Genomic DNA, 122,500 nt, shown 5'->3' on the forward strand with positions numbered 1-122,500 from the left:
ATATATATATATTGCTGTCAAACAATTAATCACAATTAATCTCATAATATATGTGTGTTCTGTGCATATATATTTATTATGTACTTATTTTGAAAATATTTAGATGTATTTGCATGTCTATATTTATATTTATATAATTTATATTAGAAACAAATATATTTAATACATAAATATAATTTTTTTCATAAATATATACATGCATGTGTTTGTATTTATATATATGTAATATAAATACACAGAACACACACATATATTATGCAAACCAAAACTTATTTGGATGAGATTAATTGTGATTAACCATTTGATAGCAATATATATATATATATATATATATATATATATATATATATATAATTTTTTTTATATTATAATAATAATAATACTAAAATATTTTTTTAAGGTAAGGTAAGGTATTTTACCTACATTTAAATAAAAAAATGTAAATAAAATAAATGTATGTAAATGTAGCTAAAATACATTGATTGCAACCACCTGATGACTGTGGTGGAATTGGGAACTGTTATTATGGAAATGTTATTTTTTTATATCCATTAACGAGAAAATATGGGCAATAAATGCGCTGATGAATTATTCACCAGAATGCTATCTCTCAAGCAAATCTTTCTGGAAGCAGCAGATGTTTTTCATGCACAGTGGCTTGTCATCAGCTTCTGGTGGGTTCTGCCCCAGTGATAGTTGGCTTTCGCTGAAGGTGGCTCTCTGTGGGGGAACGGATGAGAAAACTGCCCAAAACCCGATGAAACCGCGGCGCTATTCACCTGACACTCATGCTAACGGCGACTCAGACACACTGCCAAGAGAAGCGTCTCATTAAACACAGACGAGTGAGAAACATGATCTGCTCACATTCTCATGGACCTGCATTGCTTTGACCACGCTTAGTCTCAGTCTCAGTCTCAGTCTCAGTCTTAGTCTGTCTTAGTCTCAGTCTTAGTCTCACTCTTACTTTCTGTCTTACTCTCAGTCTTAGTCTCAGTCTTAGTCTCAGTCTCAGTCTCAGTCTCACTCTCAGTCTTAGTCTCAGTCTCAGTCTCAGTCTTAGTCTCAGTCTCAGTCTTAGTCTGTCTCAGTCTCAGTCTTAGTCTCAGTCTCAGTCTGTCTTAGTCTCAGTCTCAGTCTTAGTCTGTCTTAGTCTCAGTCTTATTCTCACTCTTACTTTCAGTCTTGCTCTCAGTCTTAGTCTCAGTCTTAGTCTCAGTCTCAGTCTCAGTCTCAGTCTTAGTCTCAGTCTCAGTCTCAGTCTCAGTCTTAGTCTCAGTCTCAGTCTCAGTCTTAGTCTGTCTCAGTCTCAGTCTCAGTCTTAGTCTCACTCTCAGTCTCAGTCTTAGTCTCAGTCTTAGTCTCACTCTCAGTCTTAGTCTGTCTTAGTCTGTCTTAGTCTCAGTCTTAGTCTCAGTCTTACTTTCAGTCTTACTCTCAGTCTTAGTCTCAGTCTTAGTCTCAGTCTCAGTCTCAGTCTTAGTCTTAGTCTCAGTCTCAGTCTCAGTCTCAGTCTCAGTCTTAGTCTGTCTCAGTCTCAGTCTCAGTCTCAGTCTTAGTCTCACTCTCAGTCTCAGTCTCAGTCTCAGTCTTAGTCTCACTCTCAGTCTCACTCTCAGTCTTAGTCTGTCTTAGTCTGTCTTAGTCTCAGTCTTACTTTCAGTCTTACTCTCAGTCTTAGTCTCAGTCTTAGTCTCAGTCTTTAAACTCAGTCTTAGTCTCAGTCTCAGTCTTAGTCTCAGTCTTAGTCTCAGTCTTAGTCTCAGTGGCTCTACAAAACAAGAACAAGCCTATTTCTAACACAATTGATGCCCTGTTGAACATTAAAGCTGCAGTAGGGAACTTTTGACGCTCTAGCGGTTAATAAACAGAATTGCTTGCGTCTTGCGGAAGAACATCGTAGCCGGAACTACTTCTCTCTGTTTATGTCTATGAAGAATCACAAAGGTACTGGGTTACTCCGCCGTGGTATCCCCGAAGCAATCTAAAATAGTCCGAATATAAACACTTATTATAGGTGCACCCTAGTGATTCAGGACAAGCTAAAAACACGGTTTGGAAAATGGATTCATGGTGTACTCGCTTATTATATACATTTTTCTACATTTTGAACACAAACAAAGTTACGGACCGCAGCTCTGATTGGTTGTTTTTTACCGGGAGCGATGTATTTCTGCAAATGGCAATAGGACACTGGGAGGAGCCAGAGGAGCTTGATTTTTCCACAGATTATCTATCCCATATTCTACTGTCAGGACATAATCACAGGTTTAACAAATATGTAAAAAATATATATATTTACAAAAGTTCCCTACAGCACCTTTAAGACAGTTTGGTGTTGGTTTGAGGTCCTGTTGAAAATTTATGAAATGTTATTTTAGTGTTGTTGAGATACTTTAATTTAAAAAATACAATTATTTTAATTTAGTATTTTTGTATTTATTTTTGAGTTGTGAACAGTGTTGTTTTTATATAATTAAATGTGCTTTTATATTTATTTTTCCTGATGCAACAAGATGAAAATTCTGTTTTTTGTAATTAAAAAAGTTTTAAAATATGTTTTAAAATAAAACCTACACTCTTGATGTTTAAAATTGCATGTTTAATTTGTTTAATGTGTTACTTGTTTCACTGTAATTTCTAAAATCAAATGTCTGTATATATTTTTTTTTATTCATTCGTTTTAGTTTTCTTAGTTTTAATTATTTTTAGTGCTTAAGTTAAACTTGGCTGCTAGCTGACATTAACTTTACTTTTTCTATTTTATTTTATCTAACATTTACTTTGCCTCTAGTTATTAATTGTTTTAAATATATTAATATTTTTAATTAAAGTTTGTGTGCTTTTTCATTTTTATTAGTCTATATTTCAAAAAATATATATTCTTTGTAGTTTATTTAGTTTGAGTTATTGTAGTACTTAAGTTAAACTAAAGTTGCATTGGCAGCTAGCTGAAATAAAATAAGTTTTTAAGAGATGAGCATTTATCAAATAAGTGCAGTAAAGAATCAAATAAAACAATAGTAGTGCATCATTATAGGGCCATGCATTATCATGTACAAAATCACTGCATTGTTACCATCCATCAATGTCAGCTTTGCATTTGCATTTCACACAAACCATTTATTGCATGAAAAATCTGTGAAATCATCAGTTTGGGGAAGATTTGAACACTAGGAATAAACATATGATTTCAACAAAATAATAATTGAATATATATATATATATATATATATATATATATATATATATATATATATATATATATATATATTAATACAAGCAAATTGAAAATAGATGTTTATTTATTTTTTCTTATTAATTAATTTATTTGTTTGTTTCGTTATTTATTTTGTTTTACATTAATAATAAATATTTTCATTTATTTATTTATTTTGTTAATTTTAGTTAAAGTTTAAGTAATTTGATTTATTTTCATGTTTTATTTTTGGGGGTATTTTAGAATAATAAAACTATTATTACAGTAATTATAAATATTTTATTTTATTTATTAATGTATATATAATTTTTGTTCATTTTAGTTAAGGTTTTAGAAATTTGTTTTCTTTTTATTTGTTTTTGGGCATTAATATATATATATATATATATATATATATATATTCTCCATTTTAGATATTTTAATTTATTTTATTTTATTTTAAATTCTACACTTTTGACAATCACAACAAGTTATGTGTTGAAACCTGTATAACTTTATTATAGCTCAATTTCGCAAGAAAGCATAAGGAAAACAAAGTTGTGCTAGACGAGTAAAATGAAACTATTCAAGTCCTGTTAACCCAAAGCAGTCAAAACCACATCTATATGTTCACATGGACTCTTAAGGTGAAGAAAAAAACATGGTTACACTTTTACTATTCTCAATCCGTGCTCTGTAGTCCAGATCTGAAGAATAATTCATGCACCATCATTTCAGGATTTAGGAGCGTACAGTATGTTCGGCTCCTGTCCTTTAATCTCATAATTCTGGAGCCAGGCTCAAAGAAGATTAGAGAATATATATTTGGTTATAGTTTATGTTTGGTACACAATAACTCTCAGAAGTAGCTTTTATTGCCTGAAGATGTACAGTATCTTACTGAACTGGATTAAAGACAAACCTGTTTCAACAGATTTACAGATGAAAGAAGAGGAGTACAATTTGTGTTTTATTATTATAAAATATAATATTAATTGATATGTTTCATCTGTTTTCATTGTAATTTAGTTCGTTTTAGTATTTTTTTTGTCATTTTCATGTTTTTTTTTTTTTTTACATATGTCTGCAGTTTTATTTATTTAAAAATCAGTTTTAATTATTTTATTTTTTAATGTTTCGTAATAAAATATAGTATTTTGTTCAAATATATAATTCAAGTATTTTTTCATTATAACTTCAGTTATTTTTTTGTCTATAGTTTTTATTTATTAATTTTAGTGTCTAGTTTTAGTTTGTTTTTCATATTTACATTTTTAACAAATATAATTATTCCATTCAAAATGATTAATATTATTATATTTTTATGACATGTATTTTATTTCAAGTAACCTTTTTTGTGTTTTTAGTCAACTATAATAACCAAAGTGCACATAAACTCGGCTTCTTCTACCAAAATCTGCGATCAATGTCAGAAATCATATAATATATTAATATAATGTCAAAAAATAAAGAAAGAAAGAATGCTAAAATAACACTGCATGTTAACTAATGATGTTATGCTAACTTAAAGTGTTTAATTTCTTATTGCACGTCTTGTTTTCTGTTCTGGATGATCCAGACGTCATCCATTAGCGCCGGATCTGAATCAATGAGAGATGAAGCCCAGAGGTCACGGGGTCAGCGCTGGGACGAGGTGTTCATTATGAGCGCAGCATATCTGATTTAATACACCGCTGGAACGGGAAGCCGCTCGGGAACACTGCGGATATTAAAGGTCAAAGGTCATCCAGCATGTGGCCCCAAGATAAAGTTACTGTGAAATACTCTGGAAACGATGGAAAATGTTCCCTTTGTATACAGAGGAAGACCACAATGATATCCCACAATCCTCTGCGTGCCATTTTTAGATTATTGTTTGTGTCAAAAGTTTGGAATAATTAGGATTTTTGGCTGCATTTATTTGTTTTCTATTTGCATGCATACCTAAAAATGTAACATATCTTCAGCATCATTCCTCCAGTCTTCAGTGTCACATGATCTTCAGAAATCATGAAAATATACCGGTTTTCTGTAGTAATATTTTAATTAAATATTTAGCTGTTGTTGTATTTTTATAAAAACTTTTATAATGTATTTTTGTTTTATTTTCTTTCTTTTTTTGCAAACTGTTGCAGCTTTGAAGAGCACAAAGGACTTAATTTGCTATATAAATATTGTTATTTTTTCATTTTAACAGGGTAATTATAAATTATAAAAACAAGTCATGTTAACAGGGTTATAAATTATAGCAAAACTAAAATTAAATCTATTAAAAAATGTTTGAAAAAAAGCTAGATATTTATATTTATCCATTTTATTGTGTGTGTGTGTGTGGGTGTATACATGCATAAAAATAAAAATAAAAATACTAGATGAAAAAAAGCAAATTGCAAATTTTGCTTTGGCAAATTACTGAAAAATTTTTTTATCTAAAGCAATAAAACTGCTAACTGGAAAAAAATAAATATAGTATTTAATTAATTAATTAATTAGTTAAATATATTATTAATTATTTATTTATTTATTTATTTATTTATTTATTTATTTTTATAAAATTTAATTAAATCTATGTCGTAAAATCTAAAAAGAACAAAAACTATTATGTCAAAAAGGCTTCATTAAAATATTAATATATTAAATATTAATAACTACAGTAGTAGTGGGCCATAAATAATACTCAAATAAATCATGAATGCCCCTTTTTCGATAAAAATAAATCAATTTCTAACTACAAACAAAGCTCTGTATTTATTCGTGGATCATGCATGCATTGCTCTCTGAAGCTCAGTTTAATTTCCTCCAGGTGTGACGTCATGCTGCCTGTGACGCAGTATGTCTGTTTACTGTGATGCATCGCATTTATTGACTTGAGAATGGTTTTATAAACCTTTCACAGTTTAAATAAGTCTTCTGCATCATCTCTCTTTCTAACTCTCAGCACTAGATGGCGCTATCACATAACTTCATGACAGTAATGACCCTTCAGTAGCTCCATCTGATGTTCACATCTTCGAGTCTGAGAAGATGAGAAAAACCGGAAGTGACGAGCGGTGGGCGGATGAGCGATATCTAATTGATTTAAAATTCACAAAATACATAATCAGAAAAAATAATGAGTTTGTGTTTTGTGGTTATTAGGCACTTTGATAAAAAGCAAACTGATGACTCAGGACAAAAGGAAAAGAAAGAACATATTACAGTTTTATTCCGAGTATAAAAATGAGCTGTAGAGCAGACCGGGGCTAGTTGTCACACCTTTTTAACTAATTTCTGTGGAAACACAAATCTTAGTTTGGACTTAAAAGCTGTTTATGGGGGGGAAATGGTCTTTTACATTGGTCTTTTAATGTTTACTGACTAAGTTGCATGTTGTCACATTTAAAATCTACTATTAAGCAGCCTTTTCAGTTAAAATAAGCTGTAAAACAAGTATAGTTTAAATTAGAAAATAATTAGAATTATAGCTTGTGTTAACCTAAAATGTATAGAAAATACTTTTTTAATCTTATATTGTGTTCAAAATAAACTTAAATCTATATAATTGAAATATTTATTCGAATTTTAGTTTCATGCATTGAATTCATTACAAAACAAAGCATTATTATAATTTAAGGCAGACTCTCCTTTCTTCACAACTAACCCCGGTCTCTCTTAATAAATATATAATTCCTACAAGATTTGATCCAAATGCATTAAGTATTGGACTAATGTGTAAAAAAGGAACAACTTTTGTACACTTTCAGGAATCTACCCTACAGTACAACAGCTAAAAAGTACATCTTTGTACCTTATTTACCCCTGTACATTAAATTGTGCCTAAAGTGCATGCATGACTAGATTTGAACAGGACACTAGTGACAGATTTGTTCCTCTTTTCCTGAGGGTGTAGAGTTGCATGATCCCTAGCTAGTGCACTAAACATGAGCTCATACGGCGAGCCGGAGCGGTGATGTCATTAGTAGAGCTGTACGGCGTGCAACTGCTTCTTGTCTCTATAACACACCGTCTAGTCTCATGTTCAGCACAAATGCAACGTATAGCACCAACACAGGATTCGAGCAGATCTGTGCATATTTAAAATCAATATTTTAAAATACTGCTGCCATCAGCTTGTACTTAAAAGCATGTTTTATCATTAATAACAGACATTCAATGTTCCATACTTCTGTTTTAAAACATGTTTGAGCAGTTTAATAAGTGGTTTCTTAGTATATATATATTTCTAATCACACTTTTAAGATTTATCTTTTTCCATGCATTGATTAAAAACAGTTTTTAGCCCAATAAATGTCTATTTTCGTCTTTGCATGAAAATTGCACACCTTGAAGTGGATCATCATGTCCATTTATTAAAGGTAGGTGTAATTGCATTATACAGAGTTGTACTGAAATAACCCGTTTTAATCTATTTTAATCCAGCAGCTCATGTTAATTAAGTGTAATTAATTGTTGTTTTATCTGCTGTAAACTTCACACGAATTAGTTTTGACCCCATTTCCATTTTCTATTTGAAATGCAGACCCAAAGTCAGCTACAAGTGATGAATGAGGCTGAGATCTGGGGCGAAATGCATCGATATTGATGCTCCGTTTTCCTGCTTTTCAGCACTATTAGCCTATATAAAATAAATGAATAATAAACACATTCATAAATTAAATGCATAATTTTTTATTACGTTTAATTACGTTTTAATATATATCTTTACACGTAAAAAAAAAATATATATATATATATTTTTTTTTTTTACGTGTATAGAAAGTTCATAGCAAAACTTTGCATGCAGCATTTGACTTTTCCTAGATGACCTTGTAGAAAAACTTGATGCAACTTTTGTCAGTGCAATCATTCTGTGAGGAGCCCGACCCATGAGAGAGAGAGAGAGAGAGAGAGAGAGAGAGAGAGAGAGAGAGAGAGAGAGAGAGAGAGAGAGAGAGAGAGCATTGAAAACAGATCACCGGGGGTCTCACCGCAAACAGTCGCGCTCACAAACTCTTCTGTTGTTTCTATTTCCCAAACTTCTCGAATGATACCGCAGAAGAAAACTTCCTTCTCTCTCTCAGTGATGGAGCGTAAAAGTTAGAAGAAGAATCCGAGAGTGCGCGAACTTTCTCCGAACGCTCTCCGCAGATCTCGCGCGGGGTTTGATGGATGCTCGCGAGACGCGCTTCTGTTTTCTGGAGCCAGAAAGTTGAAGAAAGAGTTTGATCGTGTTTGTGCGAGGTTTGGTTCACTCTTCAGAGCTGGTAAGTGATTCAAAAATGCACATGCGTGCTTAACGTAAAGTTAACGCTTTTAAAATAGTTTTATTGTTACATTATTATTATTATTGCTGTTGTTGTTTATGTACTCGTATGAAAAGAAAATCTCATCTTTTTTTTTGCATTTTTTATTTTTATATTTTTTCTGTCACACAAAACTCTTACTTCAAGAGTTAATTTTAGAAGTTAAATTGCATTAAAAAATACGAGGTATAGAATCGCATAGAGTTGTTTTTTCGACTCCTGACACTGGAATCCCAAACATTCTGCTGCAATTTGATCCATATGGGGGAAGATGTGATCAGAAGGTGCCAGGCACCAGTCCTAAACACATCTGCTCATCCAGAAACACTCTGCATGTGTTAGATCATCCATTAATGCGCGTGTATTCAATATTCCACAGTCCAGTCTTCTTAGTGCATGTGCAATTTAATTTCCTTCTAAAGTTTGAAAGTTTAACTTTGTGGAAAGAAAATATGTGCATTGCACTAAAAGTGTATTTTTTTACCATGCATATATTTTTTTGCATTAAAATAGCCATGCTTGTTTTTGATAGATGCTAGCTTGAGTAAACAGTGTAATGAGGCTAATGAATGCACACAGAAGTTCAGAGAGCAAAGACCTCATGTTTGCTCTTCAGACTTTCTTTTTCTTTCTGTTTACTGTTTCTGCTTTTCCTCCTGATATACAATCGATTTTTGTGATCTCTCTTAAGGTGCTCGTTGTGTTGAAATAATAAAAATGTAAAAGATGTAGAAGATGAGGAGCCATAACAGGCTCAAGACAACTCTAATTGGCCAATTTGAATAACTGTAGGAAAAAGCAAAAAGCATTTGCTGGGAGTGAGTTCACATGCATTAGCATGAGAAAACAGTTTTAGTGCATTCTCCATTGTGTGCAATGAAGAGTTCTAGCAGTCAGAATAAAGGATGTGAAAGAACGACAGGCCCATTCAGGATTATTCAGGTCCGGCCGAGCTGATGGTCACCGGGGCCCCGGGGCCGCAGGGGACTCTTTCATCTCCCTCAGAGCCTTTTCCACACATCTCAGTCTCCGTCAAGCCCTTTCTCACTGGAGAAGAGTTTAATGAAGCGAAAGCACAGGAGCTGAAAAACCGGAGGCCTGAATGGAAACGGAGTAAAACTCCCGCCGAGACGATTCAGAAGTTAAGACAAGAGCGGGAGAGAGTCGGCATTCAGCGCTCCACACATCGCCTCCAATTAGCCTCTTCCAGGTGAACAGACCGTGGAAGAATCGCTCAAAGCTGTTTTTATTCCACGCCAGATGTCTGGAGCCGTGCACATAGTTCCAGGAATTTCAGGACAGCTTCCAAATGTAAAATAATTATAGTGTAATTAAAAATTGGTTGTTTTTTCTCTCTGCACTACATGCATTTTCATGCATGTTTTAGGACAACCGCTTTATTTTGTAAAGCATGCTTTCTGACCTCGTGAGTGACACTCGGTTCAGAGCGATTGGAGTTTGATGAGCATTCGCGTCCTGGACTGTGCTCAGGATTGACTTAAGACTCTCTGAGACCGCAGGGAACTCTTTTGTGTCGACTCCTGAACACAATAGTGTTTCTCACAGGAGTATATAAGGTCAGTCCGCTGTCAATAGGTCAAGAAATCCCGGGGAAGTCGAGCTCCTCTATTGTGGAGCGTGAATAGAGCCGCTGACCCCTGAAAACACGTGTTGTTTTAAACCGGTCAAAAGATACTGCTGGAGTTTTATTATCTTCTTATTGTTCCCGCTTCACCGTCAACAAAACCTTATTTGCTGATGATTTGCTTTGCTTTTGAAATCCTTCTGCTTGTTTTAATCACTCTGCTTAATCGTCTCTTGTGGATTGCATTGCACCATTAGTGCGAGCTTAAAACTGTGAACTTTATTTATAAAGGTGATTGTGTCCGTTCCTTCAGATGCAACCTGAATGCACTGTACGTCACTTTGGATGAAAGCATCTGCTAAATGCATAAATGTGATGTAATGTAAATGTGTCCCATGCAATTCAAGTTTGAACCAATCACTGACATGCAATGATTTCATGATTGATTACTGCGAAACTTTCAAGCAACGTCATTATTTGTGGCTTTGCTTCGCTATACAGAACCTGAGATGGTAGGAAAACATCTAACCTGTGTTTAATGCCATCTGGGTTGTGTTTTCTATGTGTCACACAAAAATATTGTTGAGTTTGATTGGATCGCATCTTTTGGTGTCAAAAATAGAAACATAAATAAATAAAAAGTTATTATATATATAAAGTGTTTTTAAATGCATAATAAAATCCTAGGTTAGCTTATTTTATATATAAAAAATATAAATAAATAATAAATATAAAAAATCTGTTTCATAGTTTATTAATCAACAATATGCTGGAGGATATCATTTTAAACCTCAAATTGTATATTTTGGGGATTAAATGCATATATAATCATATATGCATAGCTACAATAGGACATGTTATATATAAACAATTTATATGCATTTAATATTTGATAAAATAGTTGTTATTATTTACTTTAACCCCACCCCCAATTTATTTTTATGTATGTATAAATATATAAATAAATAAATAAATTATTATATATATATAATATATATATATATATATATATATATATATATAATTTTAGTAAGACAAAATTTTATGTCATTTTATTAAGTAATTCATTATATATCACATCATATTTTATACTTAATATACTGTCTATTTACTCAAATTCGCTATTTATTTATTTAATTCATTTTAAATATGATATATGAAAACCTAAATTATTAAAATAAATACTTAATTTTGTTTAAAATATTAAATTATTTATTTAGCTACTTAAACGCATAGTTCAAACACAATGCATGATTATCATTATTATTATTATATTAGAGAATGAGCTCTGAGCATCTGAGCTTTGTCTTGATGTTCAACTAAAGTCAGAGTGGAATAATTCACCGACATCCGTGCGTTCATCGAGCAGAGACAATCACACATCAAGCACCATCTAATCACACAGAAGGAAATCTTTCGGTGGGGATCTGTAGAGACCCTCAGCTGGCTTTGATTCGGGACTTAATGAATTCCTGAAGGGATGCTGTAACCGGATGATACTCCTTTAATACCTAAAGAAGTCCTGACAGCAGAGCGCCGTGGGTTTGTGCTCACGGATCATCTTCGCTGAGAGACTCGTACATGTTTCAGACAAACGCCTGATAGCAGAAGATCCCCGGCGGTTTCTCAGGGGTTTGGCTCGTGGCCCTGCGCCGGTTCAGACATGTTCAGCAGATGTTTACATTACTCAGATTCAGTTATTGTAAAACAGACAGGGCTTTGTGATTTATTCGTCTCTGCACTGGAGCATGTTTGCTCACCGTTAGGTCTGTGTGATGACTGACCCGCTGCAATCACGGGGTCAGAGGTCAAGACCTGCTTGAGTTTGCTGGGTTTTCTTCTTGATCGGGTTTGGATCCACATGAACATTTTAAGAGACTTGCATTTACTTTCTGTCAGAGGTTTATCTGAAATAGTTTTGATTGCAGACTTTGGTCTTTGAAAATCTGAGCCAAAAGTTTGACATATTTGAGGTCAGGTAATTTATTTGTTTTTTTTCTGTGTTTTTTCTGTGTTTATTTTGTCTTGTAATTAACATTATTTTATTTATATATATATATATATAAACATGAATATTTAATAAAATACTATATTGCTAACATTTTCAAAATATATCTTTAATAATTGTAATATTTATGTTTTAATGCATGCACAAAATGTTTGTAATTTAAAACTATTTAAAATATGCCATATGTTTATATTTAAATGTAATGGTAAATTTATATGTATTTTATATTTATACATTTATTTTATAATATATTTATAAAATATGTTTAGTATTGTAATAACATAATTAAAATTTAAATGTAATATTTTACGTCAATAAATGTATTTTTACAGTATTTCTTTCATAATACATATGCACAAAAATAGTTATATATAATGTGTATAAGAATTAGATGTTATAATATTTAATATGATTATATTATGTCACATATAAGTTATAATAATATATTTATATTAAACTGTTTTTATATAAGAATATTTTCATATAATAATAATAATTGTATAAAATATATAATTTTGTAACATTACATTTCTATTTTCGAAATATTTTGGATAAACGCGTCTGCTAAGTGATTAAATGTAAATGTAATAATTTATAATATATGAAGAAAAACAGCTTTCATTTATGATAGAAATTATATAATTCTAAATATATAAAATTATCTATCTATTAAATATATATATATATATATATATATATATATATATATATATATATATATATATATATATATATATATATATTTGTTTTTTATATATATTATTATTATTTTTTTATTTATTTATTAAATTTATGCATTTAGCAAGCACTTTTATCCAAAGCGACTTACAGCATTCAGGCTATAAATTTTTACCTATCATATATATATATATAATTGTTTATATATTAGTGTTTAATTTAAGAATATATTATATGAATTCTTCACATGTAAATGAGTTTTTCAAATTGTCTGTAAACTCCTGAGGGTTTCTCTCCAGAAAGCCTCTACTGTCTCAACACTAAAAGCTGACATAACCCCAGTGTAAGTGACTGAAACCCCCGAGCAGACGCTCAATAACAACAGAGAGGAAGTTTACATTACAGTCCTGGTGTCAAAGTGTCACAAGTGTCTCTTAAAAACACCATTTGGCCGGCGGATCAAAGTGTGCTGTTAAAAACCCCCATGATGCCCGGCGCTGTGGCTCTTCCCGCCGCTGGTCATGCTCGTGTGAGATGAAATGGTTTTGACGGCTGATTCGGGAGGAATCCTCCTGCCCTGAACTTCGGCTGGGGCTGTGAAATCACAACATCTGTTCGGCATCGCCTGCTCCGATGGAGGTTGTCCACAGGATATTGCACCCAAACTCACTGGAACCGCATTAGCCCTGAGACTATGGAGGGTGATCGAGGTCAAAAGTCTTTAAACAGAATGCGTGCGTTAAAGAGTCATTAGATGCAAAATGCACTTTTTCTTGTTGTTTAAACAGTGTGTGTACACAACCACCCTACAATGATAAAGATCCACCCAGTGCCACAGGCCCCTCCCACAATTGTTGTCTTTGTACCTTAGCCCCGCCTTCGATCAGTAGCCATTTTTTTTTACACCAGTGCAGGTTTAGAGAAGAATGACTCCTTTAGTGTGATTTAGGTGTTTTGTTGTTGGATGTAATAACGAACATAGCAGTCGTCATTTACTCCTGACATCTGATCGACTGAAGACACACTTGATCACTTTGTTGTTTGAAGAGAAAGTGCCCCCGATCTACATAAATGTGTGTATGTTCGCGGGAATCATCTGTGATCCAGTTTCTCCTACAGAAGTGAGTGTAAGGTTTCGTTTTTTAATAATGTGCTAATAAGCAAGTTCAATTCCCTAAAGTAAACAGTCTCATGACAATGGCTCGTCACCCCACGGAAGAAAAGGGGCGGGGCCAGCAGAGCTCATTAACATTTAAAGGGACATGCACCGAAACGGGTTGCTGTGAACAAAGCTGTTTTTGACAGTGTAAAAAGAGTGTTTTTACAATACCTTTGATACATTTAACCAAAGTATGTTATAAACTTTTCTTCAAGACCCTAAAGAATCATATAAACTTGTGGAAAATGGGCATCCGATGACCCCTTTAAATCACACACGCCGCATTAACTCAGACATAATCAGACATTCACATTCTGGCCACATTAGAAGTGCGTTAGGTTTCACAATCTTTCTTAAGTATGTGTAAAGATGCAGTTTCACTATGTTAAGATGACCAATTTGAACGTGTTTCCCAACACATACACATTCCAGCCATGTTCGACCATGCATTACTTTTTAAAACAGATTTTCCTCTAGATCTACCTACATATTAATCCTTTCTTTCATTTATTATGGTACTTTTACTTATATCTACTGTGCTACAGTATAATTAAGTATTTTCCTTTTACCTGAAAACATCTGTTGAACTAAACAACTAAAAAGGACATGACAAATCAAGACATAAGACCGACATCACACACAAAGTACTGATGCATTATGATCAAGTTTTGTATTCATTTCTGTCTACGTGTCTTCTTGAGCCAAAATCATCGCAATTAAAGTCTGTGTGCATATTTTATACTTTTACTTTGATATATTTATGCATTTATACATGGGACTATATTTTATTGTTTTTACTGGGATCGAGTTTTACAAGAGCTCTCGATTCGTTTCCTTTTGACTCATGCATGTGTTTTTTAAGGAACATCGAAGTTGATTCTTGACAAGTGCAAACTCCTTCTGAACTGATGAGTTTGGGATCTTTCCGTGTCTGTGATGAAGTGTGTTTGTGCACAGCGTCTGAAGGATTGCGAGGGATGTGGGATTTGGCTCTGTGACCTTTGAGGGTCTGTCAGAGTCATTTGTTTGTGGGACGGCTGTGCTGTAATTATTCAGCAGGGGTTCAGTGAGTAAATCAGTGAAACTCCCCGCACCTGCAGCATGGAAACATTCGTTTCTCTGGACATCTCTCTCCTTCAAACCCCACCGTCCTGAAGCATCCACTTCTAGGAATAAAATGCTTGTTCTCCTCTCTAGACTGAAGTTGCACACTCAATGCATTGTTTTCTATCAGATACATCTCCACTAATTATGTAGGGATGAATGTGTCTTCAACTTGTGCTCAAGATGAAGAAAAAGTGTTTTAATGCCATGCCAAAAACCTCAAATCTTTCCTAAAGCTACATGCATTGCACAGTGATTGAAAATCAAGCTCATACTAATGGTGCAATATTATTTTGAAATGCCATCATAGTTGTTCACTTATATTTTAAAACCCTTTTTTTTTATTTAAATTTAATTTAAATTTATAGTATTTTTTTGTCATTTTAAGTAGTTTTTGTAAAAAAAAAAAGTATATATAAATTCTATATATATTTATATATACAGTACAGAGCAAAAGTTTGGAAACATTACTATTTTTAATGTTTTTGAAAGAAGTTTCTTCTGCTCATTAAGCCTGCATTTATTTGATCAAAAATACAGAAAAAAACAGTAATATTGTGAAATATTATTACAACTTAAAGTAATAGTTTTCTATTTGAATATCCTTTTAAAAAATAATTTATTCCTGTGATGCAAAGCTGAATTTTCCGCATCATTCCTCCAGCCTTCAGTGTCACATGTAACATCAGTCGATCACATGATCATTTAGAAATCATTCTGATATTCTGATTTATTATGAGTGTTGGAAACAGTTCTGCTGTCTGATATATTTGATCAATAAAAGGTTAAAAAGAACTGCATTTATAAAAAAAAAAATACAATTCTAATAATATATTTTCTTTACTATCACTTTTTATCAATTTAACACATCCTTACTGAATAAAAGTATTGATTTTATTGATTTTTTTAAAGAAAGAAAAAAAATTACTGACCCCAAATTAGTGACCAGTAGTGTATATTGTTATAACAAAATATTTATATTTTTAAAACATAGCTTCTTCTTTTTTTTTTTTTTTCTACTTTTTATTCATCAAAGGATCCTAAAAAAGTATCACATGTTCTGGAAAAATACTAAGCAGCAGAACTGTTTCCAACTTTGATAATGAATCATCATATTAGAATGATTTCTAAAGGATCATGTGATAATGATAATAAAAATTCAGATTTGCATCACAGAAATAAATGATCATTTAAGGTATAATAAATTTAAAAACAATTATTTTAAGTTGTAATAATATTTCACAATATTATATTGTTTTCTATTATATCGTTGGAAAGGTCTAAGACTCCCAAATATATATTTTACGAATATTTTTTGTTAAAAATTATGTAGGAAAAGTAATAGATGAATTTATGACAAGAGTGCACCCTCAGAAATCTACATTACAAAAGGAGCTTTGACCTTTGTTTAAAAAAAAGACTTCCTCGTTGCCTTTTTCTCTATCACATTTTAGAAATCATCAGAAGTTATATATCACTTGAAAACGTAAAATCTCAAAATCCATCCTTCAAAACCCATTTTAAAATCAGACATTGCATTACCATGTAAATAGTACATCAAAATCATGTTACAAAATGTTTTCAGTCATAAATTATAAAAATTTAGGTTTGTATCATGCACATTCATCTCTATCTTCAAAAACGTGAGTGACAGTTAACAGGTTAAAAATAGCAATGTTTCCAAACTTTTGGTCTGTACTGTATGTATATATATATATATATATATATATATATATATATATATATATATATATATATATAAAATAAATGTATTTATTAATTCTTATTTACATTTTACTTCTTTTAATACATCAAGTTAAAAAAAAATAAAAAAAATTATTGATTGTGTGTGTGTGTGCGCGCGCGTGTGTGTGTGTGTGCGCGTGTGCATAATTTTAACTATTTGTTGAAATCTGTATAATTAAATGAAAGTTTTTGTTTTCCACTAGATGAGGTTTAATACCAAAACAAATGTACATGTAAGAGTATTTCATTGTAAAATTATATTTTACCATGATATTATATATTATATATATATATATATATATATATATATATATATATATATATATATATATATATATATTTTATTTGTTTCACTTTAGCAAAATGAACTTTATCTGTGTATTTTCACAGTCTTTTACTGTGAAGATTACAGTGATTTTACAGCATTGTGAGATCATGGCAGCTGTCGGCAGCAGTTTCCCCCTCTATAGGCTTTATTATAGCCCTGTGTGTTTTCTTTATTCGCTAACTGAGAATATAGCTTTAAATCGATGTAAAATAAAGGATTTTCTGTTACGAGCAGCAAAGTGACACACCTCTTTGGCGTTTTAAACGCTGCTGTAATCTGTCGTTTCATAATTACGGTAATTCAGACGCAATCTGAGCGCAGTTTCACTCACAGAAAATGTTAGGCTGATAGCTAACAGCTGGATTTACGGTGTGTGTTCAACACAGGAAATGACCTGCGACACGTGCCCTCACTAGGGAGCTTTACTGAGTGAGACACACTCCACACACTGATCTCTTTCAGAGCAGGAGACCTCATCCAGTTTATTTGGTTTAAAAACTAGTTTGAATGAATAGAGCCGAGTTAAATGGATGGATGTCGGCTATTTTACTGAAGTCACGATTCCTATACTATTGTTAAATTAAATTAAATTTATGCATTTAGCAGACGCTTTTCCAAAGCGACTTACAGTGCATTGAGGCTATCAATTTTTACTTATCTATTATAATATTGTTTTGACTGGTTTGAGTGATTTATTTTGACTTGAGCTGTTTTGATTCACATTAAAAAAACAACCATTAAAAACAGCCGCATCCACCTAGCTATTATTATTTTCAATATTTAATGTTCATGATATATACTGTTTTTTATATTGTGTCATATATTTCGTATTGTTTTGTATTTGATTATTAATATATTTTTTATATTTTATTTATTTTTATATTTTTGATGTAATTTCAGGTATTTATTATATTTTAATATATATTTTATAATTTTTTCATCATTTTATTTTATTTGTTTATTTATTTAATTTTATATTTAATTTAGTTTTTTATACTTAACTTTATATATATACACGTGTATATATATATAAACTTCTTTTTTTTCATTTTATTTAAATTTTATTACATTTTTATATTTTATATTTAGTTATTTTAAATATATTAATATACTTTAATATTTTATATAAAATTTTATTTTGATATTTTCTATATTTTATTTATGCATTATTTTTTTAAAAATTATTTATTTATAAAATTGTATACTAAGTTTAATTTTATTTATAGTTTCAGATTTATTTCATTTTATTTTATATTTATTATTTTATATTAAATTTTTATCTTTTTTTATTCATTTAATTTTATGCAATGTTTTATTTTAATTTTTTTTTGCTTTGCTTTACCATATTAATACATCTGAAGGATATTTGAGATGACATCTGTCTCTGTCTCGTAGAAGACATCAGAATGGAGGCCAGCGCTCCCTCCGCCGCAGAGAAGAAGGACTGTAAGACTTCGACTCTGGATGGAAACAGCTTCAGCGAGCTGCCCAAAAAACCTTCCCCATCATCCCTGGCCAGAGGTACCAACCCGTCCGCTCCTTCCCAAAACAACTCGCTTTCACTTCCAACTACTTTGCATTGCACTCTCAGATCCCATTCATGCATGCATCTAGTGCATCTGACCTCATTGGTTCTTGCATATCACATGACCAGTTGCATTGCATGCAGTGTAAAAGAGATATACAGTAAGAGATGATGTTTTGAGCTGTTCTGGGGTCATTCATCTCACCAGCCGAGAGCTTAAAGACTCCAGTGAGCCAAGGAAGAGAATATGCACATGAAATATGCATTTTAAAGATAAAATATGGCGCTGGCGGAGGTGATAAGCCCCCAAGAGTCAAAGGTGAAGCTCCGTCGGGCTCGATGTGAATCCTAAACTCACGTTCATTAATAGTTAGCGAGTTGTCCTCGTGCATCGACACGTAATCACGAGCGCTCTGTTTGCTCTGAGATTAATCAGGAGCTACGGACGCACGCATAGAAAGAGCGCGAGCATGCTTAAAACATGTCTTTAGGAGAGCGATAAAAGCGCTGAATAATGAGGCCCAAAGACCTTGTTCCTTCCTCCGGAGTCTAAGTGTTATGAATTAGTTAAAATGGCAGCGGCGGACGACACGTGCCGAGGTCCAGCTTTGAAATGGAAATACCTCTGGTGGATTTAGGGCTCTTTTTAGAGATTGATGAAGGATTTTGGTGGCCTGCCATTGTAAAGGAAAGAAAAATCCATGATTTGTTGAAGAAAGGAGCGGAAAAATAGGCCACACAGTGGCAACAAGACGGTCGATGGGCATAATTTATAAAGTGTGATTTTCCCTCGTGCATGATTGATATGATTGGTTTTGAACTGCGGGGGAAATTATGAGTGAGACTGAAGTGAAAGTGAGCTTGAGTTCCTAACTTTGTTTGATAGAAGTGAGCCGAGCTTTGATGAGATCAGACCGAGATTTCTCTTTCATTCCTCTCCAGGACTGATGGATTCCTTCTAGCTACAAACAATATAAAAGACCACGTTAACTCTACGTTTGGCGATTGTAAGATTATATTTTAGTAGACAGACAATAGTTTTATTTGAAAAGGTAGAGCCATTCAATATTAAGCAAACTTGAACTATTGAAAATAGTAATACATTAAATAAAGTAAAATAAAATATGACTATAACTTCAGCAATTACAAAACAATAAGAGACCTCATTAGCTACATTTGGTTGTTGAAAAAATTAATTTTTGCTTAAAAAATCATTTAGAAAAAAAATAGAAAATGAACTGTTGCCTTGAGATTGAGGTAAAAGTTGAAGGAATAAAATGGTTAAAACTGAGATAAAAAACATATTAGTGCTACAGTTTATAGTAATATAAAAAAAAACTATTAAAAATGATAAAAACAAATACTGTATAAAATTACTGAAAAATGATACATTAAGGCTACCATTTTCATTATATTAATAAAATTGAAATTAAATATTGAATATTGAAATGAAATTAAATACATTTTCATTTCAATATTCATTTAAAATTTATAAAATTAATGGATATGTATATATATAATGCAATTATAATATAAGGCAATTTTTGTGATTATTTTTATATATATTTTATTTACAATGAAATATTTAAATTATAATTTTTATATGAAATATATATATATATATATATATATATATATATATATATATATATATATATATAATGAAAATAGTAAATATATATTTTTATAAAAATATATACATTTTTAATTATGTATAAAATAGAAATAAAATGATATTATATTGAAATATATGAAATAATATTTTAATAATATTTTAATTAATTATATATATATAAATATATAAATGATATACATTTTCATTTCAGTATTCATTTAAAATGTAAAAAATTACTGGAAAAATTTAGATTGACTATTTTCATTATATATATATATGTATATTTCATATAAAAATATAATTTAAATATTTCATTGTATATAAAATATATATTAAAAAGAAATCACAAAAATTGCCTAAAATAATATTTAAATATGTTTTTTATTTGTTTGTTTTTTTGTTTTTTTTTGTTTTTACATATTTATAATACAATAATCTATTTCTTAGAATTTTTTTTCAAAGAAATAGATTATTGTGTTATAATAGGGTCTTTAAATAAAAGTTCCTAAATCTCATTGCAGTATATTAGAAACAACTGAGATATTACAGAGATCTCTATTCATACAGTACTCTGATTATATAGCATAATCCTGAATGCTTGCCTTAATCATGCACTTTATATACACTCGTCTGTCGTGGATGCAAACTTTCCGAATCTCAGTGTGTGCTTCGGGGTCATCAAACCCGGTCCAGAGAGGAAAGAGTGTTACAGCAGACGAGAGCGAGCATGTTTAAAACATGTCTGAGGACCCGTGATAAAAGTTGTCTATAATGAGGCCGAAGGAGCTTGTTCTTACCTCCAGAGTATAACGGTTATGAATTAGTGAAGACAGCGGTCGCAGCGGTGGACGGCGGCCCGTCTGAGACCTTTGAAATGGTGATTCTGCTTTCTGATTCATGAAAGACTTTGGTGGCCTGCCATTATTTCAAACGGTCATTAATTGTGTATCAAAGAATGGCATGAAATGGGGACGTTTGTGATTGCAGTGTGAACAATGTTTGTTCTGAGAGACTCCAGGCGGATGAATAATGAACACAGACTAACAGGTAGTTTTGACTTGAGCCTTTTTTAGCAGAAAACCACAGCAAACCCCAGATCAGAACCACTGAGGGCTTCGAATCAGAGCTCAAACTAATTAAAAACACTTTTAATGAGGCCTGCAGCAGTGTGCTCGTAGAAGCTTTTCTGTATTTGTGAACGAAAGCTCTTCAGATGTGACAGGCTTTACTGAAAATATGCTTTCTTTATGCTGTGTGTAATAACATAAAATACACGTTTGTGAAACTCTCATGTGAGAAACATGTGAGACAGGAGAGAACTCACTTAATTTAAATGTTTTTTTTGTAAAATTGAATTTCAAATTAAGAAACATTTTAAAATCAGTTTTAAATGTTTTTTTTTATAAAAAAAAAAGGTTGATAAGCTCTTCAGTAGCCTAAAAAGTATTTTTTGTAATTTAAATAAAACAAAATAATCATTAATATTCTGAGATAGCTTTTATTTTCATTTAAATATATTCATAAATGAAATAAAATATAACATAAAAAATGTAAAAGTAAAAAATAAAATATTCAATAAAACAAAATATATAAATATAATATGAAATTGTATATATATATATATATATACACACACACACACACACACACAAATATACATGACATAAAATAAATAGGAATATAAATGGCCAAATAACTGAAATAAGTTTAAGTTGAAGGACTTAAATTACTTATAATGACAATGTATTTAAAAAATAACTAAAAATGTATTAAAGCTATATAGAAATAAATAAATAAAAACTAATTACAAAAGCACATAAAAAATGACTAAAATGTTTATTTCGTTTACCTTGATGCACTAAAATAAATTAAATGTCATAATACAGATATATTTTAAAAAACAAGTACTGTAAAAAAAAAATGTTCAAAATGTGGCTTTAATGTGGCTAGCAAAGACTTCTTCTTTAGCCAGTTTCACCAGAAAGTTTGGCAGTTTTCTCACAAAACATTATTCCACATACTAGGAGCTAGTGGCCGACCGATATATCGCCAATGCCGATATATCGGCCGATATTTGGCATTTTTCAAATATTGGCATCAGTCGATAAGTTCTTCTGTTTGTCTGATGTGTTCGAATGTGATTTCAAATCATGCTGTGCTTTATACATTTGCCTACTGTCATATTCATGTCATTTTCACTGTGTGCTGTATGTAAAATGAGGGTTACCCAGGCTTTATTTGAGAAATATGATTCCTAATGCACACAAACTTCCCAGAATACTGAGTGCCCCGTCGGTTACAGTGTTTACTTTCTTTTTAATTATATTTTTATTAAATATTTATTTATTTGTGAAAAAAGTATGTTTCTTTTACACATTTATTTTTTAATCCATTGTCAAATTATTTCAAATTTCTTAAAAATTAATAAAAATTTTAAAAATGATATCGGCTTTATATCGGCTATCGATTCCCATGCTTTCCAAAATATCGGCATCAGCTCTCAAAAAACACATATCGGTCAACCACTACTAGCAAAACCAGTATAAACCTGGTCAATTCAGCAGAGCTGGTTTAGTCCTATCCGATCTGTAAATAAATGCTCTCTAGTTTAGCAGAGGATCGAGCCTCAGCTGTTTGCTAGCTCTCGGCGAAAGAGCAATTACTTATCGCTTTAATCAGCTTTATTATCCCGGCCCGCCAGACTCTGATAAGTGAATATGCAGCACGGGACCCGAGAGACAAGGTCCTTGAACCCGGGATCGCATTCCCTTGAGCCTGGAGTCTCCGCTTTTAATATACGCTTGCGTTCGGTGGCTTTACGGTCAATGTGGAGTTTACAACAGCCTCAGTCAAGCCTACCGCGAAGACACCGCTATTAAACGCACTGTGTTTTACGCACCTGTCCGCCGTTATTTATCCCCGACACTTTCCTCTTTATCAGACAACACGGATAATGCAGACTTTTCATATGTTATTTACACGTTAAAAAAAACAAGCTATTTGTGTGAGGAGGGGAAAATAAATGGGCCTCCGCTCCCCTCGGCTCTGTTATATCTGAGTTAACAATCTGGATTGCTAATAGAACCATTTATCATGAAAGCCGGTCATTTGTTTTATGTTAGGGGCCTGGGGCCCGCTCTCACAGACCTCTATGGAAATGCGAGCGCGAATTATGAACCGGAGCGTGAGTCACTTGATTTAAAAGGGAAAACAATGCATGTATTCAATTACAATGCAAGCAGGAGTCTGTGCGGGGTATCTGCTGTGTTTTACTAACCGACGTGAGGGTTCTCGAAGGGTTATAAATGCAGTCGGGATGCAAGCTCGTGCACGGTGATCTTGGCAGACAGTGGCGTCTAAATGCACTTTGCATGTTCTGTTTACATAGATGCATTTGGAAGATAGTTTTATCAAGTTGCATTCATGATATACCAGTTCATGCATTCATGCGCAGCGCCTAAAATGAATGAAAATTGGTCAGTTGGTTGGCGTTTTTTTGTATTAATTCCAGCAATGGCTGCGAATGGGATATGATTTAAGCATATGGTTTAGTGTTGTAATTATAGGAGTATGTAAGAGTTTCGGTTGGTTACAACGTGCTCCAGACATCTTCCCAAGTTTTTAATGAGAATAAGTTAATAAATCTGTAGTCAGCAAGAAAGAAGCATTTCAAAAGAGAGGTTAGTTTAAAGCTCTATTGTTTAAACTTTAAATAAAGTAATTGTGCTGTTGTTATATAAATAATTATAATATTTATGTAAACATATTCTACAAAAATTACATAAAATGTAATAATTATATAAATTATATATAATATAAATGATTATAAATAATTAATAATTCTTTTTTTATTTTATTTTATGAAAATGTACATTTTAACGGCTGGGGGAAATAAATTGTTATGGCCACATTTTCTCAAGTCAATGTCCATAGACAGTTTAGCCTCGGGACTTGAATTCATGGAAATGTTGCCTTTCGTTAATGCATTCAAATGCAGCATGCACGCATGCATCTTGATAAATGGCAATAAGGAGCAGCTTTTGTAGTGTTTTGTATTTATCTGAATTGCAGATTTGTCCAGTATTATTCATGTATTCAATAGTGCAATTATTCTCTCTGCAGAAGTGAGATTGCAAAGTTTGCTGCAAAATATTACACTATATATAGACCCAAAAAAAATCAATGCATTTCTACGGCGCTGTGAGGTTGTACAGCGGAGCAGCTGAGGTTGCTCACGGGCCTGCGGGTAATGACTTGATTAACTGGAATCGGTGACTCTCCACATACATCATGGTGAAAGTGAGTTAGTCGTGTTGCGGCGTGATTGATGGCCGCGCTAAGCGCCGCTGCAACCGTGTTTTCTGCTGAGTCGGGTCAGTCCTGAGGGAACCTGGCGGGCAGGATGCTTAACATCTTTACAGCCGCCACACAGACAATACGGGGTCAAGTGCAAATGCATATGCTTAAACGCATATTTTGCTGGATGCAAGCACAACCTGGCTTGTCCGTGTGATTGAAAGTGGAATGCCAATATATGACGTCTCCAGAAAGAGATTGTGTGTTGTTAGAATGACACTTTTTTGATTAATAAGCATTTAAAAACACGCCTTATCTGCTCCTTATGAATCAGACCTAGCATTTTATGTTGCATTATTCAAACACGGTGCATTTTGTAAGAGGACGAGGGGCGGGATGGATGGTTGCGGGCCGGATCGTGTAAATAGTTTTTTAAGAGAGGCCGGTTACTGATAAGGACAGTCTTCTTTATCAAAGGATGAAGTGGCGGCGGTGACAGTGAATAATTGACGCAGTCGGGCGGCCGGTCTCACCGTAACTCCTCGCCCCAGGGGTCAGAGCCGCTGGCAGAGAAAAATGTGTCCGAAGCAGCTCTGTATCCAGCTCCGACTGCAAAAGGACATCCACTAATCTTCCTGAGAAGGAGTTTTCTTTCTTTCCTTCCTTCCCTCGTTCCTTCTAAATGAGTCTCTCACAGGACGGCTTTGCAGACCTACAGAGGTTCTCTCTCTCTCTCTCTCTCTCTCTCTCTCTCTCTCTCTTTAAAACATTGCTCATCGGTACTGTGTTTAAATGCAGAAGGGCAGCAGGTCAAAAAGAAACAAACCGCAGAAACCCAGAGCAGCTGAAGCTCCAAAACAGTTTTTAGAGAATATTCACTTTTTCTTAGGAATTTAACCGCAGGATCACGTTCAAAAAACTGATGCATTCTGGGAAACGAAGTGTACTTTCAGCTTGGTAACCATCTATTTATCTATCTATCTATTTAAGGATGCACCGATAGCACTTTTTTCAGAACAAAATCCGATACTAATGCTTTCATCATTGGTATTCACCGATACCAATACCGATACCAATACCTGTATTTTCACAGAGACATAAGAAGAAGAAGAAGAAAAAGAATCATGTTAGCACGGACACCAATACCAATACCGATACCGGTATTTTCACAGAGACATAAGAAGAAGAAGAAAAAAAATCATGTTAGCATCGATACCAATACCGATACCGATACCGGTATTTTCACATAAATATATGAGGAAGAAGAAAAAAAATCATGTTAGCATCGATACCAATACCGATACCAGTATTTTCACATAGACAGAAGAAGAAGAAAAAGAATCATGTTAGCACCGATACCGATACCAATTATACCGATACCGATACCGATACCAATACCTGTATTTTCACAGAGACATAAGGAGAAGAATCATGTTAGTTGACTTCAGTTAGCAAACAAATATTTCCTTCAGTTATTTCAACACTTAATTATACCTGTTAAAATGTATTGTATAATACATTTTAACATTGCAGCAGCTCAATACTGTAAAGCATGGAACCACTCCTTATTTTAACATTATACAAGTAAGCATACTATTTTGGTGATGTAATTTGCATCACACGCTCTGTAATTGCACACTTATATAAATAAATTAATTCATTCATCTATTTGTCAAACTTGACAAAAGTTTTCTCTTTAAATACAGTTGTATGAGATTTTATATATAAAGCTCTGTCTCATGTAGGGCACATGTGAATGTAATGAGAGCGCCGCAGCTGTAACAAAGATGATCATTATTTCCATTTTGCCCACATGGAAGCAGTTTTGCGTGGCAGTAATGGCTCTGCAGGTTACATACATTTTGTAAACATTTAGCGTGATGGCTATGTGCGATTCGCGCTGCTTTAATCTGAGATTTCACTTGGGGTCCAGAAAGAGATAAAGATTAGATATACTCACTCCAAGCCGCTCGGCCGCACATTTCTCAGTCTATTTATAAAGGGCCGCTCTGATTGCCAGATAAACTTCAGGGTTTCTTTTTTTATTCTTTAGTGAGAAAAGAAAGAAGTTGTTTCTCGCGCCGTGGTTGAGTCATTAAAAGAGACTCCAAAAAGCCCAGAAATCACAAGAAAGAGTAAGAGGAAAAAGTCAAGTCTTATTACAAACACTGCTCTTAAACCGCAAGGGTTTTATGCATTATATATCAGACGATTCTGAAGATAGACCGTGCCACGTTTTTATCCACTGAAATAATTAAAAAGCCGGAGGGATTGAGTTTTCACACTCAAACACATGTTGTTTAGCGATGGCGTGATGTTATTGTGAGCTCACAGGGTTTGGCCGCGATATAATAACGCGATACGGCCAAGAATAAAGAAGGATGTGAGCGAAAACCAGCTGTGCTCAATGAAACACTGCAATTAAGTGCATCAGATATTATTTGTTGCATTGGAAACGCTTGATTCAGGCATCAAAGCCAAGACATAAATCTCACCCAGACGTGAGTTAGCCGAAAAACAACACGCCCCATTCCTGCCCATTTACAAGTGTTAGAGAGATATATGAGCACTGGAGGGGATCTGAGCAAACTCCCACCACCTATTCATCCCGCTCTGCTTTGTGTTCCCAACTGTAAACCTCTGGGATTTGACAGGGTTTTTACGGAGCACAGGCTTCCATCCCTAAAGGCTCAAACCTCCAATCCTTCATCTGCTTTATTCCCAACAGAAGCCACTCTCTGGGAATTTGGCCGTGTTGCAGTTTAGAGGTTGTTTCTGTGTAACACCAAATAATGCAACATTTAACCTGAACGCCTCTTTTTAGTATCTTGAAAACAACCACATTTTTTTATGTTTTAATGTTTTGCATTAACCCAGACAGCAGGCAGTTTCGGCCCAGATCCGGCCCACATCTGGCCTTCATGGATTTCATCCGGGCCAAATGTGGGCCAGATCTGGGCCGAAACATTAAACATCTCCTATTTACACTATTATTCAAAAGTTTGGAGTCTGCATGATTTTTCATGATGTTTTTGAAAGACGTGTCTTATGCTCAACAAGGCTGTATTGAACAATAATACAGAAAAATGTGAAAAATTATTATTATTATTTAAAATAACAGGATTTTATTTGAATATATTTTAAACTATAATTTATTTTCTGTGATGCAATGTTGAATTTTTTAGCATTAGTCCAGTCTGTAACATGATCTAGGAGAGTAACACGAGAAAATTGAGTATTGAGTAGACTAGAATTATTATAGTTAAAACCATAAATAAAATAAAATAAAATAGACTTAAAATAAAATAAAATAATATATTAAACATTCATTTTTGTTTTTAAAATATTTAATTTAGCTGTCAAAGCAATATTTCTCATTTTCCTCTACTTCATCTTGACTAAAAAAATTAATTTTGAAAACTTTTGAAAACTTTACAGAAACTTTACTAAAATTAAAATGAAAATGCTAAACTAAAAACTAATTCAAAATCAGGGTTATTCTAGTAAACTAAATTCTTTTTTTTTTTGTTACTTAAAATGAAATAAAATATGAAAGCTTAAATGCATTTTATTCCATTTATTTTATAAGGCAACATTTCTCATTTTAACTTAGTTTAATCTAAATAATAACTAAAATTGAAATAAAATTTAAAATGAATAAAAGATTACATGCATATTTTAAAACTGCACGAAAAATAAATAATGAAAAAACACAGCAATATTACTAAAACCTTAACTAAAATGAACATAATATAAAAATAAAATCTAATTTAAAAACTATAATAATTTCTCAATGATAACACTAAAACCATAAACAAACTCAACTTTTGTCCTGCAGGGTCTCGTTTTATCTGAATTAACATGAAGTCTGTGTAAACTATTGGTTGTCATGGTCCATTTCTGTAAGGACTCCTGTGAGGAAATGTGCTCCAGATTTGTTGGAGTTCAGACTGTGTTTTTTGTGCTTCATAACTGTTAAAGTGAGTCATGTTCTTCCTGAAACAGAGTTTAATTTCAGCCAAACTTCTGTCCAGCTACAGAGCCAAACATCCATAAAAAACATCTGTGATGAAGAGAGAGAAGCAGCGTGTGTTTGTGTGTGGAAGAGAAGATACTGTCACACTTAAACATCCTTATACCATATTAAATATTATATTTTATTTGTGTGTGTGTGTGTCTTTATATTTTTTATATAAAGTTATATATATATATATATATATATATATATATATATATATACATTTACATTTTACTTTTAAATATTCACAGATAAATTGCACTGATTATTATTATTTATTTATTTATTTGTGAATTAAGTAGGATGCCATCAGGCGTAATATATATATATATATATATGTTTTAAGAGGAAAATCTATAAGATCTCATCTTCTGTGCCCCACAAAAGAAAGAAAAGGTAACACTTAAATAATTAATTAACATCAACAAACAATGAACAATACGTTTATTACTGTCATCTTTGTTAATGTTAGTTAATGAAAATACAGTTATTCATTGTTAGTTCATGCTAATTCGCAGTGCATTAAAACATGTTATCAATGCATTGCATGTAAATGTTGAAATTAATATAAATTAAGATTAATAAATGCTGTAGAAGGATTGTTCTTGCTGAGATCTTGATAACTAACATTAACTAATGGACCATTATTCTAAGGTGTTACCAAAGAAAGTCATGCAGGTTTGGACAATTGTTTTAAGAAAGCAAAATTAAAATGTTTTTTCATTGACATTAGTTTAAACATCAGTATGATTTAAAGCAGAGCAGCTCAGAAGTGTAATGTTGAGATGTTGAGGTATTCTGTGAATGTCTGTGAAATACTCTACATTAACACAGCTGCAGAAACCACACATTAAACCACAAGTCAGCCAGATGTGGATCAAGAATAAACCAGACGCTCCCGTTAAACCCACAAAGTGCTTGTTATTTCTTCTGAACGTTCTAATTAGCCTCGTTATGTTGACGAGCTCAAGGTTTGGTCTCAGTTTCAGTTTTGTCCTACTGGATTAGACTTGTGTGCAACTTCAGTGACCATGAGTTCATTGTGTTTTATGTCACTGCATTGGACTAAAACTTACTGACTTTGCTTTAACAACTTCCTAAAACATGTTTTAAGCATTTCTGTACTTTTTTCAGGGGATTCCCAAAGCACTGATTGTATTTCTTTTTGTAACTGACTAATCGTAGGTTTCATTTATCTGAGCTTATTGGGTAAATATTGCAAACATTATCCAGAAATAGTGCTTTTCTCACTCAAAAGTTTCAAAAAAAGTTTCAAAAAGAAATACTAAACTTGTAATAACTGAAAGAAAACGAGATTGAATCCAAGATTTGGTGATAGTTTGACAGAATGAGAGATTTAAACAGGTAAAGGGTTTTCAGCAAAACACAAAAATGCATAAAATAAGAAAAACATCTTCCATTGGGGTCAGAAAAATACATTTTTCTCTTTTGTATGTAAACTTAATGCATTTGTATTTTAAGTATATTTTAAAATATTTGTACTGGAAGATGGCAAAAATACTAACTATACTCAATTATTTTCAGTGCATCTATGCTAAAATCATGGTGGTTAGTTTTGCACTGATATGCATCAATGCATTCTTCCAACAACGTACAAATCTATTGGCTTTTTATCTTTAATTAAACGTTTTCTTCTTGACAGCTTGTCATGTGATCTCTGACTAACACCTAACCTGTTAATGAGAGATCTGTGGTCAATTCTGACCCGTGCACTCATCTCCACTGACCCCAATGAAACTATTAAACCAGATTCAGCTGATTACTTTCAGTTTCTGACTCAACATGAAACTCATTATGGGTTTTTTCCCCCTTATAAACACTGAAATGCTAATGAGTGCCTATTAGTTAAGCCAACGCTTTGGTTAGTGTTACCACAGAGATCGGAGACAGAAGCTATAAGGGTTTATGGACCAGATGTGATGACAAATAGAGTGGAGCGCGAGTGAATGAGACTTAGATCAGACCGGCGTAGCGGTATGGACAGACTCGGGGTCAGTGTGGTGTTGATCCGTTATACAAAAAAATTATCAGTTCCAGAGCTGAGTTCAAAGCCGAGGAGTTGGAAACATCCCGAGCTCCGCTGGGCCTCATAAAGACTCAGCGAGCAACTCTCCGACGTCAGTGGCTCTGACAAACGCCGGCTCTGAAGGGGGCTCCGATTGCTTTTAGTAAAACGACTGACAAAAGATCTGCTCTTGAATGAAGCTCTTTGTGCTCAGACGGGTTGGTTCCTTCGAGTGGCCCCTCAGTTCTCCAGTGAAGTGCAGGACGTCCCGTGGCACGAGCCCATGAGGGCTCAATGGGATGATGTCACGCAGTGGTTTGCTGTTGTTTTGAGGCTGATCTTGATGCTAGTGAGGTGGAGTGGAGAGAATCACTGCCCACATCCATCTGTCTGTCTGTCTGTCTGTCTGCTTATATCTGTCTGTCTGTCTGTCTGTCTGTCTGCCGTCTGTGTGTCTGCCATCTGTCTGTCTGTCTTTCTGCTTATATCTGTTTGTCTGCTGTCTGTCTGTCGTCTGTCTGTCTGTCTGTCTGCCGTCTGTGTGTCTGCCATCTGTCTGTCTGTCTTTCTGCTTATATCTGTTTGTCTGCTGTCTGTCATCTGTCTGTCTGTCTGCCATCTGTCTGTCTGTCGTCTGTCTGTCATCTGTCTGTCTGCCATCTGTCTGTCTGTCTGTCTGTCTGCTTATATCTGTCTCTCTGTCTGTCTGTCGTCTGTCTGTCTGCCATCTGTCTGACTGTCGCCTGTCTGTCTGTCTGTCATCTGTCTGTCTGTCTGTCTGTCTGTCTGTCCGCCTGTCTGTCTGTCATCTGTCTGTCTGTCTGTCTGTCATCTGTCTGTCTGTCAGTCTGTCTGTCTGTCTGTCTGTCCGTCTGTCTGTCTGTCTGTCTGTCTGTCTGTCTGTCTGTCGTCTGTCTGTCCGCCTGTCTGTCTGTCATCTGTCTGTCTGTCGTCTGTCTGTCTGTCTGTCTGTCTGTCTGTCTGTCTGTCTGTCTGTCTGTCATCTGTCTGTCTGTTTGTCTGTCATCTGTCTGTCTGTCTGTCTGTCTGCCATCTGTCTGTCTGCTTATATCTCTCTGTCTGTCCGCCTGTCTGTCTGTCTGTCATCTGTCTGTCTGTCTGTCTGTCTGTCCGCCTGTCTGTCTGTCATCTGTCTGTCTGTCGTCTGTCTGTCTGTCTGTCTGTCTGTCCGCCTGTCTGTCTGTCATCTGTCTGTCTGTCATCTGTCTGTCGTCTGTCTGTCTGTCATCTGTCTGTCTGTCTGTCTGTCTGCCATCTGTCTGTCTGCTTATATCTCTCTGTCTGTCAGTCTGTCTGTCTGTCTGTTCTTTAATTCTGTATATCTGTCTGTTTTGTCTATCTTTCTGCTCTTTCTTTATATCTATCTGTCCTTTCTATCATTCTGTCTGTCTGTCCACATTTTATCATTCTGTGTATTTGTTCATTCTGTCATTCTATCTGTAATTTTCTCTATCTGTCTTGCCATTCATTCCATACATATCTGTTTTGATGTTCTCTCATTATATAGTTTAGTCTACAAGAAAAGAGTACATTTGCAGACTGTTTTGGTTTTTTTACTTCTACTTGGTTTGATTCAAAGAGTCATGAATAATGAATGATTCCTCAATCAATAATAATTCAAAAATAGAATGTCTCCAGGTTTTCATTTGTGTGTCAGGTTAAATACATGATCTCCCTAGAACTCTTCTAAAAGCCATCCACACATTTGTAGTCTCTGCTGTGAGAAATGAGATGCCCCTGCGTCTCACCGAATGTGATTACAGTGTTTGTAATGAGTCAGTCGCGTCACCCCTGACAGTCCCATGATCTGTTATTAGTGTGGATCCATTACAAACCCTCCACCTGCTGTAGAGGAAAACCAGAGGAAAATGCAATGAGGCCCCACTCGCTCCATATGTCGCCCCATCCCGAGCCGCTCCATTCGGGATGAGATGTGGGGGGTCACCTCATGGATCCTGTTGTTGTGCTCTCGTTTCATAATCAGGCGCTCCGTAACGCCCCCAAAAACCCTGTAATCATGGGACCCTACATCAGTACAGTCCCAGCGAGAGGCTAGAATTACAAGAAAACAAGAAGAAAAACACGTTTTTGTCTTTGATTATTTTTAATCTGATGGTTTTATGAAGCACAGTTGTTTTTTACTCTCTCGGTTTCTTCTATATTAAAATCACTCACAGATTACAGTTTTATTGCATGTTTAAATCACTTTCAACCCTGCAATGCCTGACATATGAAATAATAGTCATCTTTTTATAAACAGAAGAGTTATAGAACCTATAGACAAAAAAAAAGTTTGCATCTGTGTTTATTGTTGATTATCATATTTGATCCATCAGGTTTTAAGGCTCAAATGCTCTGACGCAGTGAGAATATGGAGGAAAAAACAGCTCAATTTTATTCAGATACCTAAACGGAATAAAAATTAGCAATTTGGTGCAGACGCTAATATTTATATGGACAAAAAGTGATGAAATTCTGATGCTTGTAATGTAAATCAATGAGGTCTTTATAACAGTATATATATAAGGAAAAAAATACTTTATATTTGATTTTCAAAGCTAATTAAAGGGTCAGTTTTTTTGGTAAATGCAGTCACATTATGCAAAATAATTACATTATTCAAACAGTGCCATAAAGCCAGTAGTTATGTTGCTAAAGACTAGTTATTTTAGTTTTAACACACACTACACACGAGAGTGTAAAAGCTAATTACAGCAGGTCCCAAACCAGGCCACTACGAAACAAGGTCAACAGCCTCGTCTCTCATTAATCGACACATTCTGCCTTAAGCATTGCGAACCGTCAGCAGAGTTAATTACTCAATTAAACAGCATCAATTAACAGCTCGTCTGTATCACTCACCATGCTCCTGACAGACAGAGACAAAGTCATCCGAGATCTTAATACCTTTTATTTTTCTGTCTTTGGTTCTCCGGGGAGATCTTGTAATCTAATTATCTTCTGAAACATTTTGATCTGCACACCTGAAGTCAGTGTGCGTTTAATTGATTTTACTCTGGAAATATCACATTTCTTGCTCTCTTTTTCACTTTTTTGGCACAAATGTAACAGAATTAAGAGATAGGGACTGTCAGTTGTCTGTTTTTATATTTATATAGCACCATTAAAGGCAACGTAAGAGGACCGGGAAGCACTTTTTGCCATTTAGCAAATTATAATAATTGTGTTTATGTTGATAATGCGTATTTGAACATTATGCATATTAGGGTTGCAGGAATAATTACAATAAATTTGAAATCGTGGCATGTCTGTGATTTAATTAAATAAATATATGCACTGTGTGTTTCTAAGATAGCCATTAATATTTTGTAAAATAGTATTGTAAAATAAATGATTTATATTATATTATGAAATATTACAATTGCTTTTATTTTGCTTATTTTTATTTAGTAATAGAATCACACACATTGCATAATTAAAAACAATGCAATTTGATCACAAAGCACATTTTGCTATTTAGCAAACAACAACATTTAATTATTTTATTTTAATTATTTTATATTTTAATTAATTATTTTTCGCCATTTGGTAAATATTACATTAGTTATTTTTTTTTTTTTTTGTTAATTGTTGGTAAAAAAAAAATAATCATAATTGAATTAAAAAAATCATATTGATTATGATATGTAATAATCAAATATTTAAACAAATTTTGAGCCTTACATATAGAAAAGGATTTTCATTTATCAGTTTAATTCATATAGCACCATTCAAAACAATGCAAGTTTTACCTGTGTATTTTTCATTATGGTGTTTTCTGGGAAACTTCTTCACTGTTTCTCACAAGCAGGTTAAATTATTATTATTTTTTACACCTTTGTGTGCATTTGTAAACTTTACGGTTCATGCATGCTCACTTCAGAAATCTGGTCAACTATGAGGAAGACATTGAGTTTGAGCAGAAGATCTGAAGGGTCAAAAGGCCGTTTACTGGAGCATCTAAAGCATGTTAGCAGATGTTTGAGATCTTTATGAGCAGTTCAGATCAACTTTACACTTTCCTGAGACAGATTAGAGCGCAAGCACCACGTGTTAACGAGTTTATGAAGAAGAATTAAATACTGAACCTCTGAGCTGTATTTGCATCATGCAAACTTTGATTTAAAACCCCTTAGTTTCATGATGCAAGTATAAAAGGCTTTCTGTGGAACGGAAAAGTCTTTAGAAAAACTCTTTTTCTGAAGTGCACAGTAAACGTGAGGCCCTCCTGCAAAATGTGCTGATTACCCATGATGCCCTGCTAAGGGGCCGACGTGAGCGAGACAGATGTTTCTCATTCTGCTCCTCACATGCCAGAGAAAACCCTTCTGCTGTGAGATTGAAACCGAATGGAGAAGATGTGCTGTACGTCTCTTTCTATCAAATAAACCTTTGGATTGCAGAATTTGTCCACTTGGTTTACAACAGATGTTTTGAATCGAATGCATCTTGTAGAAAAAGCTTATTTGTCTGCTTGCGGTTAAAGAATATCACGGTTCTTTATAATATTAACACTGGGATTGAGGAGAAAAGAGTTTGTCTCTGTATTATTAGCATCTATAAAGTAGTTTTGTTGCCTTTCTTTGTATTTCTGTTGCATTACTGGGTAGCTCCACCCACTGTGATCTCTGATTGGTCCAAAGTTCCGCTCATCTCAGTTATGTTAAACATCTTTTGGTTTTGATTGGCTGTGTTTAGTGTGATTATTTATTCACATTATTTAGTGTTTTTATGCAAGGGATGGCCAACTAATGCACAAAATTGGTGTGTTAAATAGTGTTAGTTCGTATAATGCTTCGTTAAAATAAATCTGCAATTTCAATACAGCTGCGATAAACATGTACACTGCGTGTTTCAAACAACCAGAAATATTTGTATTGTAATTTTAAAGTTGCACTGTATGTATTACAATTATGTATAATATTACAGTAGCATTTAATAAATGTACAATAATTGTATCTATATAATTATAATAAATATATTTTATATTTGCATTTTGTTTTAGTAATAATCATTAATTATATTAATGTATTATTATTATATTAGAAAATATTGCAGAAACATTTGTTAATAAATATATTATATTTATATAAATATATGTTAGTATATATAAGTATATATTAAATAATCAATAGTAATATTTAATATGTATATTATTTTATTATGTTATAATAATAATAAGCATATACTAATAATTATGAATATTATTATTTTAGGAAATATTACAATAAACTTTGTTAATAAATATCTAATATATAACTTTATTTAAAATTAACATAATAAAAAATTTGGGTTAAAATTTTAATAATAATAATAAATATTATTATTGCTTTTAAATCATGTTGATATATAATTAGAAAATATTTGGCTGAAATTTGCAACTCTACAAACAATCAAAGCTTATTTATTTTATTTATTTATTTTTAATTGCAACTCATTTCATTAAAGTTTTTTTTTCTCCAAATGGTGCAGCCCTGAAACCCATTCTTTCATAATAAGGTTAACTTTTTAAGTTTTTTTTTTTTTTTTTTTTTTTAATTTGTAGGAATTACAGAAGTTGTTACTGGAGAATCCATCTGTTTCGTAGCATGCTAGCTGAACATTAGATCATCTTGGACCAGCTATTAACTTCTCAAACCAGTTTAAGTTGGTCAAGCTTGCTAGTTTCAGCATCTCAAGATGTTTTTCCAGCTGTCAATCACACAGATAACGGCTGGCGTCTGGTTAGCGTCCCGTCTCGTCCCGCGCTGTGGTTCTGAGTGCTGATCGTCCCGGCTTCAGAGCTGCTCTATTTTAGCTGTGATCCTCAAGAGTTTTAGTTTATTTTATTGATTTTATTTTCCTTTTTTAATAAGCTTTATTTTAATGTCTATATAGTTTTACGTCAATTTTATTTCAGTTTTATTTTTACTTATTTTAGTACGTCAAGTTAAACTAAATTTAAATTTACTAAACTCACTAAATTAAATTCAGTTGATACAATTAAATAATTTATTTTTTGTAATTATAAATTTTTTATTATTAAGAATTAAAAAATTATTAGTTTATGTATTTATTTATTTTTTGGAAGGGGTATATTTTTAATTAAAAGTGTTAGTATTGTAATTTTAAAGTTGTAAATAATAATATAATTTTTATTAGTATTTTTATATAGCAAAATAATGCAATATTAAAATGTTTACCTTTGTTTAATTTATTTACTACTAATACTACTACTAATAATAATATTAATGTTATTATTATTTAAAAAAAATAATATATATATATATATATATATATATTTAAATATTTTTTCAACCTTTAAAAAAACCCATTCTTTCATAATAACTTTATTGTTTTTATATTATTAATATTATTTACAGCCATATGAATTATTAACGAAGAGTACTTCTTCATACTATTTTGAAGGCTGACTGATCATTAGATCAGATTGGACCAGAAATAAAGTTAGTGTTTTATGACACTAAACCTGATTTAAAGTCGACTTGATTTAACTCATTATGATATGACACAAGTAAAAGGTGTTTTGAATACGTTTTCATGGTGACTTTATAGGTGAAGTAAAGCACTGTTTGAGAGTCTAGTTAAAACACAATGGATTGTCTAATTTACAGATGTGCTGGAGGAGTAATTCGTGTTGGAGGGGTTTCGCCGGGCTAATATGAATGTAGGGAACCACGCACGCTGACGGCGCCCGCAGAAACTCCACTTTAATGCATCGCATCTTAATTATCACCTTTATTCATTCAGCATCAGCGCTTCTGCTTGCTCCGTCTCTCCGACAGGGCTCTTTTTATCATAGCACCAGTCTTAAAGATAATAAACTTCAGCTTTAGGGTAATTACTTAATCTGGACAAACCTGTGTGTTAAGCAGCACTATTACGAGCAGAGGTGATAAATCAGGGGCTTGAGGAGCCGGGCCAATCACGACGGGCCGTAATCAGTCTTACAGACTCTTGTGGTCTTAAGTACCTAGATTACACAAACAGCATGCTAACAACACGCATCTTGTGCTCGGTTTGTCCTTCTGGTTTACCTCCAGCATGCTTAAGTTATGCATTTCCTCTGCCTTAAGTTTCCTTTTGAAAAAAAAAAAACTTAATCCAGACTAAGATGTTTTGTGGATGGTTTAGTTGGCCGTGTGCACAAAACCCCTCTAAAACCATCAAACCAGACCTGTAGAACCAGATTGGACCAGTAAGCCACCTAAGGCCGGTTTAAGCTACTTAAGAAGAGTTATTTTTGCAAACAGGATGTAGAATTGCAATTTGTATTTGAATGTAAGGAAGTGGAATTAAAATGAATTGATACTCAGACAATATGGATGGTGGATGAATGGATGGATGGATGGAGTAATGGAAAGTGTGGGTGGATGGATAGAGGATGTAAAGGATGGATGAAACGACATATAGAACATTGAATGGATGGATGGATGGATGGATGGATGGATGGATTGGTTGATGGATGGATGGGTGGGTGGATGGATGAAAGGAAAGAACAGCTAGAAACCGATGGATGGATGGAACAATGAATGGGTGAATGTATAGAACAACAGATTGATATAACAATGGATGGATTGATGGATGGATAGATAGAATGACAAATAGATTGAATGACAGATGAATATCATGACAGACAGGTGTATGGACAGATGGAATGATGGATGGATGGATGGATGGATGGATGGATGGTTGGATGGATGGATTAATGGAAAATGGTTGGATGGATAGAGGATGTAAAGGATGGATGAAACAACAGATTAATAGAACATTGAATGGATAGATGGATGGATGGATGGAACAATGAATGTGTGGATGTATAGAACAACAGATTGATAGAACAATGAATGGATGGATGGATGAAAGGATAGATGGATGGATGGAAAAATAAATGCTTGGATGTAAAGAACAACAGATTGATAGAACGAAGGATGGATGGAAGGATGGAGTAATGAAAAAGGATGGAAGTATGGATGTATAGATAGAATGATGTATAGATGGATGGATAGATGAATAGAACAATAGATGGGTAGAACGTCTGATAGATACAACAAAACATGGATGGATAGAACAACAATAATTGAATGATGGACAGATGTATAGATAGAACAGTGGATGGAGGGAGTAATGGAAAGTGTGGGTGGATGGATATGGGATGTTAAGGTTGGATCAAACATTAGATAGAACGACCGATTAATAAATGGAGTAATGGAAAGTATGGATGGATCAACAGATAGATATCTGGTCACATCCCACAATGCACTGGGTCTGCTGGTGTGTAGTGGTTGGCATGGCGATGTTTATATAGGCCTGAGGCCAGTTTTTCTACAGGAATTTCCTGTCTAATTTCCCCTCCTGATTCTCTCGTAATGCCCAAAGCTTTTTAATTGCGCTGCAAAGACCCCGGCCACTCAAAGAGCCATTATTGTTGCTGAGTACTTCCTGTAAAATGAAACCATTTACCCCTTTAGATCCTGGGATTAGGGTACAACAAAGACGAGAGGGGTTGTGCTTGTTTGGCCCGAATATCCAAAGCCAAATGACATCAGAAGAGCCGAGTTAAGAGGGACCATGTTTATCTGATCGAGAGCCTCCTGCCATTCATCTACTTTAAAGAACTCTGAAGAACCGTTGGAACCTTTCCATTCCACGGAAGGTTCTTTACAGTGGAAAAAATGTTATTAAAATGTTCTTCACACCAAGAAAAATTTTACTGGAATGTTCTTTGAGGAACCAAAAGTGGTTCTTCTACACAGTTAAAATTAAGGTTCTTCATCAACAACCTTTTAGCATCCATGTAACCTTTCCATTCTACAAAAGATTCCTTACTGACATGATGTGATGGTTAATGGTATTCCAAAACTCTATTTCCATCTTCTGTTGAACACACAATAAGATAGTTTGAAGAATTTTGGGAATTGATTTCCATTGACTTTTTTTTTTAGTTAAGTTAATGGCTATAATCAACTGTCTGGCTACCAACCTTTCTCAAAATATCTTCTTTATGTTCAACAGCTGAGATAAATTCATCTCCACACTATGAAAAAAGTGGTTATTTTAAGAATTGTGTACTTGAAGGTTCTTTGAAGGTAAATGGAGGTTCTTCATTGGCGTTGATGGTTCCATCAAGAACCTTTCACTTCCATTGAAACTCTCCATTCCACAACAGCTTCTTTACACTGAAAAAGTTATTAAAATGTTCTTCACACCAAGAAAAGTAGTTCCTTAAATAATTGTATAGTGTAAGGTTCTTTGGGCAACCATAAATGTTTCTTCTACATTCTTAAGAATTGAGACTTTTTATTGCAATTTATGGAACCTTGAAACCACAAAATGTTCTTTAAAGAGACAAAAACCCTGATAGTTCACCCTCATGTTGTTTCAGACCTCTACCAGTTTCCATCTTCAGTTGAACATAAAAGAAGATGCTTTAAATAATGTTGGTAACACAAGTCGCCATTGACTTCCATGGTATTTTCTTCCCTTTCTTCAACGTCTACCAACATTCCTCAAAATATCTTCTTTTTTAATGCGAGAACTTCATCTTCAGACTAAGAATTTTTTTTAAGAACTATTCACTAGAAGGTTCTTTCAGGAAAGCAATATGCGTGCGTGTGTGTGTGTGTGTGTGTGTGTGTGTGTGTGTGTGTGTTCAGAAGCTCCATCAGTTCATGTTCGAGCGATAAAGATCCCAGTGAGAAGTGGCCAGGTTAAGAAGTGCATGAGAAAGTCATCCGCTCTGGAGCAGCACGCGGCCGACACTGAAAAAGTGCAGCACCCCTCAGCGCCGTTCGCCCAGATGTGAAAACAAATGTTATCACCTAAAGACTAATAGATGCGAGGAGCTTCACGGAAACTCTGCAGCCGTGCTGAAGCCCTGGGGGATAGAGCTCGGAGAAGCTGGTAAACGCGGCTCTTGAACTCTCCAGAGCGATCCTCTTTTGTTCTCTGCGTTGCAGGGGAAACAATGGAGATGTCGGCATGATCGAATAATCCTGCCCGCTCCTCTGGTGACGGGGGCCCTCGAACTCGGCGCTCTACAGAACGGGTTGCGAACGGGGTGGGTTTGTGCTGACATGAAAGATGTGACGGCTGGAAATAACAGTGGTAATGTGGATAATTGAGGGCGGGCACAGATGAATGAGGCTGTGGGGTAACGTGTCGTTTTAATGACAGGGACCAAAGCTGGTTCGCGTTCTCTGCCGTCTCATTTCGTTCCGGAGTGTTTACGGAGCTACAAACGTTGTGTATTTTTCATGCTTCCAATTACCCTAGTTTGTGTCTTTCCCCTGTTTTATTTTTGCATCTCCTCCTCCTCTAAAGTCGTGATTAAAGCACAAATTCGGCCTTAACCGGACCCGTCTGATTAGGATTCATGCGGTGGTCTGTGAGTTCAGCGCGGGAGAATTCCTACAGTGGCTTCGTCATGTTTCGCTGTCCCACTCAACTCCTGCTCTTTGTCCTCGACCTCTCTTCCCATCAGCCCCTGCAATAATTCACCCGCTGCATTAGTAATGGTGCATTAACTGCGTCTGGGCGCTGAATGCACCCTCCTCGCAGCGTTTACAGACCATCTCATGCAGAGATTCTCCCGCTAGTAAAAAAATAAATAGACTTTAATATATTCGAAATGCATTTATTTAATGCTAATTATATTGCTCAAATACTTTTTTATATTTATGTACTCAATAAAATGTCATGCAATTGAATTTTAGTTGTAAACATAAAGTCTGCTAAATTGAAAAAAAAAAAAATTATGCACTTTAATTGTGAGGAAGTAGTGCTGAAATACAATTAAAGATATACAGCACTGTGCTAAAGTGGAATTATTGCAATTATACTTTTAAACATTTTGCATTTAAAGTCTTATTATTTTTCAAAGATCAAACAATCCTCATCAAAAGTGACATTAAAAACATTTTATATTTAATATTAAGAAAAGTGCATTGTGCACAAGTAGTATCCCGAGTAAAGTTATAATTATATATTTTTAATCGAGTAATCTGTCAGTAAATGTGTTAATAGATTTGAACCATACTTAGTATAAAATAAATGCATTTAAAATATATTAGTTTTTAGCTGGAGCCAATTCCTCTGCTATCTACATTCTTAAAAATAAAGATAATTTTTTTTATTATAATAATAATAAAAATTAAAGGGGGTTTTCACAGCAATGACAGAAGAACTCTTAAGTTACCCTTAAGTTCTTAAAATAAGCATTTTTTCTGAGTGTGAAGTACATTTTAATAATCTCAAGAACCTTTAGAACTACTGTAAAGTAAATTTTTTCAAACTAAGTATGTTTTAAATATATTAACTCATTTACTGAACAAAAACTCGAGAATTACTGATATAAAAATTACAATTAAACTTTACTTGGCATACTGCTTGTGAACTATGCACTTTTCTTAATACAAAGTATAAAATGTGTTTTAATGTCACTTTTGATGAGGACTGATATACTTGCATATATATATATAAATATACTTGCAATTGTTCCACTTTAGCAAAATAAAATAGTATATCTTTAATTATACTTTAGCACTATTTCTGCATTAAGTACAAATTTCATTTTTCCAATTTAGCACATTTTAATATACCACTTTAGTACACTAAAAGTACAATTGCAGGAAATTTGATTAAGCACATAAATATAAAAATGTTTTTGTAGTAGTTTGATAAAGGTTCATTGTGGAAGCATTAAGGACCCTTAGTTTTTTCAGTGTAAAGGTCGTGCAGGAGCTTTGTGCTCCAGTTGCGTGTTTTAGACCGCTGTTGTGTTTTCGACAGCTGTGTGGCATTACTGTTGTGCATGTCAGGTGTGTTTTTATGGTGTTTTTCATCAATTAAAGGCAACCTGAGGCATTTTCCATGACAAAAACTTTAAAGGGAGCTCATGACTCCGGCTAGTCACGCAGCTGATTTGATTGTGCTAAAAACATGCAGAATATGCAGACTGTATAAGTAAAGATGTACTGGATTTAAGCACAAGCACTTAGATCTCAGCATTTCAGTGTCTCCTTTGGTCAATTTGTGATTCTGCAGACAAACTTTAGGATAAACAGAACTGAAATAAAAACTCTGTCATCTAATTATCTTTGTGTTGTTTCTTTTTTCTTCTTCTGTAGATCACAAAATGAGACGTTTAGCAGAATGCTGAGACTGTTAGGATCTATAAACAACATAAAAATGGGAATTTATTTATTTATTTTTATAAATGAGGATTATGTCATTATTGATTGAAAAATCTTTGTAAACCAAGGTGAACTTTCCTTTTAGGTTTCCATCTTTTGTTGAACACAAAAGAAGATATTTTGAGAAATGTTGCTGATTGCCAAACAGTTGCTGGTAGCCATCGACTTCCATAATATTTTTTTGTTCCCAACATTTCCTCAAAATATATTTTATCTTTTCTTCATTCAGTACTGGTTTGGAACAACATAAGAGTGAATAAATGATGACAAATAATAATTTTGAGGTGAACTATCCCTTAAAAAGCTTTAAAACACCATTAAAGTATCATAAAATTATGTTTTAATGAGGATTTTCACATTATTGACTGAAAAATCCTCCCTTTCGATGACATTCTGCAAAATATCTCCATTTGTCTTCTGCTGATAGTTTGATAAAGGAGAAAAAAACAAGACTGCAGTTTTGTATTTTTGGTGCGCTGTCCCTTTAAGTTTAACATTATGTAAATGTGAAGTGAAAGAGAGAGACAGGAAAAGCAGCGGGTCATTTCCTGTCCTTTGAGACGCTCTTGTCTGCCATTCTGAAGGGAATGAACAACTTGACAGAGAAGCGGAGCGAGGGAGAGACTGCTGACTCACACCGCCTCTGTTGAGTGTGTGAATCCTCTGGAGGAGCTTCTGTGAACACCAGGTGTGGATAATGACCTGTGACCTCTGACCTCCAGGGTCACCCCTCACCCTCCCAGTGCTGCCACCCTAAAGAATGTTAATACAGTCCAGAGTTCAGCCGATTCACTTACCCTCTTCTCATTCCTGCTAAGTCAAGCATTACTAGTACTAGTGCTAATATTTAGTTCGCACATAGAAACACCAGTCATTAGTAGCTGGGTAGATTACGTACAAATTGTAATTCATTACTGATTACAGATGACACGATGGGAACTGTAGTTAGTAACATTTTTAGGTAATGTAATCTGACTACTTTTTAGATTACTTTTAGATTACTTTGTTTTAAATGTACCATTAATCGTACCATAATGATTTAAAAAAGCAAATATGTCAACATCATTAAATGCATTAAACCATACACCAGAAGTAATTAGTTGCGTGCATAATTACATAATTCATGCATGGTTTGATTGCTTAAGAAGTGGGGTTTTTTTCTCACCCAAATTCCGAAGCATGGCTTTCAAATTTATTCACAAGAAAATTTTATGTTTTGAATATAGTCAAATCTAAATGATGGTATGACACACACAGCAGGAGTTTTAGAAAGGAAAATCTGTGAATTATAAATGGTTTACTGTATGTAATCCATAAAAAGTAACTGTAATCTGATTACGATCTTTATAAAATGTAATCCGATTACGTTATCCAAATGACATGTAATCAGTTACTAAAATAGGAAAGCCTAGAGAACAGGAAAGCTTTTAAATCTGCTTTCATTTCGACCCATTTCTGCTTTATCCGTTTATTTTCGCAGGGCATTCATGAAAAGATTGAAGGAGCTCCAGGAGCAAAAGACTAATTAGAAGGGAAAGCTAGTTAAAACTTAACCACTGCAAACAGCTCTTTGCATATGGCAAAGAAGCCGCCAAATGTGGTTTCCCGTTATCATAACTTCTAATGAATCTCTGTTGGCCTTTAAACGGGACGTCCCAAGCCAACAAAGGCTTTATTACAGCAAAGTGCTGATTCTGATTCTCTTCGGGCTCAAATAAAATGATCCAGCCAAACGAGTTATGATGAAAAGGAATGCCAGCCAATGTATACAGCAGACTGTAAAACGCTGCAACAGCTTTTAGTAAAAAATAAAACCTCTCTCGTTAGTTTTGATTTCAAAGACCTGACCTCTGATTTCACGTCACCCTGGCATCTTCGTTTCGGACTCGTTTCGGAGCCAGTAACGTGTCAGGGACGTGGTTGGATCAGTAGGGAGATGCTCCGATTGGCACGGGCCAGTATGAGGCAACGATGCCTGGCCGAGGAATATTCTCTCCCCGCGCTGTCAGCCCTAGTTTACGTCCCGGATGGTTTTTTCCTTCACAACGTCCATCATCTGTACGAGTTCAAAGAGCGTCTAGCTGCAGGTCTTTGTCAAAAGCCCAGTTGGATATCTTTTATGTTGGGGATGTAGGATTTCTTATGATACTTTGATTATTTATTTATTCCCTTACTCTTGTGTGATAGTGCCAATATTTTACACGATACTGCTCAGCGCGCTCTGAAATTCATGCTACTTTATTGTAGCACTGTTGCCTTTGAAATTCCTTTTTTGAAAGTCTTGGCTCTTTCCCAACTCTCTCTCTCTCTCTTTTTCTCTCTTGCAGGCCCTCATCACATCTTCCCGAATTTCCATTCTCCGATCCCCGTCGACGTGCGTCACCACGAGGGGAGATACCACTACGAGCCCCATGCGCTCCACGCTCTACACGGGTGAGCCTCCAGCCCTATCCATCTCTGGCTCTTGTTCTCAGCGTTTCTGAATATAAATAATCTCTGCGCTCGCAAAGAAAGCATCTACTTTGTTTATCCCCGCGGTCAATCAGTGCAGTGCAATCAGGTGATCCTGAAATGAGATGCTTCATAAAAAGCATACAACTGAAATGGATGTCCAGATTGAAAACAAAATCTGAGCTACGTCATTCGGTTCTTGGTTTAACCATTTAGAAAACATATTAACTTGCAGATGCAAAACTCAAGGCCGGGTAAATCTCAAAATCCCAGAAAGAGATTACTGCAGCTCACTGGATCGAACATCTGGAGAGGAGAATATAAACTTTTCTTCTCTCATCTTCATCTCGTTTAATTCTTTGAATTACCTTTAAGGCACTGAGCAGATACTCTTTCCAGTGCAACTTAGTTCATAAGTTTTTGTGTGGGACATCTCATGTCTTCAAGTATGTTGTGTGTTGATAGAACCTTGGGAGAATTTGATGAGAAATGTTTGAGATGTTTGAAATGAATTTGTTCACAAATTCATTAAAGCCTTAACCCATTAATTGAAATTTAAGTCCGATAAAATTAGCCTGTTGGTAGAAGCTCGGATCATTTGATCTTGGGAGAATTTGATGATAAATGTTTGAGCTCGTTTTGAGATCTTTGATTTTTTTAACAGATTTTGGTAGAAAACGCTGAGCACATTAATTTTTTATGAGAAATGATTGTGTTGATATTGAGATCTCTAACTTTTGATTGAAGACTTTTTTGGAAAAAGCTGAGCAACTTGGTGGGATCTCTTCTGAAACTCTTGAAGAGGCACATGTGAAATTACAAGGAGACACAAGAAAAACTGGGTTTTCAGCTCAACTTTATATCTTTTGTTTATCCTCAAAATCTTCAACAAGACAACCCTTGATATAAACTACATGTGTGGACCTTACCTTACCTAGGTAAGATCATTTGATCTTGATGAAAAGATGATGAGAAATAATCTCTTATTATGTTCTTAGTGAGTATCAATTTTATCTCCAGCGACTGAATTGATTGAGTTCATACTGAGATCTCTGACTTTTGATAGTAGACTGTGATGGAAAGATTTCTGAGATCTCTTCTGAATGTCTCTAGGCGAAAGATTTGAGAATGAGGCAACTTTGATTTCATTGGTGTCTAGGACAAACAGTTGAGATATTCCAGAGATTTTTCTTTCCTGAAGATTTAGTCGTGGCTCTCCAAACAAATATCTTCCTTACCCGTCCAGCCCAAAGGTCTTCGGTTTTCACAGCATCCTCCAGTTCAGGTGTGCCGAGCAACGGCGGTAATATCGGTTAACTTCCAGACCTTCAGAGCTTTGCACGTCCCACGTGAATTTCCAGCAGTTCGGCTACGGCGGTACTGTAGAAACAGAACATAAACTGGGCTGTGCTAGTTTTTGAAGTTACACTTTGTTTTTCCTTAAATACAACACCACAGAGCTTTTTTTCCCTCCTCGTCTTTTTTGAAACGGGGTCTGGAGGCTCGTAGGAAGGTTTATCTTAAAAGAGCAGAATAAATCGATAGAATCCTCGAAGTAGCGTTGTTACATTTAAATTCACAGATTTTGATGGTGATACATTCGGGCGGCCCGCTAGCAGCTAGCCTATTCATCACACATAGAGCCGTGTTGGGTGGAGACTAGCTGTCTCAACACTCGCTCGCTTTGATTAATGTGATTTGATCTTGACAGTGGACCCCTAATTCATCAAGACCTTGATCTGGCTGTCTTTTCCTCTGCCTGAGCCAAATTCATCTAATTACAGGCACATTGTGCAGCAAATTAAGCGAGGTGTCGCCTGTGGCAAGCAGGGACACTTTGTTACAGTCGCCGGGCGACATGTCAAGGGTCTACGAGCTGATTGTCTAACATGACATCTCCATACAGTTCGTTTTATCATTGTTTGCATATAAAATAATGAGGGTGCTGGTTATTTTGTCAGAGCTGTCAGCCGAGCGGCCGTAGGAAGCTTCCCCTATGGATATCTTGCTTTCGTTCTTCATTTTTTTCCCTCCCTTTGACAAAGCGAGGAGGAGAAAAGGTAGCTTTTTTTCCGGAGCTGGCTCGAATGACAACGGACGGTGCGATTCATCTGCGTAGAGGACAGGAGCGCCGTGGGAATTCTCCCAGGCGGAGGGAAGACTCTTCCCAACGAACCTCCCACTTGTCAGCGTTGGTTCTCATCCAAGAGAGTGTCGGAAAGCTTCCGGCGAGGCGTCAGGATGCTTCCACTGCTCCAACACTGCGGGGAAAAGTGTCTTTGGACTGAAAAAATACTTTGCATCTGAGGCTTAGTCCAGTTGTCTTTAACTTTTAAAAACGAACAAGAAACATGTTTGCTGTAATGTACTTACAATGGAAGTTTAACTGGAAGGTGTGCAGCACTGTGAAAATGGTTTTAAATGCTGTTGAAAATGAAATTTCTGTGTTTTTTCTTATTTTCTGTACAGGGGTAAGTTGAAGCTATTTTCTGTGTTAATTGACTTAAAGCTTGTAGAGATAAAGTTGGACTAATATAATCATTTACCATATTAAAATATAAATAATACTAATAATATTGCTAATAAAAATAATGTATATTTAGAATGAACTTATTTCCCTTCTTCTTGTCTAATGTTGAGTCTACAGCTGACCTATGAGCAGAACATAGGAAATTTATGAAATTTGGCACACTTGTAAAGATGGCCATTAATAGTGATCTGACCAATTTTGGGGTCTCTAGAACCAACTCTATAGCACCACCACCAGTTCAAAAATTCAACATTGAAATGGTAATAACTCTTGAATCCCAATTCTAGAAAAATTGTACATAGTACACCTGATCACTCACTTCATGCTGATCACATTGAATATTTTACATTAAGTGGACCAAGCTGCAAAAATGACTAAATTTTTTGACCTATTAGTCCAAAAAAAAAAAAAAACTTATGATGCTGTGAGCTTAACCAAGGTAGATCGGAAATTGGTTCAGAGGCTGTATCTCAGCCAAACTTTGATCAATCAAAATGAAACTTGATGCACTTCACCAACAGCAAGGTATGTGGGTCCATGCCAGAGTTGGGAACAGCGCCACCTATGGATCATGAGATATGAAAAATTGCTCTTTTGGTTTATAACTTTTAAGCGGTTAGTCAGAAAATCATGGGGTTTGTGTCTTTGGATTCCTTGGGTCATGCTGAATAGGTGGATATCAATTTTGGATATCCACAGGACCAGCTTAACCATGTGTTCACCATTTTGTCATGAATTGCAACGTCTTTTAAACCATTTGACATATAACCACAAAAATCAGTAGCATGCTAACCAGTTTCCTTTATCTCAAAAGTGGCTCTTCAGCTATCAGGTTAACCGTAAGCTAAGTTTAGCATGCTAATCTGTCTAACATGCTAAGCCATGCTTTTGTGAGCTCCTTCTCACACCTAAACTTCTCCTCTGTTGAATGTGTTGAGGGTTTGAGTCTCGTGTGGTGCAACGTAAAAAAAAAACGTACTATGTTGTGCTGTTTTGATTACTTTATCATCCAGATCCACATTGTTCAAATATATATTGCTTCTAGATAATAAATAAATGTGTTCATTTCCTTTTGAACTTCTGTTCATTCTGAGTTAGTTTTCAGCTACACTTCTGAACCAGCTTGTTGGTTGGTTTTGATTTTTGTTCTTCCTGTTCTACACTGCGCTACAGCCCCAGTATCACTGTTTGCAGATATATTTATGTCTGATTTCTGATTTACACGTTTCTAAACATCATGAGCTGGGGTTGATTGGTTTAGGTGTCAGTCAGATGGTGTAAGACTGAAATCTGGAGTCAGGTTTTCTCTGTTGAGGTTTGTCGTGAAGCATCAGTCATCTGAAGCAGTATTAGTATGTAGGCCGCTGTCCTCTGCTTGTGTTTGTACGAGAGGAAGTATGAAAGCATTGTTTGTTCTGTGTGTGTGTGTGTGTGTGTGTGTGTGCTGTGTCTCTGTGGCAGAAATGTGATTTATCTAAATCAGAGTATCAGCCCCCAGGTAGAGACGAGTTCCTGTCATAGAGCAATTCATCATTGGCACCGCACACACACACACACACACACACAGATACAGCCACTAGTACATCAGTGTACAGTAGTTTTCAGATGCATACTGTATGGAGTAGGTTTAATGGATAGAAGATATTGTATGGTCAGTATAAAAGTAATAAAAGTCTATGGGAATTCCCCACAACTCACAGAAAAAAATTAAATATGAAAATAATATTTTATGCAGAAATATTTTATATATATTTTATAATATTTACACATTTTATATATAATTTATATTTACACAGATTTTCTCAAAATACCATGTATTCATTTATTAATTAATTAATAATTTATGAAGTCCTTTAAATGCTTAACGTATATTATTTGTATTATTTAGACACATTTTATACCATATTTCACACCGCATATATGCATATTTTATAGTGCTTATTTTCAATGCATTTTTTATTTAATAATAACTTAAGTTATTTAAATGTTTTATGTAGATTATTCTTGTTACCATACATGTATCACAAATACCATATAATGATAACAAATTAAATAATTCGATTGTGGAAAAAATAATAATAATAATAATTTGTGGAAAAAATAATAATAAATATGGCATTTGCTATGTAAAAAAAGAGTAAAAAATAAAAAGACATAAAAAAGATAGGAAAACAATTTGGTTTGGGTTTTTAATACAACCTTGATGAAAAGTTTTGATCCAAAAGTTTTGATTTAAAAAAAAAAATCATTTTTTTTTTTTTACATAGCAAATGCCATATTTATTATTATTTTTTCCACATAAAAATGTAGAGCTATAAAATGAATGCAGAGCAGCTCAGAGGATTGTGTTTGCATGCTTTGAGCAGACTCTGAGACACCTGAGAGATTTCTGAGCTGTTTCTCAGGACTGAATATGGAGAAGTGTTTCAGATGTTGTAGAGTGAGTGTGTACTGTATGTGATGCTCTGGAGCCCCGCGGCGCGTGTGAATAGGTGTTAAAGCAAACTAAAGCGCTCAGTAATCCCAGCGCATGGGCACCTGACAGCCTGGCACGCTCTGGAAACAGGTGCTCTGCCCATCTGCTGCTCCACACCAACAACGACCTCGTGATGAACAATAGACGCAGAAACACTGGACTCATGCAATGCTTTTATTAATCAGGACAATACGACGGCAGATTAATAGAGGGCATGAGTGTGTATTTATGTGCTGTGATTGTGCTTTCTCGCTGTTATGGCAGGAAGATAACAGGTATTTGCTGTCGTCTTTATGCAAAGGTGCTAATCAAATCACAGCCAAAAAAGTGATTGTGCCACATCATAAATATTAGGACGGCGCTCCAGTGCTGTGTCCAAAATCACTCCCTGGCGATAATCAAGTGCACATTTTATTTAGTATTGTCAAAAATGAATGTTTGGAAATGTAAACAGTACATACAAAATATAAATGTCTTTTTTCAAGTGTTTTAATTATAATAATAAAAGAAAAGCTTTAAAATATTTCATAAAATGTACATTTCAGGGGGGAAATCTGGTCATCTAAAAAAAAAAAAATCGAATTTTGTGTTATTTAAAATTTAAATAGCTATTAAAATATTTCCAAAATGTGTAGCATTAATTTTATCAATATTACTTTTTCAAGTGTAACATTAATTGTAATTGCAATTTATATTACATTATATATTATATTGTAAATATTTAGTATAAGTATATATAATATATAAGTTTGCTTATTTAAAAAAAAAACATTTTGTCAGAATATTACACTTTTTAATCAAATGTTATATTTTATTATATAAGTTATGACTTGTAAAAAATGTAATATTATAAGAGCACAAATAATTTTTTTGTGGATAATAAACTTTTATATATTTTATTATATATTCAGTTTATTTGTAACACTTCCATAAAAAAAAAGTATATATATATATATATGGTTCTTAATGTCATCCTCCTCAAACGTTTGGTATGTGGTTGAATTTGAGCGAGACTTTTTCTTTATTTTCCCGTCTGGGAATCATCAGAAATCATCAAGAGCTTAAAGTGAAATGATCCTGAACTTGAAGGAGGGATGGAAAAGAGGCAGATGAAAGTGTGTCTGGATTGTGTTTGAGAGTTTTTCCCATCACACCTCAGACGAGTCCAGCGCCAAACCTGAGGAATATTAGTTATGGCAAACTCTCATAAACGAGACGCTGTGTGTCAAACATTGAATCATGTGACAAACAATCCCTCTTAAAGATCTGCTGAGTGAATACAGTAGATGAGATGTTCAGCAAACACAGAGGATCATGGTTCTGCAGCTGATCGATGCACCATCTGTGCAAACAAAACCGAAATCACAATGTGGCTCAGTGCAGGTCTCAGATCAGAAAAGACTGGTGTAATTAAAGAAATATATGCTTTGCATCTTTTTAAAAGCATGCAACACTCATCTTTCCAAAGAAGCTGTTGAGAAGCATTTATAAACAAAACAAAAAAAGGAACTTTGTAAAGTTTTCTGTCAAAATACTTTTAAAAATGAAGAAATAAATATTTTTTATTGTAATTTTTATTGTAAAATTAGTAGTAGTAGTAGTAGTAGTAATGCTCAATTTATATATATGGTTTTATTTTACAGTCAAATATTATGATATCATATTATTTAGTAATATTTATTTAGTAATTTGTATATATATTTTTATTTCTGATAACATTTTTAATTGCAATTAAAATCTTAGTGTGATTTCGCTGATAAAAAATGTGATTAGGATTTGAAGGTTTAGGAGAATAATCGAATCCTCTAAAAAAAACTAAAATCTAATTTTGTCTGAGGTGTTTCACTTAAAATAAAATTTTATAATAATAGTAAGTATTAGAATGTGCAATTTATTCATTATTGTGTGTGTATGTGTATATAATTTAATCATTGTTATTTAGTTTTTATTTATTTTGTAAATTTGTAAGTAATAATAATTAATAAATATAAATAAAAAATAATTTCCTTTTTTTTTTTTTTTGCAAATTGCTATTTCTTTTATTATAAAAATTGTTCACCATTTAAAATCTTAGGAAATTTTATTTTCCCAAAAAAAAGAAAAAAAAGAATTGTGTCTCAATTAAAATAAAATAAGTACTAAATTATTTTGAAAACGTTTAGTTAATTTTTATTGCAATTTTTTATTATTGTATTTTTATACATTAGCAGGAAATTTAAACGACTACAGTGAATTTACCATTTTAATATTGTTTTAGTAATTTTAATAGACTTTATTATTAATTTTATTATTAACATTTTTATTTCACAAATTTTTTAATTTTTTTATTACAAATTTTTTAATTGCAATTAAAATCTAAGTGTGATTTATCGAATAAAAACTGTAATTTTTATTGTAAAATTATTAGTAGTAGTAGTATTGTAATGCTAAATTTTTTATATTTAGTTTTATTTTACAGTCAAATATTATGATATAATATTATTTAGTAATTTATATATATATATATATATATATATATATATATTTATTTATTTATTTATGATAATTTTTTTAACTGCAATTAAAATCTAAGTGTGATTTCTCTGATAAAAACTGTGATTACGATTTGAAGGTTTAGGAGAATAATCTGATCCTCTAAAAAAATCTAATTTTGTTTGACTTACAGTTTTTTTCAGTCGCTAACAAGCATTTGTCCAAGCAGTTGTCACATTTTCAAAACTCTAAACACAATTGACACAGCATCGGTCTATTGTGGCCATACCATTCACACATTTCATGTCGTTTTCACACAATATGGAGTCATTGAACACATTTCCACAATGCTTACATTTTCTGAACAGACAAGCTATACCTCCCAACAAAATTATGGATCCTTTTTGTAGTTTTTACAAATGTTAACACACAACATCCCACAATAGCAAAAACAATGTTCCAAACCTTAGATACAGTATAAAAACCTCTGCTTCTGCATTAATATCAGTTCAAAAACAAAATATCTTAGCTGATTTATGTTGTGTAAATTGGGCCAACCACAGCTGATTCCAATCTGGCTTAGACTCAATGGCAGGGGTTATTTTTTTCTATTACATTGACACTTATACAATAAAAGGGGGAGTTTGAAGAATGATGTTTTTGGGAACAGAAAAAGACAAACACTGCAATGTATGGACAAGGAAGAGTAAGAGCAAGGGGCCCAGGGAGAAGAGCAGGAGCAGTGAGAGGAGCAGTGAGAGGAGCAGGAGCAGTGAGAGGAGCAGTGAGAGGAGCAGTGAGAGGAGCAGTGAGAGGAGCAGGAGCAGTGAGAGGAGCAGTGAGAGGAGCAGTGAGAGGAGCAGGAGCAGTGATAGGAGCAGTGAGAGGAGCAGGAGCAGTGAGAGGAGCAGTGAGAGGAGCAGGAGCAGTGAGAGGAGCAGTGAGAGATGCAGGAGCAGTGAGAGGAGAAGGTGCAGTGAGAGATGCAGTGAGAGGTGCAGGAGCAGTGAGAGGAGCAGTGAGAGGAGCAGGAGCAGTGAGAGGAGCAGTGGGAGGAGCAGTGAGAGGTGCAGGAGCAGTGAGAGGAGCAGTGAGAGGAGCAGTGAGAGGAGCAGGAGCAGTGAGAGGAGCAGTGAGAGGAGCAGGAGCAGTGAGAGGAGCAGTGAGAGGAGCAGGAGCAGTGAGAGGTGCAGGAGCAGTGAGAGGAGCAGTGAGAGGTGCAGGGGCAGTGAGAGGTGCAGGAGCAGTGAGAGGAGCAGGAGCAGTGAGAGGAGCAGGAGCAGTGAGAGGATCAGGAGCAGTGAGAGGTGCAGGAGCAGTGAGAGGAGCAGGAGCAGTGAGAGGAGCAGGAGCATTGAGAGGATCATGAGCAGTGAGAGGTGCAGGGGCAGTGAGAGGAGCAGGAGCAGTGAGAGGAGCAGGAGCAGTGAGAGGAGCAGGAGCAGTGAGAGGAGCAGAAGCAGTGAGAGGAGCGGAGCAGAGAGAGGAGCAGGAGCAGTGAGAGGAGCAGTGAGAGGAGCAGGAGCAGTGAGAGGTGCAGGAGCAGTGAGAGGAGCAGTGAGAGGTGCAGGGGCAGTGAGAGGTGCAGGAGCAGTGAGAGGATCAGGAGCAGTGAGAGGAGCAGGAGCAGTGAGAGGAGCAGGAGCAGTGAGAGGATCAGGAGCAGTGAGAGGTGCAGGAGCAGTGAGAGGAGCAGGAGCAGTGAGAGGAGCAGGAGCATTGAGAGGATCATGAGCAGTGAGAGGTGCAGGGGCAGTGAGAGGAGCAGGAGCAGTGAGAGGAGCAGGAGCAGTGAGAGGAGCAGTGAGAGGTGCAGGGGCAGTGAGAGGAGCAGGAGCAGTGAGAGGTGCAGGGGCAGTGAGAGGAGCAATGAGAGGAGCAGGAGCAGTGAGAGGAGCAGTGAGAGGTGCAGGGGCAGTGAGAGGAGCAGGAGCAGTGAGAGGAGCAGGAGCAGTGAGAGGTGCAGGGGCAGTGAGAGGAGCAGTGAGAGGAGCAGGAGCAGTGAGAGGAGCAGTGAGAGGAGCAGTGAGAGGTGCAGGAGCAGTGAGAGGAGCAGTGAGAGGTGCAGGGGCAGTGAGAGGAGCAGGAGCAGTGAGAGGAGCAGGAGCAGTGAGAGGAGCAGTGAGAGGTGCAGGAGCAGTGAGAGGAGCAGGAGCAGTGAGAGGTGCAGGGGCAGTGAGAGGAGCAGTGAGAGGAGCAGGAGCAGTGAGAGGAGCAGTGAGAGGAGCAGTGAGAGGTGCAGGAGCAGTGAGAGGAGCAGTGAGAGGTGCAGGGGCAGTGAGAGGAGCAGGAGCAGTGAGAGGAGCAGGAGCAGTGAGAGGAGCAGGAGCAGTGAGAGGAGCAGTGAGAGGTGCAGGGGCAGTGAGAGGAGCAGGAGCAGTGAGAGGAGCAGGAGCAGTGAGAGGTGCAGGAGCAGTGAGAGGAGCAGGAGCAGTGAGAGGAGCAGTGAGAGGTGCAGGAGCAGTGAGAGGAGCAGGAGCAGTGAGAGGTGCAGGGGCAGTGAGAGGAGCAGTGAGAGGAGCAGGAGCAGTGAGAGGAGCAGTGAGAGGAGCAGTGAGAGGTGCAGGAGCAGTGAGAGGAGCAGTGAGAGGAGCAGTGAGAGGTGCAGGAGCAGTGAGAGGAGCAGTGAGAGGTGCAGGGGCAGTGAGAGGAGCAGGAGCAGTGAGAGGAGCAGGAGCAGTGAGAGGAGCAGGAGCAGTGAGAGGAGCAGTGAGAGGTGCAGGGGCAGTGAGAGGAGCAGGAGCAGTGAGAGGAGCAGGAGCAGTGAGAGGTGCAGGGGCAGTGAGAGGAGCAGGAGCAGTGAGAGGAGCAGGAGCAGTGAGAGGAGCAGGAGCAGTGAGAGGTGCAGGAGCAGTGAGAGGTGCAGGGGCAGTGAGAGGAGCAGGAGCAGTGAGAGGAGCAGTGAGAGGATCGGTGAGAGGAGCAGGAGCAGTGAGAGGAGCAGGAGCAGTGAGAGGAGCAGGAGCAGTGAGAGGAGCAGTGAGAGGTGCAGGGGCAGTGAGAGGAGCAGGAGCAGTGAGAGGAGCAGGAGCAGTGAGAGGAGCAGTGAGAGGTGCAGGGGCAGTGAGAGGAGCAGGAGCAGTGAGAGGAGCAGGAGCAGTGAGAGGAGCAGTGAGAGGTGCAGGGGCAGTGAGAGGAGCAGGAGCAGTGAGAGGAGCAGGAGCAGTGAGAGGTGCAGGGGCAGTGAGAGGAGCAGGAGCAGTGAGAGGAGCAGGAGCAGTGAGAGGAGCAGTGAGAGGTGCAGGGGCAGTGAGAGGAGCAGGAGCAGTGAGAGGAGCAGGAGCAGTGAGAGGAGCAGGAGCAGTGAGAGGAGCAGGAGCAGTGAGAGGAGCAGGAGCAGTGAGAGGTGCAGGGGCAGTGAGAGGAGCAGGAGCAGTGAGAGGAGCAGTGAGAGGATCAGTGAGAGGAGCAGGAGCAGTGAGAGGAGCAATGAGAGGAGCAGTGAGAGATTGTTTTTATTTTACCCCCCCCCCCCTCTCTCTTTTTTTTATCTGGGCTTTTTGCTGTTGTTGTTTTTTTGTTCAGAATGCTCTTATGTGTTTCATGGATATTTTGTTCACTGTAGGCAATACTGTCAAACCTTTTCTGTTCTATCATACCGTGTTTCTACTGTACCTCCTGCAGTAAACAGTAAAGGAAAAAAATAGCTTTTTACTGGAATGCTTTTGAATGTGAACATTACTGTACATTTGGACATACAGTCCCTAACCAAGAAATTTAGTGTAAAACAGTGAATTGCATGTTTTGCATGCAAATACCTGTAAAACTGAGACTGAAAAGTCTATGCAGTTTTTGTAATGTCAACAATAGCCAGTATTTTAAAACCTGGTGTACTTTGATTGACTGCATGTACCTTGAGAGGTGAAAACAAGTGTTATTCTTTGACAGAATAATTTAATTTTGAGTCAGATTTCCAGTGTTTTGGTAAAGTTTGTGTGTGCAGAGAAAGATGTGTTCTATTTTGAAATGAAGATTTAGTATATATTTAACAAAATGTGTTTTTGAGAAGAAAATTATCCATTTGGCCAATTGTGTTTTGTAGGTGTTAGTCTGTGTTAAGAGTTTAGAAAAAGTATCTGAAGTATGGGTAAGCGCTTGTTAGCGATTGAAAAAAACTGTAAAATAAAACATTATAATAAAAGTAAGTATTAGAATGTGCAATTTATTCATTATTGTGTGTGTATGTGCGTATAATTTAATGTAATTCAATGCAAATACAATAAAAATGCAAAATATTGTGATTATGTATCAATATGGCGAAAAAGAAAATGACCATCGTAATCAAAATTTGATAAAATCCAATAAAATGTGTTCCTCGAATCATGCATCCTCATAACCTCTTTGCACTCTGGATGAGGAGAAGAGACGTTTATGATGGTTTAGAGCGTGAGAAATGACGAGCCGGTTGTTTAAATCTCTGAAGCTGATTCTGTCTGTGTGCTGTTTGTGTCCAGCGCTGCAGGTTTGGGGGGCAGCCCGGTGATCTCGGACATCTCTCTGATCCGTCTGTCTCCAGGATCGGAGTCCAGCTTCCTCCCGGCTCACTCGTACGTCTCTCCGCACGTGGAGCATTACCTTCGCTCGGCTCACAGCAGCCCAACGCTCTCCATGATCTCAGCCGCACGAGGACTGAGTCCAGCCGACGGTCAGTCACACTCCAGCACACCGCACTCGCTTTACATCACTTCACTAGCTTCCTTAAATACTCATACTAAAAACAACTATATTATTACATATCAATAAATAATATATATATTTTTTTAATGTTTTTTTTTTTTTTGGGGGGGGGGGTTATACAGAGAAATATTACTATATTATAATATTTAGTAATAATAATTTTTTATTTTATTGTTTAGTTTTTATTTATTATTTAGTAAATTTGTATTTAGTTATAAAAATAATATCAATAAGTAATAGAATAAAGAATATGTCTTATTTTGGGGGGTTTTGTACAGAGAAATATTACTGTATTATAATATTTAGTAATAATTATTATTTTGTTTTAATTTTTATCTTGTACATTTTATGTAGTTATAATCATAATAAATATCAATAAATATTAAAAAATAAATATGTATTGCTTTTTTTTTACAGTGAAATATTACTATATTCTAATATTTAGTAATAATAATTATTATTTTGTTTTTATTCTTTTTTTGTAGATTTGGATTAAGTAATAATAACTAATAAATATGAATGAAATAAAACAATAATAAATATGTATTTTAATTATCAAAAAAAATGTTGCAATTTGTAATTTCTTTTACTATAAAAATTCTTTTCACAATTAAAAAATTTAGGAGAAAAAAACTCCAATATTGTCCAAAAAAAAAAAAAAAAAAGTGTTTCAATTAAATTAAAATAAAATAAGTACCAAAATATTTTGAAAACGTGTAACTCGTTTTTATTGCAATTTTTTATACATTAGCAACAAATTTAAATGACTACAGTAAATTTACCATTTTTTTAATTATTCATTTAAAAAAATAAAGAAATTAATATTTGTGTGCAGCGAGCATGCATTAAATTGTTCAAAAGTGACAGTAAAGACATTTATAATCTTGCAAAATGTTATGCCCTTTTGATCTTTTCTATTCATCTGTGAACCCTGAAAAATAAAATGCATCACCTTTGTTTCTACAAAAATATTGTGCAGCACGACTGTTTCCAACATTTATAATAATCAGAAATGTTTCTTGAGCAGTAAATCATCAAATTAGAAAGATTTCCGAAGGACTGGAGGAATGATGCTGGAAATTCAGCAGCGCATCACAGAAATAAATTACACTTCAACAGATATTCACAAAGATAACAGCAGTCTGAAATTCTAATAATTTTATAGCATTTTTGTAAAAATCAATGCAACCTCTGTGAGAGCATAAAAGCCATTAAATCTTTCAAAAACATTGCATTAACATTAATTGAACCTCAGCCGAGGGTTTGCAAATGCCACATTTTTTAAACTAATATCTAATGATTGTAATTTTGCTGTTTTGTTTGAGTGTGTGTGTGTGTATGTATTTGGGTTTGGCCACTTTCAAATGCATTCAAACACGTGAAACTATCCCGTCCCCGCGATCTGCCCTTCGAGGGTCTTTCTGGAAATGAATGCGAGGCAGAATTTCCTGATTTCCGTCCCGAAGCGACAACAGGCCTCTCTCTCCTCAATTACAGGCCGACGGATGACATATAAATCACGCTCCACAGTCTGTCAGCCGTAATGTGTTTGCACCTTTAAACTTAAATAAGCAGCGCGCCAGAGATCCCGACAGCGATAAAGACGTAAAACAACCACGAGAAAGAGAAATGGGGCTATTGGAGCCCGAGCGAGTGCGGATGGGTAGACGAGGCCTTGAACGCTTTCCAGACGCATCTGACCCGCTTTCAGCCCGACGCACACCCGCCGCTAGCTCTGGCTCCTATTTTAAGAGCGTGTTTGTTATTCAAGTCAGAATCTAGAGAAATGAGAGTCTTTGGGAGAGAATCCAGGACGCTTTCTGATTGTGTTCATTGGCAGAGCGAGTTATTTCTATAGTGAAGGATAGTTTTTATAAGGTAATGTTTCGTTGTTCAGTTGATGCAAGTGCCCAGTGCATGCTGGGAGATCCTCAAAAGGTGTTATGTGACACTCTTGCAGTGCATCGACCAGCATTCAATGGGTTTGCATGCTTACATGGAGCGTGTTTCTGTCTAAAGCGCTTGTAACCTGTTCTTCAGCTGTGTCTCTGATTGCTGCTGACACTTTTATAAGACGTTTAGTACGTGCAGATGTCAACATGTGCTTAGTGAGTCTGTAGAGCTTCACTTATAAAGCTGCTTAATGTTTCTTGCAGCAAAAACAGATGATCATTTTCCTCCATATTATATACATGGCTATTTTTCTACTGCGTTTTTTAGACTTTGAGGTTATATGCAAATTATGTCTGTTCTGATTGGCTGACGCTGCATCAGTGTTTTGTAACTAAAATTATTTAAAAATGTTTTTTGTTATTTGAAATAAATCTGAAATAATAAATAGGCTTGAACTTTTTTCAGTTAGTGCAACATAATAAAATGTAATAAATTCAATCACATTTAAGCTTAAATAGTACTTAAAAATAAAAATAAAGTTTAAAATAAAAATACAAATAAAATGACAAAAAAGCACAAAATTACTAAGAGATGATAGTCATTGAGAGACTATAAATTTTTTATTGAATTAGGTTTTTATGAATATTTGTAATAATTTATTTATTTTCTGCTTTCGTGTCAATTCTAAAGTTTTAGTAATTTAGTTTTTTTTTTTTTGTTGTTTGTTTTTTAAAATGATTGAATAGTTTTATTAATTTTATTTTTATTTTAGTTATTTTAGTACTTTAAGTTTATATATATATATATATATATATATATATATATATATATATACACACATTAGTATATAATTTATTTATTTACTTTAATGGTAAGAATTTCAGTTAATCAGTTTTAGTAAGTTAAAAATAATAACCCTGAATGTTAAATATTGTACTAAAATTACTAAAACTTAAAATATATTAAAGCTAATATTAATTACTATTAAAGAATTCATATTAATATGAATTATTTAAAAAAGCTAATAAAAATGGCAAAAGCCTGTAATAAAATTAAATCCTAAACTAAAATTAAAATAAAAGCTGAAAAATATATACAAAATAAAAGCCAATTCACAATATCAAAAAAAAAAAAATACTAAAATAGTATATAATACTATAATGCTATATAAATAATACTAAAATAATGTATACATTTTATAAATCACAGTTTCTGAAAACTGAGGAAGTGTATGATGCAAATGTGATTCAAGAATCAAGATTGTATATATTATATAGAGCATATATAACCATCAGTGAAATGTGAGATGTGGGCGGGTCATATGTTAATGAGCTCATAGTTGTGATTATCCTGAAGATTTATTCTTGTTTCCATGAATGCATGCCTCTTTAACTCTGTCTTCTCTCTCAGTGGCTCACGAGCACCTGAAGGAGCGAGGTTTGTTCGGTTTGCCCCCTCCGCCTCCCGGTGCGACCCCCGCAGACTATTACCATCTGATGACGGGCCACAGGACCCCGTACGGAGAGCTGCTGATGCAGGGGGGCGGAGCCACTCATCTGCCCGAATACTTCACTCCGGTGGACGGTGAGTCCCAGAGATACACATGCATGCACCGTAAAAAAACACTTTAAAAACTGAGCGAATTTAACAGTAAAATACTGTAAAATGCAACAGTAAAAATCTGTTAAATCCTTAACAGTAAGTTCCCTTACTATATACGGTGAAAAACAGAATTGGAAATTTCATGTAATTTTACTGTAGTATACCGTTTTTGGAAGTGGAAACATTTTTATAATTTACAGTAAATAACAGTAAATTGACATTTCTCCTCTCGAAGGAAGCTTTCTGTCATCCAGTGCTTCCTAAATTGCCTTTAAAGGAAAAGTTTTTCTATTGATAAAGTTTTAGTAGTCTTTTTATGTAACTATATAGTTTTTATTCATTTTTATATTAGGTTTAGTATTTGTTATTTTAGTTTTTTAAATGGCTCATCGGATGCAAAATTCACTTTTATCAGTAACAGTTTTTAAGCTTTTTTAGTTTTTAAACTCAAATGGAACTAAAAATGGTACTAGTACTGTTATGGTTTTTATTAATATTTGTATTAAATTTTTATTTTCATATTTTCTGTTGTCATTTTAATTTTAATGAAAGATTTGGTAATTTTGTTGTTTTTGTCATTTTTAATGTTTTTTTTAATTTAGTTTTTTTTTCACTTTAATTTTAGTCTTAGTTTTAGTTATTTTAGTTTTTAAGCTTAATATTAGCTAAAAAAAATAAGAGTACTAGTACAGTTATAGTTTTATTAATATTTTAAATTATTTTTATTTTATATATATATATATATATATATATATATATATATATTTTTTTTTTTTTTTTTTTTTTTTTTTTTTTTAGTTAAGATTTTTGTCATTTAGTTGTATTTTGTCATTTTTATTCATTTTAGATTTTTTTATATATCTATATAGTTTTAATTAATTTTATTTTTATTCACGTTATCTTAGTAACTGGTTATTTTGGCAACTAGCTGAAATAAAATAAGTAATTATTTTATAAATTATAACATAAGTATTTTTACTATGTAGTCCAATTTTATGTATGTATTTATTGTTTTTGTTTTGTTTTGTTTTGTTTATTTTAGTTCCCCTGTTTAGGACAGACAGGAAGTGTACATTATTCTGTGGGAATAATGCATTGGACCAAATTATCCATAACTGCTCTTTAGTAAAACAAGCTGTGAAGTTCAAAATAGGGAAGCCGGAGCTGGTCATACAATTTCATACAAAAATTACTAATAAAAAAAAAAAAAAAAAAGTATTTTGCCTTAACTAACCAAGTGACCGGGCAAGTAGTAGATTTTTAGCTTTTTTGTTTATGTGCATTCCACTGGATAGCTCCGCCCCCTTTTGACATTTTATTGGTCCAAAATTTGGCTCCTCATTAAACATTAAGCATAAAATATCATGAGATTGGCTGTTTTTATGTTTTATCACGCAGCAAAAACTCATCACTTCACGCCTGGTAAATTAAAGATATTGTAAAGAACATTAGTCATGCTATCATATTCATAATTATTGATTTATTGCTTTTGGAATTTTTGTGCATCTGAATCACAGTCAGTGAAGCATCACATTATTAACAGGTGGATTATGTTGTGCTTATTTAAGTCTCTTCTGTATTTAACACAGTTCTTTGCTATTCTGTGAATCAGTCAGAGTGAGAATACCATGACGAGCCGCTGTGAATAATATTCCACAGAGAGACAGAGGTGTTATTTCAAACAAACACATGGTGATATACTGTAGGTCTCTGGCTCTCTATAGAACAAACATTTGTCTCCTTCAAACAATCCGAGTTGAAAAACAAACACTCTCGGTCCGCTCGCGCTCTTTAGCGTGACGTCCAGGCGTGTGTGCACGCAGATCTCGGGCTTTGCTGAAGCAACATGAATGAATAGCTCATTTAGCTGAGCTAACTCCATCTGGCTTTGATCTGCGTCCCGTCCAGAGCCGCTGATGCTTCCCGACAGCTTTTACACAGATGTGTTTGGACGCTGACAGTGGAGCGTGTCCCGCGCTTTGACGGGAAACAGCGTGAGTCAGTTACAAAGAGATAGAAAGAGAATGAGAGATATGATAAGTCAAGCAAAGCCAGCTAGAAGTTTCTAAATGCAACTTTAGAGTTTGAAAAAACACTATATTTTCCATGGTTATATGCCGTTTAGTCACAATTAACCTAGAGGTACACTAACTGTATAAACACTGGAGCAGCGAGAATTAGTGTAACCATCAAAAATATTTCAAAAATATTGCAAGCATTAGATCCAAACAGATTAGGAAAGTGGAAAAAATGTACACAATTGGCCAAATTCAGCATTAAGTCCTGTGGATGTTGCGAAAACTGTTGTTTTTGTCTTAAATTTTGGGGAAACTTGATTACAGTTACAGTTTTTCAATTTTTTTCACATATAGTGCCACCTATGGGTGAAAATTGCTGAAATTTGGTGTGAGTTCTCAGATTGTCCTGATGTGCATGTGTGCCGCATTTAGTCGAATTTGGACATTGTCACATCCAATAACGTGCATTTGTTAATATGAATTTAGCTACATGCAAACGCTTGGTGCATATCGAAATGCAATTATATAGCTAACTACATACTCATATATGTGTAATATGAATTGCGGATAAAGTTGTTTTTGTACTAAATATTGGGGTAAACTTGATAACACCTACAGTATATATATACTATATATATTATACAGTTTTCTTAATTTGTTTCTATTATAAAACCATCTATTAGTGGAAATTTTTGTGTGTGATCTCAGACTGTCCTGGTGTCCATGTGTGCCAAATTTTGTGAAGTTCAAACATCGTCACATCCAAAACCCATATTTGTTCATAGCAGTTAGAAGGTTGTAAAAGCTATTTTGGAGTTTAAAAATACCTTATTTTCCATGGTTATATGTTGTTTGGTCATGATTAACCCAAAGAACACATTGTATTAACAATAGAGCAGCCACAGTTATTGGCAATCGTAAGGTTCAAAATAAATAGAGTGTCGCCACAATTGGAAAAATTCAGCATAAGGTTCTGTGAATATTGCAGATACAGTTGTTTTTGTGGTAAATTTTGGGGAACAATTATTGCAGGGAAACTTTAAAAAAAAGATTTAGTTTTTAAGATATAGCATCACCTATTGGTGGAAATTGCTTATAATTGGTGTGCAATTACAGACTGTCCTTTTGTGCATGTGTGGCAAATTTTGTGAAGATTGGACATTGTCACATCCAAACACTGATATTTGTTCATATGAATTTAGCTATATGCGAAAGCTTGGTGCATGGACTCGAAACGCAATTAAATGACATACTAAAAAGTCTCTAAAGGTAGATCTGTCCTCTATGGGGTTGTGAGATTATTATTATAGTAAATAAATGAACGCTCAGGGGAGGTAATTTTGGGGTAAACTTGATTGCGGTTAAACTTTTCAGATTTTTGCTATAGCGCCACCTATTGGTGGAAATTGCTCAAATTTGGTGTGCAATCTGATATTGTCCTTGTGTACATGTATGCCTAATTTTTTGAAGCTTGGACATTGTCACCTCCAAAAACTCAAGTTTATTCATAGGAATTTTAGCTAAATGCAAACCTTTGGTGCATGTTATCAGAACACAATTACATGGCTTACTACATACTCAAATGTGTGTAATATTTATGCATTTAGCAGATAATATGTATCTGAAAGCGGATCTGTCCTCTATAGGGGGGAAAAATCACATTAAAAATTTCATTTCCACTGAGGTGAAGGTGTAACAGAGACAAATGTCGCTGCCATCGCTGAGCGCTCCTGATACGTTTGGCCAATATGATAATGCAAATTCCACCAGAACGAGGCCAAATCCACATTTGGTCACACATCAGTGGCTCCAAAAGACTCCAGTAAGACATTGATGTTGTGAGTTTTATGTTTGGTTTTCTTGGCCTTTTGTATTTTTAGTGTTTGTTCTCTCTGGATTTGGGTCCTGAGGCGGCTTTTAGCGCTAAAGACGTGTTAGGAGCTCCGACCGATGCCTGAACATGACAGCAAACCATTAGCTCATGCTAAGAGTAATGACCCCCACAACAGCAAAGCTGAGGGATTATTTATTAGCACTGCGGTCTGTGGGGAACCAGTCCACGCACACACAAATAAATGATTTGTGTAATCCTGCTTGTGTTGGCATGGCACGTGATGAAATCATTATGGATGTCCGGTTGCCAGAGTCTCTGGATATAACCTTTAATCACACACACACGCACACACACACACACACACACACACACACACACCGGGGGTAATGCTTTGCACCTGTTGAGTTCGCTGCAGTTGTCTCAGTAATTCTCCAGTGAAATAGCAAACAGATCAGTCTGAAACATACTCTACACAAGTTAGCAAGCTAGCTGCAGATATTTGATGATAACTATATCGTTCAGAAAGTGTTTTGAATTCCAGCTGATCTTAATAAAACGATCGAGAGCCGTAGAAAAGCAAACCTGCACTTATTTTTCACACACATTCCTTTTCAAATCAGAATCGTTTCTGTAAATTACCCTCATTAAACAAAGTCAGGTCTGCAAGAGTTTGATTGTTATCTGGGTAATTACGGTAATTTATTGGAAAGGATTAATTATCTCAAATCAAATCAAAATGAGGTCATGCTGAGTTTGAGATGGAGTCGATTAAGACAGTTCACCTAACCAGTTTATTTTTACAGTAATTCTATTCTGCCTTGAATTCAACGAGTCTCTTTTCAGGTATGCTTTGACTTGATTTTTATTACATTTTTTAACTTTCATTTTTTTAGGCACTTTAAAATGTTTTATATTTTATTTAAAACAATATTTACATATACATATATATATACATATATATATATATATATATATATATATATATATGTGTGTGTGTGTGTGTGTGTGTGTGTGTGTGTGTGTGTGTTATTTAAATAATTTTAAGTAATATTTAAACTAATATTTAGATATTTTTAAATACTGTAAAACATATATTTTACTTAATATTTTAACTATTTAAATATTTAATGTTATACAATAATTTATTTAAATTGTTTATTATTGCAAATATTTTATATAAAAAAAAAACATTTTTAAAGAATATTCTTAAAATATTTTTTCTCTGATAATATTTAACATATAACATGTCATTTTATTACTAAGTATTAATGAACTTTAAAACCATTTTCTTAAACAAAAAACAAAAACTGCTCAAAACAGTGATCTGCAAAGATACAGAAAGAACAGAAAGAAACAGATACTATCCCAAAACTGGTGCCTTTTTGTTTTTGTTTTTTCCTAAAGTTTGTTATGAATTCACTATCTGTGTAATATTGGAGGGACGCCAGTTTCCCAGTGAAGTCTTGTTATCTGCGTACAGTATTTTCTGTTCTCCGTGGCCAGGAATCAGTCTTGAGCTCTTATTGATGGGGTCCGGCTCTTTCCTGCGGAGCCGTGAGTCGCAGAGGGTGTGTGAGACCATCGATCATGCAGTCGTGCTCCACACACACACACACACACACACACACACACAGTTCCTGAAATAGCTCAGTGTTGGGCGAAACTAGAAATGACACGCTGAGATTCTCCTGAGCAAGAGAAAGAGAATCAAACAGAAGTATTGATCACCTGATCAGATGGTGAACTGCTGTTCATGTTAGCAGTATGCTCTCTCTTTCTATTACACACACTATAATTTGCTGTTATACTCCATATAACTCCATATACAAGCCAGAAACTAAGCCTTTTTTTGCACAGGCCTATCTAAAGGGTTAATGGTCCCACCTAGTGATCAACTGTAAAAATAACAAATGTTACCTCTTCCCAAAAGGGAAAACCACAAACAATCAAGAGTGCATGATTATATGGTGTCATGGCTTTGCAATCAAAAAATGTCGTTATAATGGAAGTCAATGGGGCAAAAACAGCCACCAACAACAAATTAGGGAGGAAAAAATTAAATCTAATGCTGCACAAAAACTTACAATGCATCAAAGCCAATGTTGTTGCTACTAATCTTTGAAATGCCCAAGACTGTGATAAAAAGAAAAAAGAAAAAATCCAGCCACAATTACTTTTACATTGAAAATATGTCATTTTGTGTATTTTCCCCCCCAAATCAGTGACATCATTTATGAACTTGGCAATTAACCCTTTCAAGTCGATTAACGCATATATGCGTTTTGAGTCATTTTCTCCTGATAACCCCGAAAAGAACTTAAATTACACTTTCAGTTTTAATCGTACAGATAAGAGCAATACATCTATCAAATCTGTAAAGGGTCTAGTTTTTTTTGGATACAGACATAATAACAAAAAACCTTTGTGCACTTATAAAATAAAGATAACAAACAAGGTGCGCTGTCTACAGTCTTTGTCTCCGCTGATCGTCATGTACAAACATTTCATTAAAATGAACTGTAACTCCGTGAATACTCAAAGAAGAGACATGAGAGAGATATCTATAGAAAGCCTGGAATGTCTACTTTTAAACTAAACAAGTGCTGCCGAAAACAAATATTCTGAGATAAAGTAATCCATATGAAAACAACGCAATGTCTGTTTTTCATATCTCCGCTCATTATATCTAATGTGACCACGCCCCCGCGCTGAACGCTCTATTCAGATTCAAACTGAAGCGCGCGGCTTGAATACGCCCACACAGAAGAAAAAGCAGCCAGACTATTCTTCAAGTTTTTATTTTATTTTACTGTTTGCTTCGCGATGAGAGGACTAAGACATAATTCACCCCAAAAAGATGTGATGTGGTTGAGGATTTGAGAAATGGATTTCCTCAGAAAAAAGAATGAAGCACTTTATTCAGCAGAGATCATAAACATGAGTAAGTCTCTTTTTATTTATTTGTACTAGTTTTCACATAACGTGTAAACATTTTACTAGTTAGACTTTTTCCAAATACTTTTTCCAAACTATAATTCCTGACTAAATGTATAATCAAGTGAAACATTATGAAGTTTCAATAACAATATACAATACTATACCATTCAAAAGCTTGATGTAAATAATATAAATGTGACAAATAGAGATAACTCTAACAAATGTAAAAACAATGCAGTTCTTTCGATTTATTCCCCCTAAAAAAACCTGAAAAATATTCTCAGCTCTTTTCAACATTAATAATAATAATAATAATAATAATGATAATAAATGGGGTTTATTTGGTAGAAAATAAGATTGTTAAAAGGATTTCTGAAGGATTGTGTGACTGAAGTAAGGATGCCAAAAAAATTGTTTGAAAGTCAGCTTTGATTGTTCCTAATAAACTGTTTAACTGCTCCCCCAAGTGAATATTAAATTATGTTGTGGGATAATTAAATATATTCTTAATAAACTACAAACATAAAATTCTATACATTTATTTTGTTCTCACATTCTTTCTTGTAAGTCCTCCCTCACAGTGGCACAGCTGACTGAGAGGCTCATTGTGCAGCTCATTATGCAGGGCTTTGTCTTCTCAGGTGTAAATCACAATGATATTCATGATAGTTGACGCCTACTCGCATATGACTTTTACCAACAAAAAGTGTTTTAGAAAATTTAAATCAATATATTGTTTTCTGTGAGTGAGTAAACAAGATGATTTTCACATCATTCAGAAAGAAAAATTCTAGGCTACAAGCTCCAGTTCTCAACTTTTCCGGCAACCAATTTTATGTATGTGTTTTATTGCCTTATTCAAGTGATTTAACATTTTTAGTTTTTCACTAACCATGCATAACATTTTTTTTCTCAAAAATGCAATCATGTACATGCATGCCTTTCACATATTATCATAGCCCAGTTTGTGCTGATTACAGTGATATTAGACTTTACCCATTTAGATATTTATAAGAAACTGAAAAAAGCACAAATGTCAGGGCATGACAAAACTTCTCAAGGCCCCAAAAATACCCTTAGACTCCAGAGGGTTAAAGACTTAAAATCTTGGATTTTTTTAAAAACATTTGGTAGTTTTGATCAGGACTGAGGTTGATTAACAGATTTATGCAAAAAAAAAAAAAAAGAAAAAGAAATGAATCTAATACATTTTTACAGCAGTGTAATTGATGGATGTTTTCATCCCGAACAACTCGAAAGGGTAGTGAATTTAAACAATCCACAAGGGTTAAATCTGGACAGGGCTTGGCTATTTGTTTTTCAAATAAAAAGGTTATATTTTTTGGCAAATATAAAAGCCTTTTCATAACAAAAGTGAAATGAACATGTCTCTGGCCGAAGGCAAAGTCAATTTACATCTGTACAATAGAATGCAGTCATTTCAATGCAATAAAAAGAGAGACAAATGTTTATCTAGAGTAATTTTTGCTTATTAGTATGGTTGAACTGGATCATCGAAGCTCAGAAGCAAAGACATTGGTTTATAGAACGGGATTAAATGCATAAATATTATTTGTGTTGTTTAAAATGTATTTATTGCAGGTTTGCATTATATTCTGAGTTGCATTATATTTTATCATTTTGAGGAATACTGAATTTTTGTGTTTTTAGTTTTATATGAGTGAGATAAATTAATGCATATTCATATTTATTTATTTTAAATCTACAGTAACAGATTTCTCTCAACATGGGGACAGGACAGCTGTCAAACAATAAACTGAAAAAAAAAGTAACTTGCGCTACTTATTTTAAATGAAAAAGTATCGCGATACTTTACTAGTTACTTGATAAAAGTAATCTGATTACGTAACTCGCGTTACTTGTAAACACTGTTGATGACTTGCACAGTAAACATTTATTAAGAGAGTTGATTTGATGTCTGGACAGTGTCGCGGTTTCCCAGCCCTCGTCTGACGCCGCGCTTGAGTCGGAAGCGAGCTCTGTCCATCTCTCCGCTCTCAGACGCCAGCATCGACCTGCAGACCATGATCCGCACCTCGCCCAACTCTCTGGTGGCCTACATCAACAACTCTCGCTCCAGCTCGGCCGCCAGCAGCTCTTATGGACACCTGTCCGTCGGAGGCATCAGGTAAACAGGGTTGCCAGATCCCAGAAAAAAATCCAGCCGAAAGCTTACTCAAAAAATAATGAAAAATAGTACAGTTTTTGGGCTCGACCACAGTTGACAGCAGCTTTGATCCATTAATGCACTTTAAAACAAATATTCAGATGTTTGGGATTTATGTACTGTGTGCAAATTTAATTAACTAATCTGTATTTTATCAAATTTGTTCCTTTATTATTTTTCAGCACTTTTCATTAAATACAATATAGAAGGAAATGCTTTCCATGTGTTTTTTCATAAACTCATAAACGTTTTGTTCACAAAGCTGAATTTTAATTTAAATTCAATTTTATTTTGCATTTATTTATTTTGTATTTGATGATTTAATACAACTGTAACATCAAAAATCGTGTCTAATTATATATTAATACAACTTTAACAATTTTATTAATCTTTTGTAATGTAATCAAATATATTTTTCACTAAATAATAATTTTTTTAAAAATTACAAAACTGTATGTTTTTTTAAGCATGTAATAAGTTTCCGTAAGTTTGTTGTCGAGGTTTTCATGTTGTCCCTGGAGCACAAAAGCAGTCATATTTGTAGCCAACATTACATTGTGTGGGTCACAATTATACATTTCTCTTTTATGCCAAAAATCTTTAGGATATTAAGTAAAAATCATGTAGTAAACTTCCTACCATAAATATATCAAAACTTCATTTTTGATTAGTAATATGCATTGCTAAGAACTTCATTTGAACAACTTTAAAGATGATTTTCTCACTATTTAGATTTTTTTGCTCCCTCAGATTCCAGATTTTCAAATAGTTATATCTCAGACAGATATTGTCCTCCTAACAAACCACACATTTCAGCTTTCCATCACCTTATGACTGGTTTTGTGGTCCAGGGTCACATTAGGGAGATGCAGATGCTGAAATCACAGATTTGTCTATAGACAAACTTTAGGCAGCCGTGGTAAAGTACATTATAAAACCTGGCGACACTGCAGGTACAGAGCGAATTAAGTGTTAGTGTTTTTCTGTTTGCTGCAGTCCGTCGTTCCCGTTCCCTCACTCCATTAATCCGGTGGCGTATCAGCAGCTGTTGTCCCATCAGAGAGGTCTCAGTGCGTTCGGACACACACCGATCCTCCAGCCGTCTCCCAGCTTCTCCAGCAGACCCCCGCTGAGCCTCTCCTCGCTGCAGACGCCCCCCGCCAGAGACCCCCAGAGCCAGGTGACACAGCCACTCTCTTACACTGTGTATTCACTTCCCTTTATATTCATTTAATATTATTAACATTCATTTTTATATTTTTATTTTATATTAAATTAATATTTTGTTTTATTAAAATTTTTCATTTATATTCATTTAATATTATTAACATTTATTTTATATTTTTATTTTATATTAAATAAAAAAAGAATATTTTCATTTTTCATTTATATTCATTTAATATTAACATACATTTTTATATTTTTTATTTTATATGAAATTAATATTTTGTTTTATTTTAATTTATCATTTATATTAATTTAATATTATTAACAAATTTTTCTATTTTTATTTTATATTAAATCAATATTTTGTTTTATTTAAATTTTTCATTTATATTAATTTAATATTATTAACATTCATTTTTATATTTTTATTTTATATTAAAGTAATATTTTATTTTTATTTTCATTTATATTCAATTAATATTATTAACATTCATTTTTATATTTTATTTATATTCAATTAACATTTTGTTTATTTAATTTTATGTTTAAAAGTTGCTATACACATATGTAATATTAATAATGAAAATAAAATATAATAATTGGTTAAATAATTTATTTTAACTATTATTATTATTATTATTTTTATAGCACCTTTTATTCATGATACATATACATAATAATTAGTAATAATAGTGATAATAATAATAATACATAAATATTTGATAGTATATTATTCTATTTTATATTATTATTATTCATGTTAATTTATGTATAAAATGTGCTATAAAATAAATGTATTAATAAAATTATAAAAACATTAATCCATCTTAAATTATGCAAATTATTAAAATGTATATATTTGTGTAGCACCTTTTATACATTAATTGTTTATATATTTATAATATGTATTTATATATTTCTATTTTATTTATAATAGAACTCTCTCCCTTTCCTTCCCTCCTTCTTAAGAACACAAATGGCGACTCTGCAGTCAGCAGCACGGTGAACCCCCTGAACAACAAGAGGTCAAAGGTCAAGACAGAGTTGGACGAGCCTCGACCTGCGTCGCCTTGCTCTCCGGTAAGAAAACACCGTGGCTCTGTCACAAAACCCACAGAAGTTAACTGGAACCTCAAGGACCACACACAAATACTGAGTGAAGTAAATGTTAATATTAATATAAAAAATACATTTTGTCAATGATTTTCAATTTAAAGTGTAATGTTTACTGAAGCTTTTATTTTAGATTTTAATATTAATATAAAGGTAGAATATTAATATGTAATATTAATAAATATGTCATTAAAATATATTTATATTAATTCATGAATTATTTTATAATAATATTCATAATATTAATTTATATTAATATAACGTAGAATGGATTATATTAATATAATATTAATATAATTAAGTGAATGTATTAAATTATACATATATATTTGTGTGTGCAGTGTATAATTGTAGAATTTTAAAATCGTTTTAAAGTAGTAAAATAAATTATATTAATTTCCATTTTAATTCGATTTAGCTATTTTATTATATATTAATTAATTTAGATTAGTATTCACTGCAGATTTAATATATTAAACTTATATAATGTACTTATAATTATACTACATTTTAATACGAATATAAAGTGGAACGTATTGCATTAATATGAAATGTAGAAATGTAATATATTTTATACAGTAAATATTAAACTAGATTAATATATAAAGTTAAAATAATTATACATATTACATATTACTACAAAAATATGAAATCAATAATGTTTGTGTGTGTAGTGTATTTAAAAATAAATTAATATATGTATTTATATATATGTTAATTTCCATTTTAATTCGATTTGTTATAACTATTTTTTTTAATTAAATAATATACATTTTTAAATCAGCATCTCTTGAATGCTTTTTTTCTAAGGTTGAAGTCGTGCATTCCTGGATAGCTTTGAGATGCTTCTATTAAATCTGACTTGTAATAATATATGATCCCTTAAAATGCTGTCTAGGTAGGCAGCTGACTATTATAGAACAGAAGATGGTAAACTTAAAGAAACGGACAGCGAAAGGCCCATGCATCCTGTTATTCCAACCAAAAAACTGTATTTTTCTCTGGGAAACGCTCCATACTGATCAATGACGGGCCAGGAGGCCCCCGGGAGCCGCTGGCGTCCCCTGACCCCCTTCTGCACAAAAACTCCAGCTGATAAGAGCTTTACATGCGCTTGCTCGCTTGCCACGTTTCTCTTGCGGCCGTGTAAACTGTGCCAGAGCACTTCATTTTAATGAAATATTGGCTGGCCGTTATTGTCACCTGAGAGTTTTTCTCTCTCTCGTGCACGGCTCATCTTTTGACAAATCTGCGGCTGCTCTTGGCGGTGAGGCAGGTTGGTGCTTGATGCATGGGGAATAAGGCGGCTGGCGTCGTCTTGGGGCCAACAGAATTGATGAAGATAGCTCACAGGGCAGAGATAAACATGCTGTAGTCAGCATGCTGTGTGTGTGTTGCATCGCTACCCACAGCAGAGTAGCGGTTCGATCGCTCTTAACACCACACACGCGTCCCTACAAGCGCACAATTAATGCTTCGTCTTCATACTACGATTCTGGCAGAGTAAATAATATATCGGCATTCAGAGATTGCTGATATAGAGCACCGTTTCAACAAAAAATGATTACATGTTTTTGTTGATATCGATTTCTATGTCAATTTGGTTTTCAGCTGTCCAGTGTTTGGGTTTCGACGTCAACTCAATTTTTGTTTTCAAGCGAAATGTTATGTCTAATATAGCATCATAATATCATCGTTCGGGGAGTGCCGTTATTGAGCACAACGGCACATTTTGCTTGATGTTTTTCTTCCCAGTGGCCACTAACATCATGAAATGTTGATATTTGGTTGAAAATAAATTGAATATATAACGTCACTTTCACGTAGAAAAGTGACGACTGATGACATTGATATTTTGTTGGTTTTAAGTCATGGGACCCTATTATACACCCGGCACAATGCGACGCTAGTTTCAGCCCGGCGCCGTTCGCATTTTCCCATCCAATGCCACGTCGTTTAATTAGCAAATGAATTTGAGCCCATTTGTGCGCCCATGGGCGTGCTGGTGTAAAAAAGAGGTGTGTTCAGGCAAATTGCGGGTGCATTGCTATTTTATTGAGCTGAAAATAGACTGCACCATAGACCAACTCAAACCCGGTCTAAAGTCAATGGCGCAATATTTTTTTGTCATTTAAAGAGGGCGTTGGTAGAAAATGTCCCTCTGGGTGGGTTTAAAGTGCGCGTTGACTTGTTATTACACACAGGGATGCGCATCACACAAACATGCCAAATATTAAAAACAAAAGGATTACAGTGTAAAAGAATATTATTGTGTAGGCTACATAAATATAAAATGTAATGATGCATAGTCATTGTGTGTATTAGAATTAGGCTACTTATTTCCAATTCAGCTTATTACTACTTATACTGATTAATAAAATTCTACTTCATCCTACGCCTTCTTCACCTCGGGAAGCTTTGCTCTATCCCTGTTTGTCCTGTAGATGATCTACTCGCGCGCTTTAACTTTGCACGCGAGCAGATCAGTTTCTTCACTTGAGAAGCGTTCAGCTTTTCCGCCAACAAATTCCGCCATGTTAATAGCGATCCGCCATGGCGCGAGCACATCTCGCTCTTAAAGGGAATGGGAGATGACACTCTGATTGGTTTATTGAACATTACTCCCATTACTTATTAAGAGAATAGGAACAACCCATTCCAGAAATGCGTCCCGCGCACAGACCGTTTTTCCGTCATGGCAAAAGTGGATTAGGACACGCCTAACGGTTTTAAGTCAAAAAATCTAAATTCAATGTCTGTCCAATGTTGGAGGCTAACATCAAGCCAATGTTGTGTTTTTGAAGTCAAAACGATTTTCTCTTCCAACCAAAATTCAGTGTGTGTCCAATGTTGTAAGTTGACGACAAGTAATCATTGGATTTTTTCAACACAATTTTGGTTATCAATCAAAATTTTATAATTGTCTAATTTTTGTGTTTTGACATCAACACAATTTTTGTTTCCGACTAAAATTGAACGTCTGTTCAGTGTTGGAGGTAATGTCAAAACAATGTTGCATTTTGACGTCAATCTGATTTTCATTTGCAACTGAAAATGTAACATTTGTCTTGTGTTAGAAGTTAACATTAAGTCAATTCTAGGTTTGGATCTCAACCAAATTTTCACTTCCAGCTAAAACTCAACATCTGTTTAATTTTGGAAGTTGATGTCAAGCCAAATTGAACTTTTATGCCAGCAATTTTCATTTCCATCCAAAATGCAATGTCTGTCCACCACTGGATTCGACATCAAACCAATGCTACATTTTTACATTAAATGCTGACTCTTTTTTTAATTTAAATAAAATGTTGAAAGTTGACAAGTCATTTTCACTTCCAACCAAAATTCAACAGGTGTTCAATGTTAGAAATTAAGCCAATGTTGGAGATTTACATTACAACAAGCCAGCCTTGGGTTTTGACGTCAGCTCGATTTATCATATCCATCCAAAATGTAACGTCTGTCCATTGTTGGTGTCAACTTCTTTCTGATGTTAAATTTTTGGCCAATGCCAGCTAGGTGTGTTTCGTTTAAGCCTGTGCATTATTTCCCAATATTTAAAGTTTGATGCTTTGGCTCCTTTTAGATGAAGAAAATGACTAATGCAAAATTTTATTTTATTTGCGTAAATATTGCGTAAACTGATCAAAAAGACGTGACAGTCACTGTAACATTTTCATCATACTGTAAGTTTGTGTGCAAATGTTTTCACGAACATATGGTTCATCAATAATTTTCAACTAGAATATATTATAAATGTACAAAAATGTAGGAAAAACTGATACCGCATGTAACACAAAAATCACAATCTGGCTGTCGTTATAAATGAGTTAAAATGAAATTATGTTCATAGATACTGAATGGTAAATAGATTTAAAAAAGGTAAACATTTAAATGAGGATTTTAAGGGTGGGTTTTATGCAAAATAATTAATTAATGCATTTAGAAGAATCTAATTCATTAACAATAGGTGGAATTTTTCAACAGAAGATCTCTTGTGTAATAATCCAGTTACAAGTAATTCACGCAATTAATACCAAATGAGACCCGTTGTCTCTTGCTAACGAAGCGGTCCGCTAAAGAGCGTTTATGCTATAACGCTGCTGTTCCCCATTAGGACCATCTGGGCGGCGCAGTGGACCTGAAGGAAGACTTGGACGACTGCAAACAGGAGGCTGAGGTGGTGTACGAGACCAACTGCCACTGGGAGGGATGCAGCAAAGAGTACGACACGCAGGAACAGCTGGTGCATGTAAGTGTGTGTGTGTGTGTGTGTGTGTGTGAGAGCGGTTAGGGGATATTCCGACAGACGGCTGACACAAGTGAGCATTTCAGTTCTTAGTTTTTTCTTTCAGTTTTTAGTGTTCCTGTAGCTCAAGTGGTAGAGTACTGCGTTATCAAGCGCAAGGTTGTGGGTTCGATTCCCCGGGAACACATGATAGGTATAAATGTATAGCCTGAATGCACTGTAAGTCGCTTTGGATAAAAGTGTCTATTAAATGCATAAATTTAATTTAATTTTAATATTCATTTTCAGTTGGAACAGGGTCAACTTATCAATGAATACCAACAGAATCAACTCAATTTATGAGGTTCTATACACATTTTTTTGCATCTTATACAGGAAGAGCCCGCCTCACCTACAGTAATAGTGAGAAATCGGCCAATCAGATTGGACTTGACATTATGACAAAGCGTTTACTGTTTTTGTGTGTAATGTGGTCCACAGGTGTCACTTCTTTAACCTAATTTGCTGACTAGTTTTTGATTGAGGCAGCTGAGTGGCACAAGGTGTCATTGACCTCTGACCTCTTGACCTGTGACCCAAAAGGTGTAGGGTAAATCTGTCTCAGCAGACGATCTGAATCGTCCATGTGGAACCAAGCAGCTTTAGAAAACCACAGGCTAACACTGCATGTGTTAATAAATGCATTATATAAAGACAAAAAAAAATCAATCTAAAAAGATTTGGTTCAATAAAAGTTGGTCAGCATTTACAAAATGTATCATAATGAATATTATGCATAGTTTATATAATTAATATATAACATTATGATTATTATGATAATTTTTTTTTAATACTGGAGGTCAATGTGCAGTAGGTTAATTTAATTTTCATTTCAAACCAAATTTGACGTTTCTTGAATGTTAGAAGTTGATGCAACGCCATAATTGCATTTTTATAAAATAAATCTATAATATTAATTATAGGTGAAAATCTGAATCTCATTTAGAATAATTTCATATTTAGATTATTTTTTTAAACATCTGTATATTCATAATCATTCAGGAGCTTGAAACAATCCACACAGACACAAATCCTCCAACATTATGGCCGCATCTGTAAACTTTCCATCATGTCGTATAACACTGAACTGCTCCAGATCACTGATAAAACACTCACACACACAAACACAAGTGTGTGTTCCTCTTTAAGCCTGTAAGGAGCCGTTATCAGTGTGTATCACTTGTGTAAACAGACATGAGTGTGTGATCTAGTGAAACTCACACTCAGTGACTGAAGGGACAGTGAGAGTTAATGCTTCAGTGTCATGGACGGCTCTTTCTCTCCGTCTCTCTTTCTGCTTCACTGATCGGCTGGAATCCCTCAGAAGAGCCACAGGACAAGTGCATGCTGGGATAGATCCAGCCCATCTCAGTGAACACACACCAGACAAACACCTTTGACCTAATTCAAACTTTATTAGCAAGCTTAAAAGAGACACAAACCAAAACACCAGTTGATTTAAAAGACACTGAGGCTTCAAACATGATTAAGAAAAGTGAAGAGAAACGATCCTGCAGCGTTTGAAAGGCACTGGAGCCGCTTTGTGTGCATTACCAAGAATCCCTTAAAACCCATTTGTGTAAGTACACAGAGAGTGTTAGTAATTGCATATCTGTGTCTCCCTCAGATCTGAGGTTTCTCGTTTTAAAAACACACTCTCTCACAATCACACACCATCACATTTTCTTATTGCCGTCTGACAGATGTAGAGAACACAGACGCTCGTGATGGATAGCACTGCTCTTCAACTGGCCAATAGGCAAATAGGCTCCTCAGAAGCTCAGATTGCTTTATTTTCTCAAGTCTTGCATCCAAACGATGCCAATTATGGTGTTTTTTTGCGCGACACGTGAAAACGGCATGGCCAATTAGATCTTAAACACAACGCTGACATTACAAAGGGAGAAAAGACATCTGAGACAGTGAAAGTGAGCTGTTGTGTTTGTGTGTTCGCAGCACATCAATAACGAACACATCCACGGGGAGAAGAAGGAGTTTGTGTGCCGCTGGGAGGAGTGTTCGCGCGAGCAGAAGCCTTTTAAAGCGCAGTACATGCTGGTGGTTCATATGCGCAGACACACTGGAGAGAAGCCACACAAGTGCACTGTGAGTCCGTCACACACACACACACACACACCTACAGCTAACTAGCTGTCTGAATATTAGGGCATACTGTTGACCTAGTAAAGTTTAACTCACCATTATAGAAAACGTGCAGTTTTATACTTTAAAAGAGCATTAACATTTGTTTTTAAATGTCCCTAAACTAAGAATGTTGTTTTATATATACTTAAAAAAAAATTATTCAAAAAGATTTTTTGTATACATTTTTTTTAATGAATAATGCAAATGACGCAAAATTACAGCTAAAACCACTTTATTTTTTTATTTTACAAGATTTTTTTATTGTAAAAATGTATACAAAATTTTATATATATATATATATATATATATATATATATATATATATATATATATATATATATATATATATATATATATATATATATATATATTAAAAAATATATATACATACACACACATACACATTTAAATGTTCAAAAACTACAGGCTAAAATAAATTGCATTTTTATACTTATAAAAAAATACTTATATAAAAATATATATATTAAATATAAATATATTATAAATATATATATATATATATATATATATATATATATATATATATATATATAAATGATGTATGCACAATAAATAAATGAGTAATTAATGTCTCCAAACACAGCCAAAAAAAAACAAAAAAAACATGCAATGTCTTGAAACTACAGCTCAGAAAACTTGGATTTAAAATAAGTAAAGAAACACATACATACTTAGAGTGAATCAGTAAACAATTTCACAATAGTACAATATAAAAGCATCTGTCAGATGAGCTTTATGAATGTATGTGTTTCAGTTCGAGGGCTGCTCTAAGGCATACTCACGCTTGGAGAATCTGAAAACACACCTGCGCTCACACACCGGAGAGAAACCCTATGTGTGTGAGCACGAGGGCTGCAACAAGGCCTTCTCCAACGCCTCGGACCGAGCCAAACACCAGAACCGCACACACTCCAATGAGGTAAACACACACACCTTCATCCAGCACAACTCTGCAGTCAAAGTGCTTACACAAACATTTACAGAATTCTGTATGTCATACATGTCTCTAATATGAAAATATGAAATATTTCCTTTTTGACTTTTGCGTTTTAATTGAATTTAGTTCAATTGTAATTGAGTTATTGAATTAGTAATATTTTTGCATTGATATTTTCTTTTTTTCTTCTTTTTTTCTGAATTTACTGTTACAGCCAATATTGTAATACATTTTATTTAAATAGGCATACCATGCTAAATGAAAATAAAACAGCAGCACAACAAATGATACCTTGATGTATATAATTTTTTTTTTAATCATTTAAATAAAAAATATATATTTTACTACTAATAATATTATACGAATTAACTAATAATAAATATAACTAATATTTTAGTAATAAAAATATATAGATTACTTTAGATTTTTTCATAATTTGCAGTATTACAGCCAATCAAAATACTTTTTTTTTATAAATTGTTAACAATAAATAACACAGCAGTACAATGATGTTATAATGGTGTATAAACATTTTGTAAAGTAAATTAATAAATAATATTTTAAATATGTTTGCATTTTAATAACGAGAATGACATTTTCATGGTAATAATAAAATTCATTCATTTAGGTCATTATAATAAGGTAGGTGAATCATGAAAATACTGTTGAAATGCAAACCATATTAAATGTTCCTATAGGCTTAATTTTCTTTTAAAAATAAATAAATAATAATATTGGGGTGACCTAGACTTTATCTTGACAGATTATGTAACATATAAGCTGTTCTTTTACAACAGTGGATAGTGGATGGTTACCATTAGTGTTTCCTTGGAAAACTACTTAAATTTCAGTTTATTCTTCACAAAGTGCTATCAATCAACTAGCGACATGAGGGTGAGCAGCTTATGACAAAGATATTCCTATAAACTCAGAACGAAGACGTGGGTCGACTCCATTAGATCAGTTAACGTCATGGGAGTTTGGGGTCTGTGCCGCCCCACTAGTCGTTCTTCAGAGGAAGGATCAGATAATCTACTTGGCATTAAGTATCTGCTAACTGCCTAATGCTACGTAAATGTGCCATTTTCAGCATACGCTAACAAATTTAGGCCAGAATTAGATTTGTTTATGCATTCCCTCATCATGTGTAGTGATTGCTCCTAGACGCCCAACGCTGTCCCATTAACCGGCAACGTGTGCACAATGTGTGCGCGTGAATAATGAGCTGTGAAGCTAATGAGTACGGCAACCCACAATACATTAGTGAGAATCAAGCACTTCCCCAATGGAGAAACAGACCACCTGCAGACCGCGCATAGAAAACGAAACCTGGCGCCATTTCCGTTCTCGGTTGATCCATCATGAGCTTAAGGAGGGAGAAAGATCATTTCGTCTCAACTTTATTAGTAAACAGCCATGCATCACAAACGCTTAGCATTTGCACAATCAGTATGTCAGCGCACGCGCCGTAATTTATTCCTCTAATTGTGTATTCATCCACCGCTCCATTTGAAGATAATCTGACTTAACAGGAAGAGATAAAACTCTAATTCAAAGTCGTACATTTGACTGTTAGAGGGTCGTGTGAAACCGAGTGATATTTATCTCCGCAGAAACCCTACGTGTGTAAGATCCCGGGCTGCACGAAGCGCTACACCGATCCCAGCTCGCTCCGGAAACATGTCAAAACCGTCCACGGCCCCGAAGCTCACGTCACCAAGAAACAACGCGGTGACCTGCCATCCCGACCTCATCCGCCCAAAGAAAATGGAGAGAACGAAGCGGGGACCAAGCTTTCGGGCCGAACGGCGGAGGAGAAACTCGAAGCCAATAGCACGACTAGAGGAGTCGAGGACTATCTGCAGGTCAAGTCTATAAAAACGGAGAACTCTATGGTAAGATCTAGTGTGAATGAGGCCCAAAACAAACTCTACACAAGTATGCTTCTGGCCCGAGAAATGATTGTGTTTGATCTTTATGGATGCATAACAAAATGTATGTAGAGTCATTTTTTGCATGCCTGTAATCTGTACTCCCAAATATATTATTCATTGATGATTAAATATACATTAAAATGTGTGTGTCCATCAAATGTTATGCTAATCCAGACATACTAACAATGCATGCTGCAGAGATCTGTCCATCTTTAACCCCTCTCTATACATTTGCTTCCTGCTATCTCTTTCCTGTTTCTCTCCCATACACTTTCCGTAAGGACAGACTTTACTGAGGTGAGCGCGGATCCTGTTTTAATGTCTTAATATCAGTCGGTTTCCACAGTCATGTATTGGGCAGTTGACAAATGACAGGATTTTGACCTTTTCTCCAGCATCAAAATATATTTGTGTACAGGAAATGAATCTGAAAGTAACTGCACATGCATTAAAAATATATCTTCTTTTCAAACTAGCAAGTTCCTACTTCTTTTCAAACAAGTTCAAACAAAAAAAATCCTGTTGGTGTCCTGATTCGCAATATTTTCAAGGATCCCCAAGAGATTGGCCATTTAGAACTTGATTTTTTTTAGTCACTCAACAAGACGCTATGATTGATTATTTAAGTGTAATATGTAAATTCATTACGAGTCCATTTTTAAAATAGTCTCCAGTTTCCCAGCATATTTAAACTGGATTTCTATACATATTTTTTTATATTGTCTTTTCTGTGTATTTCAGCTGCCCATTTACAGCATGCATGGTGAATGTCTTGTACATGATTCTCTACTTATCATTTTTCTCTGTGGGGTTATATCATGAAAAACTCACACACAGAGCTGTAAAATCAGATTCGGGAAACAGTAAGATAATACACCTTTTCTATCAAAGATTTGAACCCCTTCATTGTGTAATTGCCTGAGATCTGTTGGTGCACAGAGGGCTTCTAATTTCCCATGGGCTTCCACCCCAGCAATCCAGCCCAATCCCCCCACAGTCCCGATATCTTAACGCTCCCGCCCGGCACTCAAGGATAAAAGCCATTAGTGGATTAATATTATACCAGTGAGACTGTTTTTGTGTCCTGAACAAATAGTGCCAGTGATCAAGCTATGATTAAGAACGGCTCCCTTCGTTCATGTGGGGATAGAATACATTTGCTTCATTCTAGGGATGCACTGTCAAATGACGTGACAACAAAGACGTGCATACCTTATTTACGTTGAGAGCATTCCCCTTTGTGGATTCATGCCAGGCCACATGCATAATGCACAAAGAGGTTGCCATAGGAAATAATGATTTGTCAGGCACTTAACCTAGCTTTTTGAAAAGATCGTGAGGGGGATGAAAAAGACATGTGATGTGTCTAGAAGAAGGGTTTTTCCCAAACCTTGACTCAGTATGCTCATTATTTGCAATTTACACTTGGGAAAGTGATTGTAAGGGTTGTGAGTTTGCATGGTGCTATGCATTCTGTCCCTTTTAGGTCCTTCTCTCCATTGAGCTTCAAGAGTAAACAACTTTCCATCTGTCCCCCTCAGATGTATCAGTCCAGCCCTGGTGGTCAGTCATCATGTAGCAGCGAGCCGTCACCACTTGGCAGTGCCTCCCACCATGACGGTGGAGTAGAGCCGATGGGACACAGCGGGGGCAGCATGGGAGATCTGAGCACCCTGGACGACACGCCCCTCGTGGATTCCACCGTCTCCACAGGGATGTTGGGCCTCCATCTTCGGAAGAACGCTAGCCCTGCTTACAGACTCGCCCACCTGAAGCAGGAAAGGCTGAAGTCGGTGAGGGACTCGTGCTCCTGGGCAAATCAAACTCCTCCTGCCCCCAGCACCAAGCTTCCACCCATCAATACTGGTGAGTAAACAAACGGAAACGAAAACTATGATTTGATCACATTTCCACCACAGATACATCCCCCAAAATTTAGTTTTTATTTCTCTAAATGCAGCTATTCTCTGATGCAGGTTCTTTACTGGAAGGTTCTGGTGGTCTGTGTGATCCAGGGCTTTCCATCTCCAGCCCACGCTTGGGCGACCTTTGTCCTGGAGAGACTACGGTTCTGAGTCAGCTGGTGGAGCGTCGTGACAGCCTAGCCAGCACTGTGAGCTCAGCTTACACCTTCAGCCGTCGTTCATCTGGAATCTCGCCTTGCTATTCCAGCCGCCGGTCCAGCCAAACCTCACAACCTGGTGGCCGTCTTAACAACATCAGCTCTGCCGACTCCTACGACCCCATTTCCACCGATTTGTCTAGAAGGTCCAGTGAGGCCAGCCAATATGGAGGACTCCACAGTCTACTCAGTCTGACTCCTGCCCAACACTACAGACTCAAAGCCAAGTATGCTGCAGCCACAGGAGGTGCTCCACCCACCCCTCTCCCTAATATGGACTGCATGAGCCTGAGGACTCGGATGGCCCTGTTAGGGGAATCCCATGAAATGGCCATGCTCCCTATCCATCCCCCTTCAGTTCTCAGAAGGAGTAGTGATACCAGCTATGCTCACCGTAGCATTTTGCCCCATGAGGTGATGGGAAACATCACTCGAAGAGCGAGCGACCCAGTCAAAAGAGTAGGCAGAGAGCAGCATTCCCTCCAGCAACGTTACAACAGCATGTCCAATGTGAACCCCTATCAGTCATTAACCCCTTTTGCATCTAGTCGACACTTTTCAAAAATCAACAGCCAGTCCGAGGGTAACGTAACCCGCCACCCATATCCACCTCGACCTCCAAGCATTTCTGAGAATGTGGTGATGGAAACCATGGCAAGTGACATGGACAATCAAATTAATGGTCTTGATGATGCAGTGATGTTGCCTGATGATGTCATTCAGTACCTTACATCTCAAAATGGAGATTCTGTCCAACATGCAGGGACCACGTACCGCCACAACCCTGGACAGAGCATCCACAGCTTTGGCTCCCCACAGCAGTCCCATTCCCAGAGACGCCTAGCCTTGGTGGAGGGCAACATAAATGCAGTAACGCGACAAACTGTAGCTCCGAGCTCCCAGCAGACGTTTCCAGGTTCCCCCAGTGTCACTAAAAGCCAGATGCCGGTGCAGTGGAATGAGGTGAGTTCGGGGACAGTGGATTCATCTAATGGCCAAACCAAGCAGGGATCAGGGCGGGGAAACCTCACCGCACTCCAACAAAAACAAAACCTCTGCTCTTTTCAGAACATCAACTCCAACCAACAAGTTGGGCTGATGAGTCACAACCTCACTCATGCTGCCCAGCAGAGTCACATGCAACGGAATAGGGAGTTTAATTCCCAGAGGATCAACCAGAGGCAACCACTATGCCCGGCTAACACAGAGCAGGCTAACTTTCTTCATCAGGGTTCTGCTTTGAATGACATCAGTGTAGGTTTGCTAAGTTCGTCTGGTAAAATGCTGACGGCACAGTCTGGCAGCATCCAGAATAACAGGGTAAGAGCTCAGCCGGTTGCTAGTCAAAGCAATGCCATGTTTTCAAATAATCAGGGAAATTATTCCCAGACGAACATCAACCAGCAAGTCTATGGCATTCCCGCCCAGAATCCCACACTGAACGGAAACCACGTACTGCTACAGCCAAGGCCTCCTACAGAACCCTACAGCCGCCAGCTCTCAGGGCCAAAGACAACTGCAGCGCAGCAACTTGGTTACCCACAGACCAACTTTAGCCCCACATATGACACCTCCGAGGCCAGTCCCAAAAAATCGGTTGATGTGGGTGTCAACCGTACAAATACCAATGGCATGTTCTACACTGGGCAGATTCACATGTTCCATTCCAGCAGTCTGGGAATGGCAGATGCAGAGAGCACAGTCATGGCCTCTGTGGGCTCCCCTGAAACAAATCAGGTCTCCAGCACAGTGGATTCAATTGGAGCAGAGCATCCACAGATCGACTTTGATGCCATTCTGGATGATGGCGATCACTCCAGCCTCATGTCCGGAACTTTAAGCCCCACCATCCTCCGCAGCTTATCCCAGAATTCCTCGCGTCTCACCACACCCAGGAACTCATTGACGTTGCCCCCGGTACCTGTGGGAATCGGCAACATGGCCATCGGAGACATGAGCTCCATGCTGACTGCGCTCGCAGAGGAGAGCAAGTTCCTCAATATGATGTCATAGGAAAAACAGGAAGTACAAGCACAAGATTTAAAGAGACAGCTTTTAAGGTGTAGGACTTTGAACAAGGACATAATATTGCGCAAACTTTTTTTTTACATGCTTTTTAAAAGTGGATTATGTATAGTATTAGTGTTAAACTTTGGTAGCATCTTTTTGTTTTGTTCAAGAAGCCATACTTTGCCTTAGACCAGTGTATGTACAGCACATATGAACAGACAGAGAATTTGATAAGCGACAGTCCTGTATTTTTATATGACTTCTGAATTGATGACATGAACACAGGAACAAGTGCCTCGCTGTGCACAAGCATATGCAGGAATTATGTTACACTAGCAGTATGGGACTATATCCTTTCTGTCCTCTTCAATGGATATAAAGAGGTTTTGTATATTCTGTAAATGAAATGTAATATTATGCTTCCTATCCTTGTTTGTACTAGACAGGAGAGAGGTTCCAAATAAATATGCAGATAAAATATTATGAAATGTAAAAGTGTTGTTCAGAATCAGAAATCCATCATTTTGCTTTGATTTACTGAAGACCTGAATGGAGTCACAGGAACGTAATAGTGCTCTTAAGAGACTGCAACCCTCAAGTCTGAACCAAACTCTCTGAACAGACCACACAACCAATTATCTTGGATTGTTTAGACCAATATACAGAAATAAGTTTAAACTGTCCTGTTGTACACAGATTCCTTTTACAAGGCTGGATCATGTCGATACATTTTGTACATTTCTAATGAAATACAATATTGTTGTTTTTCTACTACAGTGTTGTTTGCTTCTTCATTTTATACGCAAAACGTTCATGAAGAATATTCAACTAGGAGTTTAATGCCTTTGGTTTTATGTAAAGCCATTTACATTGCATTCAGTGTACACATCCATTCTTGCTTTCCCTGAGAATCGAACCCATAACCTTGCATTCGTCATTAGCACCATGCTTCACTGATTGAGCTACAGGAATTAAGTGTTAAGTCCTGAGTGTTAATAGATGAAGAACATAAATGCAATCTACTCTTATCCAGTGCTGGTAATGTATTTCTCTTGCTTGTATGCCATATGCAAGTCAGTAGGCAGCAGTCACATGACTTTAGAAATTGTTTTTCTTTTCATTTAATTTGAGAGCAAGCTACTTGAACTGAAAGCGTGGCTTGTGCATACTGAGCAGGTTCTGGAGTAAACCACCATGTTTTCTCAAATGAACAGTGGCAGACTGACCTCAGAGGAGCGACTGCCTAAACCACATAAAACACACACTTGAAGAAGGAAGCAGTCCAGGGACGAGGTCTTCGGAGTAAAAGCCTCAGGAACAAATGGTTTTATTCTGACAGTGAATTCAGCCGAGGCCTTGTTTGATCTCTAGTTTCTGATGGCTGGAATTTCGTATTCTCTCTGAGAAATGAAAGAGGAGGGAAAATAGCCTTAGGAGGAATAGCCTGAGGATGGAAAAGAAAAATCGGGGGAAAAGCGTTGAAGTTTGAGAGCGGACAAAAGGGATATTGCCAGAGCACGTGCAGTGGGTTGAAAGGCATTGTAAAGACGCGACCCTAGTGACCTTCTGAGAGAACTGCATCTGCCTTAACGATATAAGACAATTAAAGTATGCATGCAATCTAAAGCAATTTGTTTATAAAGATGATACTAAGATTACTTATGTCATATTTGCATGTTTTTTGATCATCATGGTCATTTCTGACATGCTATTGATTGCCAGTGACAATGTTTTTTTTTTACTTATTTCTGACGTAATTCCCGTAGATGGATTTTCTCTTTGTAAGAATTGTTACATCACTTACATCTCATCCTTACATCTACCTTGAAGTTACCAGGTTTATTGGTTTTACATGATGAGAGCTGAAATCCATGTCATCTTTATAAGCTTGCACTTTTCTGAGAACTTTATGGCACTTCTCATATGTAACTCCAAGCATGAACTGTTTTTGTGGCATTATTCCTCATCTGGATAAAAGTGAAAAGTAATGAGGCTATGAAATATAATATTCTAAAAAATAAATATATAAAACAAACATTGTACATACACATATATATACACACACACACACACACACACATACATATATATACATATACACATATACACACACACATATATATATATATATATATATATATATATATATATATATATACACACACACACACACACACACATATATAAATATATATATATATATATATATATATATATATATATATATATATATATATATATATTTGTGGGTGTGTGTGTGTGTTTATCCAGATCCAACATCTGCCATACAGATGTCCATTGTGCAAGTGGAATGCATTCACATATACAGTACGTATGCTTTTTAATTTTAAGGAATGCTTAAAAGCCAAAAACACCGTCAAAACAACTAAAACTTAAGTGAGGATAGCACCATATTTAAAATTTTGACAGGAATGAAAATGAGGCTGTGAGGAAAGAAGTAGCCTGCATGCACTAAATCCCTCTTCAATCCCTTACAAAAATTAAACATGGTTTTATTAAAGTGTAGTAATCATGTTTATTTTGTGGTTACCATAGTTTACCATGTTTTTATGTTTTTTTTTTTTTGAGGGATAGGTGTACTGATTAACATTGTTAAGCTGACGAAATGAAAAAAATTATCTTTCAGTCCCTTACCAAAAAGTAGTATACTTCAAGTTTATTTTAGTATACTTAAGTAAAGTTCAAGTACATTTTTAAGTATACTATATGTAGCGGCGCAAAATGAACAATCCAAAGACCGCTAAGGAGCTGAGTGGAGGAATAACTTTCGTGACGCGTTTCCATTAAAAGCTTAAACGTTGTTTTATGTGTACAGCTTTGTACAGGCTTACAACGGTCAACAAAATATGTGCTCCAGCACTCACCCCCATTCTTCCCTGCCTCCCGCACACCCCACAGGTGTTTTTAACCCCACTTAATGAATGACACTCCAATAAACATTAGATCACATGATTTTCCCATTACATGGCTCCTACATACCAGCCCCTAATTATTATAAATTAATTATATGAAATACCAGTAGGAGGCATTTATAAATACAAGATCTCAAAAATGCAAAAGAATATTGAACTTTTTTCTTTACATCAATCATAAATGTTTACACATTTACAATACATCAATTCTTCAGTACTGAATGAGTCCTTATAGTCCTTAAAATCCATAAAAGAGTGTCAGCACGGAGTGAGTTTACCATCAATGTGAAATGAGAAATATGTGGCATGTCAATGTAATACGTGTAATAAGTCCGTCTCTGTGTTAAAAGTAATTCAGTTTCAGGAAAATATCAAATATCCACCTCTTGCAGAAGGCAGATTTTTGTCACTGGTCTGATCAAACGGTTTGTATTGGTCTGAAGTTTCACTTGATGAACAAAACCTTTATTATCTCGAAATGTTTGAATCACTTTCCCCGATATCCATGAATTACGTGGAGCTGAGTCATCAACCAAAAGCACAATATCACCTGGAACGAAATTGCGAGATGGAGATGACCATTTTTGACGCTCTTGCAATTGAGGCAAGTACTCCTTTATCCATCGTTTCCAGAACAGATCTGATATATATTGCACCGGTTTCCATCGATGACGAACATATATATCATCCTTTTGAAAGATCCCTGGAGGTAATGATGGAGTGGTCTTTAACAGCAGCAGATGATTAGGTGTCAGTGCTTCCAAATCATTGGCGTCAGAAGATTCCTTAGTAATGGGACATCCATTAATAATAGCCTCAGCTTCACATAGAACTGTATGAATGGCTTCTGCATCGAGAGTTTGTGTTTTTAAGGGTGGTATTAAGTACTTTCCTTACAGACCTAATCATTCTTTCCCATATACCTCCGTGATGGGAACCAGTTGGAGGATTAAAAATCCACTTTATTCCCTTCTGCAGAAGCATATTGTTGATCCGAGATTGGTTCCAGCCTTCAATTGCTTGTCTTAACTCATGTTTGCTCCCACAAAATTTGTACCATTGTCAGATTGCATTTCCAAGACTTGTCCACGTCTGGAGATAAATCTTCGCAGTGCATTAATAAAGCAATCAGTATCCAATGATTGTACCACTTCAATATGAATAGCACGAATGGCTAAGCATGTAAAGATAACTCCGTTTCTCTTCACAATACTTTTCCTGCTCTTAATTTCAAAGGGTCCAAAACAGTCGACTCCAATGAACGTAAATGGAGTCGTAAATCTGAATAGTCTCTTCAGGCATAAATGCCCTACTCGAACGTCCGCCAACTCTTAAAACACCATCTTCCAGGATAGAATTAAGCTTATAAATGTGACAGTTCTTTCACATTTTCTCCCTTTTGCAAGCTTGAAAGTTCAAAGTATTTTCTCCTTTTGCAGTAACCAATTACCGTTAAATCAGCTTTACTTAGCTCTGCCACAGAAAGCTCACTTCTGTCACATTGTGCTTTTAATTTTTCCATTTCCTCTTTTAAGTGTTGTCTTTGGTGGTTTTCATCCATGCAAGACTGCATTAAGTACGTACTTAGTGATTTCCTCTTTTGACTTAGATTGAAGAGCAATTGCCTAAATCTAAGGATCCAGGCCACCGACCTCTTCAAGTGAATCCAAGAGGAGAAATACTGGATGAAGAATGTTGTAAAGTCTATGTTCTCTATTTGTACAGCATTGACTGTAACACTTGCCTTTATCTCTGGATCATCTGGTGAGCATTCCCCCAGGTGAATATGATTAACCGGCCACTCCTGTTCAGGCAAAAAAAACAAAAACAATTCTTGTTCTTCAGGAATGCATCCACTCTCAAACCTCTAGAAGCTATATCTGCTGGATTCATTGCAGTATTCACATACCGCCATTGTGATGATTGAGACACCTTAAGGATTTCCGAAACTCGGTTGGCAACAAAGGTTCAGTACCTAGAGACTTCATTTTTGATGTATTTAAGTACAGAAGTACTGTCGGTCCACAATGAATCCATTCGACTTGCCAACTATCTCCACAATGAATCCATTCGACTTGCCAGTGTTGCAGCAATGAGTTCCATTCGAGTTATAGATACTAGCTTCAAAGGAGCTACTCTAGCTTTCCCCATAACAAAGGCAACATGTGCTTGTGAGTCAACATTATTCAAAAGCAGATAAGAAACTACTCCATAACCATCTTCACTTGCATCAGAAAAGTGGTGTAATTGTGCTGTTCTTACCTCTCCGGAATCCAATGGTTTGAAGCATCTATTGATTTTGAAGCTTTCCAATTCACGCAATCCATCCAACCACTTGATCCATGCCTGAGCATTTGAAGCTGGAAAAATTTCGTCCCAGCCTAATTTCTTCCTGCACAAATCTTGCAAGATCTTTTTTGCATATAATATTACAGGAGACAGAATTCCTAACGGATCATAGACAGAACTCATGCTAGCCAGGATCCCTCTTTTGGTCAAAGGTCTTTGCTGCAGCACGATCTTAAACTTGAAGGCATCAGATTGTATGCACCATTGTACTCCCAGGACTCTTTCCACCGGAAGTAAATCTTGTTCCAAATCCAAGTCCTTCACATGTTTTGCTCCGAATTCCTCTGGGATTTTTGCCAGAACATTTCGATTATTACTCATCCATTTTGTCAACGAAAACCCTCCTTTCGCACAAATAGCAACAAGGTTTCGATAAAGAAAAACAGCCTCTTCCTCCGAATTCATTGACAACAAACAGTCGTGCACATAAAAACAATGCAGGATTGCCTCGGTTACTTCCTTGCCGAAGTCTTTATTGTCTTAAGCACACTGTCTGAGGGCAAAGTTTGCACAACTGGGTGATGAAGTAGCACCAAAGAGATGCACAACCATACGATGCTCGACCATATTCCGCGTAAGGTCACCATCGGGCCACCAAAGAAATCTTAACATGTCTGTATCATCTTTTGGTACCCTCACCTGGTAAAACATGGCTTCGATATCAGCTGTGATCAGAACTCTTTCCTTCCTGAATCTGGAAATCACCCCGTTCAAAGAACTGGTGAGATCCAGACCCTGTAACAATTGGCTATTTAAAGAAATACCTCGAAATGTAGCACCACAATCAAAGACAACCCGAAGCTTTCCCCTTTCTCGGGTGACAGACACTGTGATGGGGTATGTACCATACCTTCCAATCGCCATGTCTTAAGTCCTCCGTTGGCACTCTCTCTGCGTAACCTTTAGAGATAATGTCTTTCATGACAGCGGAGTATTCAGAATGAAATGAAACATCCCTCTTTAACCTTTTCTTTAGGTTCAGAGCACGCTGTTCAGCAATTGTCCTGTTGTTTGGCATACAAACATTTTTCTTCCTCAGAGGTAAACCAATAGTATAATGCCCATCTACGAGCTGTAACGAGTTTGTTACCACCTCAATGATTTTGTGATCTTCTCTTGAAAGCCCAACCTGTTCGTTTTCGTTACACTCTGGAAAATCAACCTTGAATTGTTGCTGCCACAACTCTCCCAAGTTTGAAACTGAAATACAATTGACCGTAGTGTCAGGATACTTAAAGGCAGACTGGTCACCACCATCTTCTCTTAGTGGACCATTTACTGTCCATCCCAACCTGGTTTTAATTGCATATGGTCTGTTGTTGACACTGCAGATCACTTGAATCGGCTCCATAACCCTTGGGGCATTGATTCCTATAAGAAGATCAACATCAGAGTCAATTTGGGTAGATGTGAAGTATACTTGGATGTTTAAGATTACACACTTTACATGAAAGGCGACTTCTACAATCTTTACTGATGTGCCCTGTGCACATACAGCCAAAACAGACACCATACTCTTTTAAGAATGCAATCTTCTCTCTATGGCTCCTATTTTCCAATAGAGGGCACAACTCCAAAGCATGTCCACATCTGCAAAACAAAACAACTCTTGTTGCTGGGTATTATTTCTTTTTTGTTGGTTCCAACTTCTGACTTATTTTCCATTTCTGTGACGGTAGTAGCAAAAATGCTGGCAACTTTTCATAATCTCCTTTGGATGATCCCTGGTATATTGTTCATGAAAATATAAGCGATCGCTAGAGCTTTCAGTTTTACGCTCCACACAACTTTCAAAAGATTTCATAAAGGCATGATATTGCAGAGGGTTTCCATCAAACACTTGAATTTCCCTTTTCGGCAAAGATGACAAACACTGTTGTTGAATCAGTAAAGATGTTATTTCATTTTGCTTATCCATAATATGGAGAACTTGATCCTTATTTCCTGGACATAACCACTTGGATTGGTTTTACTTAATTTTGAGATCTTCATATTCTGGGAATAAATTATGTTAGAAACGTTCCCCTTTGGCTTGGCACCTTCACTTCAATCACCACTCATAGAAGAAACAATTTATTGCGTCTCAGCTCTAAGAGTAAACGAATTTGCATCAGCACTGAGGAGCTGTGTTGCCTGTTGTCCTTTATCAAAATAGGGATTCGTTACATCAGAACGATGAGTCACATCACTTTTAACACGATGCACACTAGAATCTTTAAGCACTTTCACTTTTGCCATAGTTGCAGCAATCTCCATTCGCAATTCAAAATCCTCTTTCTGTTTCCTTAAGGTATGTTCCTTTTCTTCAATTCCGTGTTTTTACTTCATTAAATTTTGACGTACCAGCAATGCTGCAATGTCAACCTCTGTCTTAATGCAGGCCGAAGAAGTTGTTGATGTGGTTGAACTTCTTGTGGCAGCACTACGTTGACTTGATCCTTGGCTTTATATCATCTTGATTCTGCATGGAAATTTCAGGCATATTCTGGGTTTCTGGATCATTCGAAGGGCATTCAACTGTTTTCAACTGTTGATCCTGGTTATCCTCATGGCCTTTCTTAATTCCATGTATCCATTCATTGGTCTCTCTTATAAATTCATCACTGTATTTATAGATGCTTGAAAACCACTCATTTTGTTTGATATGCTCATCAATAGGATCACTGAATCATGAAGATTAACTGTCTCTTTAAAAGTTTGCTCAAAAGCTTCAAGTTCAGACTGCACAGCTGAGAGTTCTTTGATGGCTGCTATAGAACTTTTAAATCACATTTACTTTTCTTTTTCATTCTTTCTGAAGTTGCTCAAGTTTATAAGTCAAAGCCTTTGCTGTGAGTTGAACTTTTCTTCTACATTTGTCCGGTTTAAGTTCAACATCTGCACCGGTTTCAGTCTCACTCATGATTGACAAGCGAACAATTCAAACACCCCATATCATTGGATATGCATCACAACTTCAATAGACTCACAAAAGCCCAGCAGTCTAAACAACGATTCACCAAACACACTCCAACAGTGCGGCTAAATACAGCATAAGACACTTCCCAAAACAAGCAGACACAATCCAAAACAACGCATATCAACAGATATTTCAACCCCAATAGATTTGCAAAAGCCCAGCAGTCTAAACAACGATTCATCAAGCACACTCCAACAGCGCTGCAACAATCGTAAACAAACTGCAAACTGCCAAACCATTTCAAATCATCCGAAAACACAAGCAAATACATGAAAACCCAATGTCCTACCAGTTAAACAGCGGCAAAACAAACATATCCGAAGCTGTAGATCCTGCTGCCTTGAACGTCCAATTGTGTGATGATTCTTAGCAGCGAACGCATCCAAAGACATCGGTCCCGTTGCTTTGGAAGTCCAATGTTCACTTGTCCAGTCTAAGCGTGAGGGCCTGGCTCCTGAATCCGAAGTAAACACTTTCACTATCTCAAACAAACAATTTTGTTGACTAACTTGTAGCGGCGCAAAATGAACAATCCAAGGAGCTGAGTGGAGGAATAACTTTCGTGACGCGTTTCCATTAAAAGCTTAAACGTTGTTTTATTTGTACAGCTTTGTACAGGCTTGTAACAGTGAACAAAATATGTGCTCCAGCACTAACCCCCATTCTTCCCTGCCTCCCGCACACCCCACAGGTGTTTTTAACCCCACTTAATGAATGACACTCCCATAAACATTAGATCACATGATTTTCCCATTACATGGCTCCTACACTATATGTAGCAAGTATGCATATATCAGTGTTCTAGTAGTATACTTGTAAGTGTACTGTTCCAATACTCCTTGGGACTAAATTGGCCCACTTTCTAGTATATAAAAATATACTTTTAAGTATACTTTAAGTATAACAGTAGTAAACTTTGAGTAGACAACTAGTTTACCTCTATGTCTGTAATTTGTAATGCTATTATACTAAAAGTGAACTTATAAGTTTACTAATTAAATACTTTGTACAATTTGAAGTATAGTCTCAGTAAACTACTACTTTAATAGTTTTATACTGCAAGTATACATATATATGTATTATATAAGTATTCTTTAAGTGAACTTGACATCATACTTTAAATATAATATGTCCTTTTTTAGATTTTAATTGGTATATATTTTGTTGTATGAATGTCTGAACATACAAATCATCCAAAAAAATAAACATAAACCTTAGTCTAGTTAAATACAAAATGGCGTCTGACCTGACGTGAAGGTAAATACTGACGTTTCTCTTAAAAGTATCTCAAACAGTGTCACTTGAAACTTTATATGGGACAGGAATAGAGCCTCCATTAACTTCCCCTCAGAGTCCAACGAGAGCTGCAGAGAAAGACAGACGGATATAATAGGAGAAGGAGAGCGTGGGCTTGTGGGATTTGGTAATGGTGTGTGTTGAGAGCGGGGCTCAGGAGATCGCTGAGCTAACGATGCTGTAATGTAGTGCTGCTGTCCGCGTGAGCAGCGGTGTGACGGATTGTGTGAGCAGCGAGAGCAGACCGGAGAACTACACACACACACCGGCAGATCAATCAGTTAAAGACACGGGCAGAAACAGACGCTAATTAACAGACTGCAGGCCGAGACGCCGCCGCTAGTGAGCGCACTGGGCCAGAGATTAGCATTTTCAAAAAAAAAAAAAAAACACATCGGAAATGACGTCACCGCGGGGTATGTCCGTTACACGTCTGCGCCTATATTATTTTATCAAATAATGCTTCTTACCTTCTTACCCTGTCTTTTTTCCAAGTACATAGAAATAACATTTAACTTGTTTGTAATTCAAATAGCCACTCAGACCGCTGTCTCAAGAGATAATAAGCTCATCTCTGGTAAATCCCAGTCTTTGATCTCTAGTACATTTTAGCTATCGATTTACCATATATGCACATTTTTCCAAGAATAAACAATTCTGATTCCAACTGAAGCTAAAAACACACATGACATGGCCTCAGAAAATATTTCATAACATTCAGTTTTACAGATTATATATTGATATTTCAAATGAAGCTTTGGTAGACTTGTGGCCTTAGCTACACTATGTTTCTAAAAACATATCCTACATCAACAATTTTTTAATACATTTTAATACATATGTTTTAGTCTGAGTGATTCTGATTCCTGAATATAATAATTCATAATAATTCATTACATTTATATAGCGCTTTTCTAGGCACTCAAAGTGCTTACATAGTCAGGGGGTATCTCCTCATCCACCACCAGCCAATATGTATTTCCCAGCGCACCTTATACAACGTAGATTTAAGCCATCACAATAATGCAAAATAAAGCAAAATAGAAAATACAATATTACTTTAATTATTATTATGACTATAGTGAAAAATAAATAATACATTTAAACAAATTAAATATCACCACTATTCATCTTTGCACCAATAAATAGTGCAACACTTTGTTTTCTACCAAATAATATTTAATAATATCTAATTATTATATTAAAATGTAACCTGGATAGGTTTTCATGACCTCTCACAATATCTCGGCAAAAATCTTATGATTTATTCCTGGAAAATGATGCATGATGGGATACACTAAGTTAGATAATGTGGAGGAATACTGAGATTAAAGATGGAAAAAAATTATTTAAAAATGTTTTACTTTATTGTAACATAGGCTATATCATAAAATATTTATATTAGTGCAACCAGTATTACAACATAATTATTGTAACTTATTTGTAACATTTGAACTGTTAATTCAGTGCAGTATTCACTGTAACTTTGACATTAGAACTTCTTACAATAGAAATGATGTATATGTATATAACTAAATGCACTATATTATCTCACTGGCCTCTATTGATGTCATCAACATATTTACTCATTGCATGACCACAATCAGCAAAACTGAATAATTAGCAATATAATGGGGACCAAAAATCTTTCATCATTTCTCATCATTTTTCCATAACGCAGAAAATGCACCAAGACACCAGTCAGCACCATTTTTCAAGCTTTATAAATGTAACCCTTCTTTACGGTCGGTCACTATTGTAACTCAAGCATGGGTTGATCTCTTGCTCCTGACCTGCGGTACACACTCACACACAAACCGTCTTCTGTCAAAGTCCAGAAACTCAGAAAACATCAAAGACAGATCAGATTCTGCTTTCATCTGACCACATGTCCAGGTTACTGCCGATGTCGTTATGAAGCTACAAAACTCTAGAGATTAAACTTTCTCTTGTTTCTGCATGTTAGAAATTATTTCATGTATTTAATTATTTCAAAATATAATAATAGAAATATTATTATAGAACAGCAGAACTGTTGGTGTTTGCTGGATCGATTATGAGCTTAAGTGCAATTTGGTTCAATTCAGTTCTGGAAAAAGAAAAGAAAAAGTGTTTAAATCAGTGAAATAAAGTATTTGAGTGTCCCAGCATAACACTTGTGCTGTTTTGGTCTCATCCACTTGTAGAGGTGAAGTGCATTTAAAGTGTTTTGTGAATTAAAATGCAAATTAAAAGAATAAACGTTTGATCCTAGAGACCTATGTTTATTTATACACACACACAAACACACACATATATATATAATTTCTTTTTTTTTTTAATGAACCATTATGCAAAATATTTTAATAGCTCTAAAATAGGCTGAAATAATAAATCAATCATTTATTTAAGTATAATTTTTAGTTTTATGTGTGTATATATATATATATTTTTTTTTTTTTCATTAACCATTATCAAAATATTGTGGTATATCTAAAATAGGCTGAAATAATCAAACATTTATTTATTTATGATTTTTTTTTTTTTTTTTTTTTTTTTTGACCAATCAGAACCAGGGTGTTTTAGCCTGTGGTCCAGAAAGATTTATTCAGGACTTTATTTTAGGGTTTGTGGATCTTCTGTCCCACTTCCCCAGCTCTGTGTCATTATTACTGTAAGACGACATTCACACGGCCCGTTTTATTCTTCTTTGATGGATCATGTGCTGGAATCCTTGATAGGTCATTCATTTCACTATAATAATAACATGTAAATTTCTCCTCTGGACTCCAGCTTGGGTTTGAGGAAAATCTAAGTTCATTTTTGAGCCATTATAAGTCCAGAAACATATTGTATGCAAGAGTATATAGTATATAATAACACTGCATACTTCACTTGTATTATTACTGAATTACAGTCTGACTGTTGACTCTCAGAAAAACCTGCCACAATACATTACACCCCAAAAGTCCTTTTATTTATGTATATAATAATCATTATTTGTGTGTTTTTCTTTTAGATAATGAGTGAAACTTTGTTTTTTTTAGCATTTCTTGTGCTGTTGCCTTCTTGATGAATCATTTCAGAATAAATCTCTGTTATATTTCTCATTTGTAAGTTACCCTGGATAAAAATGGTCTGCTAAAAGAATAAATGTAAATATCTTTTTTGTATTATTATCATTATTATTGCATTACAGTAAATATAATTGTGGAGGAATGTGCTTATTTGTTTATGTATTTATTTATTTAATTGCAATGCAATATATATTAAAAGTTCTGAGTGTGTTATAATATTATAAAAAAATATATATTTAAAAAAAAAAGTTAATTATTTGTGTTAATCACTGTGCAAAATATCTTAAAGTTTCAAATTAAAATATTATGATAAAATATGTATTATTATTATAGCCAATATTGCATTACAGTAATAATAAACGGCGAGTGATATGTTTTTTATTGTCTGTATTAATCACTATGCAAAATATCTTAATCTTTAAATAGTCTGAAATAATGATTTCCTATTTATTTTATTATTTTTTGCATTACATTAATGAGAATTAATGTTATGCTTTAGATTTATTGATTGATTGATGGATTTATGCATTAATCACCATGCAAAATATCCTAATAGTTATAAAATAGACTAAAATGATAATTTTCTATGTTTTATTTTATTTACTCATTTGCATTGCATTAACAAGACAAATTGATAAACATAGCCTAATTTATTTCATCCATCTGTTAATTTGTTTTCAATTTTGAGGTGAAATATGAGCTTCACGTGTTCTTTGTGAGATTAAACTGAATTGTTCACTGAAACAAGATGCTGAATTATAATCCACAGACAGATGCATTGGGAAGCAGTGTTTGCTGGTGTGGAGCTCTACAGGATTCAGAAACGCTCTCATCTCAGCTGACAGCACTCGAACCCTGACGAGCTATTGTGAGAGCTAATTAATGAGGAGAGAGAGAGAGAGCTTCTGCTCTCTCAGATCTCTCTCGGTCTCAGAGACACTCCTGCAGGCAAAGCCCCAGAGAACCAGGCTCCTGATCCACACGAACAGTGACGTGTTGACTGAAACACTGCTGATGAAAGGGAAAGACGCCTTTAAAGCAGCTGAAGCCCTCAGAGGTTCCTCATCAGGCTGATGATCTGAATGAAGACGGCGAGCCGAGTCTTTAATCTATCACTCGAACGGATTCTGGGTGTTCGTCTCTGGTGCCATCATGACACTGTAATGTCATGTCTCTTCACCTGCTGTTAAAAGAAAACCGCATGTGGCACATTAAACTATTATGATACTCCAGATCGTTAATAGAGGCATACTTTATTAGACATGAACATAATCTGACTGAACGAGCCACATTCTGTGCTTTTGTAAAATAAAGCAGTAAACAACAAAGCATGTTTTCAGTAATGAGAATTGTGCAGGGATGTGCGTATTTATTTATTCAGCATTAATAACAACGCAGAATATCTTAATAGTTCTAAAATAGACAGGAATAATAATTTCTTGTTTACATATATATATGCATTAAAGCAATGATTTAAAATGTAAAATTTATTTATTTGCTTGTTTAGTTTTGAATTAAACACTAAAGAAAATATATTTATAGTTCTAAAATAGGCTGAAATAATAATTTCTGATTTCTATATTAATGTATATTCTTTTTTATTATTATTATTATGTATTTTCTTTAATTACGGTAATGAGAATTGCAGGGATATGCTCTATTTATTAATTTAGATAGTTCAACAGGCTGCACGTTTCACCTTACATTATGTTAAACCGACTTAAAAAAAAAGTAGCTTAAGGCTGGTTCACACGGCAGGATAATTAGGCCGATTTTAGCCCCGATTCACCCCTTCCGACAATCTTAGGATGCTCCGATTATCGTAAAATAATCTGATCAAATATTCCTGCCGTGTGTGGTGTGTTAAGACTGCTCTCCTCTGCTCGGAAGAACGTCGGGACCGCTCCGATCTCAAATCGGGGATATCCAACATGTTGGATTTATTTGGCCCGATTTCGTCTCGTGTGTGGTGTCCCCCGAGGACAAACAATCACGCAGCCTGTGGACTGTGGGTGTAGCCAATCAGAAAGTGAGGTGACGAGGCAGTGATAGTACCGGGAAACAAAATCAAAACAGCCGGCGTATATAATATAACAAATACAAATAAAGTCGATGAGCATAACTACATCCACAACTGCAGTCCACCAGAGTACATGGAAACGAATATATGAACGTTTATTTCAACGGTTATTAATCTGTGTAGTACGTAACAACATTTCTATGAGAGAAAACAACAACTTCTCTCCATATTATGATATAGCAAGTATAGTCCATGCTCGCGTTGTCTCCACCTCTTTGACCATCGCCTTTTCTTGTTTTTCTTATGTTTTTTTTTCGTTAAAAAACAAAGCACAAACTATGGCCACTGCATCCTCTTCGTCCGCCATGATTGTTTACTCTGAAGTCACGTTTGATCTCGAGGGATTTTGCGAGATTTCCCGTCTGACCTGGGAATGCTCGGGAGTCAAATCGGTTCGTGTGTGATGTGTTGATATTGCCGTGTGGCTGCACACCACACACGGAGCGACCAAAACTGTTAGACCCGTGATTTTTTAATCGCTGTGTGTGGGGTCTCTCAGGTTTGGAAAATCGGCCGACAATTTTAAAATCGTCCCGTGTGAACCAGGCATTAATCTCTTAAAATATTTTTCTTTAAAAAATAAAAGTAAATCTGGTGCATTATGAAAAACGTCATTTTGTTTGTTTTTTTTAAACAGTGAAAAGATGCAAATATTAAAGGGGGAAAATTTGTAGCAGTGATGTAAACTTTTGAACTGGATAATTTGTGTAAATTGTGATAAAGCCTATATATATATATTATTTTTCAATGTTTTTAATTATATTACTGGAGTATTTTTCAGTGTAGGACACAACTAAGATATTAAAGAGATCATTTAAAATCTAAAATATTTACTAAAATTCCTCAAAAAATGTTTCAAATGTTTCATACTTTGGAGCAGCTTAAATATTCACTGACAAGTGAATAAATATATTTAAGTTATTTTTGTTTTAATATAAAAATATTTTTTTAAATATTTAAAATAAAAATAAAAATTCGTAATCTGACACCCCACCAAGGCTGAATGATATCGCTGGAGGTCAGACGCAAGCTAATGAAGTAATGCAGTAGCTCTTTCTAAGGGGATTTTTTCAAAATCCTTTTGCATATTTTATTTATGTTCAGTAGTTCTTTCTAGCTCAAGAAAATCTACATACTAATAAAATGATTTATTATTAAGGTCGCCTGTTGACTGCTGTATATAAAACCCCTTCAATAGTTGCTAGGCTGGCCACCCCCTCATTTAGTTCGGGAGTTCGGAGCGGGATCGCGAATCATTTGAATCAATTCGGGGGTTCATAGCTGGTTCGCGAATCATTTGAGTCAGTTTGGGGATCGCAAATCATTTGAATCAGTTCCGGAGTTCGTAGCGGGTTCGCGAATCATTTGAGTCATTTCGGGAGTTCGGAGCGGGTTTGCGAATCATTTGAGTCAGTTTGGGGATAGCGAATCATTTGAATCAGTTCGGGAGTTCGTAGCGGGTTCGCGAATCATTTGAGTCAGTTCGGGAGTTCGGAGCGGGTTTGCGAATCATTTGAGTCAGTTTGGGGATCTCGAATCATTTGAATCAGTTCGGGAGTTCGTAGCGGGTTCGCGAATCATTTGAGTCAGTTTGGGGATCGCGAATCATTTGAATCAGTTCCGGAGTTCGTAGCGGGTTTGCAAATCATTTGAGTCAGTTTGGGGATCTCGAATCATTTGAGTCATTTCGGGAGTTCGGAGTGGGTTTGCAAATAATTTGAGTCAGTTTGGGGATCGTGAATCATTTGAATCAGTTCGGGAGTTCGTAGTGGGTTCGCGAATCATTTGAGTCAGTTTGGGAGTTGGGAGCAGGTTCGCGAATAATTAAAAAATAGAGTGTTAAAATAATCAAAATAAAAGATATGAATTATTTATTTATTTTTTTACGTCAGGCATCACATTTACCATTCACCAAAAATCCCAGAATGAATTGCACAAAGCAAATAGTTACAAACAAACCATACATCAATGGAAAGATAATTTATTCAGCTTTCAGATGATGTATAAAAAAAAAATGTATGATCATTCTGACTGGTTTCGTTGGTCTCTCGTTGTTTTAATGTGTGATTAATGTTGTATGTTCTCAACATTTCTATGTTGCAAAACAGCATTAAAAAATTATTTTAAGTTCTTAATAACAATTACTGGAGTATTAAAAACTTTTTTCCAGCAGCAGATTTAGATTTTTTTTTTTTTCAGTGTAGACGCAATTGAGATATTAAAGAGCTGATCAGTGATTTCTGGTTCCTGTGGTCTGAAGCCCAGAGGCAGACGAGACTCATGGCAAAAGCTCACAAAAGTGATGGAGATCCTGCAAATTTAAAGCGGAGGCCCTCAGGGGCCGATTTTAAGACTTATTAATATCTCATGGCTCTGTCCCACTGACTTCTGCCCTCCTCATTATAATAAGACAGCAGTCAGCCAATCAGAGCGTGCGGCTGATGCCGGGGGGTCAGGAGGGCGGGTCTGGTGAATATTAATATTCCTAACTGCATAATTCTGTAGTGCCCAGAGGTCAGCGACGGGGGGGACGTCTAACCAACACCAGGAGAACCAGAGCCAGAGAAGACTACAGAAGCTGTGTGTGATTTCATTATAAACCCTAGTGAGCTCCCTACCTAGACAGCATCTTAAGGTATCATAGATCTGACATAAAGACTGTAGAATCAGTAAGAGTCCTTCTAAAGTACCTTCTTTTAGTCAGTCAGGCATCATTTATTTCATCAAAAATCTCAGAATGCACTGAAAAAAAGCTCAGTAAACATATTAGATAATGAGTGAGTAAATATATCTAAAAATAGTTTGTAAAAACATTTTATTTCTTAAATAGTGTAAAACAAATTGATTTAAAAAAATTAATATAAAGTAAGGCATTGCATGTATCTATAGAGTTATAAATATACTTAGTAATATATCAACATTTTGATTTAACAAAAATATAAAATAATAATTATTAAAAAAATTATATTTAAAAAAAGAAATTATTATTAAAATTAAAGAAATATTTTTTAAAATACGTTAAAATAATAATAAGTTTATTATATCTTGAAATCAAATTATATAAAATGTCTGATATTGTGAAACATAAACATGAAAAATAGTACAAATTATGAGACAAAATGTTGGAATTACCTTTTCTATTTTTCATCCTATAATATCTTTTTTATATGTAAAATATAGATATAAACTTGCCTTCTCAGGCTTATTAAAGTTAACTATAACTAAGATTAAAACTATAACCATAAAACATTAAAAAACATTTGAAATAAACATTAAATTAAAACAGAGAACTTAAACTTTTTTTATTTCAGCTGGTTATCAAGGCAACACGTCTCATTTTTGTTAACTAAGTACTAAAATAAGTCAAACTAATAATTTTTTTATAAGCTATAATTATAGACAAAGAAATTAAACAAAAAAAAATTAATAAGACTGAAAAGTAAAGACAAAATATAAAATAAAAACTAATAAATGAAAATTCATGAAAACTATACAGTAATATTTATAAATAATAATATTAAAAATCATTATAATAAAAATATTCACTGAAGAATAAATAAATGCATTATCTTAATTATAAATATATATTTTTAAAGTTAAGCATCATATGTATCCTTCAGGAAAAAAAAAAAAAAAACATTAGCACAAACCCGCCCAAAAAACTAAAAAATAAGCTCCTTTGTTTCCGCCTTTCATACAACCGGGTAAACAATAAAAGATAACTTTACATTTTGAATATTTACTTACCATAGTCTTTCACTCGCTTCTCGCTTCTATCACGCTGAGAAAATGGCGGCTGCTCGCACTGGAGACGTACGATTTTGACGTGACGTGCGTGCTCTCCTTCACGTCCGCGTCCTCAACCCACCCCGCTGGGTTAAAAAAGACAGTTATTTTCAACCCAAACTTGGGTTAAAACATCCGAAAGTCATCCCAGCAGTTGGGTTGAAAAAACAACCCAGCGTTTTTTAGAGTGTATTGCTTTACATTATTTATTTATTTTTTTAGTTTTTGAGTACCTTGAATATCACTTTATAAATAATGTATTATTTATTAATGCAGTGCATTATTTAATTTAATGAAATAGTGGGGGGGAAAAGAAACAGGGTTATTAATAATTATACACTCTAAAAACTGCTGGGTTGAAAACAACCCAATTTGGGTTATTTTGACAACCCAGCGCTGGGTCAAAAAGGGACGAACCCAGCGCTGGGTTGTTTTAACCCAACCAGTTGGGTTATCATATTTAACCCAGCCTGCTGGGTTGCCTTTTTTATGGTTTAAAATGACTATATTGCAGGGTTTAAGAAAACAGAGCGGGTGTTTTTTTATCACTGTATTTCAGAAGGAAAACTACTGTATTTAGAAAATGTTCGATATCATTTCGCATGTGCTTGATAAGGCAGCGTTTGTGAGCTCACTACCGCTCTGCAGCCGTTACCGGAGAAACCTACCTCTCCCGCTCTTAGCGCCTCCTGCTGGCAGAAAATAAACTCGCAGAGTGCAGCCATGTGGGGAAACAATGCATTTCTACGTTAAAAATAACCCAAATTGAGCTAGGCATTAAACCTACAAATGTTGTTCATTTTAAATATCACTTTTACACACAAACAATAATTACCAAAAGGAAAATATTTATTAAAAACAAGAGAAAAGTCAAAAAGTAACATGTTAGAAGAAATGCAGAAAAGGATGGCATTAACAACTACAGAGTTCATAAACAAAGCATTGAACATTTGATGAATATAACTTAAGATCAAATTGGACTTTGTTCAATTGTATATATTGTATAAAAATATACGAAAACACATACAATAAATTTACAATTAGTTAGTTTTTTTTCCAACTATTCTGGCATGACAGTACACAAATAAATCACAACATTAACTTTGATATTATAACCTTTAACAGACGCATGTGTGTGTGTGTGTGTGTGTGTGTGTGAAAGAATGTGTGCAGGTGTATGAATGACAGAGTGTAAACTCTTCTACTAAACAACACAGAAAAAGCATTTAACTTTTTTTTTTTAACAAATTATACACTTACAGTTTGTTTCATTGTCCATGAATACAGATCATGCATCACGGTCAATTTTCACGATCTCTTTAGCATAACTGATGTAATCATGAAGAAACCCCATCAGCACAGCATCTGACATCTTCTACATCATCCAGGGCAGCGTCCTCCTTTAAAACCAGTGCTGTTTAGGGGAAAGAAGATTCTCCTCTCTGACCAGCATTCATCCCAGTCACCGCCTGCTCTTCATCAGTGGCCTAAGAGAAACACATTTGAAAAAATTAAACATTTAATTAAACTATCGATTTTCAGGTAGAGGTGTATTCACATCCGTAAGGATAGGTAAATAATCGGTTTTAAAGTTTCAACACTTTGTGCGGTTGTTTAATGTCTCAGTCCACCACAGCGCTCTAGGAGGCTATAATGGCAGCACTAGTGTGAGGACATGCGATATTGTTTGAATAAATATTGCTTTCAGAAAGCTTCTTTACTGAAACATTAAAACAGACATGACCTTCACATACCTCACAATATTCATATACATGGAGGGCTGCTCTTCAAACCGTTAGTTCAACAAATAATTAAAATGTTCATAATTTACTCTCCTCATGTTTTTCCAGACTCATACAAAATCTGCTAATTTTTTGGAAAACATATGAATATATTTAATATTCTCTTTTTGTGTCCTCCATTGCTGGTCTGGGAGACCAATATTTTATTTTGAACATACATGTTTGCTATCATATAATTTAAGATGTATTCATATATAAATATCAGAATTTACTTCTACAATAACTATATTTATGAAGCTTGAAAATACTGATTATCTAAACTATAAATAGATTAACAAATATTATGAGAAAACTAAAAATATATTAATTTATGTTGTAAAGACAGACAAAAGTCTTATAGGTTTGGAATGACTTGAGGGCAAGTAAATGATTTTTTGTGTGAACTTTACCTCTAAGAGCGAAGACCAAGAATAATGACTCTCCAAATCAGACAACGCCAAAGTTGGTTTGAGTTCTGCAATAAAAAACACAGACATCAATGGTCTTAATGAAATGAGCACGTAATCACACTGTTGTTGCATCAAAATGTGAAGTAAACTGGCAGGAGACAACAGAAAAATTTATTTTCTAAAAATAACTTACATAAAATCTCAAGGGAATGATGATCTCCCATGTCTCTTGCTTTTAACATCTACAAAAACAAAAAACAAACATTATTTTACTCCTAGTAGAAAACACAACAACAACTGATAACATGACATTATGAAGTTTACTTGCCTTAAACGATCTTTCCCTCTCTTCAGAAGAAGCTGAGAAAACCACCTCCTCACACAAGCAGACTTGTGTGTCCTTAACTCCAGTTAGTTTGAGTTCTGCAAAGAGGGACATCAATGGTTTCAATAAAATATTAACATATACATACATACATATATAAAATCACACCGTTTTTGCATCAAAATGTGAAGTTAACAGGCAGGACACAACAGAAACATAAATTTTCTAAAAAAAAAAAAAAAGTAATAATAATTTAACTTACATCAGTCTCAAAAGAATGAAGTTATCTTGTCTCTGGATTTCAACATCTAAAAAAAACACACACACATTATTTTAGTCTTAGTAAAAATAAAGATAACTTGATGTTATTCTGAAGTTTACTCTCCTTAAACCGTCTGTCCCTCTCTTCAGAAGAACACCTCCTCCTCATCCTCACACAGGTCTGTGACTCCTCACACAAACAGCTTCTGTGTCTTTAACTCTCAGCGCGAGGACAATGAAGACACAAGCTTGACAAGTCTGAAATATTACATGTAAAACATACTTTTAACAGTTACCACTTCAACAGCCTCAAAATAATTATGCTAGTCTTTACTACACAATATCGTTTCCTTTAGGAGACAAACATACATTCAGTTTAACCGCGAAAAAAAAAGACAAATTCACATGAGCGTAACCGTGACCATAACCGTCTGTTAACGCCTCAAAGAGAACAGATAATGTAAAATCTTATGTAAATATGACAAAATACATTCACAGACGTTATATTAAAAGTACATCCTCCGTTCAGTAACGTTACATGAGGCAGTTAAGACCTCCGTGTCCGAGGCGAAAACCGCGTCCGTTTTTTTATATATATATATAACGTTAAGCTCCTTTGTTTCCGCCTTTCATAAAACCTTCCGCCTTTCATACAACCGGGTAAACAATAAAAGATAACTTTACATTTTGAATATTTACTTACCATAGTCTTTCACTCGCTTCTCGCTTCTATCACGCTGAGAAAATGGCGGCTGCTCGCACTGGAGACGTACGATTTTGACGTGACGTGCGTGCTCTCCTTCACGTCCGCGTCCTCAACCCACCCCCGCTGGGTTAAAAAAGATAGTTATTTTCAACCCAAACTTGGGTTAAAACATCCGAAAGTCCTATCCAACGGCCTCAACCCAGCAGTTGGGTTGAAAAAACAACCCAGCGTTTTTTAGAGTGTATATAATAATAATAATAATAAATACTAAAATAAGTACAAGTTAACATAAAATAAACATTAACTGAAATAAAATAAAACAAACTTTTTTAGTTACTTATTTACTTATAGGTTATTTAATTATTAGTTGAACATGAGGCACTAAAGTAACTTAAACTAAAATATAAATTAGTAAAAACGGTTACTTTTTTTAAATGCACAAAACACAATTATTAGAAATTTAACAAAAATCTAAATGAAAACATTTAAAATAAAAACTAATTCAATGAACAAAAACTACAATAGCTTCTCAATTATACTTAAAAAAATAATAATAACTCACTCTGTTTATAAAAATAAACAGCACAAAACCAAACTGAAAAGTATTACACAAAACAATAATGAAGAAGAATCATTTCTTATGTATATATTTGTTTCTATGAGTTCAACAGGACCAGGACAAATGATTCAGTTCTCCTCATCCATAAGTGGCACAGTTTTTCTGTCCCTAAAACTATTTTTCTTATTCTGCCAGTGATTTTTCGCCGTGGCCCGCGAGACGATTCCTGGACTCTGGGTCTGTCAGTGTCATGAAATAATTACACATAAATATTCATGCCATGTTTCTATGCAAAATAGCATCTGTTTTTGAAATAACGTACCATCTGTTTTGGGGACTTTTAGGGACAATTGTGATAAAGAGCTCTTGTGATACGCATTATCCATTTTGATCTGAAGAGACGCGCTGTTGGATGTCGAGACGTGTTTCAGTAATAGATCATCCTAATCATGTCATGAAATCCTTATCAAACAAGTGGAGATTTCCAATGCTTTTCTTCATTTATGTCTTATTTTTACTATTTCAACACACTCAAACAAAACAAACTCTGGGGTTTTAATACATACAAATATATATATATATATATATATATATATATATATATATATATATATATATATATATATATATATATATATATATATATATATATATATATATATTATTATTATATTTTTATAAAGCATATATATATATATATATATATATATATATATATATATATATATATATATATATATATATATATATATATAAATAATTATTTATTAAAAAATTGAATTATTGTATTTATTTATTAATATATATTTTTCATTGCTAGATCGTGTTAGTTAATGCATTCACTGTTTGGGTTTAATTAATGATTAATTAATTAAAAAAAATAATTACAATAAAATTACAAATAACAAAGTTACTAATACTTTAACCAATATTTTAACGAAAAAGGAAAAGTATAAAATTGAAGCACACAGCACTCGTTAACTGAATCTAAAACCATTTTTGAAAAAAAAACTAAATATATTTTTTTGTCACTTGAAATAAAATATTTGTTAACCAAATATAAATACACTTAAACGTATTTTATTTCAGCAAGTTAACCGAGGAAACATTTCCCATTTTTGTTTGCTTTAACTTGATGTACCTAAATAACTAAAACTGAAATACATGTAATTAAAATAACATAAATATTATACAACTAATAAAAATGAGATAAGCACATATAAATTGCTTTAAAAAAATGTACTAAAATTTAAGTGAAAGGAAAATATAAAAAAGTGAATTGACAATATTAATAAAAACTAGAATAACCACAATGATACTAAAATGAGATCATTGCTTGCTATATTTAAAGTAAAATAAATAAATTAAACTAAAATCATTAAACAATTGTAATTGGAAATAAAATATAAATTAACAGAGATAAAATAAAACATTCAAATATATAAAAAAAATATATATATTCAAACTAGTTGCCAAAGAAACATTTCTAAATTCTGTTTAGCTTAAAATTAGGCACCAAAATAAATAAAACTAAAATAACAATTTAGAAAAAAACTATACAGACATTTATCAAAATTATAAAAATACAACAAAAATACTAAATATTTAACTTAATTAAAAAAAAGAAAAATATAAGAATAAAGTATTAAAAGGTAAAGTAAAAAAGCTGTGATAACTGTAATTATATAATGAACTGCTTCCTGTTATATTTAAGTAAATAATATGACAGTGTGCAGTGATTTTTTTTAATGTAAAATGCCAAGAAAGAGATTATTTTAAAAAATATTAAAAAAAGAATACTATTTAAAATGCATTTTACAAATAACTATAAAAAATGGCAAATAACACATTCAATTTAGCACAGATTTTTTGAAGCAGAAAGACTGAAACAGTATTTTCTTATAAAGCAAACTCCAGTCATTTTTTTTTGTAGTTACAACTTTGAAAAACAATTCTTTACAGCATACTAGAAAAGGAAAGTAATGTTGAGTGCAGTGCATTGTGGGATACGATATCTTACAAAGTTTATTTGTTTGCATACCGCATTCACATACTTTGCACGGTGTACACACTTCATACTATTTATTTTAAAATGCTAGGCGCTATGTCATTCTGAAAATATTAGTATACAATAAAAGACATAAAGCTGTGAGAGCTTTCATATTAGAAATACTATGAGTTGTGCACTAAAAGAGCTTGATGAAAATGAGTACATCTAAAGGAAAAAAGAGCGGTCCCAGGACACACCCACTTACCCAAACAGCTCAAACTCACCCCAGCAAACCCAAAACACAGCGTCCACCGCGCTTTCATCTCAATGCCACACGGGTCAGAAACATAACAGTGGTTTGGACATAAATAATGCAGCTTACATCTTCACAAAGACACACTTCTTCTGAAGAAAGGCTTCAGGTTCAGAGCCCTTCTCTCTCATGAAACACGCATTAACACACTGTTTTCCTAATTAATGTTGTTCAGTTTCTTAGACACAATCTACTTTTATTTAAAGTGTTATATACGTATATAAAGGTGACTTGACAAACACATTTGAGTGCACTGAGGAAGCCAAAAGCCGTGTGTTTGTAATAAACAAATCTATCATCTGTTTTTAGCTAAAATATGAGTACATAAACCAATAATAATGCTTCCTCTGGTGAAAATGTGTTCTGGTCTGAATCAGGAGAGAAATCTGCATAAACCAAGCACCATATACAAGCCAAAACAGCTTTAAATGGCTGGATTTTGATGTGAGAGACAACACGAGATGGACTTTTTAACTGGAGGAAGCGCTATTATGGATTATAGACATATTTTAGCTGGAAGCAATGGTTTAAAAACGTCTGAATACTGGATTTGTTCTTCTCCAGATGTTAACTGATGGACTGGAGTGGCTGTGGATGATTGTGATGTTTTAATCAGACTCTCATTCTGACGGCACCCATTCACTTCAGAGCACCCATTGATGAGACACTGATGCAATGCTACATTTCTCCAAACCTGATGAAGAAACAAACTCATCCACATCTTAAATGACCTGAGAGAAAACGTACATTTTGGGGTGATCTCTCTTTCTTTCTTTTTTTTACGCTGTAAAGAATTCATTCTACCGTGCCTAATAACTAATAATTTTGTGGACTTCAATACATTAATGAAAAATATTGCCTAAATAATTGATCATTCATCCACCTCGTAAATAATGACATTATTTGCTCTCCCCTACACAAAAGTTTCGTAAAAAGTATCGTATCGGTATCGGTATCGGTGATACTGACCCTATATATATTTGGTATCGGATCATTACCAAATTTTGCAGTATCACCCACCTCTACTATCAATAAAGAGAGAAGTTATTTTCCAAATCTTTAAATGTTATTGACTGTAATCCTGCAGCATTGAAACACATCCAGCCTGCAGTCAACCAGCAGATGCTGTGCGTTAGATTAACTAGTTGGATGTATGACGCTAACACACTAGTGATCCGGCTCTGATTATCGCCACAGCAATGACCTTAAACCGAGCCCAGCGGACGCCATCTAATCTGGACCTGTGAAAAATAGAGCCGGACTCGTGCAGACGGCATCAGGCCTGATTAATGCAAACCAGCTTCCCCGGCCTGTCACAGGCTAATCATCAGCAAGGATGATAGATGATGTTTATTTTACCATGATGGAACGCAACCCCCTGGCTGAAGATAATTACAATAAAACGGACGGATCAAGCCGGCCGAGTTATTAAATTATCAAACTATAATTTGCATTAATGTCAGCGTTTCGGGGGCTTCCTGACAGCCGAATGCACGAGGATAAGAGAGAAGCCGTTCCACCTTCACAGCTGCTGCCCTTGACCTCCAACACCTTCCTCTTCCTCATTTCCCTCCTCACAGGATCCCACGCAGATAACCGAAGCCGCTCTTTCGGTTGCACACATGCATACGTCTGGAAACTCATGTGCCAGCATCCATACGTCACTTCGAGGGTTCATGCAAAAAGAGCGGAAACAGAAATCTAAGCAAGAAAAAGACAATGCGAGGAGCAGCGTTCACTCCTCAGAGAAAACACAGAACACACACAGATTTCGAGATCGAACGGCATGCAGAGTTTTGCTTTAAAGTGCAAAAAAACGTTCAGACAACGTAAAATCAACATATTCTATTTATGTTCCCTAATGCACGTTCCTGATTCCAGAAGTGCATTTTTTTTTACATCAAATCAATCCATTTATAAACACAATAAAGCACTGCTCCTTTTATTTCACTTGGGAATACATCACTTTCTAGATGTGAAAGAGCTTGGGAATATAATTTAACCCTGTAAAGCCTGACATATGAAGTAATAGTGAACACACACACACATACACACAAAAGTTTTTATGAAAGGAACATTATTTAAATGTTTGCATGTTTTCGTTTTCTTTTGAGACCAGGCGTTTATGGCTCATAGTCTAATATAGTGAGAATATGAAGGGAAAGCAGCTCAGTTTTATTCAGACACTCAAACTGAGCAAAAATATGCAATTTGGTGCAATATTTAGAGAAAAGAGATGAAATGATGATGTTTCATACATAAATCAATGAGATCTTTTAAACAGCGTAACAGACACTTACATAAAATAATGTAAATAGGCCTAAAACTCTAATGTTTAAATTATAAAACTTGATTTTCTTGTTTTGATTAGAATTTATTTAAAGGTTAAAAAATCTAACAATGTGCTACTATCTTTGTTCTAATGCTATTTGAAGATTAAAGTGTCCGATGTTAGATTAATCAAATTGCTATGTAAAGGCTCTTAAAACGATTCTTGAATCATTCTATTATTTAAATTGTATCCAAAATATAATATTTTTAGAATGTTCGTTTTAATATTCTCTCAACATTATGGCAACTTAAGGATGTTCCGAGAATGTTGTACAAAGAACATTTTCTCCCGATGTTATGAGTCAACGTCTATCAAATATTAATAAAGTTATAAGTACAATTCCATAAACAATGCTTTAAAATTAAAAAAAATTTAAATGCATTGCTTTAAAAAAGTGTCCTAACATTTATCTAAAAGTCATTAGTGAATGTTATGAGACTGTTTGGTGTTGGGTCTTTATGGCTACCATAAAGTACGAAAATAACAAAAGGTAAAACATAATAAAAGATATTTTAAAGAATAGCCTATATTTTAAAAAAAAGGTCCAAAAATGACAGAAAATAAAATAAAATTAATTAATTAATAGAATATAAAAGCAGACAGTATAATATGTAATTAAATAAAATTTGTAAAATAAAATAAAATGAAATAAAAAATTAAAAAATTAAAAAATTAAAAAATTAAAAAATTAAAAAAAATAAAATAAAATAAAATAAAATAAAATAAACCTTGTATTATCAGAAATGTTCAGCTCAGGTCTCTCCTTACAAGGATATTGTTTTTTTCCCAGCATAGAAAAAACCGTGTGCTACATCTGCATCTGGTACACAAGAGGTACTTTAACATTGACAAAATAAACGCTCGCTCCTCAAATGATCCTGAGGATCAGATGAGACTCTAAAACATGATTGATGGAGAATCCAGTAAAGCTGAGCTGCTTCAGTCCAGGAAGAGTTCATCTGGAGATATCTCTGACCTTATTCTGACCTTGACCACAATCAGGAAAGATTAGAAACACACGAGAAGCCTGAGCTGAAGCTGGACGTTTGTACACTGAAAGAGCTTAAAAGTGCACACTAGTAGTGTACAGTGTGTAGTATGGACAGTGTTTGCTGTTGTAGATAATTCAACACAATCACATCTACACTGTGTGGAGTTCAGATGCAGTTCTACACAGATCCAGTCTCACGAGCGTCTCCTCGTCTTCTGTCCGCGAGCAGAACTGAGTTTAATATTCAGCCAAGGACTCACGCTGAAACACTTTAATGAAGTGTTTGAAGGGTCTCGCCGGGGAAGGAGAAGCCCAGCTGGACATGAACAAGAACGAGAGGAGAACTAAAGAGAGAAGAAGAGGCTAATGGGGCTGCTCCTCTTTAAAGTGTGATCTACCAGAGGAATCGATGAGCTCTGCTTCTGCTCTTCTGCTCTTCTGTTTGACTAGAGAACGAGAGAAACCTTCTCAGAGACTCTCCACTGGACACACACTTTATCCTGAGAGCGACCGGACAGGTTTACAGTCCGTTAGAGCAAAGGATGGACATCTGGCTTTTAGTCAAGTTGCTGTTTTTTCGCTTTCAAAATACATATTATTTAAAGCTGTTTACAGAAAGATATGATGTTGATGTTTGTAATATCTTAATATCTGCATGCCGTATAGTTGCATTTAGCAGTCACAGAGCTCAGGAAAAACATTTACTGACAAATTAATACACTTTTATATATGAGAAAATTATATATATATATATATATATATATATATATTTTAAAAATTAAATATGTTCGTAAAAATGGGAAATAAATATTGATTTTAATGTATGATTAATGTTTAAAGTCAAGTGAAATGTATTTAAACTGCACTTTATTTTACAATACACATGGTTTCATCTGATGTTAATGTTTATATTTATATCTTAATAGCCTGTTTTAATGCTGTATTTAGCAGTCAATGTTCAGTAAAAAAAGACTAATGATTAATTTCAAATTTTAAATAATATTTATTTTTAAATGTTTTACAAAATAAAAGTACCAATACATAAATAAATTATATATATATATATATATATATATATATATATATATATATATATATATATATGATTTAATGTGTGTTTAATGTTGTGTATTAAGTTAAATGTATATATTTTATATGTATAAAATAACTGGAAAATAATATATAGATTTTATTTTGATTATTGGTTTATTAATGAAATATTTATTACATTTATTTGTTTATTAAATAAAAAGCTTTGTGGAAATAAAACAGAAACTGTGGCTTTAATTTGTAACTTGGTTATTACAGTTAAGTAAAAATAAAACTGAAACTAAAATGTAAAATGTAAAAAAAATAAATCTTAACTGGATTTTTTTTACTGAAATATTGTAATATGAAATATATGTTAAATGAAATATTTAATAAAATAAAAATTACTAATAATAAAATAAAAAAATACTTATTTCAGCTACACATGAAGGCAACATCTCTCATTTCAACAATATATATATATATATATATATATATATATATATATATATATATATATATATATATATATATATATATATATATATATATCTAATAATAATAAAAATTATAAAAACTAAAATAGTATCTCAATCATACTAAGATTACAATTACATACACTATTTTTATGATTAAAAGCATTAGAGAAATAAACTAATATTATATTTTTTATTAAATTACAAACCAGAAATATCAGATGTGAAACCATAATATACACTCGTGGATTAAATTCAATTAAATGTCCTCAAAAGCTGATATAACACGTGTTCTGCGTCTGCACTGAAGGAGTGAATGCATGCTGATCTGAACATTGTTTATTTCTGTTTTTATATATCACAAACACAGATCATTTACTGTGAGACATGAAAGGAGCAGCAGCGGCCCCCCGGTGACACCGTACAGGCTCTGACCATTAAACCCTGTTTATGGATCACAAAACAAACAATAACAAACAAGAGCAATCGTGTGTAATTAGCAGAGGTGGCAATTTCAACCAGATGTGAGCTCCAGCTGAAGCCCGGAGAGCGATGGACGACGAACGCTCCTAAACCAGCTCTCAGCCAATCAGGGAGGAGCCCCGATGGCCCCAGGGGTCAAAGGTCACTGGAGCTAAAGCAGATCAGAGAGGCCGAGGGCCTGTCATAAATCCAGCGGCTCAGAGGAAGCCATCCTTCACCAACAATCACACACACGTCTTATACACTACACTGGAATCTGTGTTTATGCATAGAAACTTTGATTATATCATTTTAATACCAATAGTTCTAAAAATATTTTGCATGACGTGTGCTTGAAATTGTTGTAAAATGCACATAAACAACCAACACTGCTTTTTTTCTGAACAAAACACAATTTAAATACATGTAAAAACTATTTTGTAAGTGGTGAAGCTCAATTAAATACACTTGACCAAAAAATAAATATATATATATTTAAATTATTATTAAATTATATTTAATAATTTATTTTAGGGGAAAGAAAACACATTTCCAATCTTATAATGTCCTACATTTATGCAAATGCGAATGTTGATGGAATAGTCTTCTAGAGGTCAAAACTAGAATTATAATAATTTCATAAAGCTTAATTTTTGGATTATATATGTAAAAAAATAAGCAGTATATGTAATATTGATAATAATAATTATATATATATAAATTTGTTTTTCAAACAATGTAAAGTTTGTCTCTTGCTGATTTTTATTTATATGCGTTATATGATTTTTTCTTTGATTAAAATAAATGGAGGGCAAAACCTTTTTTTAAATCCTTTAATGAAGTTTATTTATATGTTTAAAATATATTTTCAAAACTATTAAAAAATTGCACAAGAAAATTAGTGCTAGAAATATATTTATGCAAATAAGTGTTAAAAGCATATATTTGCAAATATGTATTCTTTTGCATTCAGATTAACTAAGTTTAAATTGCTAATACTTTGCAATTGATCATGCTTGATTATATCACAAATCAGTCGAATGAACTAAGATATTATGACAGATGATAAAAAAAAGTGTTTTTCCCGCCAAGAGACTCTTTTATATGCTGCAGCGGCCCAGTTTACTACAGTAAACAATATTAGAGCATGTAAGAAATAATATAAGACTGCAACAAGTCACATGAGAGCACATGAATTATCAGCATAACACGCCCCCTAGTGGAATGATTTGTGCAAATACACATCAAAACATAAATGCATCAGTAAATATTTCAAATGCATTTATAATGAGAAGCTCACCCTCACGTCTCTGCATATGTGAAGTCTTCTCATCTGTATGTGGATTGCCAGCAAATGCTTTGGATAGGATCCTGTTAAATGCATAAATGTAAGACTTGGTAAAAATGCATCATGTATATGTAGTTCTATAAGTAAGTGACATTTAACATCAGTTTAAAAAGCATTTCCATGAGCTGACAGTGTCAGTAAATAAACAGACGCGTAAACGCAGGCCTCAGGTGTAATCCAGCAGCGATTTAAATAATCCAGACGTGCAGTAAAACAGCAGAAACATAAAGATGTCTGCATGTGTGAAGAAGAGACGCTTTATTTAGTGAGTTCTCTGAAGAATGAAGATCAAGAGCAGACCAAACCGGAGTCTGCTTTCAGAAAGGACACTTCAGCACTTCCACTGGAAATCCCCACGTCTTGAATTCATCCATCAGTATCTGGATTAGAAATTAGACAGTCATTTTTTTCAGTGACAAATTACAAAGCATAAAAAACAGACCAACTGCAGATTCAGTGCAATGGTTTAGTTTACTGTTCAGAGTAAAAGGTGAAGAGAATACTTGAATCTTTTTAAGATCGTTGTATTCCTGAAGGTCAGAGGTCATGACTCCGATTCCCAGGGAATGCAAGAGCTAATAAAACACATTCCCTATATGCAATGCAAGTCATTTTGGATAAATGCATTTTGAAAATGCATGAATGCAAGTGTAAAAGCATCATAAATGTGCTATATCTGAGGTCTTCTGAAGTCATATGATGCATTGTGTGAACAACAACCCCAAATATGCTCCCATTACCCTCAAATCTTGTTTGCGTTCACAAATGCTGACAGGAAAATCAATGCATTGACATCAGAGCTGAACCTGCAGTTCATCAAAAGGTGTATTTTTGATGAAATACAAGAGAAGAGTGTTATTGACTTACTGTATGGTGAGCTGGACAGTGTTGGTTAGGCTACGATGAAGTGTTTTACACATAAAGATGATTTGTGTTACTGACCTGGATTCCTGTCAAGACCACGCTGGGAAAAACATTAAACCTGCACGTCAGACGTCAGAGACCCAGTTTCTCACGATGTTCTATTAACTTTATTTTCTCCTAAAATATAAGCATTGAGAGTTCCCTGTTATCTGCATGCGTCCAAATCCAAATCGCAAGTAGTTTTGAAAACATATACTCAGGATGCAAAATGTGTCAGAACGCAGTAATAATGTTTCAGGCTTTATTGCTGTGCTGAAGAAGTCTGGCTGTGGTGAGATGATGACATTGGGCTGATTCAGGCACTGCTGCAATGCGACCGCGTTAGATTTGATATCTGCTCAATTACATCTTTATAATCAGAATGGATGACAGAACGGCCACCTCCCGGATCCCCAGAACACGAGACATCTGATGTCCGCCTGACAGGCTTCACATGGGCCGAGAGAGCCGAGGCGCGCGTGCATATTAATCAGCCCGATTAGACGTGTTAAACGCGGGCCAGTGTGGAGAGGTGGGTCTCTCGGACCTCCGGGGCTGTTCCTCGGTGACCCGCTCGGCTGCCAGCGTCTGCCGCAGTCCGCTCTTCCCTGCATGCACCGGGGCCGGTGGACTCCCACGAGCCCGCGCTCGCTCCCTGCCATCTGCCGTGATTTATAGAAAACGCCCGATGATTTATGGTCCAGTCATCGCACAATGAAGTCGTCCTCTTTCATTCGCGCGACCTCCCCGACCCAGCCGCCACTCCCGGCCAGCTTTGGGAAATATGCTCTAATCATACACTAAAAAGATGTTTAAACAGTGAGGTCTGGCGGAGGGAATTGAGTCCTTTAATAGAATTAATTTTCTCCGGCTGGGTGAATGTTGATGAGGTGGCGGCCACCGCGGAGAGAAGCGGCCGCTAATGAGGACCCGCCGACGGGTTCAACCCAGCGCCGAGACTCGCGCCTCCGAATAAACAATCACAGGTGACCGTGAACCTCAAAAAAGGATTTTAGGAGGCAAAACCTGGAAATACGAAATCTCAGATGAGCATTAAAGCAATCATTCACTCATCCTCTTCATCCAAGCTCACAAAAATCAGTTGAAAATATTAGTTCTGAAACGGAACTTTCAAAATGTCTTCTTTTTTAAATATCGGTTTCATGAACATTCCATTTTTTGCAACAATCATGGGAATGTTACTTTTGAATGTTCACCGAATGTTCTAAAAGTGGTAGTGATGTTAAAAAAAATCTGCAACTAAAATGTAAACCTTTTGAGAACATAAAATCCAGGTAACTTTGAATGAACTGGATTTCTGTTGAAGAATTTTTGTTCATATATCTATCATATAACTTTCATATAACATTCTAAGAACGTTTCCTGCTAACGTTCTGCCGAAGTTCTTGAAAACATGTTCCTTATACCTTTGACAGAACACTTTTTTTTTTAAGTTGTTTGGTCTTTATAAAGTTAGCGCAAAAACATTGTTTAAACATAATTCATAAAAATATATTTTTTTAAATTCTTAGTTACATTTTTTTGTTATTATTTCTATCAGAACGTTCAAAAAAACATTCAAAAGTTCCTACTGTGCTTACAAAAAAAAAACAAAAAAAAAAAACACGGAAGCTTCTCTTAATGTTCACATAAGCACAATCCAGAAACCTCATTTCATTTATTTTGGAATTGCTCTTACACAACATCATTTTGGTGTGACATTCTTGATTTATATCAAATGTTAGGCTATGTGAATCCTAATTTTTTAGTTTCCATTAATGTGGAAAAAGGTGATACTTCATAAATCTGTGACACAGGAATGGTTGAGCTCATAAATGAATCCTCATGATACTCCACCACTGATGAAGTCTACAGTTAATCAATTTCTCCATGTCAAGGGCTCTGTCAGCGGCTGATCTCTCAGACTAATACAATCACAGATCATCAGGCTCATCCTGCTATTTTCAGCTTGACTGCATCTCCATGATGATGATGATGATGATGATGCTCTTCCTCTGACCACAGGACAGTGATGGTGTGTCAGGACACATGTACCTCTCCAGACATCAGTGATTATCATCGTGTCATTCCTGATTCAGACAGAAGTCTGTCATCCCACCACGATCTCAGAGGACGAATGGACGCTTGGACCCAACCACGTTTATATCTGGGGCTAAAGCAAGATGTTTGAATCACGAGCGAGCTTCTTTCAGCTTTATAATACTCTTCTCTGCATAGTGCATGCAAATGTTATGCAAGTAAAGTGTTTAGAATTGCATCATGATACTACTAGCACTTTTTGCAGTATGCATACTACATTTGAAAAAATATTACACTATATGCTACAATTACTTCTATTTGGTCATACAATCTTAGATAACAAACTTTTTTTAAAGATAACAATTGCACACTCTTTCCCTTCATGTTTAATGTATATTCCAAACACAGTGCTGTTTTTACTTTGTAATAAAAAAAATAATGTTGGAAATATTTAACACATCACATCAACTAAAATAGTTACATGGTTCATGTAAAATATTACATATAAAGGAATTAAAAAATGCAAAAAATAAATAGAATGAGTAAAACTGTAAAAACATTACATTTCTAAGTAAAAAAAAAAAAAAAACATTATTTGGGTAGGTTGTACAAGAAAAACTATCTATTCTTTCTACTTTAAAATGTCATGCTTAATTCAATGTGATACTTGAATTTTTGTTTTATTTAAAAATGTAATTAATACAGTATATTCTACACCATTTCCCCCGATGTAATTACATAACACACTGTATTAATCCCTATAAACTATAAAAATATATATATATCTCTATATATCTGGTGAACCCAAATGCAAAGTCGTGAACCTTGAGTTTAGTGTGCAGCAGTGTCCAGAATCTGAGGCTTTGCTTTATCTCCACCTGCTGGTGGCACACAGAAGTCAGATTACTTTCATAACATACTACAAATACTACAAAGATCCTACAAAGACTGAAACTTGTGAAGGTCTGGAGTGAAGGTCCAGCGAGTCTTCAGACATCAGAGTGACGGATGAAAGAGCATCTCATTACTGACACCAGAGACGGACACAGAGAAACAGAGACTTTCTGAGAGGTTTAACTCGGTCGCACAAAGCCTTTTAACATCTTCAGCTCATATTCCACCCCAAATCAACTGGAAAAAACTAATAAATGACTTGTTTCAGGACTACATTTCTGGCATTGTGTCATTACTTTCATGATGGTCAGATATATTCCAGTTCTCAAATTAAAAACCTGACTAAGATCAAATTCTCTATTTCAAATGCATTAAATTGCAAGGTGAAATTATTTAGATATATTCTATTGATAATCACAATGTCTTCACAAATTGGCCTTTATTTACAATAGGCTTTTTACATTTTTTATTTTGGGGTAAATTATGATTTAGGTCTGTTCTTAAAATTCAGCCTTCGAAATAAAAACAGCATTAATGTTAAAACATCAGATCAGATTCTATTTCTATTGCTTTCAATTGTATGTATTATCCATATATATATATAAAGTAACCCATTATTCGGACATTAATGAATTATATTATTCTACTGAAGTTTCCCGCTCTGACGAAACATCCTGCAATTAAAACATTGCACGTCTCTTCATCACGATCCCTGACTGACCTCGTTAAATGAAGACGAGGAAACGCAGAGACGTCAGCATCAATAACCTCAATATCAACACCTGGATCAATATTTAAAGAATCATTCATATCACATCCAGTGCAATAATGACACGAAATAAAACTCACGCAGACACAGAAGTGGAAAACTCAGGTTGGGTTTATCTAGAGCAAATTCTACACAGGTGAACATGAACCAAACCAGGTCATATATACAGCCGCAGTGTCAAATAAATACAGACGTGGATATTAAACATGTCTCAGTCTACTTTAGCGAAGCGTTGATGCAAAACTCAGTTAACTAGGGGTTTACTCAATGATCTGAGTCGCTCTTGTCAAACTGAATTAAAGATTCAAGCAGGACTGTATCTAGTGCCTTATAAAGTATTCACAAATATCATATTTGATTCTCTCAGCTTCACATATAATAACAGTGTTGATGTTTGTGTGGTTCAGCGCTGTGTGAATCGATTGCATGCATGCAGAGTCCAGATATCTTCGTTTAAAATACATTCTCTCTTTTTTATTCTAAATGAATCATTATTAGAAGGATCGTAGATGATTCACTTCACAAAAACACGTTTTTCTGTGTGGAATGTTCTTTGGGATTTCTAACAAGAGTGAATAATGTGACTTCTCTTTTCGTAAGGCCTTTAAAACCAAAGCGCGGAAAGGAGAAACGAATTAAATCTGAAGTTAAACGTCCAGCAGAAGCACAGAGTGATTCGTTTAAGCACCAAGATTTAAAACCGGGTACAAAAAGACTAACTTAGCACTTTAAACGGCACAAACAGGCGCAAACCTTTCCGAAACCACAACAACTGGGTTAAAACAACAGTTTAACGAGTCTAAATCCAATTTGGATTATTTTTAGTTACAATTATCGCTCTCAAAAGTTCTGC

The 122,500-nt window shown here is 34.9% G+C and overlaps 2 protein-coding genes and 2 long non-coding RNA genes across 4 annotated transcripts in view; 1 reads left to right on the forward strand and 3 right to left on the reverse strand.

Annotated features, from left to right (window-relative positions):
- Positions 1–8,149: 8,149 nt before the first annotated feature.
- LOC127968345 (zinc finger protein GLI2-like) lies at positions 8,150–86,373 on the forward strand. The gene is made up of 14 exons (XM_052569496.1): positions 8,150–8,442; positions 18,485–18,610; positions 45,112–45,217; positions 57,168–57,358; positions 60,694–60,867; positions 69,622–69,823; positions 70,859–71,042; positions 71,999–72,109; positions 76,260–76,394; positions 78,387–78,536; positions 79,351–79,515; positions 81,147–81,428; positions 83,009–83,333; positions 83,444–86,373. The coding sequence occupies exons 2-14, from the start codon at positions 18,496–18,498 to the stop codon at positions 85,600–85,602; spliced, it is 4,299 nt and encodes a 1,432-aa protein (XP_052425456.1). The 5' UTR covers positions 8,150–8,442; positions 18,485–18,495; the 3' UTR covers positions 85,603–86,373.
- An 18,502-nt stretch (positions 86,374–104,875) lies between these two features.
- LOC127968364 (uncharacterized) lies at positions 104,876–106,493 on the reverse strand. The gene is made up of 3 exons (XR_008155960.1): positions 106,443–106,493; positions 106,250–106,314; positions 104,876–105,545 (listed from the first exon to the last, which is right to left on the reverse strand). It is a non-coding gene; the product is annotated as an uncharacterized LOC127968364 (long non-coding RNA).
- An 83-nt stretch (positions 106,494–106,576) lies between these two features.
- Positions 106,577–107,686, reverse strand: LOC127968362 (uncharacterized). The gene is made up of 3 exons (XR_008155958.1): positions 107,539–107,686; positions 106,837–107,093; positions 106,577–106,672 (listed from the first exon to the last, which is right to left on the reverse strand). It is a non-coding gene; the product is annotated as an uncharacterized LOC127968362 (long non-coding RNA).
- Positions 107,687–121,740: 14,054 nt separating this feature from the next.
- LOC127968360 (CLIP-associating protein 1-B) overlaps positions 121,741–122,500 on the reverse strand; it is a 63,096-nt gene continuing 62,336 nt past the window's right edge. Inside the window, exon 42 of the mRNA XM_052569527.1 lies at positions 121,741–122,500. This exon is cut by the window's right edge and continues 779 nt beyond it. The gene's annotated coding sequence lies outside the window, so the exon portion shown is untranslated.

Source organism: Carassius gibelio, chromosome B11, assembly GCF_023724105.1.
Source record: "Carassius gibelio isolate Cgi1373 ecotype wild population from Czech Republic chromosome B11, carGib1.2-hapl.c, whole genome shotgun sequence".
Taxonomy (NCBI): domain Eukaryota; kingdom Metazoa; phylum Chordata; class Actinopteri; order Cypriniformes; family Cyprinidae; genus Carassius; species Carassius gibelio.

What these genes read in the sequence shown, in the direction of transcription:
- LOC127968345 (XM_052569496.1), top strand. Translation starts at nt 18,496, where the DNA reads ATGGAGGCCAGCGCTCCCTCCGCCGCAGAGAAGAAGGACTGTAAGACT. An exon ending in ATACTTCACTCCGGTGGACG is followed by an intron (nt 60,868 to 69,621) that starts GTGAGTCCCAGA and finishes ATGTCTGGACAG; the next exon opens with TGTCGCGGTTTCCCAGCCCT. An exon ending in TAAAAACGGAGAACTCTATG is followed by an intron (nt 81,429 to 83,008) that starts GTAAGATCTAGT and finishes TGTCCCCCTCAG; the next exon opens with ATGTATCAGTCCAGCCCTGG.